Source organism: Pinus tabuliformis, chromosome 2_2 (genome assembly GCF_031772625.1).
Source record: "Pinus tabuliformis cultivar Carrire ecotype Pingquan chromosome 2_2, CPIR1, whole genome shotgun sequence".
In the NCBI taxonomy this organism is placed as follows: domain Eukaryota; kingdom Viridiplantae; phylum Streptophyta; class Pinopsida; order Pinales; family Pinaceae; genus Pinus; species Pinus tabuliformis.
Window position 1 is genome coordinate 791366298 of NC_142300.1, and position 144179 is coordinate 791510476.

A 144179-nucleotide genomic window follows, 5' to 3' on the forward strand; every position below is an offset into this window, starting at 1 on the left:
CTTATCACAACCATAGGCTTGCCTCCTGCAAGTCCTATTATGGACTTCTCCTAAAACTCTTCATTCTTGGGACACCTAGAATCACTAACACTCCTTGGCACACAATCTTATTTGTTCATTTCCAAGCATTTTGACCTAGTTCTCGCTTGTGTTCCCTTGACTCTCCCTAACACTCCTCACCATCCATTGACACTGTCTACCATGTGTTAGCACACCTTTTCATTCCTTGGCATGCCCGCAAATTCCTTAGCTATCATGCCCTCATAACTGCCCTTACTTTTTTTACACTTGGCCAGAACCCAATCAAGTCTTGCCCCAACTACAACAACTTAACCAAGTTATAGTTATTACAACTAGACTATGCCTTGTTCACCTAAGAACTATCTATAACACATCTTAAGCTACTCATGTCCAATCTCAACTTATCCCACTTAACAAGTTACCAATTCAAGGCTCACGTCCAACCATGGCCATAAAACAACTAAGAAACACAATTTATATCTTGACATGCCATAGCACATGGCACGTCTAACAATCCCTTAGCCCTATGTGGTGTGTGTTAGCATCCCCTACATTTCTTGGCATGCTTGGCACTCCCTAGCACACCCTAGCACTATCTGACATGCCTTTGAACTCTAGCATGCCTTGCCACTACCTAGAATATAACCTTGTCACTCCCTCCTTAGAACATTTGGAACTCGTTGATACTCCCTATCACACACTCTTATCTCTTCATTTCCATGGATTTTGAACTAGTTCTCCCTTGTGTTTTTGTGGCACTCCCTAACATTCACTGGCATGCATTGACACACCCTGGCACATGGCACATCTTGATATGTTGCCTTAGCACTCTAGCATTCCTTGGCACTACCTAACATATATTGTCGCTCCCTCCTTACCACACTTATAACTCACTTAAGAGAAATCAGGTAAGAGTCTTCATATGAATCTAGGGAACTTTTAGGCATACAAAAGCATTGTCCTTAACATTGTACTAGAATTTGTCTATTTGTGTAACTATAACATTAGGCTATATCATATTTGTAGTGCATACAAAAACTAGAGCCAATAAGTTTCTCATGATCCATGAAGCTACCAATTATAAGGTCGGAGGCATTAACATTTATTTCATGCTTGTTATGGTGTATAACACACCCCAACATCTTATAGTTGACCCATACACGAAAGTTGTGACAACCTCGAATTGCCATTTTTTTCTTATTGTAAATTAAATAAATTAAATAGGGGTTGATTAAAAGAGACACTAATTCCAAGGTTGAGAAGGAATTTATGCTTAGGATGTACCTTGTTTTTTTTTTACAAATATAAATACTGATAGATGAAAACTAACGGGATAAGTGGTATTGGAGTGATTAGTCTACAACACCAAGTAGGTATACATGAAAAAGAAAAGGCTTGAAAAGCTAACGAACATGAAAGAATGTTTAGAAAAAAATGTCAGTGGGGAAGTGTTGATTGACATACAGGATTTAGGCGAGGATCAGAAATAACAAGGTGGAAGTGGAAATCAAAAAACTGTAAGAACAAGGAGGGGATCTTTAGTTATAACTCTCATCTATGTATAATATACACATAAACCTATCCTATTGGAAATCATCGGGGGGGATACACATTGTTAAAATATTTTCACTACTTGGATGAGGCAAACCATAGTTACAATGGGACTCTGGTGGGAAAATAAGAATGATGTTATCCAATTAGTGAACCTATGCTTTGTTAGAATTGTACATCAAAAGTTTAGTATGACATTGGTTTGGCAATGGTTGTTAAAATGTTATTCCTTTATATGAAAGTGAAATTATTTCGATATAGATCAACCACTTGCATCAAGCTATGCGGAGGAATGGCCTCTTTGTATAACACATTATATACATACTATATGGTCATCCCATTCCATAACAAAAAAATTGGTTTGTATAGTGTATTAAAAACCTAACTTGTGTTCAGTAAGCCACCGCACATAGTATACATGTGAACAAATTTTGGGATTAGAAGCTAATCATAGTTGAGATCATGAATAAGGCCTCAAGAATAGAGTTTCTTGAGGATCGAATGTTGGCACATGCTTGTAAAAGAAAATAATGTATTCGAAGTACAGGGTATATGAAATCCTTCCTGTTTGCATAGAGTGTTGACAAAGTGAGTTGTTGTTTGACTGTGGCCAAGGACATTCTCAATGTATTGTGAAAGCAAATGTGAGTTGGCCATGCATAGGAGAATTGGTAACTACGAGAATACAAAGGCTAGAATGGGATGCAACCATACCTTGTTCCCACTTAAGATGTATTAACTTGCTGCCAAATACTAGAACAATATGGGCATGAGGGTTGTGAAACAAGATACTTGATGTCTTCAAGAAAATTCTACAATAGTGTAGGATATATTAACTAAGTGACTTGCTAAGTGTAGTTGAAATCCTTTGGCACATGTCTATCAATGGAGCCTAAGATTGTTACATAAATTAGTAATTATGTTTCTCACAAGGTTATGGATAAGCACTATGACCAACCTAGTAACCAATGGTGAGTGTGATTCTTATGACAACATTTTCCATCATACGCAATCCTACAGATGGGCTAGATAATTTTGAAAAGAGGTGCAAATATCTCAATGTTTCTCCCAATACCGTCACCTCTTACAAAAGATAGGATGTTTCTTATAATGCTTTGTTTGGTATGGTGGAGGTAATGGAACTTGTGGAATCCCTGGTTCACCTAGTAGATTAGTTTTATCCCATGAGAAACCTTCTCAAGTCTTGGAATTTGGCTCAGGGGTGATGGTTGCAGGAGAGACCTGGTTGCAACTTGTTTATGGTTGGGAGAAGAGTCGTAGTCATAGACTTGGTTGTTCAGTCTATTCCCAAGATAAGTTTCCATTCCATTTAAGGTGTGTCACGAATTTCATGTTATGATTAATAGTTTGGTATTTTGTTCTCTAAACACTTAAGAAAGGTCTTGTTTAAAGGGTTATTAATGTTATCCTACACCTGAAGTAAACTCATGATAATTTAAGAATTTAATGATTCCATCGTTAATCTTGGTTTAACAACATGGTTGATCACTTATTGGTGGCTTGTTTGCAAAACTAGACTCTCACTCCCTCTTTTACTTTAACTCTTCTCCATTTGACTGTATATTTGTAAGCTTCTACCAAATAGCGGATATTCAAAAGCTATATCTCTAACTAGATTGTTGTGGCATTTCAAGTCCAAATTCCTTTCTAAGTCTTAGATGCCAAACTTTGTATATAAGTTATGGAATGCATCCAAATGTCCCACATAGATTGACCTTGACCATGACAGAGTTATGTTCCCCCCTTAGGTAGGGAAGATAGTTTCAAATATGGGACTATTGGGTTGTACTCTACTGTAGCTTGATGAAAACTATTGGTTGTGCTCTACTGTAGCTTGTTAACAATATATGCCTTGACCACCACCTATCATTAATATGGAAAGCCTCTTTCAACATGGAGAAGGTAATCTTCTCTTTATCTGAAAATCTATTAACATGAAGTACCCTTTTCTGCAACCTTTGTATCTATTTAGAGGAAATCTAGTAGATTAATCCAACATTTGATCTTCCTGTCACTTGAGGGCTTCTTGGGAAACCTTTTAATGGAATTCCTTGCTCTTGAGATTTTTGCAATATGAGGTTGTTTGAGTTGGTGTCGAGGAAGGTTCTCCATGGGTCTTATGTCTATGAAAGAGGATATGTCTAGCATGCTCGTGTGCCAACAACCAAAGAACTAAGAAAGCATAAAAGAGGGATACACCCTTATTTGCTCCTAAATTGTAGGAAAATAACCCAAGAAGCAAAGATACCTTCTTGTTACAAAATGATTTTTATACATGATGGATGAGAAACACATGATGATAAAAGAAATGTATCTAATTTTGATGCCGCTAAATCCTTCTTAATGTTATTTTTAAGATAATCCTTAGAGAGATATGACTTGTTGCAAATCAATTAAGAATTTTTGAAGGGCCTATCACGAACTTTGAGTAAGTGCAACTTAGTTTTAATCTCTGATTTGTTTGCTTACGATTTGTTGTCATATCTCTTGCTTTCTTCATGATCAAATGATTGTGCTAGTTTGGATTGGTAACCATTCTAGTTGTCTTCTATGCTCAGAGTGGAATTAGACATTTCAAGCGTGTGTTAAGAAATGGTGTCCTAGAAAATGACTTTTCCATGGAATTTAGGCAACAAAGAAGTGAAATTGAGTTTGAATTTCGAGAGTAATACTCTTGTAACATGACATCTTCAGAAAAAAAATCAACTATTTAATCCTTGCTGCAGAGAGCACACGCACCATCTGTTATCCCTTATTTATAAAGCCTATTCTTAACAACCAATCCTTGTTGTAGCAGAAGCTACCCCCAAATTGTAATTGGAATCAAAGCCTTAACACTAAATTCAATTCAATATTTTTATTTTGATTTAGCTATATCTAAACTAAGAAAAATGTACTAACTACTACGTAACACTTGTTTAATATATTATAATATAGAAAAATAACTTATATCCAAATACTTTATTACACACTATAAAATAATTTATTTTGTATAGGAAAACTTCTCTCTACACAAGTCAAATCTCATCTTAAATTATAAATGTCAATAAGATAAAAATGACTCCCATCTCTTTATAAACATTGACTCTGAACTCAAAATATTAACAAAACCTTTTTTAATAAATATTCACTTCACCTTTTAACAAGCACTTAGTGCCAAATTAGAAAATGAAAACTCTAAGTTGTCACATTTAGATTCATGCTTTAAAAAAACATAAAAAAGCTTCAAAAACTTTTAATAAACATTGACTTCACTTGTTCATAAACACTTACCCTGAAAATCCCAACTTAGACATTTAATTAGGAAAACCCATATTAAAAGTAGAAAATTAGGGGCTATGTGCATGACAACTTGTTTGAAGCTATGAGAAGGGAATCCAAGTTAAAAAAATGGAATGCTATGATGCTATAAGCATCTGGGATGGCATATTTTTTGAAGTAGAGTGAAAGGTCAGATGCATTGAAAAGCGAATTTCTTTAATCGGACTTACGCCCTATGCCCTGTAAAAGTAATATTGTCAAAGACAACAATCACCATTTAATCTCCTGCCTAACTGAGCCATTCAAATTAATCCCACATCCCGTCTTGGTTTCACTGAAAGTTAGTTTGGACTCTATAAGTAGAAGTTGCGGAGCTGTACAACAAGAAATTGATGAAAATGGCCACCAGGTCATTGATGTCTCTTACCATGTGCAAATAAAATTTAAACACCAACTTTACAATATTCAATTCCGATGTTACAGAAATTTGATTCAGGGAGGAGTTTTCCTCATTTGGATAAATCCATTACAATCAATTGTAAACTGATCCATAGACATGAAAGAGGGGTATTAGAATCCAATGATCACAACACACAAAACTACAATGCTCAAGCTTTCAGATTGCAGTGGATTTCTCAAAATGAAAATGGTGTCTTGGAATTCACTATGAGAGATTCCAACACTCTCCCTGGTAAGTCTTTCATGGCCTTAGAATAGGTGCCCATGAATTTGTATTATTTTTTTCAATTCTAAAAACCAATATGATTTATTTTAAATAAAATGTGGAAAGCCCAACACATTTGTTTCAATTAAATTCATGTTGAATTACCAAAGGAGTCTTGGTTTGTTAGAGAAGTTAGGGAGGATTAAGTCGTCCACTAGTGTTCCATTCTGGTATAGTTCCCGCTTCCTTATCTGAATGATAGTGAAAAGATGGGATGACGTGCAAGTCCTAGGTGGATTTGGCAGAATACATAATTTATGCAAATCCATATAAAAAAGGATGATGCCAGGGGCAAGTCCCGGAAGATCTCGGCAAAATAAGTAACTATTGCCTAGGTGACTATGGCAGAACAAGTTACTTTGCCACCTGAGCCTAAAGGAACTCCCTGTTATGGAGTGAGAAATGATAATTTGGAAGCAATGTGGGTCTAATGAGCATAATACACTTGATCCATGAAACCATTTTTAAGCGCCTTTGCTTAGGAAATTAGGCGATTGCAGTTTATTGGTTGAATGCAACTTCTTTTACAGTTTTGTGTCTAAGTTCGACTTGTACTATTTGTGCATGGTTGGATTCCATATATTTCGGTCTTGATAGCTTGATGGCATGCATATGCAATTCATATTTATATTGGTATGCATATTATGGTCTTTTTCTTCTCTAAGAAAAACCTTCTAGGGAAATTCCTTGCACTTCCCCGCATTCTTGAATGGTACTTGGTGCAAACTTGTTCATGGTGATTATGGCACATATACGCATTACCACCTAATGTATTGATGCAGTTTTTGACCTTGTGTCCTTTTTTGATCATCGATATTCCTGTCGCCTTGTGTCCACCCAATAGAGTAGCGACGATCGAAACATGACACAAGATCAAAACCTGCTTAGAAAAATAAAATATTTTATATGATCCATGTGATCCAGGTGGATGTTGGTGGCCACCCACCTATCCCATTTGGACCCCCACAACTGTCTCTTTCAGATTTTTCAGTTTCCTAAATTGTAGCACAGTTTACTATTTTGAGCAGTTTTTTCGGGTCCTGAACTTCCGGAGCCGTTTTGAGGCCCTAAACGACGTTTTTTTGGGAATCTAGGGCAACATGGGTCCATGGACTGATGTTGCCTCCCAAAGTTGTAGTGCTTGGATAGATCTTTCTAACGAGCTATTGTACGCGTCAAACGGAGATCGTATGCCAAAGTTACGACCCCGGGAAATTGATGTACCAATTTACCCAAACGGGGCCCACAATTTCGCGTTTCATCTTCTAGGGTTAGATTTCGGAATGTTAAGGGTTTTCCATTGTTTCTCAAAAATAAATAGGCCTTCGAGCCTCATTGTAACACAGTTTTAGAACAGTTCAGAGGCATGTAGCCGCCACATCTCTTCTTAGAGATAAGCTACCATCGCCCTAGCTGATTTATTTCCATTTCTGTTTGTAAGCACATTTCAGTATTTTACAGTAATGAAATGAAGTATTATTTTCGTTGCATCTCAGTATTTATGGTTATCTCGTCTCTATATTTATGGTTATCTCTGTAATTTGTTGCGTTCCTGTTTAAATCCAAATCAGTGGTATCAGAGCGGTCTGCTTTTTCTCTGATTTTCTTTGCATGTCCCCAACGAGGTCGGGATATAAGGAGTTAGGTCTGGAACTGGTCAAACCTTTGCAAGACCAGCCTCGCAAATCTCGACGGCCTCCCATGGCGGATGAGAAGAAAGACGAGGGGGCAGGAGATCCTATCAAAATATTGCTCGAAGAAGCGCTTGAGCGCCAAAGGAACGCAATGATGGATAGCTTTGCGCAGATCCTTCAGCGACTACCCAGAGGCGACGCATCGGCTTCCAACAGCAACTCTGGAAACGCCACTCCATTTAAGGTACAAGTTAATTTTGAAATCCCCATCTTCGAGGGTCAAATAGATGTAGATGTCGTAGATAAATGGTTAAATCTGCTAGATTGGTATTTTTCTGTTCATGAATTTTCAAGTCGGGAAAAGATCGTTTTTGCTGTTCTCAAAGCAGCCCCCCACGTCAAGAACTGGTGGGAAACCTACTGCGAGCAGAAGGATGAAAGTACAGGTTCACTATTTTCAGCCGCACCCACTTGGAATGACTTCCGGGATGCCATCAAGGAGCAGTACTACCCTATCGGAAGCTATGAGGACAAATACATCAAATGGACCACACTGCGGCAGGGACGAGACCAAGATGTGCCGGAGTTCACAAACATTTATCATACCCTTCACACGCAGTTGGGTATCAAAGATTCTGAGCTGCATCTGGTACTCAAATACCGCGGCGGCCTACACAGATACATCCAGGAAGAGATGGGGTTCTTGAACATCTCCTCACTTGGAACAACATACCGATACGCTGTCAAAATCGAGCAAAAGTTCAAACAGAAGAAGCGAGACTTTGGATCTGCAAATCCAAAGCCCAAAGGACAAAGCCAAGACGGGGTGACCCAAGAAAACCCATCGAAGCCGCAAGAAAAGAACAACACCATGAAGCCGAAGAAGGACACAGGGAAGTGGTGTGACTTCCACAAGAGTCCCACTCATAACACAAGTGAGTGTCGGACCAAGCAATCACTGGTGGTTGAGTTGAAGGCTTCTGAATCAGATGCATGTTCTGACCCTGAGCCAGAACCCGACAAGGGGAATGGCAAAGGGAAGCAAATCATTGATGCGGATCCCAGCGCCACTGTTGCCACCGCCAAGATCCAGAAAGATGAGCCCGAAAATCCAGAGGAAGGGGAGCGTCTTTTCCACTCACAGATGTGGGTGAAGGGTTCGCCGCTACAATTCATTGTCGACAGTGGTAGCCAAAAGAACCTCATTTCAGCAGAGGTCGTGAAGTGGTTGGGCCTACTGACTACACCGCACCTGCAACCATACAGTATCGGGTGGCTTCACGAAGGACGAGATCTAAAAGTTCGCCAATAGTGCCGCCTTCCCTACAGCATCAAACCCTTCACAGACGAGGTATTGTGTGATGTTACACCTCTGGATGTTTGTGATGTATTATTAGGCCAGCCATACTTGTGGAGGCGACATGCTGTGTATGAGTCCAGGCCTCGTGCTGTCATTATTTCTTTGGGTGATTCATTATACAGGATACCGGAGGTAGCCCCACCTACCTCCACATCTTTGATCACTGCTAAGAAAGGCAGCAAGATCATCTCACAAACCAGGAAATTTATCTGTCTGGTTCACTCCCAAAGTAAGGGGAAGATCGTTGCTACCTCCATGACCCCTGAAAAGGGTTCCTCCATGCAGCAGCAGCAGCAAAGGGATACGGTCATGACAGAACACAGGAACAACTTCTCCTCACCCACAGGGGTACCACACAAGTTTCAGGTGGGTGACAAAGTTTGGTTACATTTGCAGAGAGAACGCCTTACCAGAACCCATCAGAAACTCAGGCGACTCGGACATGGTCCTTACACCAGTACCAAGGCTATGGGCAACAATGCTTTGAAGCACAGCATTCCTCCATTCCTTGGCTTGCACCGAGTGTTCAATGTGGACCGTCGTCGACCATGCTTCCCACCATTTCTGGTCACATCAGAGAGTGCAAAACAGCTCACCAGAGACCCAGCTCAGCAGAAGCTTCCTCATCTCAAGGAGGAACTCAACGCAATGGGGACCATTGCTTCCTAAGGGGGGAGGAATGTTCCAGGTGGATGTTGGTGGCCACCCACCTATCCCATTTGGACCCCCACAACTATCTCTTTCAGCATTTTCAGTTTCCTAAATGGTAGCACAGTTTACTATTTTTAGCAGTTTTTTTGGGTCCTGAACTTTCGGAGCTGTTTTGAGGCCCTAAACGACGTTTTTTTGGGAATCTAGGGCAACATGGGTACATGGACCCATGTTGCCTCCCAAAGTTGTAGTGCGCGGATAGATCTTTCTAACGAGCTATTGTACGCGTCAAACGGAGATCGTATGCCAAAGTTACGCCCCCGGGAAATTGATGTACCAATTTACCCAAACGAGGCCCACAATTTGGCGTTTCATCTTCTAGGGTTAGATTTTAGAATGTTAAGGGTTTTCCATTGTTTCTCAACAATAAATAGGCCTTTGAGCCTCATTGTAACACAGTTTTAGAACAGTTCAGAGGCATGTAGCCGCCACATCTCTTCTCAGAGATAAGCTACCATCGCCCTAGCTGATTTATTTCCATTTCTGTTTGTAAGCACATTTCAGTATTTTACAGTAATGAAATGAAGTATTATTTCCACTGCGTCTCAGTATTTATGGTTATCTCTGTAATTTGTTGCGTTCCTGTTTAAATCCGGATCACCATGCCTCAGGTGGGAAGATATATAGATTTACAAAATTTGTTGAAGCCTCTGTATAGTTGGAGTCACGAATTCCCTCTCATTATTAAATAACTTCTTCATGGCTTTCTTCAACAAACATAAACATTCAGAGTCTTTTTAAGTTATTACAAAAACTTTTGACCGTAGAATGCCAAACTCTAATGGACTCCAATTGATAGTTGCTTCAATAAATCCATATTTAAGGAGACCATATAGTAACATACCATAACATAAGATATCTAAAACCATGGAAATGAAATAATGCACCTGATCTAGTCGTTGGTGAAGTGGAATTCTTCTTTTCTTCAATATTGAATGACTTGTACATGATTTCATCAAGCAACATATCCAGTTATCTATCCACTCACCTGTCCACTTCCTCAATCATGTCATACTTGTCCGCTACACCCTTTTAATAGTAACTGACAAATCCTAAACCCTGAGTTTGATGCACACATATTCCTTTTCTTCTGTTAGCTCCTTCTGTTGTCTTCATTCCATTTATCCTTCTCCTCCAAATAAAGTACCAAATTCTAAGCCCTGAGTTTGATGCCCACATATTCATTTTCTTCTGTTAGCATCTCCAGGTTTTCTTCATTTCATTTCTCCTTTTCATCCAAACAAATTTTGTAATCCATAAGATACTGTTAGACCTCTTACTTCATGGCCATGGCTATTGCATAAATACTATGATATGGTTAAGATTGTTTGTGGTCTTCAACACATAAATCCCTTTCCTCTTGAACTAGTTCCTTCAAAGCAGTCTAAATTTGTCACTAGAAAACTTCTCCCTTCATTTTGATCTCACTAGGCTCCCAAATGAAACATTTTTTTTCTGCACTAGAGTCAAGGCAAAGGACCCCCTTTCCACATCCTCACCTCTTTCTGCTCACTCTTCTAGGAATCCCCTGACATTACCACATATTTGAATGAATCACAATCTCAAAAGTTCATATCAAAATAATTTCTTTTTGGGCTGCCACCCCCTTTTTATTGTACTATAAAATTCTTTAAATTGCAACAGTTCTTCATGGCTATATGACTTTTTATTTGTAGATGGAGACAATAAGACCTTTGTAGGTCTGTACTACCAAAGGGATGGGAAATAAATAAATTTGGTATCCTGCAAATCTTTCACTACCCTTTGAATTAATTGTAGAACATTTGGAATTCTGACTTTTAATGCAACTCTGAAATTTTGACTCACATTGGATGTTTCCTAGATCCAATTTCTATCAAAAATTAGTCTTAGGGCTAAGCCGAAGTATAAATTACAGCAGAAAATAGTTGACAATATTTTGATTCACTTCAACTCCAATCCACTGGGAAAATCAAGAGTAAGGATACCAAACATATGCCAACAAATTTCAGCCTTGGGGCACACTTTCTGAGCATAAAATCGGATCTGGAATCATTGCAATCAATGCAGATGTACATCAGTAAATCTACCCTATTACCATTTATATCAATGTGCAATCACTTAACAATTTTAACTTTCACCTATGTAAAATCAGCATGGCAAAGTTGCAAACTAGCACTAGAAATTAACAAACCAAGATGATGAATACTAAAAATCAAATTTTCAATTGAGACAATTTTGGACAGCCGGAAATTTCATATTTATGTATAAAAATGAAGTATATGTACATACCATAGCGTTATCACAATGTTAGTACAATTTTATAGCTCTCCAAAACCATAGCTAGGAAATAATGAAAACCCTAGCTCTACTAGAGGTCATCTGCAAATCAGTATCAAATTATCAAGACTTTTGGCTTCAAGAAATATGTCCTCTTTCCTCTTCAATAGTACCACCTAAGGTTTAATCATAAAACTCTAATCTCCAAGGGATGAACCCTAACCCTAGTATTAAAGATGCTCTAAGTGCTCCAAGAAACCATAGCACCTCCAATACAAGAGGAGAATGTACCAAGAAAAAAACCAGAGAGAGAGAGAGAGAGAGAGAGAGAGATCAAAACAATATTTTCACCATATCCTTCCTAGGGTTATCTCATGAAACCCCAGTGCTCCATCTCTAAATAGAAGTTGAAAAATAATGATTGAGTGAAAGAAAATACTCTCTTCTTCTTTTATATATATGCCAACAAGACACAAGTGGGCCTAAATCATTACAAGCAATCTACTACAAACAAGTAGGTCTGCATGTGTGAAGTGCTACACTCTAAAGGTACACATGTCAATCTCCAAGGATGATGTCCTACAAAATCAAGGTTCTAAGGTGATGTTGCTACACATGGCATGTCCACACTTTTTTGCCATAAGCCCACATAGACTCTATCCCTCTTCCTAATCCATGTGCTCCTTTTCATCCATTCCACTTACTTGATCATTGTTCCAGCCTAGGTGTCCCTAAGTCAACTCCAAGCCTCAATGCAAATATCCAAGCAACCCAATGCCATCTAGGGCTAAATGCATTGCTTTAAAGTGTCCAATAGTCCTCCTCTAGTGTAAGGTGTCCTCCAAGCAAGTAACATGTTTTGACAAGATCTCCAATGCTCTAGAGAAGGAAGCCACATGAGCATTGAGTTGAGGTCTAGAAAATCAAGAGAAAACCACCTCCACATGTGCATGTTCATTACATACCAACCAAGGGGCCATCCATATGTCATATACCTCATATCACATGGTCCAAATTCCAAGGGTTAAGTGCCCAATGCTCCTCTTCTTATGCTAGCACCTCTCCTTGTTGAGTAATCGACTCTCCCAATGTGTGCACCCAGTGGGTTACTTAGCAAGATAATTGGATTGTAAACCTCCTAGGAAAGAGCACCATATTGGTATTTTAACCAAGGTCAAGCATCCACTTGAACTAATCCATTCATGTGCCCATGAAGCATTGCTAAGGGGCTAGGAAACATGACACTTTCCTAGTAAGGTGAAACACTTTTGGAATAATATGAAAAGCTAACACTTCCTTCTCATGAGAAAAGTGTTTTATGAACACCTATCAACTCCCTCTAGAAGTCCACCAAGTCTATTATTTGCAAATATGTAGTTGCTACACTCTCAGAATTAACCCAAACACCTCCATCGAGGTATCACACATCTCCTCCTTAAGATACTTGGAAGACTCAGATGGAAGAAGCCAATGCAACATGGTTAAAATATCTCGTGGGAGGTATACTTGCCCTCATTAAACATTTGGGTGTTCTTACATGCTTTGGAGCCTCCTACAATGTCTAGGAAAGTCGTCTTCATCTTGTACATGCTAGGATAGTGGTTGAGGGCATATTTACTCTCGGCATCATCTATTTCCAAATTTGACTCATCTTGAGTCTTTGAACCTATCTTTGGAACAACAACCTCCTCTTAGTTCTTCTCAATATTTGAAGGAGAATCACGTGAATTAGAAGAACTCACATCCTTATCAAACTTCACATCTCTACTCACCATAGTCTCTCGACGTGTCAAAATATAGATCTTGTATGCTATAGAAGTATCACCATATATTAGATCTTGTATGTTGTATAAGTATCACTATATATGTTAATGCAAGATGTTATCGTAGCATCCCAAACCTCCAAAGAATGTTGACCACCTTTGAATTTGAAGGAAAATAACTTTGGATCATAAGGCACATTCCAACCTCCATCGTCCCTCAAGTCATCATCACAGGGCAAAATCCTATGGAACCACGTCAAGAGCTACTAAAGATATCCTACAAAGATAACCATATCTTCATAGAGGACCAAGACAAGTAGACAAGGTCCATCAAAGCATAAGATGAAATCTGTATACATCTCAACTCTTTGACCCTAAAATATAAAACTCAATGGAAAAGGGAAACAACAACAGAGTCATCATTAAATATGAATATGAGAATCCTCTCTTGTACCTCAAAGATGCTAGCAATTGAAGCAACAACCTCATCACAATCAACTCCCTCAATATTAGGGAATCTCAAAGCAATATTAACATCACGGTCAACTCTGTTTGTCTAAGAGAATCCAACAACCCTATCCCTAGTACTCATCACTACTTCCAACATCTACAAGCTTGGTATTAGTGATTGATTCCACCACCATAGGAGTCGATGCAAAATATCACAAATATCCTAACATCACACTAGCTATATATTGAAAATGTAGCGAGTAAAGGTATTTTGGCTTATGCCTTAGCCAATTAAGACCTCAATTTGTCTTTCTCTGGCATGAGTGTGAGCTCATGTGTTAGACTTGAGTTAGGAAAATTAAGCATAAACCAAAGAGACAAACATGCATATGTATCTTTAATCCCAAACTCAACGGTCAATATCTCTTCTATATTACATAAAAGAAAAGAAAAGGAAGAGCATCCAAAAGCCTTCTTCCTATTGTTGTTTTTGATAGCCCCCCAACAAGAGCAATCTAATGGAAAACAAATAGTCGTTAGATGCTGAGGCTCTCTTTTGAGTTGACTCGTAGGAAAAGGCCACTTATGAGACTATGCTAATGACATTTAGAGGTTCCTTTGAATAATAGTAGAATAAACTGTATTGCATACCATTTGAATAAAATTTCAATTGATCAAATGAAATCTGTTAGTGAGTGTTCTACAAGACAATATACAAACAAAAGAAATATTTACTTGTTGAGAATTCCAAGCTTAATGGTAGTGACCATGGAAAATAATTCTATTTATTTGATTCCTTTAATATTTAAATAAGCAAAATAGGGAATAATAACTATGAAACCAACCAAATGCAGTTCACTATGACCTCACTACATACTTCTAACAATAAAAATGTATGGTGTATTTGTGTACATGCATACAGGATAGAGATAGAGACCAGTCATCTTGGTAATGTGGATATTCATTATCATGATTGTAGAGTATTCCAATTTGATATGAGTCATGTACAAATCTCTTAACTGTAGAACGAATGAAGAAGCCACCACTAGGGGTTGATATTATCAAGTATGAATTTGTTGTGAGATTATTTGATGCTGGATAAAATTCATGAACCTGGCAATCAAACGAATCAAAAGATGGATTCAAGCCACTACTTATGTACCAGTTTCCACTAAAATTTGCTTCCAAAGAGCCATGCTTTAATTTCTAGCAAAAGGATCAACCTTTGAAAGCCTAAGTAGTTATTTTGAGCATCATATCAAACATATCTATGTGGTTAATACCAGACTATTGTCAAGCAATTACCTAATCAATTAGTGTTGTCAGCTCTGTTAATGAAAAAAAATAGTGCACTTATTGTTTGAATGTGCAATAACAACTTCCAAATTGCACATATCAGTTATAACTTATAATACACTATGGATTGAAAGTGCATATGCATCACTCTACTTTTTTGTGGTAGCACAAGGAACCATATGTAATTTTGCCCATCCACACATCTTTTTCACAATCTTAGTGGACAAAATGTATGATGTTTTTTCTATCCTCATTAGTAAAAAAAAATTCCACTTTAGCCTCCAAAAAGTGAACAATGGAATAACTCTAAGGTGGTTCCAAATCCCTGAGAGGGCTGAGAGCACAAGATACTAGTAATTTCCAAAGTTTGCAGTATCCAATGCACTTTTTACTAGAAGAAAATTGATTGTTGATCCTCAATGTCCTGCTAGTAGTCTCTTGTAGATAGGCAGTCCAACAAGATGTGTTTCACTTGTCTCTGGTTTGCCACAAATATACCAAATCCCATATGTTAACATGCTCTTATCTAAATAGGTCTTTGATGGCCTTGGATGGTTGTTGACCAACTATGCAAAGGCCCATAGCCAAACACTATGAATCTTGTGAATCCACTTATCGTCGAGATTGAAGAGTTGAGAGCAATAAGAATTAACTCAAACCCAAAACAACTAACAAAAGCACAACATAAAAGTGAAAAGGACCCCATAAATGATAAGAAATAAGGAACCACTAAATAATCCCCCTAATGGTTGCCACAAATGCCTAGTTATACTATAGAAGTATGGTATAACTGACCAATGAGAAAGATAGGATTCTTATAATAGTACTTTGCAGCACACTGGGTAGTCATTTTTGATGCCTTGTTTGATGTTACTCCAAGGTAAATTGAGGTCTATGAAGTCTTTAAAACACTTGTCGGCATGCTTTCTCATCATCTGAGACTATTAATTTTAGGTATGTTCTATGCTAATAGCAAATTTACTTCAATTTTCCATATTAGCTCAATATCAATTCCAGATTAGCAATCACATTTAGCATGATAGCAAAATGCAAATAGAACATAAACATAATGATAGAAGACAAGCCAAGACAAGAGGACATAAGATGTTGCGCCAGCCAGGGAAAAATCCCAATGTGGGGAAACCCTTGATCAATTCTTCTTATATGTTCTTCAATAGTTCAGCATAGAGAGAGATAGTACATATACATCAGAATTCAACATTTCACTTATCTAAATAAGAGCAGAGATCATCTCTAAGAAGATGAGACATGAGGTAGCTTAACTGAACTCAGTTGAAGGCATGCTGCTTCAACTAATCCTCCAAGATTACTCCATCACCATGCGACACGTATCATTGTGCTGCACCATGTTGCACCATCATACCATGTCCAACATCACTGAGCTACACCATGTTGCACCATCACTATGTCTCACTGTGCTGCATCTTTCATACTGTTGCACTCTCCATCATACCATGTTGTAACCCTTTACATTGTCATGTTGCATACCTTTACATCATGTCTCTCTACGCAGTGTGCTGCACTATGCATACTACTGTCATATACATTGTTGTCTACTTACAACATTCATCATAAGACACAAAGGTCGATAGCTATGGTGCTATGGCCCGTGGCCTAACACATAGCAATGCCAATATCTTCAAACAACTTATTAGATTACAATGATTGATTAGGGTGTTATGTTTGCAGCAACAACCCTAACAGATTCATCAAACAACCCTTATAATCTGTGGGCTAGGCAAGGGAGACTTCTCTTCAACCATGCTACTGTTCTGGGCACAAATCTTCCCCGAACCTATCCACACTACCCTTGTTCTGAAGTGATTAGGCTTGTAGTCTATCATAGTTCAAATGTCGTCTACAACTCACCCCAAAACCAGTTCTCCTTACCTTGATTGTTGTCCAAAGAAACTTGATTAGGATCTTGAAGATACTCCGCCTCCTAGCTGAAGCAACAACGCTACACATAACTCCTAAAAGGCTCCATGCAGCATATTTTACCATGTCATAATAGCCTCTCTTATACAACTCAACATAAGTGCCCTAGATGCCTTTACTCTAGCATCTCAGTGCTCTTGAAATGCCTTCAAGATAGGCTTTTGAGGAGCCTCCTCAACTTGGCCTAACCTCCAGATCTTTGATCGTTGAGACAACCCTGTTCTTGGGCCTGTCTTCACCCTCAAATGGCCCTCAAACTAATAGACACTCCCACAGCAACTCGACCTCTAATCTAGGCTCTCCATGTTGTCCTGAAGTGACCTTACCACGCTATCTTCAATTCCTCTTCCTTCTGTGGCTAGGGCATTCTGCCTTCATTTCCATGACTGTGTTTAGGGCATCATCTCCATGACTGTGTTGACTACATCATCTCCATGAATACATTTAGGGCATCATCTCCATGACTGCGTTTAGGGCATCATAGAGAAGCTAGGGCATCTCTTCATTAGAGCAACATTCTCTTAGGATCTCTCCTCCCAAAAAAGCACAAATACAAGTGGAGAGGAAGAGATCACAAGAAGAGTGTGTTAAAATGACTAGCAAACCACCTATTTTTATACTAAAATGTTGAGCACAAGTGGGGACAATTTGGTTACTGGCCAACCTTGACAAATTGTCCCATAACACAAATACATTCATATCTCCATGAATACTTGTCGAAATCGGATGATCTTTAGATCAATCATACACCTCTCGATGAGAGGAATCCAAGAAAAATATAAGATGCCATAAATAAGATGACCCACAAGGATTTTGGACCTAGTTGCCAATTTTAACCCTCCCTCTCAACTAGGGAGAATTCCATCCGTTGATTGATCTACCAGACTGTACTATGTTTGCCATCAATGCCTTGCACTACTTTTCTCTGTTGAACCATGAAGAAGAAGAATTGATTGAGAATGTATCATACCATTCTCTACTAACTCAAATTCAATTCCATATGAAGAGAGTGTCTCATACCACTCTTATTGATCAGAAATCATTCCCATATGAAGAGAGTGTCTCATACCACTCTTACTGATCCGAAATCAGTTCCGAATAAAGAGAGTGTATCATACCACTCTTACTGATATGAAATCAGTTCCAAAAGAGAGTGTCTCAAACCACTCATACTGACCCGAAGTCAGTTTCATTGATCCTAGATCAATATCATCCTAGAATTGGGAGTATGGTAGTAACACGATGCATCCATTGGTACTACTATGGTCCCTATCCTCTTTTCCATACTCATTGGCCAGATGAGAGGTACTTCCCATGAGTCCCAGACTGCATGGGTAGGATGTCTTAGAACGAGAAGGATGGACCACTCATCCTGCCTACATGTTGCCAGGGGTATCCCAGGGGAAGGTTGGACCACTCACCCTGTAGACAACAAACCACAAGGGGAAGGCTGAACCACTCACCCTATGACTGTGTCTCAGTAGAAGAAGGATGAACCACTCATCCTACCTACATAGCAGAACACTAGGGGAAGGCTGAACCACTCACCCTATGGTTTCTCATCGCTCCATGATGTACCCCCAAGAGCCCTGGAGCTCCCAGAGCTCAATGTCCATATCATACAGGACCCTTAGGAGAGAGTCTCTCTACGACTCTTGGTCATTTTTGGAAAGCCACAAATTTGACCTTTCCTAGGGGCTTCAATAGAATATCGACGACCTACATGTCAGTCCCAATGCGATGGAGCCTTCTTGCTCCTTGATGTACCATATCCTAGATAAAATGGTACCTGATGTTTATATGCTTAGAGTGATCATAGAACACATGATTCCTTAACAATCGAATCTACCTCTGGTTGTCACAGAAGATCACAACATTATCCAACACGTGTCCAAACAGCTTATTGAAGAGCTTCCACAACCGGACAGCTTCACAAGAGGCCATACTCATTGCTATGTGTCCGACCTCATCGGTGCTTAAAGAAATCGACTTCTACTTCCTCCTCATCCAAGATATCAAACCAGAACCCAAAGAAAACTAGCACCTAGAAGTGCTCTTACAATCCTCCACACTACCTGCCCAATTAGCATCACAGAATAATCATGCAGCTTGACATTTCTTGCAGTGTATCTCAATCCATGAGAGATTTTTCCCTAAAGATATCTCAAATGATTCTTGGGACCAATCTAGTGAGGCTCAACCATATATGAGCTCAACATGCTAACTGCAAAAAATATATCCAGATAGGAGTTCACCAAGAACATCAATGTTGTTATGAGTTGACAAAACTCAAAGGCATTTTCCCAAATCAGGTCCGACATCACTATCACATAACTTCTGAAAGTTAAGCTCCATCGAGGTAGTCATGGGTTTGCAGTTTACCATTCCAAATCTGGAATAAAACTCTCACTTACTTTTGCAAATGAGAGGGTCTGCACTTGTTAGAAATAGGTTGTCCTCATAAGGTTCTAGTATGAGAGGTCTATCATCCACCACCTTCAAGCAACAGTTTGGATTGGATTCACTCCTAGTGAATCCCAACTTCATTAGACAGCTATCAATCCTCTCATATCAAGCTAGGGGTGTTTTCTCAAAACATGCAGAGATTTCTTCCACTTGCATACTTGAGATTCCCAATCATGAATCTCAAACCCGTCAGGTTGTTCCACCTCTCAGGTCTTGCTATTACATGATGGGAATGTTCCCCTTGTAATATTTCATTTGGTACATCTCAGACATGTACCTTCATGCACTTCTTGAATTCAGGCATCCCTGGCACCATATGACTCACATCGGTTAGGGCCCCATAATAAGCAGACCTTCTGTTCTATAGAAGAGATGTGTCAACTGATATGGTCCCTAATAGACTTCCGTTTCATGGATGAATGCCACCTTGAAACCTTTGACTTCCATTGCCAGAATTGACACTAGGTTCTTCTTGCAATCAGGTACATAAAGAGATTCTTGTAAATGAATCATGCTACCCTCATTCAATTAAAGGGTAGCATTCCCTACACCCTTTCTGGGATAGGTGGCATTGACTCCAAGTATACTATCCACGATTGTTTCCTTTACCAAATTAGAGTGCTTCCTTCTATTTGATGAAGTGCTTTGAAGCACTACTATCAATAAGCCAGATTCAAAAGAGTTTGGAGGAGAAGTAGTGGAGAGGGCCAATATAAGATAATACTTCTTTAGCTTATCAGAAACAACATTTTATTCTTCATACCTGGAGTTCCTTGCTTTCTTTAAAGAATCAGCCATTTCCTTTATGACCTACATTCCCTTTTCCTTTTTCATGGTACCTGTCATTCCTTCCATCATTGAAGGTGCCCTTGGAATGATTGTTATCATCACCAAGTGATATGTCCCTTCTATTCGGACACCCCTTCGCATAATGGCAAAACTCATTGCAAGCAAGGCATCTGCCTTTCCTTCCCCCCTTAGATTCAGACTTCCCATCGAAGTGATCTTTAGGTAGGCCATCAAATGCTTCCTTTGTGCCACTCAGATAATGTTCTCTACTTTGACTTCACCTTTGGTGAGTTTAAAGTGGGACGAGGAACCTATTGAGCATTTTTTCCTTTCCAACTGTCTTTGGTGATTTCTCTTTCACCCTTGCTTGGGCTTCGTCTTCACATCAACTCTGATACCATGTTAATTTTAGGTATGTACTATGGTGATAGCAAATTTACTTCAATTTTCCATTTTAGCTGAATATCAATTCCAGATTAGCAATCAAATTTACCATGATATTAAAATCCAGATAGAACATAAACATAAATCGCATAAGATAAGCCAAGACGAGAGGACACAAGATGTGGTGCTAGCGAGGGAAAAACCCCAATGTGGGGAAACCCCTAATCAATTCTTCTTATATGTTCTTCAATAGTTCAATAGAGAGAGAGATAGTACATATACATTATAAGTCAACAATTTCTACTTATATAAATAAGAGCAGAGATCATCTCTAAGAAGATGACACATGAGGTATCTTAACTGAACTTAGTTGAAGGCATGCTACTTCAACTGATCCTCCAAGGTGACTCCATCACCATTTGGCACCTATCATTGTGCTGCACCATCATACCATGTCCAACATCACTGAGCTGCACCATGCTGCACCATCACTAAGTCTCACTGTGCTGCATCTTTCATACTGCTGCATTATGAATCCTACCATGCTGCACCCCTTTACATCATCATGTTGCATACCTTTACATCATGCTGCTATATGCAGTGTTTTGCACTATGCATACTGCTATCATATACAATGTTGTCTACCTACAACATTCATCATAAGACACCAAGGTGGCTAGCTATGGTGATATGGCCTGTGGCCTAGCACATAGCAATGCCAATGTCTTTGAACAATGCATTAGATTATAGTGACTGATTAGGGCGTTACATTTACTGCAACAACCCTAACAAATTCATCAAATAACCCTTATAATCTGCGCCCTAGACAAGGGATACTTCTCTTCAACCGGGCTACTATTCTGAGCCCAAATCTACCCCAAACCTATCCACACTGCCCTTATTGTAAGGTGATTAGGACTATGACCTATCACAGTTTAGCTGTCATCTATAGCTCACCCCAAAACTAGTTCTCCTTACCTCGATTTCTGTCCAAACAAACTTGATTAGGCTCATGAAGATACTCGGCCTCCTAGCTAAAGCAACAACCCTACACACAACTCCTAAAAGGCTCCATGTAGCCTCTTTTCCCATGCAGTAGTAGCCTCTCTTCTACAGCTCAATACAAGTGCCCTAGATGCCTTTACTCCATAATCTCAGTGCTCTTGAAATTCCTTCAAGATAGGCCTGCGAGGAGCCTCCACAACACGGCCTAACCTCGATCTCTTTGATCCTTGAGACAACCCTATTCTCGGGCCTATTTGCACCCTCAAAAAGCCCTCAAACTAATCCACACTCCCACAACAACTTGGCCTCTAATCTAGGCTCTCCACACTGTCCTGAAGTGACCTTACCATGCTTTATTCAATTCTTTTTCTTGTTGTGGCTAGGGAATTCTGCTACATTTAAGGAATCATCTCCATGACTGCATTTAGGGCATCATAGAGAAGCTAGGGCATATCTTCATTAGAGCAACATTTTCTCTTAGGATCTCTCATCCCACCAAAACCCAAAGACAAGTGGAGAGGAAGAGATCATAAGAAGAGTGTGTGCAAATGATTAGCAAGCCACCTATTTTTATACTAAAATGTTGAGAACAAATGGGGGCAATTTGGTTGTTGGCTGACCTTCATGAATTGTCCCATAACACAAATAAATTCATATCTCCATGAATACTTATCGGAATTAGATGATATTTCAATCAATCCTACACCTCTCAATGAGAGGAATCCAAGAAAAATATTAGCTACCATAAATAAGATGACATAGATGGAGTTTGGTCCTAGTTTCCAATTTTAACAGAGACCTTGCTACCTAGTGAGAGATTCGTATACCAAGTCGTAAGTTATTACATTACAATATATGTGGCTCTGGAATCAGACAGTTTTAGAATAATTTAATTTCATTAAGACTCTGGCCAAGTCTAATACAAATACATGGAGAAAACCATATGAACGGGGAATCATTAACACGACACTAATCTCCTCGAGATTCGATAAACATGCTCTCCCTTGTAAAATTTTATATACACTACAACCATGATGGTTGTTAAATGTCATAACCACTAACCATCAACAAGATTGGTTCTCAAGTCTTCGTATTTTACTGCATTTCCATTTCTTTGTTTAACTAGTTAGTTTGTTGCCTAAGTCTTGTGATATGAATGGGGAATCATTAACACAACACTAATCTCCTCGAGATTCGAGAAACATGCTCCCCCTTGTAAAACTTTATATACACTACAACCATAACGGTTACTAAATGTCATAACCACTAACCATCAACAAGATTGTTTCTTGAGTCACCGTATGTTACTGCATTTCCATTGCTTTGATTAACTAGTTAGTTTGTTTCCTAAGTCTTGTGATTAATTTTATTCTTTAGAATTGACATAGTATGTAATTTGTAAAACTAACCTCTTACATAAGTGTTTTTTTAAATACTGACGAGTTCTCTAACATACAAGAAACATTTATGTTGACTAATGTCCAGTATTTAATATATTTTACATTTAAAGTTATCCTATAACTAACATAAGATTCTTCTCCATCTAGTATTTGCCTTAATTATGTTTCATCACAATTATGGAAGATCTGTTTAATTGAAGTTAAAATCTTGGATCTCAGCAATTATAATTACCTTCTACAAATTTTGTTATTGTGGATAATTTCAAATGTATTTGTAGTTAATGATCATGCATTTTTGTATAACATTGGAACCAAGCAACAGTTCTTTAGTTAGGGTAATGAAATTGAGGTTTTATTCACATCAAGTTGTTTCATTTCTATTCTCTTCCTAAGTTGGCTAATAATTAAGACATAATTTGATCACATGTACATAAAATTTGAAAGTAATGGAAATTGGTGTGTAGGATTTAAAAGAAATTTATTATATCTCAGACTAAGCATTTACATATATATAATTTTCTTCAAGACTTCTTTTACATTGTGATGTAATGTGTTCGTTGCAATAGTGCTCGAATATCGCCCTTCAAGGAATATGTGTTGGAAATAATACTGAGAGGGGGGGTGAATCAGTATTATTAAGTCAAATATTTTTTTATTTCACACCCAAATCATATACGCTACTTCAGTTAGAGAAAACCGTGTATATATGCAACTTCAGATAAGAAAACCAACGTATACCATGCAAACTTATAATTTAATTTATTCTAGAGATGTTGATCATTAATCTGTGCATCAGAGTCATATAAATAGTAACTAGGAACAGTAAAAACAGAGTAGAAGACAATCACACACAAGAACACAAGATATAAGGTGGAAACCCAATGTGGGTGACAACCACCTGCTGCAATTCATCTCTATCTTCTTTTAATTAGAAACTTATTTTTACAATGATTCTGTACTAGTGCAGACTTATACCAGTACGTAGGCTGCAACCTGCAGAGAGCTACAACCCTCTCTCGTTCTCCAGCTTCTGCTAGAAGGGAGCTACAACCCCCTTAGCTCTTGTACTAGCTAAGATACTAGTACGTAGGTGCTGACCTATAGAAGGCTACAACCTTCTCTTCTCTTTTAGGGACCACATTTCATCAATTTTCAGACTGGATCCATGAATATCAAACAAACATCAAGTATATGTGCATCAACCAATCTCCTTTCCAAAAACAACTACTAAATCAACCAATAACTTCTCAGAATGCTGTAACCAGAAAACAATACTAGTAACTAGACACCGATGTTGAACCCAGAACACTGCAGTAATCCATAGAAGCAGCTAGAACATATTTCAAGAGATGTATGCTACTTCACTATGTATAAACATGCATACATACGTAGCTGAATCAAGGTCAACCAGTGTATACACTTTCTTCTCTTACTGAACCTGCGTGTATATGTGCATTTGCAGAGTCAAACCTGTGTATAGATCTATAAAAGACAATTCACTTTTTACACTTAAACAGACTTCAGTTATACTCAGATTATCAGATTTATAGATCTAATTATGTGCCGATTATAACAGATCAAATCACAAAAAGATATTACTATTCAAGCCTTGAGATCTCGACCCATCAATAGAACTTATCTATCTTGTAATGCTCAGGTTCCTCCTTGTTTCAGATCCAGCCACACACACCAATCACTTGCACATCTTCAGATATTCAATACATCAGATGATCCTTGCCTAATGATCTCCTTCCTCTTTTATATTCTTAGGCCTTTCACAATACCACGGTCCAAAACCATAAAAAGCCAATACCATGGACCAAATACTTGGGATCAACACATCTGACAAGATACTATGGTCCAAAACCATAAGTTCAAATACCAAGGACTAAATACCACGAACCAAACATAAATTCTCCCACATGTACGCGCTTTTCCTTGCGTGAAAGTGCGTGTATATGCATACGTGACTTTGGAACGTCTAACCCACGTGTATACACGACTTTATGATGATGAACCTATGTATAGATATTTTTCCTTCATTCTGAGAGCCTGAACTAAGATCTGTTACCAGAGTGAGTTGCCATCAAGGACAACACCTGTGCCATAGCGCCAAACCTGTGTCATAATTCCAACAATCTCCCCCTTTGGACTTGATGGCAACCTCAAAGTCATCATTCTCCCCCTTTGTCATCAAGGGCAAAGGGTTATGCTCCCCTTGAGTACATGCTGGAATCTCTGCTTTGTTGTGCTGACCATGCTTCACCTGACTATAGGCAAGATCTGCAAAACAATGTTCTTCATGACCATGACTTATACATGATCGAAGACCTTCCTATCACCAAAAGACTCTATACAAACATCCATCACCCAACCAAGTGGGGATCATCCACCCAAACAAGTGGGGATACATCAGAAGCTTACATATGAAAACCAAGTACATTACATCATTCATCCCAGGCATAGTGGGGAAACCAAAATAGGCTGTTACATGACCTTGACAATAAAAGACATACATGACATAGAGACAAAAAATTTAGAGCAAGACTATGAAAGTCGCCAATAACAAATATCAGCAGCATCATTATTCAAATCAGCAACCATGTTCTCCTTCTGCACCCCTTCTGCAGTTGATCCACCTGAACCCAAAACAACTTGTGTACTCGAACCAAGGGCTTCTAATGTAATGCCAACATTATTAGAAGATTATCTACTCCCCTTGAACCTGTGCCAGATGGTCTCTCGTCAGACCCATATCAGACCCTCTTCAACTAGAGTCTTTCCCCCCTAATTTCCTTCAAACCACCATATACGCGACTGTATCTGCATAAATCGGTGTATGTACGCAGATCCTCCTCATGAAACACATGTAAAACCACATTTCTCTGAAACAGACAGGTTTTAGCAGCAAGATGATGCATCAACTATCCCCAGCTTCTGTCTGAGGTATTCAAAAGTCTCCTTGGGCAGTGGTTTGGTGAGAATATCAGCAACTTGTTCCTTAGAGGGAACATACTCCAACTTGACCTTTTGTTCAAGCACTTCTTCCTGAAGAAAATGGTATTTGATAGGTATGTGCTTGGTCTTTGAATGCATGACAGGATTCTTTGAAATGATAATTGCACTTGTATTATCACAAAAAATGGAAATAGGTGGAGTACAAGTGATTTGAAGATATTGCAATGTTTGAATCATCAAAAGGAGTTGTGTGCAGCAAGATGCAACAGCTACATACTCTGCTTCAGCTGTAGATAATGCAATGGAACTTTGTTTCTTGCTGAACCATGATACTAATCTAGGACCCATGAAGAATTCCCCACCAGTAGTGCTTTTCCTATCATCCATGCTACCTGCCCAATCTGCATCTGTATATGCATGAAGTGTGATATTTGTATCTCTAGGGTACCATAAATCATAGTTTTGAGTCCCTTGAAGGTATTTCAAGATTCTCTTGACTGCATTAGGATGAGTTTCCTTTGGATTTTCCTGAAACCTTCCAACTGTCCCTACTGAATGCATAATGTCTGGTCGGGTACCTGTTAGATAGAGTAGACTACCAACCATGGATCTATAGGTAGGTTGATGTACAGCTGCTGATTCATCATTTGTGCTGAGACTGCATCCTGTAACCATAGGAGTACATACTGGTTTAGAATCTTCCATCCCATATTTCTTCAAGATCTGCTTGAGATACTTGGTTTGTGATAGAAAAATGCCATATTTGTTTTGTTGGACTTGTAAACTAAGGAAATATGTGAGCTCCCCAAGCATGGACATTTCAAACTCCTTTTACATTACCAAGGCAAAATTTTGACTCACATCTTCTTCATTGCTGCCAAAGATGATATCATCAACATACACAACAAGTATTAGCAACTTTTCATTGTCAGCCTTTATATATAGGTTGCTGTCAGTTGATCCTTTTGCAAAACCTTGTTGATGAAGGTACTCATCCAACCAAAAATACCAAGCCCTTGGAGCTTGTTTAAGACCATAGAGAGCCTTTTTGAGTCTGCAAACAAGATTTGGATCATTTCCAAGGATGAACCGATCTGGTTGTTCAATGTACACTTCTTCATTCAAGTCTCCATTCAGAAAGGCAGATTTTACGTCCATCTGAAATACTCTGAAATTTTGAAAGCTAGAGAGAGCAAGGAACATTCTTATAGCCTCAAGTCTAGCCACTGGTGCAAAGGATTCTTCAAAGTATATGCCTTCTTGTTGCGTATATCCTTTACAAACAAGTCTTGCCTTGTTTCTAACCACATCTCCATTTTCATTCAGCGTATTTTTGAAAATCCACTTTGTCCCTATGACATTCTTATCTTTTGGTCTAGGAACCAACTCCCAAGTGTTATTCCTTTCAATCTGCTCAAGTTCTTCATTCATTGCCTTGACCCAGCATTCATATTTGCATGCTTCTCTTACATTTTTTGGTTTGGTGGAGGAGAACAATTCTAGATAGCTTGAAGCTTCTGAAATGATTCTCCTTGTTTGTACACCTGCCTCTTTCTGCCCCAAAATTTGAGATTCTGGATGATTCTTCTGAACGTATCTGGATGGAGTCTTTTCTTCTATTCTTATTTGTTCTTCTGGTGCCTCATGAGTTTCTTCATCATGAATCTGATTTGACGTTGAGGGATAGTCCTCATCATCTTCGAAAATTTCAGATCTTTCCTACCTAGAGGTATTTCCTTCTTCATTAATCACTACATCAATACTTTCAACAATTTTTCCAAGTCTTTTATTGTAACACTTATATGCTTTGCTATGGGGAGAGTAACCAAGGAGAATGCCTTCATCTGCTCTAGGTTCAAACTTGCTAAGATTTTCATTAGTCCTTTTAATGTAGCATTTTCTTCCAAAATTTTTGAAGTATTTCACCGTGGGAGTCTTACCATACCAAAGTTCATGAGGAGTCTGAGTGTCGTTTACCCGGACATTTGTCTTGTTAAGAATAGTTACTGCAGCAAATGTGGCTTCACCCCATAAGGTTGCGGGAGTTCCAGATTCATCGAGCATAGCACGAGCCATTTGTTGAACCGTTCTGTTCATCCTTTCCACTACTCCATTTTGTTGATGTGTCCTTGCAGTAGAAAATTCCCTTCTTATGCCATGTTCTTCACAAAAATCGAAAAATTCATCTGAGGTAAATTCCCCTCCTCGATCAGATCTGAGACATTTGATTCGTCGATCTAATTCGTTTTCAACTAAGGCTTTGAATGATTTGAACTTTTCGAAAGATTCATCTTTATACTTCATGAGTCCTAACCAACACATCCTTGAAAAGTCATCAATAAACAATATGAAGTACTCTTCGCCTCAAGGTGACTTCTTCCTAGTTGGACCACATATATCAGTATGGACAAGTTCAAGTGGCCTGCTAGCTGATGCTTCCTTCTCAGGGAAATTAGTTCTAGTTTGCTTACCAAACTGACATGATTTTCATATTATATTGTTTGGAATTCTGATGTCAGGAAGATCACGAACCGCCTGATATTTGCATGATTTCCTTATCTGAGAGAAGCTAAGATGCCCCAATCTTCTGTGCCATAGCCAGTGTTCATGATTCTTGCTTAGATAGCATTGATGTTGTCCTTCTTTGAATATGTATAAATTATTTGGAGTTCTTATGCCTTTGATCACTATTTTTCCTGTATCAAGACCATGAACACTACATCCATTTGATCGAAATATTACCTCAGTTCCTTGATCGCACATCTGACTGACACTCAATAGATTATGATTTAAGCCATCAACATACATAACATTTCCAGCTTTGACCTTTTCTTTCAACTAAACAGAACCTTTACCTTTTATGAACGCAGGGGTGTCATTTCCAAATGAGACCTTCTTTGCCTTTTCTAAGGCACTATATGATTGAAGTTTTTCTTTATCACCTGTCATATGTTTTGAACATCCACTATCGATATACCATTGATTTTCCTGTCCTTCTGCATATAAGGCTATCCCACATCTTTCCAGTTGCGGTTCTTTCATTCTCCATGTTTTGACACTTGAGACCCTTTCCTTCTGAGTTGTCTGCCGAAACCTGCTCCTGCATTCAGAATCTTCATGACCAAAGTTGTTACAAATAGAACATTCTATTTAATTTTCAAGAGCAAAAAAGTTATTGTAGGTCCTTTTTATGATCCCAGTCATACTTCTTTGTTTTTTAGCTTCTCTAGTCATGATTGTCTTATAGGCAACACATTGAACTGCTTTGTGACCAAAGTTATGACAAGAGAAACACTGGCCATTGAAGAAACTCCTGTGATTATCAAATCTACCAACCGAATGATTGTAGTTTCTATTGACATCCATTCTTGAGGCAAATTGATGATGTTTTACCTGTTGTTGGTTGTAGCTTCTGTTCATCCTTAAAGTAGATTGCCCCCAATTTACTTGGTAGTCTCTATTGTGCCTTTGCTGTCGATTGTCAATTTGTTCACTCCTCCTTGCTGCGTCAAGATAGCTTTTGGAGGTGGATGGCTCCTGTGCTTGAGATGCTTCTTCATTATATCCTAGACCTGTCTTGATTAGTGGAGAACGCTGCATTTTGATAATCTCATCTAAGGTTTCAGATCCTTTAGCAAATCTAAGATTAAGGGCTTTTGTTTTCTCAATTTCTTTTCTAAGTCCCACAATTTCACATTCTAACATTTCATTGTATTTATCCTTTTCGGCAAGTTGGATTGTTAGAGTGTCTATAATCATATTATTTTCCTCTAAACAAAGCTTAAGTCTAGAAATTTCTTCATAAAGACCTTCTTCAGTTATAGCATCCAAGAAATCATCATCTTCAAAAGCCATCAAAAGTCTATCATCATTACCTCGTTCATCTTCATCATTATTTGACAATCCATCACTGTCTTCATGCGTGTAATAGCTCTTCTTATTCTGCTTTCTGTTCCATCTGATAGGTTCCTTACTTTTGTCTAGTTTATCTTTATGAGGACATTTTGCAACATAATGACCGACTCTTCCACAAGCAAAGCATTTGAAAGGTAGCTTACCTCTGAATCTTCCAGTTCCCCATTGGAGGTTCTTGACAAAATTTGATTCTTCCTCTTCTTTTGACATGTGTCGTAACTCATAGTAATCTCCTTTGCCTGAAGCCTTTAATGCAACTTCTCTCCTGTCTGATGGTTCTGCTTTTCTCATTTTGTAAGTAGTTAGAATTCCATGCAATTGCGACATGGTAAGGCTCTGTAGATTCTGATTTTCTTCTATGGCAGAAAATTTTGATTCAAACTTAGAAGACAAAGATCTTAGAACTTTTTCAACCAAAAAAACCTCTTTTATTTCTTCACCCAAGTTTTTCATACAATTAACAATCTCATCTATACGAAGGAAATAGTTAGCCACACTTTCATCATTGTGCATTCTGAGATTTTCATACTGAATTCTAAGGGTTTGAAGTTTTTCTCGTTTTACCTGTTCATCTCCTTCATAGCTCAAAACGATCTTGTCCCATATTTCTTTTGTGGTTTTGAGTTGCATAACCTTAATGAATTCTATTTTAGATAGACTCCCTAATAGAGTATTGACAGCCTTTGCATTTGTTTCATTCTGCTTCTTCCCAGCCGGATTTCTAGGATTTGCTGATGGAAATGTGTACCCTGTATCTATGATATCCCAGACTTCTGTACCAAGAGATTGAAGATAGGCTATAATTCTTACCTTCCAATAGACGAAGTTGGTCCCACCAAAAATTGGTGGCCTGATTGAGGCTTCTTTCTCGTAGTTGCTCATGATGATAGATCTTCCTTCAAGCGATCAAGCTTCTTCTGAAGGACCTGCTCTGATACCAATTGTTGGAAATAATACTGAGAGGGGGAGTGAATCAGTATTATTAAGTCAAATATTTTTTTATTTCACACCCAGATCATATACGCTACTTCAGTTAGATAAAACCGCGTATATATGCAATTTCAGATAAGAAAACCAGCATATACCATGCAGACTTATAATTTAATGTATTCTACAGATGTTCATCATTAATCTGTGCATCAGAGTCATATAAACAATAACCAGGAACAGTAAAAATAGAGTAGAAGACAATCACACACAAGAACACAAGATATAAGGTGGAAACCCAATGTGGGTGAAAACCACCTGCTGCAATTCATCTCTATCTTCTTTTAACTAGAAACTTGTTTTTACAATGATTCTGTACTGGTGCAGACTTATACCAGTACGTAGGCTACAACTTGTAGAGAGTTACAACCCTGTCTCATTCTCCAGCTTCTCCTGGAAAGGAGCTACAACCCCCTTAGCTCTTGTACTAGTTGAGATACTAGTACGTAGGTGCTAACCTACAAAAGGCTACAACCTTCTCTTCTCTTTTAGGGACCACGTTTCATCAATTTTCAGACTGGATCCATGAATATCAAACAAACATCAAGTATATGTGCATCAACCAATCTCCTTTCCACAAACAACTACTGAATAAACCAAAAACTTCTCATAATGCTGTAACCAGAAAACAATACTGGTAACCAAACACCAATGCTAAACCCTGAACACTGCAGTAATCCACAGAAGAAGCTAGAAGATATTTCAAGAGACGTACGCTACTTCACTATGTATAAACCTGTGTACATACACAGCTGTATCAAGGTCAACCAGCGTATATGCTTTCTTCTCTTGCTGAACCTACGTGTATACGCGCATTTGCAGAGCCAAACCTGCGTATAGATTTATAAAAGACAATTCACTTTTTACACTTAAACAGACTTCAACTATACTCAGATTATTATATTTATAGATCTAATTATGCACCGATTAAAACATATCAAATCACAATATTACTATTCAAGCCTTGAGATCTCGACCCATCAATAGAACTTATCTATGTTGTAATGCTCAGGTTCCTCATTGATTCAAATCTAGCCACACACACCAATCACTTGCACGTCTTCAGATATTCAATACATTAGATGATCCTTGCCTAATGATCTCCTTCATCTTTTATAGTCTTAGGCCTTTCACAATACCACGGTCCAAAACCATAACAAACCAATAGCATGGACCCAATACTTGGGATCAACACATCTGACGAGATACTATGGTCCAAAACCATAGGTTCAAATACCAAGGACTAAATACCATGGACCAAACATAAGTTCTCCCACATGTACATGCTTTTCCTTGCATGAAAGTGTGTGTATACACATACGTGACTTTGGAACGTCTAACCCGTGTGTATACATGGCTTTATCATGATGAACTTGCGTATATATATTTTTCCTTCATTCTAAGAGCCTAAACTGAGATGTGTTACCAAAGTGAGTTGCCATCAAGGACAACACCTGTGCCACACCTGTGCCATAGCGCCAAACCTGTGTCATAATGCCAACAAAGCATAAAGAGTAATATAGTAGAACCATATGTGATTCTCTTGAATGCTTACTATTGCAAAATTTTCAAATCATTGGTTATAGGCAATTGGAAATTCTTAGCATAGGAAACATCTCTTTCATGTTTGGCATTTTCCAGAATCATATTTGACATTACATGGTTCTCCTGGCACTTTGTCATGATTGAACCAGTGCACAAACTTCATATGACTTAATGAAACACAATGTAATATTAAATGATGTAAGACTTCATATTAGGTTAGAATTTAATGTTAGGAAATCAATATCACAACATAATCAATGCCTCCTTACTTTTGTTCTATACACCATACAGACCAGATTCCTACATACTAAACAAAACAATAAACACACCTCACATACTCTTGTAAATCCATTTAGAGTTTAGATATAACATTCCTTATTATCGGAGTTGATCTATCTCTGTATTCAGAAGTCTTTTGAGGACAACTGATAGCCTCCACCTTGCTCATACGAACTTAGTATTAGAGCTCAGCAAGTACTTTTTAGAAAGCCTAAAACATTTACACCATATATAACTTTTAGGTGGGTTGGAATCTATCTAAAGTTGTTGGATGAGCTACCTTAAAGAATTGTTTGCTATCCATTCCCTAAGATCTTCCTCAATCCATTCTAGACTTGGTCATTATAAGGAAAATATTAACTCATACTCAAATTGTTTGGATAAAGCATTAGCCATACCATTCCTTTTACCTTTCTCATATATGATCTCATAATCATACTCCATCTTGATGACCCATTTATGTTTCTTTGGTGAAGAGAACTATTGTTCAAGAAAGTACTGCAACCTATGATGATCAATTTTGATCTGAAAAGGCCTCTCTATGAGATATGGTCACCAAGTCTCTATTACATGAATAATAGCAATCATTTTCTTCTCATATATGGATTTTCCCAAATTGCAGTCACACATTTGGTTACTCATGAATGCCAAGGGGCATCCTTCTTGTATCAATGTTGCTCTGAGACTTCTTCTTGATGCATCACATTCAAAGACAAAAGACTCATTAAAGTCAATCATGGCTAATATTAGAGTGGTTCACATGGTATCCTTAATAGTAGCAAATGCATGCGCTGCTTCCTCACTCCAAACAAAGGCATTCTTTTTAAGGAAAGTTAAGGGAGCTGCAATTTTGCCATAATTTTCCATGAATTTCCTCTAGCTTCTAAGTCCTAAGATTCCCCTCAAGCTCATCAATGTTTTTAGACAAGGCCATAGCTACCACTTTATTAGGATCAACTCATACTCACTTAATTTAAAATGTTGCCCAAATATTCAACCTCAAGAGCCCCAAAAGCACATTTGAAACATTGCATGAATAATTGGTTGTCTCTCAAGAGTTGCAAGGACTTATCAACATGCTTTATGTGGGATTTCCATGCTTCATTGTAGATCAAGATATCATCAAAGAATACCAACACAAACTTGCATAGGAAGAGTTTGAAAATCTTGTTCATGAGGCTCTAGAAGGTGGATAGAGCATTATAAAGACTGAAAGGCATCGCTAGAAACTCATAATAATATTCATGTGTTCTGAAGGTTCTATTAGGGATGTTTATCTCTTTCATCTTGATCTGTGGTATCATGAACGTAGATCAAGCTTAGTGAAAAAATTTGGTCCATAAGTTCATCTAGGAGATCATCAATAATTGGGATCGGAAGTTTGACCTTGATTGTCAACTTATTGGAGCCCTAAAATCAGGACACATGTGTGAAGTCCCTTACTTCTTTAACTCCATGACTATTGGTGATGAGTAAGTTCTTATACTGACCCCACCTCTAATAGTTTTTGAATGATATTTTTTCTTTCATTCTTTTGTGAAAAAGGGTGTCTATAAGAATTTGGTGGTTCACTTTTAAGAGTCAAGGGAATGTCATGATCATGCTCTCCTCGAGAAGGGGTTGTACCTTTGGTGTCTCAAAGACTTGATGGTGTTTTCTTCAAGGACCAACTACAAATATGTATGGATTTCTTGTGTCAAATTATCCATAACTTGCATGGCATTAAATCGGTAAATAATGAGAAAGTGGCCTTTCTTAATAACTTCTTCATATGATCCTTGATCACCTTGGCTGATCTAAATTCGTAATATCCTCTTCTACACTTCCTCAAAACTGGTACATTAAAGTATCACACTCCTCAGTGAGATTCCTCTCTCAATCTTGTGATGTAGATTGACAAGGGAAAAAAAGGTGAAAGGTGGAAATGTCAAACATGTTTATGAGGGCCAAAGATACATGAGGTGGTCATGCTGAACAGGTGAGGAAAGGAAAAAGAGGTGAGATGTGGCAACACTGAACAAGTTAGTGAAGGAAAAGCAAGAGGAAAGGTGAGAAGAGATGGAAAGGACTTGATGACAGCAAAATTGGGGAAACATTGCATCCGTCACGATTTAATGGATGTGCTGACCAGAATTAGTTACCTCAAGTCAGGGCCTAACTTGAGGGGTGAAACATGTAACGAGGGATTTAAACCTTGGTAAGGTGTATTTAACACACCTGCTTTACTAACCAAGACCCCATTGATAACACAAAAAAAAATAAAAAATATTAAGGTATTTTTGACTCCCCTCCATTCTAGAAAAACCACGTGCTGCTGGCCTTTTCTAGCTGACATTTACTTGTTTTAACATTATCATGGTTTTGGTGCTAATCCCATTGTTTTTGAAGTATAGTTTTAGAATCTTGTTTATTGGGCTAGGGAATCAATGATATTATGTGGAATTGGATGTGGAAAGCAATTATTGACATCACACTGCTCGTCTTCGGTCTCAACATTGCTATCACTAGGCAATGTTGAAAATATTTCTTCTTGCCTTTAACTCTTTGACGCCATTGGTGTCATATGTCACCATACTCTGAGGAACAAAAGCACTTATTTATTTGTTGGGTATTGTTCATGAAAACATTGGACATTCGCTTTGTTGGGCACTAGACTCTGTTGTATGGTGTGCTAAATTTTTTATAAATGCCATTGCAAATAGCACTTTGGCAAGTTTTTAAAAATTTATAAGCTTTGAATAGTATAGAAATTAATTATATCTCTAACATTTGACTTGAGATATCTTGGAACTCTGAACGATTGATTGGATCCTTTACTCTCGATGATTGATTGGACCCTTTACACGGTACCATGCAGCCTTGAAACATGTGAAATATGGGTAATTACTTTCTCCAAAGTCCAAACGAAAAGTTTGACTTGATGAGAAAGCCAACAACCATGGAAAACAGACTGGTAAAGTGCAATGCATAATAAACAGAGACTAGATAGGAGATTTTACAGCCATATAAGTAATTCTAAGATGTCATAAGAGAGCCATATCTAGAACAAGTAATCGTGTACATTGTAGAGCACCACCACTTTCCATTGCTGCTGAAATACAAGCTATGATCGCAAAATACAAATTGTTTTGATTTTGACACACATCACTGATTCTTCAGTTTTTGGCACTTATAGAACTTTGGGTATCTGTTTCCAATGTCTCTGTATGTCACCTAATCAAAGTCTCCTCATTTTCCCTTTCTAAAATTTAAAGTTGACTTGAATTTTTATCTTTTGTTGCCTACTAAAGTCATTTTCCTTTTTCTTAATTTAACCTTCAGCTATTAAAAACACAAAGACACATACCAACTCTTAGCATCAAACTTGGGTTTTCCATTAGTCAGTAACTGCTCCGATACCACTGTTAGTTTTTACAAGTACGCTCACATTTAACATAAGCATGAGAGTGGATAGAATAACAAATGTTTTTGAATGCCAAAAAAAATTTACCTCAGGGGGTTAGCCCAAGGTAGGTTGCTCACAAGCACAAAGACACATACCACTCTCTCACTTTACCATCTCTCATATACATCACTTATAACACAATATAACGTCTATGATTGTTTAACCATCTATCCCTCATATTAGCACTTATTTTTAATAATAATATCACTAATAAGAATGTTAGTGTTCACATTTATTTTGGTCTTGATGCCTCTTCCTGTCCCTTCACCTTGGGAGTCTACCTTCTTGGAATTTATTAGATGTTTTAAAACACCAACCTGATTGCATTTATTTTAGTAGTTTGTAGTTCCTCTAAATTGGCTCTAGAAATTTTGAATAATTTAACACATATTCAACAGAGATTATCCTGATCATGTACTATTGTGTAATACATACACAATACATAAGCTCCTCTATGTTGATCATCAATATGGCAGCATCAATAACAATAAAACATCAAGAGCATTCACACATTAACACAGTATGTAACCCGGGGAAAGCATCTCGCTAAAAACCCCAACTATCTGTATATAAATGATTGAGACCATGTAACATTACAAAGTACAATGCTTATCACAAGCAATCTAGTACCAGATCCACCTGTTACACACAATACAGCTAAGATTTGATCTCCAAATCTATTCCACTGCTTGCCTGCCTCCACTGCTCAAAACCTGCTCAAGAATTTAATGAGAATGGTTTACCAAACTCATATTTCACCTCCAAAGAATCACTCACACTATGTTAGATGTGAGCAGAGGCTATAATACTGGGAAAATACATGAGCAAACTCATTGGCATACTCAATCCCTTGATTGTTCAAGATCTGATGCACAACTATAGTCACAACTGATAGCAATCTAATTCTCTAACACCTGTCCCTGCTGAACTGAACATGCACTGACATGCAACTGAGTTAACTGATGTATTCTATAGTTGTATTATGAGTTAATAATTAGTTTAACAACTCATCATTATTCTATTTGCAGTTAGACTAACTACAACTAGTTTAACCAAGTCAAACTGAACACAACTCCATCAACTCCACAATCAACTCCACCAAACTCAACTGATTAAGTTCTAACTGAAGTCATGCATGCAACAACTCAACTGACTCATAAGAAAAGCATACTTCCTTCTGACAGCTGCATGGGTCACATCTGTAGCTCAAACTGAAGTGCTCCAAGAGAATAAGATCAAGTTTATTGTCCAAATATTATTATGAGACAATAATATTTGACTTTTCTATTTTGGACAGCCAGTCTAAAAATAGACTTTGATCACTCCTGCTGTGATCACTCCTATTGTGGTCACTCCTACTGTGATCATCCCTGCTGTGGTCACTCCTACTGTGATCATCCCTACTGGGATCAAAAAATAGAACTTGCGCCATAATTTTCCTACGGGCCCACTTAGTGAAGGCGACTCTTTTCACTAAGCTCCATCATCTTGTTGCAATCTCAACACTCCCTCTCGACAAGATATGGATTATCAGCAACCCCTATCTTGCCTCGATGGTACTCGAATTTGCTCCTAGTGAGAGCCTTCGTCAGAATATCAGCATCCTGATCCTCCATTGGAATGTATGAAAGCAACATGATCCTCTGCTGCACACAATCTCTGATATGATGGTACCTGATGTCAATATGCTTAGATCTATCATGAAATACATGATTAGCCGAGAGTTTAATGCAACTCTGGTTATCACAGTAAATCATAGTAGGATCCAAATGAGAACTGAACAAACCAACCAGGATCTTCCTCATCCATATAGCCTCGCATGCAGCCAAACTTGCTGCCATATACTCGGCCTCTGCTGAACTGAGTGCCACGGATCTCTGCTTCCTGCTGTACCAAGAAACTGTTGTCGATCCAATACTGAAGACCCCTCCTGATGTGCTCTTTCTGTCCATTGGGCTCCCTGCCCAATCTGCATCTGTGAAGCCACATAGCTTCACCTCATCCTCCTGTCTATACCACAAACCATATCCCAATGTGCCTCTCAAATAACGCAATACATGCTTGCTCGCCCTCCAGAAGAGCTTGGTAGGCTTAACCATAGCTTGTGAAAGCTAGTTAACTGCATAACATATATCAGGTCGTGTATTGACCAAATACATCAGCGACCCCACCAACTGTTGATAAACAGTGGCATCCACTTCTTCTCCCGAAGTGGCATCCTCCTTCCTCCAACCTCCAGGAAGAGGAGTATCAACAGGCTTGCAGCCATGCATGTTGAACTTCTCCAGTATCTCCCAAGCATACTTGCCCTGAGAAACAAACAGTCCACCACTGTGCTGCCATATTTCCAATCCTAGGAAATAGTGAAGGAGGCCCAAATCCTTCATCTCAAATTCTGTAGCAAGATCCTTCTTGCATGACAGTATCAACAGCTCATCACCCGTTAGAACCAAATCATCAACATACAGTACAATGATAAGCAACTTACCCTCCACCACAATCTGGTATAAGTTAGGATCCGCCTCACTCTTGGAGAATCCAAGTCCTGTGAAATAGTTGTCTATCCGTGTGTACCAAGCACGTGGTGCTTGCTTCAACCCATACAGCGCTCTCTTGAGCCTACACACATGCGACTCGCTGCTGAAGACCTCAAGGCCTTCACGTTGCTCAATGTACACCTCCTCCTCAATGACTCTGTTGAGGAATGCAGTATTCACATCCATCTGATGAATGTGCCATCCCATCTGCGCTGAGAGAGCAAGAATCGTCCGTGTGGAAGAATACCTTGTGACAGGTGCAAAGGTCTCCTCATAATCGATCCCCTCTATCTGTGAAAAGCCCCGGGCAACAAATCTTGCCTTGTACTTCTCCACACTCCCGTCAGCTGCCTGCTTAACTTTGTAGATCCATCTCGAACCCACCACTGATTTCCCTTCCGATCTAGGAACAATCTCCCATGCACTGTTTCTGACAATAGAATCATACTCTTCCACAATGGCGTCTACCCATGCGGGATCCTCCACAGCTTCCTCGAAAGAGGATGGCTCAATCACAACACACTTGCTCATAAGAGCCATATATCCAGTGTACCGGTCAGGTGACTGTCTCTACCTGCGTTGGGCTGTAGGTGGTGCTACAACTTTCTCTGCATCTTGAGCCAGTCGCTCAGCTTCTGTCAAGCGCTTTCACCCTATGATGGTTGGCACTGCATGAGTGGTCTCTTCCACTCCATGAACCTCGTCCTGTGGCTGATCCACGTCCTGAAGCTCATCCTTAGGAACTAATAGCTCCTCATCTACATGCAAGTGTAGCTCCCTCTCAAGCGAACACTTCATGGCTTTCTCCTCCTAAAATTTTATATCCCGTCGCACGACAGTTTTACCACTGTCTGGCAAATACACACAATAGTTGTGGGGCGTATCAGTGTACCCCACAAATATCCCAACCTCTACAGTTGGCTCCAACTTCTTCCTGGCATCCTTCGTCACATGCATGTAAACGTTAGCACCAAAAATCCTCAAATGAGAAAGATCAGGCTTCTTACCAGAATAAGCCTCCTCGGGTGTACTCATGCGAAGTATCCTATGTGGACAACCGTTCTGCACATAAATTGTTGTATTGCATGCTTCCGCCCACAAGTGAAGGGGTAGGCCCTGATCATGCAACATTGCCTGTGCAACACCCACAATCATTCTGTTCTTCCGCTTAGCTACCCCGTTCTACTGTGGGTTATGGGGAGCTATGAGCTCTCTACGAATCCCTTCTGCCTTGCAGAAATCCTTGAACTCATCCGAGATGTATTCACCACCATTATCACTCCTAAGAGCCTTCACCTTCTTCCCCAACTCCTTTTCGACCAGTGCTTTGAATTCACAGAACTTTGAATATGTCTTGCTCTTCTTCTGCATGAAGAAGATCCAACACTTACGAGAGAAATCATCAACAAAAATCAAATAATACCTGTGTTTTGCTGTCGAAGCAACTGAGAAAGGTCCACACACATCTGTGTGAATTCTCTCAAGGATCGTCGTGGCGCGACTATCCTTCTCGTGAAAGGTGGCTTTCACAAACTTCCCCAAAGTACACCCCTTGCACTGATCTGACTGTGCAAGTGTGCCTTTAGGAGCCCTGTAGTGATCTGCTGCAGTATCTTCAAGGCTCCATGGTGAAGGTGACCCAATCTCCTGTGCCACAACTCGCCATCATCCCGGCTCACCAATCCTTCTGCCTTACCTGCCATTGCTGCGCATCCATCTACATGCAACTGATAAAGGTTCCTCACTCGAACCCCTATCTTCCAGGTCTCACCAGTTGTCTTGCTGCGCAGGAAAGCCTTTCCTTCGCTGGAAACAACATCATACCCCTTGTCTTCTAACATCGCCACTGAGATGAGATTCTTCTTCAATCCTGGAACATGCATGACTTCCTTCAATACGAAGGGTTTACTAGACTCCCTCTCAAAGGAAATGGTACCGATACCGGTCGCACTGTATCTACCATCATCACCCATCTCGATGTGCACTCCAAAATCTTTGTCCTCCAGACCAGAGAACAAATCTCTATCTCCCGTCATGTGAAAAGACGCACCACAGTCCAAGAACCACACCGATCCCATCACACTTGAAACCAAGCATGCGATCAATGAAAAATCAAGCTCAAACTATGAGGCTAGAGCCTCTCCTACTGAAGATCCAACAGCCTAATTGTTTTTCTTCTTCTGTGGACAATTGGTGGCATAGTGTCAATGCTGGTGACAGTGAAAACACTTCACCTTGGACATATCCTGCTTCTTGCATTTCGCACCAGACTGAGAAGCTTTCTTGTTCTTCCCCTTCTTTGCTTTGGCAACCAAAGCGCAATTCTCTTCATCAGATACCTTTGATGAAGATCCATTCTCACCTTTATTGTTTCTGAGTTTATCCTTGAGCTCTAGGTCGCTCTTTCTTTGGAATAACATTTGCAATCTATTGAAATACATTTCAACAACACTGCTGCAAATTCGAATTCCACCAGCTCTAAACTCAACCGCCTCGGATCTAAGATTCGTGACACCACAATATTTCTCATACAGAGATTGACTGTATGGGAATTCACCGGATATCTCACCTTCCAAAGGAAGGATGAATCCAGAGGCTACCTGGCCCGATTACAGACTCTGCCTGAAGAAATAGAATGTAAACACTTCCTGAATAGTAGATCTGATGATCAACAGCTCTGATACCATGTAGAAATTTTGAATAATTTAACACATATTCAACAGAGATTATCCTGATCATGTACTATTGCGGAATACATACACAATACATAAGCTCCTCTACGTTGATCATCAATATAGCAGCATTAATAACAATAAAACATCAAGAGCATTCACACATTAACACAGTATGTAACCCGGGGAAAGCATCTCGCTAAAACCCCAACTATCTGTATATTTGATCCGAATTTAAGTAGGAATGCAATAGATTACATAGATAACCATAAATACAGAGATGCGATAACCATAGAAACAGAGATGCAGTGGAAATAATACTTCATTTCATTAATGGAGAATACTGAAATATGCTTACAAATAGAAATAACCCAGCTAGGGCAATGGTAGCTTATCTCTAAGAAGAGATGTGTCGGCTACATGCCTCTGAACTATTTCTAACTGTGTTACAATGAGGCTCAAGGGCCTATTTATTGTTGAGAAACAATGGGAAACCCTTCACATTCCAAAACCTAACCCTAGAAGATGAAACGCCAAATTGTGGGCCCCATTTTTTTTGGGTAAGTTGGTACATCAACCTCCCGGGGTCACGAATTGGTCGTACTATCTCCGTTTGATGCACATGATAGCCCGTTGGAAAGATCTCTCCGAGGACTACGACGGGAAAGACGATTTTCAATCAAAAAAATTTCTGGTGGTGGATTTCCCTAAAAATGTCGTTTAGGGCCTCAAAACGGCTCCGAAAGTTTGGGACTCGAAAAACTGCTAAAAATAGTAAACTGTGCTATAATTAAGGAAACAGAAAAACTGAAAGAGACAATTGTGGGGCTCCAAATGGGATAGGTGGGTGGCCACCAACATCCACCTCGATCATTACTCCCCCCTTAGGAAGCAATGGTCCCCATTGTGTTGAGTTCCTCCCTAAGATGAGGAAGCTTCTGCTGAGCTGGGTCTCTGGTGAGCTGTTCTGCAATCTCTGATGTGTCCAGAAATGGTGGGGAGCATGGTCGGTGACGGTCCACATTGAACACTCGGTGCAAGCGAAGGAATGGAGGAATGTTGTGCTTCAAAGCATTGTTTCCTGTAGCCTTGTTACTGGTGTAAGGACCATGTCGAAGTGGTCTAAGTTTCTGATGGGTTCTGGTAGGGTGCTCCCTCTGCAAATGTAACCAAACTTTGTCACCCACCTGAAACTTGTGTGGTACCCCTCCGGGTAAGGAGAAGTTGTTCCTGTGTTCTGTCACGATTGTATCCCTCTGTTGCTATTGCTGTGTGGAGTAACCCTTCGCGGGGGTCATGGATGTAGCAACGATCTTCCCCTTACTTTGGGAGCCAACCAAACAGAAAATAAATTTCCTAGTCTATGAGATGAGCTTGCTGCCTTTCTTAGCAGCGATTAAAGAGGTGGCAGTAGGTGGGGCTACCTCCGGTATCCTGTATAATGAATTATCCAAAGAAATGACGACAGCGCGAGGCCTTGACTCATACACAGCATGTCGCCTCCACAAGTATGGCTGGCCTAATAGTACATCACAAACATCCAGAGGTGTAACATCACACAATACCTCGTCTATGAAGGGCTTGATGCTGTAGGGAAGGCGGCACTGCTGGCGAACTTTGAGATATCGTCCTTCGTGAAGCCAACCGATACTGTACGGCTGTGGGTGTGGTGTAGTTGGTAGGCCCAACCGCTTCACAACCTCTGCTGAAATGAGGTTCTTTTGGCTGCCACTGTCGACAATGAATTGTTGTGGCGAACCCTTCACCCACATCATTGAGTGGAAAAGATGTTCCCCCTCCTCTGGATCTTCGGGCTCATTTTTCTAGATCTTGGCAGTAGCAACAGTGGCGCTAGGATCCACATCAATGATCTGCTTCCCTTTGTCATTCCCCTTGTCGGGTTCTGACTCAGAGTCTGAACATGCATCTGATTCGGAAGCCTTCAACTTGGCCACTAGCGACTGCTTGGTCCGACACTCACTTGTGTTATGAGTGGGACTCTTGTGGAACTCACACCACTTTCCTGTGTCCTTCTTCGGCTTCGTGGTGTTGTTCTTTTCTTGTGGCTTCGACGGGTTGTCTTGGGTCACCCCGCCTTGGCTTTGTCCTTTGGGCTTTGGATTTGTAGATCCAAAGTCTCACTTCTTCTGTTTGAACTTTTGCTCGATTTTGACAGCATATCGGTATGCTGTGCCGAGTGAGGAGATGTTCAAGAACTCCATCTCTTCCTGGATGTATCTGTGTAGGCAGCCGCGGTATTTGAGTACCAAATGCAGCTCAGAATCTTTGATGCCCAATTGTGTGCGAAGGGTATGAAAAATTTTTGTGAACTCCGGCACATCTTGGTCTCGTCCTTGCCGTAGTGTGGTCCATTTGATGTATTTGTCCTCATAGCTTTTGACAGGGTAGTACTGCTCCTTGATGGCATCCTGGAAGTCATTCCAAGTGGGTGCAGCTGAAAACAATGAGCCTGTACTTTCATCCTTCTGTTCGCAGTAGGTTTCCCACCAATCCTTGAAGTGGGGGGCTGCTTTGAGAAGAGTGAAAACAATCTTTTCCCGACTTTAAAATTCATGAACAGAAAAATACCCATCGAGCAGATTTAACCATTTATCTATGGCTTCTGCATCTATTTGACCCTCGAAGATGGGGATTTCAAAATTAACTTGTACCTTAAACAGTGTGGCATTTCCAGAGTAGCTGTTGGAAGCCGATGCGTCACCTCTAGGTAGCCATTGAAGGATTTGGGCAAAGCTGTCCATCATCGCATTCCTTTGCCGCTCGAGGGCTTCTTTGAGCAAGATTCTGATAGGATCTCCTGCCCCCTCATCTTTCTTCTCATTCGCCATGGGGGGTCGTCGAGATTTGCGAGGCTGGTCTTGCAAAGGTTCGACCAATTCCAGACCTAACTCGTTATATCTCGACCTCGTTGGGGACATGCAAAGAAAAAAAGAGAAAAAGCAGACTGCTCTGATACCACTGATCCGGATTTAAGCAGGAACGCAATAGATTACATAGATAACCATAAATACAGAGATGCGATAACCATAAAAAAAGGATGTAGCGGAAATAATACTTCATTTCATTAATGGAGAATACTGAAATATGCTTACAAATAGAAATAACCCAGCTAGGGCGATGGTAGCTTATCTCTGAGAAGAGATGTGTCGGCTACATGCCTCTGAACTGTTTCGAACTGTGTTACAATGAGGCTCGAGGGCCTATTTATTGTTGAGAAACAATTAGAAACCCTTCACATTCCAAAACCTAACCCTAGAAGATGAAACGCCAAATTGTGGGCCCCGTTTTTTTGGGTAAGTTGGTACATCAACTTCCCGGGGTCGCGAATTGGTCGTACTATCTCTGTTTGACGCGCATGAGAGCCCGTTGGAAAGATCTCTCTGAGGACTACGACAGAAAAGACGATTTTTAATCAAAAAAATCGCTGGCGGTGGATTTCCCAAAAAATGTCATTTAGGGCCTCAAAACGGCTCCGGAAGTTTGGGACCTGAAAAACTGCTAAAAATAGTAAACTGTGCTATAATTAAGGAAACAGAAAAACTGAAAGAGACAATTGTGGGGGTCCAAATGGGATAGGTGGGTGGCCACCAACATCCACTTGGATCAATATTAATGATTGAGACCATGTAACATTACAAAGTACAATGCTTATCACAAGCAATCCAGTACTAGCTCCACCTGTTACACACAATACAGCTAAGATCTGATCTCCAAATCTATTCCATTGCTTGCCTACCTCCACTGCTCAATAACTGCTCAAGAATTTAATGAGAATGGTTTACCAAACTCGTATTTCACCTCAAAAGAATCACTCACACTGTGTTAGACATGAGCAGAGGCTATAATACTGGGCAAATACATGAGCAAACTCATTGGCATACTCAATCCCTTGATTGTGCAGGATCTGATGCACAACTATAGTCACAACTGATAGTAATCTGATTCTCTAACACCTGTCCCTACTGAACTGAACATGCAACTGAGTTAACTGATGTATTCTATAGTTGTATTATGAGTTAATAATTAGTTTAACAACTCATCATTAGTCTATTTGTAGTTAGACTAACTACAACTAGTTTAACCAAGTCAAACTGAGCACAACTCCATCAACTCCACAATCAACTCCACCAAACTCAACTGATTGAGTTCTAACTGAAGTCATGCATGCAACAACTCAACTAACTCATAAGAAAAGCGTACTTACTTCTGACAGCTGCATGGGCCACATCTGTAGCTCAAACTGAAGTGCTCCAAGAGAATAAGATCAAGTTTATAGTCCAAATATTATTATGAGACAATAATATTTGACTTTTCTATTTTGGACAGCCAGTCTAAAAATAGACTTTGATCACTCCTGCTGAGATCACTCCTACTGTGGTCACTCCTGCTATGATCATCCCTGCTGTGGTCACTCCTGCTATGATCATCCCTGCTGGGATCCAAAAATAGAACTTGCGCCATAATTTGCCTGCGGGCCCACTTAGTGAAGGCGACTCTTTTCACTAAGCTCCATCATCTTGTTGCAATCTCAACATTGGCAATCCTCTGTTCTTGGAACAAGGCCATTGTAGCACCCAAGGTAATAGAATGATTCTTTTCAACATATCTAGGTACATTTTGGTTTTTCTTATAACAATCATCTCATCACGATTCTAATACGAGATTTCTTATTTTCTGAAGCAATGTCTCTCTCTTGGTGAATCTTCTGAATCTAGCCAATTGCTTCCACCTCATTCATTTGATGAAGGAAACAGAGATGTAAAATTCCTTGAGATCTTGGAATATTGTGTCTAAATAGTCTAATGTATCTGATATTTGAAGTATGGTTTGTATACTAGCATCATAAGTCATATTAGTTTAAAAAATAAGACCAATTGGTTTGACTCATTTCAAATTTTGTTACCCTTTGATGGTTTCTATTGCAAAGTATAAATGTAATGGTTTGGTTGGGTTTAATATTTGATTTGATTCTCTGCGAAAATTTTGACTCAGGACTCATATATTCAGGTTCAAATTATATTATATTGGTAACTTTGAAACTAAGAAATTTTATGTTTAAAGCTATTTTGCTCTTTTTTCAGGAGGAGATGTTGATACCCCATGGATTTTCAATCAAATTTTTTCTTATCTCATGGAAGTTTACATGAAGTATGCACTAGTATCCATGTTCATTAATATTTTTGTATCCTTTCAAAGCTACAGACATTCATGAGAAAGTATTCTTGCTTGTTGGTTCATCTCTCTCTCATTTATTAAATAACCAAGAATGCAATGTAAATGTATCCAAATGTTGTTGTATATGCTATGACTCACTCCTTACCTTGATGAATGGTAGAGACAAGTGGGCTTGATTCCTCACATTAGGTTTGGTTCCTCACATTGGGCTTGGTTCCTCACAGTGATTGAAGGAAGAGGATCATTCCCATAAGATTATGGTTAACAAAAATGAAAAAATAATAACACCGCAAGTTGTTAAGACCTTGTTGTGTTTTCTCCCATAATGTTCAACCATTTTCAAAATATTGTCAATAATCTGAACTTGGAAATTAGCATAAATTCCTTGACAGGAAGTGTAAACTTTTCCTAATACGGCTTTCTTTGAAGCATATGAATTCTAGTCAAATTGATCAATCATTATATAGGTGAATCCATGTTACTTGGTATGAAGATATCAGTAAATTATGATGAGTTATCTCAAAGAAGCCTGATCACATCCAAATAGGGCATAGCTGGCCTAACCTATCCTTCAAAACATTAAAGCCATTTGAATCTCACAATAGAGAGCTTGAAAGTGAAAAAGAGTAACAAGATCATGTTTGTTAAGCAAAAACACACAATAGAAAGCATGCATACTATTAGAATATCAACTCCCTTGTCTTCATTAGTACCAGATTCAATAAGAGATTCTTAGTGGTTTCTAGGATTCATATGATAACTACTTATTGAAGTTGAATTAAATGGAAGTATTCATTCAAAAGTAATCCTGAATTCTTACAGCATACCAAATAAAACTTAGAAAATGGTAAGACATCATATGTTTTCTTGTCTCCAAATCGTGGGTTAGAATGAAGAGCTTTTTTGAAAGGTCCATAATGCACTTGCATATCTATTTAAAGACACAAGTTCATAACATTCATGGAACTGTGATCTCCATAAGTCTTTATTGAAACATCACATTCTACAATTAAGAGTAGGAAGTAAGTGTAAGAACAATAATGAGATGGTTTAATGAAAGGTCAAGAAGGTACTTTGTTGTATATGACATAATAGACACATCTTGAAAACCTTCTCTATCTAATGCAACTCGAATGGCTTCAACACGCCCATCCATCATATCACTTGGACTTACAACATCAACTCCTACCTGAGCCTGTCTCAACATACCATTTGCAAATCACTAGTGCTATGCAATCAAGGAATAAGAGTAAGTAAAATAAAAGTCAACAAGAAGATTTGAACACAATGCACATTAAATGAAGTGAAAGAACATGAGGGAAGAAGATTTACCTGGGCAACGACCTACTTACATAGCTGATGGACTGTTTCATCATTCATTATCACCCCTAAACAAAACACGCATATGTAGAAACACTGAAAGTTACATCCCAAGGAAAAAGTAATAAACATAGAAATGGCAAAAGAATAAATTAAGAAATTATAAGGCTTACCATCTTCTCTAAAAATTCCATTGTGTCGATAAGACAACTATGGGTCCAAAGCAACATTAGTGTAAATCACCTAGAAACAAAGAAGCATCAATTCTTTGTGCCCTACATATTATACACCATGTCAAGTTTTGAAGAAGAATTAAAGTGTGATGGTAAACACATTAAGATCCAAATCTTACCAGATCTGGATACATGTCCATGAGAAGTCTTATGGCTCTAGGTACAAGACCATTTTCATTTTCATTGTAGGCTTCATCCCCAGTGGATGACTGATTAAATAGCGTTCTAGTTCAGTAATTGCTAACTAGAAAAAAGAAAAGAAAATACCATGCACAACAAAATACTGGACATTCAAACCTTCAGTGCATTAGAAATTTTAGGGAAAAGAACCACATTGTTAACACCAACATTGCGAGCCTTATATACCTGCATAATACCAACAAATTTGACCTTAGATTCAATAGTGTCAAGATGGTGAAACTGAATTGGAAAAAATGTTGTGAACAAAATAAGTTGAATATTCTAACTAAGTGACTAGCTCATCATGCATGAATATGAAAGCATGATCATTTAATAGAAAATATCCATCAGAAATTAATATTCTTATAATGTAGTCTTTCAAAATCTCTTCAATCAACCCATTCCACCAATCGAGCCTGAAACAACTTCGCATTACTCCTATTGGGCTATCCTCTTCCCCTGTTAATTAAAAAAGAATAGCAACTCTGATTTAGAAAAAGCTTGTTTTGTGTTCTTGTTAGAGAAATAAGAAACAAATTAAAAAATCTACATGGGGATTACCTCAAATATTTATTATATCAAAGATACCATAGAAACAAATTGTTTTATATCAAAAATACAAAAGCAACAAATTGTTCACTAACCTTCATGAATGAAAAGGGGAAGGATAAAATTTGCAAGAGATATAGTTGTTTCCTAGAAGGAATCTCTCGGAGTAGTTCATTTGTGGTTGCGACAAGGATGTTTCAACATTGGCTACCAAGAAAATCAAAACATATATATGTTACTTTAACTTGACACTCCATTCTTGGTGTTTACTGGAGCTCTAAAATATTACATTGTCATTTTGATATACTGGGGATTTACATTTGCAATTCCGATCTTCTTGTGCTTGTTTATGTATTGTCCATCCACGCAGTGACTATTTTGCTCCAACTGATAAATTGCTTCTTCCAACAGCTAAAAAAGGAAAAATATCACTGTAAACTTTCCAGTCAAGTGTAATTGTTTACTACCTTGGAAACTACGTAGGTGCTTGATAAGGATGGTTGATTTATTTCAAAAGGTAACCTGGAAAGTGGTGCAAGATGGGTAGTGGAATTGGGTCTTCAAACTATGCAGTGCCCTATCATAGTGGAAAATATGAGTTAGCCCCGAGAATTGCTTATAGAGGTCAGTTAATTTCTTAGATTAACAAGGTTTTTATATTGCATTCAATAACTCATTTTTGTTATTTTGAGACATGGTTTAAAAATGTCATGTTATCTTGTGTTGGTTTTCACCAATATTGTAGATTCTTTGTGAAGAGCAGGGGCTCTTCCTTGAAATAGCTGATATCATTTGAGGCTTGGGGCTTATGATTTTAAAGGGAGTCATGGAAGCTTACAGTGACAAGATCTAGGCTCGCTTTGTTGTTGAGGTAATGCCATGATTGCAAAAAAGATAATTAACTCTCAGACCTCTGATTCCATGTAAAGCTTCCTCTTTTATTTGTGTTTGGTTTCTTGAGCAGACCATAGAATTCAAGGATTGGCATTTGGATTTATAATGAGAACATTGTATGCAATTTATTTTAAGCCTGTGTGTGTTTCTGGAGTTGGGGAAAGTGTCAAACCAAATAAATTGCTATGGTTGATTCTTAATAACTAACACTTAGAGATTGTTCTTGGGAATTTGATTGTGTAGGGTTGTAGACCATAAGATACTCTAGCTATCAACCTTTATATTTCACCTTATGTTCTCTATGTTCTGGCATATAAAATTTTGAAGTTACCCTAGCCTGATTTGTCATGTTGTGGAATTTGGTAGTTTCACAATATTTTTGCACAGTAATGGCTTCTGGGATTGGAAGTGAAACTATAACATTGTAAAAATATTAATAATGTTCTAAGAACCACACATAAATTTAAAGATCACAATTTTAGCCCTGGACATGCGTGTTACTAAATACTAGCACTTAGCAAGAGATGAAGTAAATTAGTGAAATTGTTTTGGTAGACTTAGTACTCTCACTTGAACATGTACATTAGAATTATGGAAGTGTAGGAAGATGCATAAGGAGAAATAATGTAGCACTATATTTTATGACTTGTCCATAGGTACATTTGCATGAGGTTGTGTGCAATCAGGTATGGCTGTAATGCAGATTTTAACCTGAGAAATGCAATTTTTCCACTTGGAATGCAATCTTGACACCTTAGGGTGCATTCTAAGTATGTAATATCATGTTTCATGGCATATAGGATAGTTCCTTTTCCTTATCATCCATCAAGTTTGCAATTTATGTACATGGCATGTAGTTTTTATGCAAGTGGACATTTTGGTACTATGAAAATAATAGGTAGAAAGCAAAGTTGGTCTTACAAAAGGCATATTTTGGCCCATGGGAGTATAAATCAGGGTAGGAGATGGTGTTGGTGAACAATATGAGTAGGTGCCCCCTTAGACATGGCAAGACAAAAAATCATCATAGAGGCTAACTTGGAAAATTCCCCATTCCAAAGACCTCCAAGCATGGAATTGGTGATCAACTTTGACTTTGCCAAACTCAAAGTTGACGTATTACATGGTAGGATAGTTAACAGTTTGGGAACTTTTCTTTTAATGATTAAGGCCTAGGAGGAGGATTGTCATCTTTGAAACTATAAAAAAGATTAATGTTGAGGGCTGCAAATTACTTCCTTGATTACCAATGGATGAGAGGAATGATGATCATCTTTGATTTGATCAAAGTGATAATATATATTTATTGGAAAATAAACTTTGACTTTGCCAAATGGTAAAGATTAGAAATTAGATAATCATTTAATACTTTTTAAAAACAATCTACGTTGAGGATATTGTAAATAAGGGGAGGAAATGACTGCATGAAATAGATCTTAAGTTGCAAGAATGATCACACTTTGATGACACTTAGATTGCTGATAAAACTATATATGAATGTATGATATAGCATTTATGAATGCATCTATGAGTGTCGGTGTGTTAATGTGTATGTTGGTGACAATATATCTCTGAGTTGTGCTTTGCTCTGTCTTGCTTACAGGGATCCCTTGAAAGATAAATAGACTGGTGAACGTAAGTAAATAATCTGAACTATAATGAAAAATATGATATGAATCTACTATTAGTTGGGGTTATAATACTAATGATTTGAGCCAACCTAGAATTCTACTATTATAACTGAAATTTGAAATCCAAAAATTCCATAACTAGATTTGAAATCTGACAAATAAAACAGACCAAAAATCATAAATTAAGAAGACACTAACTATAGCAAAAACTTGAATAATTACAAAATAATAGCAAAGATATGAAGACAAGAAACCAAAAAAATACTAGTGATTTCAACTAGTACTCGATACTGACTTTGAAGAACAATTGTAAATGATAGTAGGAAGTAGTTTGTAGCTGAGTAACCCAAAAAATAAATATGATACAAATGAATTCTTCTGAGAAGGTATGGATGCAAAATCAGGTCAAATCAACAAAAGTATGGATGTTTCCTACCCCAATTAGTCTCTTTCAAAATCCATGCAATAGCACACTTCACAAACAGCTTCGTCAAGGTATGGATGCCAATTGAGGACCAAGGCAGTATGGATATTGCCCTTGCCCTAAATGGTCTCTTTCTAACCACCTTCATAAAAAGCCTCTACTCCAATGTCTAATGGTAATTTTGTACTTAGACTTCCCACTTTTTGTAGAAAAGAGGAGCTGCAAACATTGATTAGTGACACTTATGAGTGAAAGTTGTAACCGAATATGCATGAAGTTACAAAGGATTTTATAATGAGAGGGACATAATTTTTAGTTTTTTGGGTTACTTTGAAAATGGTTACAACATGTTTGGGCCTTAGGGGTTCTTTGTGAGATGTGGGGTGCATGGTGTATGGTTGGACCATGATCTTCCATGATGGAATTGGACATTGGAGGTGGTTTACTATTTGTTGCTAGACCTTGTTTGGGTGTTTGAAAGACATTCTTCCTCAAAGTGTTGGATAAGTATGGAGCTTGATGACTTGATGTTGTTGATGCATGAAGGCAGTTTATGTGCTTGGAGTAGAGTTGGGTATTTTAGAAGAGGTTATTGAGCCCTAGATAGCATGGGGTTTCTTGGTTGCTTGCATGGAGGTTTACACTTGACATGTGGATTCATGGGTTGAGGGAGTGATATGTAGGTGTGGGAGTCCTTATGGTGACACATGATCTTAGATATGCATTGTCCTTAAGGAGACACATTACCATGGATATGCATTGGAGCTTTAGACCTTTGGAAGATTGTTGGACCTTGGGGAGTAGTGCTCATGCCATGGAGGCCTTGCTTGTTAATCATTGTCACCTTTGAGCCTCACACATGTCACTTCGGGTAGAGTGATTCACATGGGTGAACCTACTTGTGTCTTGCAAGTTTTCTTGTAGTGGACTAGGTCCACTTGTTATTGTAAAGCCCCTTTACCTCTCATATAAATAGAGGAAGTAGTGAGTTGTTATTATAATCGATCATGCACTTGTGCATATTCCTTTTCATACTTGGGTTAGAGATTTGAGAGTAGTGCTAATTTCTCTCTCTCTCTCTCTCTTGTTCAATATTCTTTGTTCTTTATGTGTTTTCGTATTAAGGTGCTAGTGTTTCATGGATAATTCACCCGAAAGCTTCATACATATAAAGAATAAATTAAATATGTGGGGTGCATGGTGTATGGTTGGCCCATGCTCTTCCATGATGGACTTGGACATTGGAGGTGGTTTACTATTTTCTGTTAGACCTTGTTTGGATGTTTGAAACACATTCTTCCTCAAAGTGTTGGATAAGTATTGAGATTGGTGACTTTATGTTGTTGATGCATGAAGGGAGTTTGTGTGGTTGGAGTAGAGTTGGGTATTTCAGAGGAGGTTACTGAGCCCTAGATAACACGGGGTTTCTTGGTTGCTTGCATGGACGTTTACACTTGACGCATAGACTCTTGGGTTGAGGGAGTGGATATGTAGGTGTGGGAGTCCTTAAGGTGACACATAACCCTAGATATGCATTGTCCTTAAGGAGACACACGCCATGGAGATGAATTAGAGCTTTGGACCTTTGGAGGACTGTTGGACCTTGGGGAGTAGTGCTCATGCCATGAAGGCCTTGCTCGCTAATCGTTGTCACCTTTGAGCCTCACACATGTCACTTAGAGTACAGTTCTTCACATGGGTGGACCTACTTGTGTCTTGCAAGTTTGCTTGTAGTGGTCTAGTTCAACTTGTTATTGTAAAGCCCCTTTACCTCTCATATAATTAGAGGAAGGAGTGAGTTGCTATTATAGTCAATAATGAACTTGTGCATATTCCTTATCATACTTGGCTTAGAGATGTAAGAGTAGTGCTACTTTATCTCTCTCTCTCTCTCTCTCTCGTTCAATCTTCTTTGTACTTTATGTGTTTTTGTCTTAAGGTGCTAGTGTTTCTTGGAGCATTCACCCGAAAACTTCATATATATAAAGAAGAAATGAAACCCATGAACACAATCAAAACCTATCATATAATTCTTCATGCTTTCAAAAATCCTAGATAGGGAAAACCATAAGAAACCCTAGCTCCACCAAAGATACTCCAGCAATCAATCTTTTTGAATATCTTTTTGAAATATCTTTGGTGGAGCTAAGGTTTCTATTGGTTTTCTCTATCTAGGGTTTTGGAGAACTTAGAGCATTATATGATGAGTTGTGACTGTGTTCATGGATTTCAATTCTTACACACACATATGAAGTTCTCAACTGTCCAAAATTATGTTATTTTAGATTTGACTTCTAGCTTACCACTGCCATAAATTGTGTTATTTCAAATATTTGACTTTTAGAATTTCATAAATACAATGTCCTTAAAAACATAGCTGAACACTTCCATATTCATAGTTAGATCATATTCCAAGAATATATACATTTGTTGTATGGATCAACAATTGTCTCATGAAAAACAATCACATCACAACCGACAATCGAACTTGGTTTGGGAGGATATTAATTTATCCTCTCAAGTTCCTGAGTTATTTCTACTATCAAATCGAATCAGAGCTAGATAAAAACTGGATAAAAAAATTGGTTGACCAAAAAATACATAAATTATTCAAATTTAGGAAAAAAACATATATATTAATGTGCATCCATATGAATCACAACCATTATACAAAAATTTTTCCATTTAGCTTGAGTTTTCCTGGAAACAGATTTGGAGGTTTCCCAACATGAAATTCCTAAAGAATATGTTGTCTTGAAGCCAAGCGTGCATAATATCATAGTTAAAATCTAAATTCTTTAGCACCCTTAAACCTAGCACTAGTTTGAGAATCCTATACCATACTAAGATCATATTTGTGCTAAGAGTGTTCAGCATGCATTTACAACCACATTTTTTCTTAAGGGTGAAAGTGGTTCTGTGCCACAAAACTTGGTTTGAAGGACAAATATCCATATCATAAAATAGAGGCAAGCTTGAAATGCTTGTTCTATAGCTAGAGGCATTGTTATGACATTGTTCACGACATTTAAGTACTCTGTTGAAGGACTTCAAAAGGATGTAAAAGTGTTTAGTGGTTCAGAATGTTCAATGATGCCCAACATGCTCCTACTAAATTGAAAATGGGTTTTTTCTGTTTATTGTTTGGGCCAGATATTGTAGCAGCAGCACTAGTGTAGTAACTATTCTAAAAGGTCACCAAAAAATACATAATTGATTCAAATTTAGGAAAAAAACATATATATTAATATGCATCCATATGAATCACATCTATTATACAAAATAATTTCCATTTAACTTGAGTTTTCTTGGAAACAGATTTGGAGGTTTCCCAACATGAAATTCCTAAAGTATATGTTGTCTTGAAGCCAAGCATGCACCATATCATAGTGAAAATCTAAAGTCTTTGGCACCCTTAAACCTGGCACTAGTCTGAGAATCATATACCATACTAAGAGCATATTTGCGCTATGAGAGTTCATCATGCATTTACAAACACATTTTTTTCTTAAGGAGTGGTTTTGTGCCACATAACTCTGTTGGAAGGTGTTGTGGTAAAACACAACCCCCCATTTTTTATTTCTTCACTTCAAATAATGGGGATCCTTTCTATAAAATTTTTGGCTAAATGCCTTTTAGGATTTTTATTAAGTTAATTACGCCATGATTTTCTTAATTTTTCATCTTCTTTAGATTCTTGTTTTGATTGCTCGGTTGAAATCGATTTTTTATAAGCTTCCCCTTGATACTTGTTTTGCCTCATTTGGTCAACTGGTTTATAAATGACACTCCTTTGAAGTCTAATCAATTATGTCACCTCGGTTAAAAAATGTGTAAAATGTACAAGATTCTATTTTTATAATTAAATTAGTTCAATAATTCATTTATTTTAAAAATTAACCCCTAGTTAGTTATTACTAACATTTTTCATTTTTTTTACTTATACAGCGAAATCATGAAGCATCGGGATTTCAGTAGTTTACTACAATTTTCAAATAAATTACTAATCTCGAAAACCCAAAGTGTCGAAGTGACCATAGTTTATTTTTTCTCATTTTGTCAAAGTAAGTGGTTGTAGTTTAGATAGGAAAATTAGACTTTAGATTAATTCATAACTTAACTAGACGTCATTATTTTAAAACCATATATATATATATATATATATATATATATATATATATATATATATATAGATAGATAGATAGATAGATAGATAGATAGATAGATAGATATAAAACAAAAAACATATATAATAAATTTTTTTTTTGATCGGCAGATTGCATTGAGAAATCTCAAATGAAATATTTTAAAAGAACCCCGATATACACCATCCTCCTAATTTTCCGATTGCAGAAAAAATCAAATTGGCATAAGTATCATTGCGAAACTTCATAATTCATTTGTTTGAGTTTCAAACTCATTCATACGAATGAGTGAAATGGGAATGAATATGGTATGTTGTATTAAGTTTAATATTAAAAAATGAATAAAAAATAATAATGCGATCACTCCATCGCATCAGGAATCCTCAATTGATACAACCTCAACTCAAGGTTTCATGCGATGCGATATGGAGTCAAACCATTCGTGCGATGCAATATGGAGTCAAACCACGAATTTTAATTTAAACTCATTCTCACGTTGGTTATTTTGAATTGATTTGAATTCATGGTTAAGTACATTAATGTATGAGTAAAGAGGTAGGATAGTTTTAGTTTAATATTAAAATAGATATTTAATATTTAATATTAAATTTTAAATTAATTAATATATAAAATATAATTAATTAAATTAAATTAAAATTAGATTAATATTAATTAATAAGTAGTTTATTAAATAATCAGTTTAGTTTATAATTAACAATGAAATTAGAATTAAATATTAGATAATTAATTTATGATTAGATTTTTAATTAAAATTTTGATTTTTAGCCCAGCGAAAGAATTTCTAGATTTATGCCATATTTGACCCATCAACCTTAGAAGCTCATAGATTGAGTTATACTTGGCCAAATGAGACCTAGGATAGCTCATTCGAAAGATAAAATCAATGAGAACATTTCTGAGGAGGTTTCACTAATATATTTGGTCATTTATTGGGTCTAAAAATAGGCAGAAGATCAAGCTCTGAATTTTTAAAACAAAATCAAATTTCTGAGTTTTATTTTCTTCATTTTTATTTGCCCAAGCCTCTTCTAAATGCAGATTCATTCGTCAATAATAGCCTTGGCCAATTAAAATCATCCCAGGCATCAATAGAAAGCTTATATTTTATTTTCAATTATTTAATTAATTACATTTGATTGGATTTGTTTTAATGCCAAAAATGGCATTTTGATTTTATTGTTGCATCTTAATTTATTTTGATTTCTTTTTGCAGGAAAACAATAGAAGAGATATGGAGAAAAAATATCTTAATCAATTAGAATGCTCCAACAATTAAAAGATTGGAAAGGAAAACAATAGAAGAGATATGGAGAAAAAAAATCTCAATCAATGAGAATGCTCCAGCAATTAAAAGATTGGAATTTTGAGAAAATAAAATTGGATTGGGCAGATTTACCTTCAACAAACTTTCCTCTCAAAAATGCCTTTGGAAACATTATAAATGACAGATTGAAGAATGTAAAAAGGGCTCCTCTCCTCTACAATTCTAGAATTCTAAAAGCACTTTTGTAATAAGGATTGAGAGTTGTAGGTGGGAGGAGTGGAATCTCAGATCTGGAGATTATTGAGGTTTTTCTTTTACATTCTGAATTATGTATAATGAACAGAGTTTGCACTATTGTAGCTCTGCTTTTGAAAGTTGAAGCTCAGGCATTGTAAAGGACTATTAGAGATTGGAGCTAGAGAAATGGATTCAATAAATTGGTATTTCAAATACTATTGTTTTAAATGTTGGTTTCATTTTATGATGACAGAATTGTGTCAATTTACTTACATATTTGTCTACTTTTGTCGATATGGGTAATTTGTCTCTATTTTTTGTTATTATTTATCTCTGCTCTCACGGGCTAAATTCTGATTTCTGAGTAACTATTTACTTAGAAATTTGTCTTTTGAAACTAATTTATTAAGTAGTGATATGTTTCGAACTTCTTCCGCATATTATTATTTAATTATTCATGTTACTAATTAAATGATCAATATCATTTTGTGAACTTCTTTTTGAGTGTTGTTGATTGATTATTTCAGTTAAGAGGTCTCAATAGGATGTTTGCGGTATTCATAATGTCAGTTAATTAAACTACTTCATTATCTTGATATTCATTATAAGCCAAACATATTTAAATCCCAATACTTTAAATATCTTGCTCTTGGTTGGGTTAGATCTATATCTGCCTAATTTAGATAATATTAAGATAGTTTCTTTTGCTTTCATCCTAGAATAAGTTTGCATTCAGATTAATTTCTACATTCTTTTAAGTCCTCTTCCCAAAGAGGCAAACTTTAGTAATGGATTGGCTGAGCCCCAAATCAACTTAAGGATCACTTTCTTCCCTAATCAGCAAGAGGGTTGATCTGATGTCTCTTCTCCATTGGTGAATGAAAGTCATATTTTAAAGCCAGTTGGAGATTGAGAGAAGGTAGCTAGACCTAGTTGAACCAGTCAGAACCACCGTTCCAAATGGAAAAGGAGTTGTTTTAAGGTCCGGACCGGGTGGTCACCCCCCATGTTGTTGCATTGATTTTCGAGGCTTCAACGGAAGAACAAATATCCATATCATAAAACATAGGCAAGCTTGAAATTCTTGCTCTATAGCTAGAAGTATTGTTATGACATTGTTCACAACTTTTAAGTACTTTGTTGAAGGACTTCAAAAGGATTTAAAAGTGATTTAGTGGGTCAGAATGTTCAATGATGGGTATTACTGTGAGATTATTTTCCCAGCATGCTCCTACTAAATTGAAAATGGGTTTTTTCTATGTTTATTGTTTGGGCCAAATATTGTAACAACAACACTAGTGCATTAACTATGCTAAAAGGTCAATTTCTTGTTAATTTTACCATGAATATCTCTTTTACAAAGCAATATTTCTTAGCTCTATGTACGTTAATGGTTTGATAAGAAAATTTCTACAATATCTTCACTAAATTTCTTAAAGTTCTTACATTTATGCTTTTTGACAAAAAAGGGCTAACATTTTACCCTAGCTAAGTAAGGATTCTTTAAATAACCTTCTAGCTTAGTTCCTTTTTGTTCCATCTAAGCTTGGCAAAGTGTCATGAATTTACATTGAACAATGTAACGATCTAGTCTTCTCCAGAAACAATCAAGCCAACTCTTTCATTTTGCAAACTACCTACCAGTTTTAGACATATTCTTTGAAATTTCTATGTTGAAGGTGTTGGATTTAGGTAAGTGATGCAAAACTAACACCTACAGTTCTATTGTTCACCTATTAGACCAGTGCAAATTATAGGAAAACTTGGAAGGTTTGGACACGACTGTTCCAACCATACCCTTGTTGGCCTGCAATACATATATTCATAACACATACCTACAATAGTATTGTTCACTTATTCAGCTAGTGCATATTGTAGGAAAATTGTTAAATTTTGGACTTCGTTGTCTCAAGTTCACACACCAGCACTAAAGATGCAACGTATTGTGTGCATCCTTAGATATGTTTGAGATTGCAAGCTATTTGTTTAAATAAATGTGTGTATAAAACATCTATATTAGTGAAATAACCATCAATATTTTTTTCTAGCATTTTGGGCTGAATTCACAATAGTATGCTAAAACGTGTCATTTCAATGTTTGGAAGTTAAGATATATAAATGTGAGATATATACTCTACATCTTTAGGTTATCTCCTTTTTGAATTTGAGCTTTTTAGGCTACACATTAATTGTTTGAACTTTGAACTTTGAACAAAATCCTAAATGGACTTTGTAAATACTCGAATGAATGGACTTCGTAAGGCAGTTGTACCATAAATTGTGTTATTTCAAAGATTTTACTTCCATATTTTCACAAAATACAATGTCCTTAATAAACACTTATATGTATAGATACTTATGTTTAGGATTATATATGTGTTGGAGCAGTTCCTTTATGTTTTACTATAATCCTGATGTTGACAAGCTTTAGCTGACTTTTTTCATCAATTGCTCATAGAATATGTAGAAGATTTCATTGTCAAAATGTGGCAAAAATTACATTTCTCCTGATTTATTTTTTTATTGTTCATGACAAGATAATCATGTTATAGGAATGAGGTATCCTACAGTCTGTTTCAATTTGTGGATATTTGTTTTCCTCCCATTTTTTCACAAGGATGTAGATTTCATTTTTATGTTGATGGCTTTTGCATGTATCTTATCTACCACCAAATGAAGGTAATGGAGTGAATCTTGAGAATAGTTGTGGACACAAACTATCAGAGGTTAATGTTACAATACCACTTCCACCTGGTATTAGAAAAATTTTAATGGTAAGTGACATAAAGAAGCATTGTTTAATGGTAGGGTTGAAAGGGAAACCTCATGCCTTAGTTTTAAGTCATTTATTTGCGTTTCTTAGTTGTAAATCATCTGTTTTTAAGCTTTACTAGAACCATTATTTCACTAATCCAATATGCATGGCTTGTATTTCTCACCCGATGTTAGTTACTTGACATGGTTGATATAAAATTCAATTCTAGGCCACTTTTATTTTAAGTCAGAGATTTTATTGATTAAAAGGATGTTCATATTTTAATTGGTTTAGTTGGAGCTTGATTTAAAAAAGTTTTGTAAATTCCAAATGGATGTTATTTTTTCAGGGTGAGCTCTTTGCACCAGTAAGGTCAGATGAGTCCTAGAACATAGGTATACAACAAGCACATCTTTGGCCTTTGTTGTGTATCTATTATTCTTTATATCATTAATGGATGGTTATTGATGATTTAAAACAAAGGATGGGAAGGTCCTGCCAATTCTCTTGACAAAACAAAATAAAATGGAGAGGTAGAATTGTGTTTTAAAGTGTGAGCCAGAAATCAGTACTTGAAAGGTAGAACTTGAGAATGGCAATCTATCTGATTTGGATATAGAGACACAACAAACCGTGGAAGAAAAATGATGGTATTGATGAGTCTTCCCAGCAAATAAGCTCTAACTATTAGATCACTGCCAAAATTTCAGTTGTTTACAATGGAAAACTCTAGCTTTATTTGTATTAATAAGAACTTTGGCCATTTTCATATTCATTTCGTATGAATGACTTTGATTTTCAAATTCCAAATAGTTTGTTGTTAAATTAATTAAAATTTTGATGACAAACTTATAGTTTTCAAAGCTCTTTTCTGAATCTATTTTCTTGAGAAAATTTTTCTTTTTTCTTTAAGTACTATAGATTGATACTATGTGACATATGCTATGATATAATTGCCTGGATAAATAGACAAAAGTGTTGTATGACATAGTCTTTTTTAAATCTAAAGAAACAATATTTCCAAATACAAACTTTATTAATTAAGAACATCTTTTAGACTTCTTTTGTAAGATATGATTATATTTCGGCAGGGGATTTTGTGTACGTTGATATTGTGTTGTCTCTTTCTTTTCTGTCAGGTAAGAATGGTTAATAAGGAATGTTTTCTTGAGTAGCAGACACACATCTTATTCTACTATCGACAAGAAACTCCATGGTTTTCAAGCATGGCAAGAAAAACGCAAATGTTAGTGGGATATCCAAAGTCTGTGTTGGATGATTTTAATACTAGTAATGATTTTGATTCCTTGCCAAATAAAGAATATCACGAGTCGAATGCAAATATACAGAAGTAGCTCAAGAATTAAGGTGAAGCTATTGCTTTCTGCCCAAGTCAGTTTCTTTTATTTGTTGGTCGTTGTCATGTTTTGAGTGCGGACATGTGAAATTCCAAATTGCATGTTGGTTTATCTAAAGAGGATATATATCTATATCTATATCTATATATATATATATATATATATATATATATATATATATATATATATATATATATATATATCGTTCATGGTTTCCGGAGATCCATGTTACATTTTCATAGACGTTTAGATATCGTTCAGATATCCAAACACCAACAACAACATTGAGATTTTTCTTTCACTCAACCTATAACATATCTCATCCATCTTAATCAATGTTCTTCTTCCATATGCTATCCACTTATGACATTTCCTTGGCAATATTTGGTGCATTTGCTCATTATAGGTCATTTATAAATTAGAAATGTCTTCAGAGTTTCACTTCTAATTGAGTGTTCAACTGAACATATTGATTCTCTTATACATGATTATTTTTCCCTCCACCCACTTTTCATAAATTCCATAACCATTAGGTAGGGACCTGCAGCTTCGATGTTACTTTGCTTTTTTAGTAAAATATTGTCGAGACTTTTAATTTATTGAAAGTTGTAGAATTTACAATTTATGAAGTTTCAAGGTCTAATTTTTAAAAGTCTAATTATTTGAAGGGTGTTAGCTCAATGGAAGAGCACCTTCTTTACAAGCAGGAGGTTGGTGGTTCGATTCCATCGTGCCCTGAGACCCATATGGAATGGTGATAATCAATTTTTGGTGATAGTGACTCTTTTGACCATCACCAATGAGCTTTGGTGACATTTTTCAACCCTCACCAAAATATGAAATGGTGACAGTCAATGAATGCCACCATATATATGAATCAACAGTGACGACCCTCAAAGGTCCATAACCATAAATCGTTGTTGTTGATATGAAATGGTGACAGTCATTGTCCGTCATTATAGTCATTATTCGTGATGGACCTTGAATGTCACCACAACACCTATAATATTGGCAATGCCACTTTTGGTGACAGTCAACGAACGTCACCATATATATATATGCACCAACAGTGACAGCAATGAAATATCAATCACAATAAATTATTGTTGTTCACATGAAATGGTGATGGTCACTATCCATCATTATAATCAATATTCATGACGGACCTTGAATGTCACCATAACACTTATACTTTTGGCTACACCACTTTTGGTGACGTTTAATTTTTGGTGACGGAGGCTATGGTCTATTACCATTACTCATATGAAATTGTGACGATCGATATCCGTTATTATAAATCATTATTGGTGATGGACTTTGAATGTCACTAAAACACCTATACTTGTGGCAACGCCACGTTTGGTGACGTTCAATTTTTGGTGACAGAGGCTATGGTCCATCACCATTGCTCATATGAAATGGTGACAGTCGCTATCCGGCATTATAAATCATTATTGGTGACAGACTTTGAATGTCACTACAACACCTATACTTTTGGCGACGCCACCTTTGGTAACATTCAGTTTTTGGTGACGAAGGCTCTTTTGACCATCACCAATGAGCTTATGGTGACATTTTTCGCCGTCACCAATGTCCTTTTTTCTTGTAGTGTTTTCTTTTTCAATGAGTTGATGTGTCAAAGTGTTTATGACCATATTCTTTTCTTCCAAATAGATTTTAAATTTAGTGATTTATTCAAGAAAATATTCCTCTTCTAAGGCATCCATAAAATTATCATTGTCATAAGCCATGAGTAGTTTAAATTCTTGTTTAGATTAATATTTTTCACTCTTAGACAAGCCAACACTATCTTCATGAGTATAATAAATTCTTCTATTGAAAAATATTTTCTATTACCCTTTGTAGACTGCTTTCCCTTTTCATGATTATCTTTACGAGGACATTTAGCAACATAATGGCCAACTCTACCACAAGAAAAACATTTGAATGGAAACTTACCTCTAAATCTTCCAGAACCCTATTGAAGCTTCTTTGAAAATTTTACCTCATATTCTTCTGAAATATATCCTGATTCCTTGAGACATTCCTTTTCTTTTCCCTTTACTGAAGCTTTGAAAGTGGCTTCTTTAATATCTGATGGACCTCCTTTCCTCATTTCAAAGGCAGTTAAAATTCCATGAAGTTGAACAACAGTAATAGATTGAAGATCTTGCTATTCTTCTATGGAAGATAATTTTTACTCAAATTTAGAAGACAAAGATCTCAAAATTTTCTCTACTAAAGTAGCCTCTTTATTTCTTCACCCAGATTCTTCATACAATTTACAATCTCATCTACTCATAAAAAGTAACTAGTAATACTTTCATCACTATGCATCTTCAGAATTTCATATTGAATTTTGAGAGTTTGGAGCTTAGCACGTTTTACCTGGGAGTCTCGTTCACATCTTTGAATGATTTTGTCCAATATTTCTTTGGTTGTCCTGAGCTGCATGACTTTGACGAATTCTGATTCTGACAGACTTCCCAATAAGGTATTGACTTCTTTGGCATTGGTTTCATATAACTTCTTTCCTATTGTATGTATGGGTATTGCTGCTAGAAATTCATATCCTCCAATAATTTCCTAAACATCAGCTCTAAGCGACTAAAGATAGGCTCTAGTTCTTATCTTCCAATATACTAAGCTGTTTCTGTTGAAGATTGGTGGTCTGATAGATGCCATGCCTTTGTGATTATTTATCTTGAGAGAACTCCCTTCAAGCGATCAAGCTTTTTCTGAAGGAACTGATACCAATTTTAGGGAATAGTACTTAGAGGGTGGGGTGTGAATCAATATTTACAATTCAATAACTTTTCATTTCATAACCAAATTTATATACGCTACTTCAGCGAAGTGAACTCATGCGTGCACACAACTATTATTAAGGAAATCAATGTATATCCAGTGAAATTATGATTTAGTTAATTCATCATGTGTTGATCTTCAATCAATGCAGTAATACTTTATTAAATAGTAACTATGTGTAGTAACAACAGAATAAAACATCACACATAAGCAACACACATGAACACCAAGATTTAAGGTGGAAAACCCAATGCGAGAGAAAAACCACCCACTGTTGTCATCTCTATCTTCTTTTAATATAAATAAAATCTGCTTACAATTTAGTACTGGTACAGACTCATACCAGTATGCAGGCGCCCACCTGTAGAAGGCTACAACCCTCTCACATTCTCCAACTTCTATTGGAAGGGAGCTACAATCCCCTAGCTATTGTACTAGCCGATATGTTTACTAGTACATAGGCGTCAGCCTACAGAGGGCTATGACCTTCCCTCTTCCTCGAGGGACCAAGTTTTGTAAATTTTTAGACTAGATACTTCTCATACACAACAACACAATATGAAGGCCATGTTTCATCCAATTTCATAATGGACCCATCATAATGTTGAAGTTCAAACTCAATAACAATTGTATCAACCAACAATCAGTCAATCTGAATAGTTAGATCACTGTCACTAGAACATGTTGAAACCAAAAACCTGCATCATCATCCAGAACCAACTGCAACCTCAAAATTCATATGTACAATGTATATGGTACTTCAATGAAGCCAACCTACATGTATACACTACATCCTTTAACCAAACCTCTGTATACCTCCAAAATTATTGAATCATAAAAACCTCTGAATCAAAATTGTACCAACCAGTAATATTCTAAAGATCTACTGTCAAATTACAGAGATATAAATAGACAACAAAAAAGTTCACCCTTCTCACTTAATCAATCAATCAATCAGACTCAATCTCCTTATGCATTCAGTTCTACTTTCAGATCTAAGAAGACATCATTGACAGACAGTAGTAAAACAACAACATTATTAAGATAGATCAGTAATTTCTGAACAACAGGCTTTTCTTTTGCATACGCTACTTGGTAGTGCTGAAAAAGTGTGTATACACACCTTCACCAAGGCAAACCAGTGTATAGATATGAAAATAATAACTTAAAACTCCACAGCTATTGCAGACTTCAGTCATACCCAGATAATAACATTTTCAGAATAAAACATGCATTAGCATTCAGATCTAGCCCATCCATTATCAAATCATACAATGATAAGTCATTTCAGGTCTCATGATCTTGATCCAACATTGTATCCAAAGGTGCACGTGATACTTTTGATGATATCATTACCATAGCCCTTACAACATAAAATATACTTTAGATGAATGTATTCATGAAAAACCCTTTCACTTGCACACATAGCCCTTTGATCTTCTCCTCCTTATATAGTTTCAGTCTTTCTTAATACCTCAGACCAAAACAACACTTAGAACCTGTGGTATTCTTGGACGAGATCAAATATCCATTAGTCCTCTCAATATTGTGGGCTAATACCATGGTATTGACCCTTTGTATTCTTTTAGCCTTAATTTTCCATCCCATACGAGCTTTTCCTTTTGTGAAAGTACGTGCATATGTATACACTTTTTTTATTGTGTGAACCCACGTGTATATGCTACTTTGACAAGGTGAACCTATGCATACATCTTAATCTGACTTAAAACATCATTTTTCTTCAACTTCTTGATTCTGATATGTAGCCCTTTGTTCCAACTTCCCGATCTTCTATACCATTTCCACGTTAACTCTGAATTGACCTATTACAATGTGAGTTTCCCTTTATCAAATCTGAACTGACCTATGACTAATTTTCGATCAAGGAAAACACTTGTATCATAATGCCAATGCCAAGGGATTATGATTTTTTTGTTCCTATTCTTATATCCTATAATTTTTTGTAAGGAGGGTTTTAATTTAACATTTCCAATCCCTCAAATAATATTCTGGATTAGGAACTTCTACAAATCAACCTCATAAAGTTAAATGACAATTTATTTAAAACAAACAACAACAGATTCTTCAGCCAACAAAACCGCAGTATTTCAAGAAAAAGGGGAATCCTAAGGTAAAATAGAAAGCCATATGAAATAATGTCAGAGAATATTTTTGAAGTTTAAAATTACTAAACAAAAAAAAAAGAAGGTTAAGCAATCATACTTTGAGGAAGGGTCATAAATGCATGAGACCAAGAAGGAGAGAAAAATACCAAAATATGATAATAACTTACATAATAATTTTTTAAATTATGAGACTACTAATAGGAATTTATGAAGGAATTAAATGAAATATAGATATAAACAGAAACACAGATCTACAATGAAAACATAACTTCAATTTATTAATAACAAAGCAATGAAAACTATTTACATGCAGAATGGAAATATATTGGCTAAGGCGATGGTAGGTTATCTCTGAGAAGAGATGTGGTGGCTACATGCCTTATGAACTATGTTACAATGAGGCTCAAAGGCCTATTTATTATTGACAAATAATGGAAAACCCTAAAAATCCAAAAACCTAACCTTAGGAGATGATGCGCCAAAAGTTTGTGGGCCCCATTTGGGTAGATTCGTACATCAACTTTTTGGGGTCATAAATTTGGCATATGATATATGTTTGACATGTATGATACCTCATTAGAAATATTTGTCTCATGAATACAAATTTCCACTACAAACTCTTAGCATGGGTGATAACTTTTTCCTTTTTTCCAAAAAAATGTCGTTTAGGGCCTCAAGATAGCTCCAGAAGTTCAGGAGCCAAAAAATTGCTAAAAATAGTAAACTATGCTACAATTAACAAAATTGAAAGAATTAATGTTGGGGGACCAAGTGGAATAGGTGGTTGGCCACTATTATCCACCTAGATCAATCCTCCCCCCTTATTAAGCAATGGACCCCATTGTGTTGAGTGCCTCCATGAGATGGGGAAACTTTTACTGAACTTGGTCCCTATTGCATGAGCTAGCCAACTTTGACGACTCGATACAGTGGGAACTTCTATTGGAGAGTGTTCTTGATTTGTGTTTTCATGACCCAATCATTTGTCGCATGTTCTATTTAGTCTGGGTTGGGCTATGTTGGTGTTAGTTGTTCTACAATGTCTCATGCATCCAACACTGGTGGAACGTATGGCCGAAGGTTGTCCACATTGAACATTAGGTGCAAGTCGAGGAATGGGGGAATGTTGAGCTCGAAATCATTGCCTACCATAGCCTTGGTGCTGCTGTAAGGCCTATACCAAAGTGTTAATATTTTTTTATGAACTCGAACAAAGCATTCTTTATGCAAATGCAACCAAATTTTGTTGCCAACCTAAAACTTATGTGCCACCCGATGTTGATCATGCCATTACTTGTAGTTGGAATTGGACTTATCCAAGATGGCATGGACCTATTGGAGGACGTGTTGGATTAAATCAATAAACATGGTCTCTTGAGCAACATCGGACTGTACATGTGTGGATTCTATCTGTGTAGTCAGATGAAGCATGGAAACATCAATCAAACATAATGGTTGAAAGCCCAAACCCACTTGAAAGGGTCTATGGCTAGTCAAGCTATGGAGATATTTTTTATAATTATGTTGAACATATGGAAGGATCTCATCCCATGTTTGTGGATGCTTGGAGTTGTACATGCATAGAATGTGCATTATCATCCTGTTCACGATCTCTCTCTAGCCGTCAGTTTAGGGATGGAATGCAATGAACTTGTGAGCTTCTTATCCAATAATATCCAGAGGCTCAACCAAAATGTGCTCAGGAACCTGCTATACCAATATGATATAATGGTTTGTGGGATCCAAAAGTGTGCCCACACTTATTCAAAGAAGAGTTTGGTAGTGTCCTCTACTGTCATACTCTTTTTGCAAGCGACCAATATAGCCATCTTTGAAGTTTATCAACAACCACAAATGCACAGTCATTCCCATGCATGGTATAAGGGAGGTAGACAATCAATGGAGATGGATTCCCAGGGATGGATGGGAGAAGGAAAAGGACTATATAGGCCTTGCTTCTTGATCGTTGAACTACCAATGACATAGATAGTGCATGATCTGATATATTTTCCAGCATCTTATTGAAGCCTTGGCCAATAAAAGTAATTATGTAGTATAGCCACAATTCTCTCCACACCAAGGTCTCCTACGACCCGATTGTAGTGCACCTCCCAAATCAGTTTGGAATGCTTGCTTGAAGGAACACAAAGGTGGCCCTAGTAGCATAATAATGCATCATGAAGGTGGAAATTTGGAGCTTTCTTTCCATCCACTGGCATCTAGTATGTGGTGGTGAACTTTGGATCATTCCTATACAATTGTAGCCATCCATAGGTCTCATGGCCATAAGAGTTGAGAACAATAATTAGTGCTACAACTAGGGTCCAACTTAGGAAATCTACAAAATGATCAATTCTACTCTTCTTACATTTAATGTTCACGTGGAATTGTTGTATATATGTAGACCACTTATGATGGTGATTGTTTCACAAATCCCCTTGTGTTTGTAGAAACTGAAGAGGTCGATGATGTGTGTGGATGACCGTCTCCTTCCCCAAAATGTAATGTCTCCATTTCCAGTAAGCCTGCATGATAGAATACATATCTTTATCATAGGAAAGGTATTTTTGAATTGTATTGAAAAGTTTCTCACTTTGATAGGACATTCGATGCCCTTGTTGGCTGAGGACTATGTCAATAGTATATTTAGAGGTGTTTGTCTCAATTTCAAATGCTTGTTGTTGGCCTGGAAATGTTAGCATAGGTTTAGATTATAGGCGGTGTGTCATCTCAACAAATAAATTCTATTGGGACTTAGACCAAGATAACTTTTCTTTGAATTCACCCTTGGTAACCTTAATCAAAGGTCAAGTGATATGGGAGAATCCCAACATGAATTTCTGATAAAAATTGACAAGGCCCAAAAAGTTGTGAAACTTTATTAGACTGGTCATGGTTGGCCAATCCTGAATGACTTGGATCTTAGCCAGATCCACATGCACTCCTTTTTCATATATGGTATAACCAAGATATTGGACCTGTCTTATGCCAAAGGTGTATTCCTCCAAGTTGGCACATATTTTTTTCTTCCATAGGATTTGAAGGGCTTATCAAATGTGTTTCAAGTGCTCTTCCCATCCCTTATTGAAGATGAGGATGTCGTCGAGATATACAACCATGAATGATTTGGTTAAGGGACACAAGATGTTATCCATCAGCCTCATAAAAGTTACAGGGGAATTTGTTAACTTGAAAGGCATGACCAACCATTCAAAAAGGCCCTCCTTGGATTTGAAGGCAGTCTTCCATACACTTGTGGGCTCTATTGGGACCTAGCGATAACCACACTTCACATTCATCTTGTTAAAATAATTGGACCCCCTTAACTAGTTAGGAAGGCCATCAATCTATGGGATTTGATAGTTGTTCCTGATAGTTATTTTGCTCAGTTCCTGATCATCAATACAGAGTCACTATGTCCCATCCTTCTTCTATACAAGTAAAATTGGCCCCCAAAAAGGTCAGGAACTTGATCGGATGTGCCCTTTTTATAAAACTCCTGGATATGTTGCTTGATCTCTTAATTTTCTAGAAGGGATTAGTGGTATATTGACCCATTGGGTAGAGGTGCTTTGGGAGTTAGATCAATCAAATGCTTGACTTGACAGTGCAATCATACCCATGTGGATGAGGAGAAGATGTCTATGTATGATTCAATGACCTTATCCACCTACTTCTGTTGGTGGAGGAACCCTTCTTGGGGACCATGGATGTGGCCACAATCTTCCCCTTACTTTGATATTGAATAAAAAATAAAATCAATTTACTGGTCTCGGAGATGATCTTACTGCATTTCTTAGCAGAGATCAAAGAGATGGTGGTAGGTGGGGCTACCTCTAGTATCCCGTATAAAGTATGGCCCAATGTAATAATAACAATATGAGACCTATACTCATTCACAACATGACACTTCCACAAATATGGTTGGCCTAATAATACATCACCAACTTCAAGAGGGGAAATTCCACACAGTACCTCATCAATGAAGGGTTTGATCTTGTAGGGAAGTTGGCACTACTGGCTGACACAGAGATATCATCTTTGGTGGAGCCACCTGATGGTGTATTGATGTGGGTGTGGGGTGGTCGATAGGCCCGACCACATAATGACATCTCCTGGGATGAGTTTATTTTGGATCCTAATGTCAATAATGAATTGTAGCAGAGACCCCTTCACCCACATATGTTAGTGGAAGAGATGCTCCACTTCTTCTAGATCTTCATGCTCAAGATTCTGGACCTTGGTAGTAGCAACAATGGCATTGGGACCTGCATCAATAATCTACTTCCCTTTGTCATTCCCCTTGTTAGGGTCTAACTCAAAGTTGAAACATGCATGTGACTTCAAATCCGTCAGCTTGGCCATCAGTGGCTACTTGGCGTGACACTCACTTGTGTTCTGAGTGGGGCTCTTGTGGAAGTCACACCACTTCCTTTTGTCCTTCTTCATCTTCGTGGTGTTATTCTTTATTGGTGACTTCAATGTATTATCCTGGGTCACCCTGCCTTAGCTTTCTCCTTTTTCTATGGTTTGGGGGCACCTTTTCCTTGCTTCGAATTCACAGATCCAAAGTCTCACTTCTTCTGCTCCAAGAACTCCATCTCATCCTAGATGTATTTTCATAGACAATCAATGTAATTTAGTACCATATGCCACTCAGAATCCTTTATACCCAACTTCATGTGAAGGGTGTGAAAAATATTTGTGAAATCTGGCACATCTTGGTCACTTCCCTATCACAGTATGGTACATTTTATGTAATTCTATTCATAGCTTCCTACATGGTAATATTGTTTCTTTATGGCATCTAAAAAGGAATCCCAAGTGGGTGCAACTGAAAAAAAATGAGTTCCCCCCCTCTCTTCATTCACAGTAGGTTTCCCACTAGTCCTTGACATGGAGGGTGGCTTTGAGGAGTGCAAAAGTAATATTTTCCCTATTGCAAAAATCATGAACTAGAAAAGATCCTTCAAAAAAATTTAACAATTTATCTATGGCATCTACATTTATCTAGCCTTCAAATATGGGAATGTCACAGTTGAATTGTGCCTTAAAGGCAATGGCCCTCTAAGGTGGCTACTAGATGGATATGTGTCGCCTGTGGGCATTCGCTGAAGGATCTATGAAAAGTTGTCCGTCATCTCGTTCCTTTTTCACTTGAGGGATTCTTTGATCAATATTCTAAAAGGATATCCTAGTTCCTCATCTTTCTTTTCTTTCACCATAGGAGGTCGTTAGGGTTGGCGAGGTTGTTCTTACAAAGGTTCAACTGGTTCAAGCCCTAACTTCTTATACCCAGGCCTCATTGGGGACATGCATATAAAAACATAGAAAGAGAAAACTGCTCTGATACCACTAATTCGAATTTATGAAGGAATGAAATGAAATACATATATAAATATAAACACAAAACTATAGTGCTAAAAAAAAAATCAATTCATTAGTAACAAAGTACTGAAAATTGTTTACATGTAGAATGGAAATAGACTAGCTCAAGCAATGGTAGCGTATCTTTGAGAAGAGATGTGGTGGCTACATTCTTTCTGAATTGTGTTTTAATGAGGTCTAGATCCCTTTTTATTATTGAGAAACAATGGAAAACCTAAACATATAAAAACCTAAACCTAGGAGATAAAGTGCCAAACATTTGTGGGCCTGATTGGGGTAAATTGGTACATCAACTTCTCAGGGTTGTAACTTTGGCATACGATCTATGTTTGACTGATATGATACCTCATTAGAAATATCTATGCGAGGAGTATGAATTTCAATTACAAAACCTTTTTGCAATCGCAACATTTGACTGTTTAAAAAAAAATCGCCATTTAGAGCCTCAAAATAGCTATAAATGTTTAGGACCTGGAAAATTGTCAAAAATAATAAAGTATGCTACAATTAAGGAAAGTAAAACAAATAATGTGGAGGGTCCAAGTGGAATAAGCATGAGGCCACCAATATCCTCCTTGATCACTTACATTAACCAATCGTAGGTACCACAACCACCTTAATAGATGAAAAATTAGCTTCGTTATTATCATATTCTAAAATTCACCAAGCTGGAATTTTTCCATGAACCATGAATACAAAAATGTGTGATAAATTAGTTCCAATGAACTATATACAACATAACCTACAACATTTTTCATATCCATGCATAGTGCGAAATTCCATAAGATTAAAGTGCTTTATCAAAATTAATAATTCCTGGACATGAATAGCAATGACATAACCTCAAAATTCAAGATAGAATCACAACCTTATTTTTTGAAATCTAAGTTGGGAACCATAAAGAATCCCTAAAAAAAGGGCTAAAACAATCAAAGAGAAATTCACAAACATGTTGATGATTTGATGCACGCCCATAAGCAACCACAACCTTAACACTAAGTTGATAATAAAAGTTTTTAGTTTCTTTGTGTATCTATAATGAAAATTACATCTCGATAGTAGCATTCAAGAATGAAAACTTTCGAACTCATATGCGAATCATGTCTTCTAGAACAAGCCACAAAATCCACATACATGATGAATGACTTACCATTGTCTATGTCATTCCTATTGTCTATACTCAAAGAAGCATAAAGGCCCTCACTACCCCCATATAAAGAGAATACATTCCCTTGTAACAAGTATGCACCATGATGTAAAACACAGGGAAGTAATATCATAACACATCGATCGGGCTCTGAAGCAAAGATGGCTAGGGTTTACGGTGCCGCCGTCACGCTAACCTGCGAAGAGGCAGGGTCGACAAGGATCACATGGAGATCGGACGCCGAATCAACCCATCTAAATGCGCCGCTACAGATCTGGCAATACAGTGGCCGAGATCACAGTCCCTCAGCAACGAATCGAGCCACGGACGATGAAAGGCCTGCTCTCAGGTCATGGTCGGTCTCCCATTATCTGATTAAAGATTTTCTTCATAATAAACCATTTTCCCTCACTACAACAGGTTACGGCCAGGCAGATCTACGCCGTAAATGCTCAGATCTGCAATCGATAATGCCCTACATCGATCTGCAGCATCAAATCGCGATAAAGGATAAGAAGGGAGTGGTTTGGCCGGAGACGGTTACGCAAGCAGGAACCACAAAGAACACTGGCTCATTTCCAGTTGGGAGAAATAGAAGTGACCCAGATCCGATATCAGAGAGCCCTGGGGAAGTGGCCCACGGCGACCAACTTACAGCGGCAGATAGGAAATGTTTAGAGAATTTTGGGGCAGAGTTTAGGACTTTCTTGAGAACGATGGCGAGGGTTTCCCAGGGGTCGCCAGAAACCAACAAACTTCGATATGGCGCAGGGGTTTCAACTTGCCTCCGATCAGATCGGCAAACCCATCTTGTTTCGGTCATGCTTCAAGATCAAGACCACAGGAGCGATCCACTGCGTAGGGGTACAAATCTGGCACAACAAAGGCTCCACAACACCGATCTAACCCATACAGATGCAGATCTGACTCAGATCTTCATCAAACTGCTTGAGGGAAAACATTACTGCATGCGGCTCAGGAAGGCAACAAGCATCCAGGAGTTAAAAAAGGAAATACAGGGCCACCATGGAATCCCAGAACGATTACAAAACCTCATTTATTCAGGGTACAATCTGCAAGACAACAAAACCCTGCAGCATTATGGCATAGCTAATGATTCGACCATTAATCTAACCCTCCGACTGCGTGGCGGAAGCTCTGGAACCAGCTCTAAAAATACAGGTTCCTTTCGGGATGCAGTAAAAGGAAAGGAAGAAAAAAGGGGAAGTAAAGCAGCACCAACAATAGAATTGCCAGGACCCTACATCGTCGAGCAAAAGCCAGAAACACCAACTCTTCAGGTATCTATACCAGAGGTAATCAACCTATATACTGATTTATCAAATACTGCGGTCATATGTAGATTCAATGGATTCTGGCCAAAATCAGATGCCCTGCATCAATGGATCTACACAACATGGACATCTAACTGCGAAATTTACCTCTGCCCTAAAGGGTTTTTCATAGTTAGTTTTGATACAGAACAGGAAAGAGACAGTATTATTACACAGGGGCCATGGTTCTGGGGCAGTGCTGGCCTCTACACAACCCCCTGGTTCCCGGGATTTGGTGCTAATACAATGAAAGTCTCAACCATGCATGTATGGGTGAGGCTTCACAGGCTCCCCCTGCATTTCTGGCATCATAAAGTGCTAACCGCCATTGGGAATTCTCTAGGGAAATTCCTAAAAATGGATGAAGAAAGAGCAGTCAGGGGTATCTTTACATTCGCCAGAATATGCGTAGAAGTGGATCTGAGTCAGGGGCTACCAGACCACATCACGCTAAATTTCAACAATACCCAATGGAATCAACAGCTCGACTACGAAAACACAGCATTCCGGTGCAGGAACTGTTTGCAGATAGGGCATCTCCAAAATGAATGTCCATCAGCCCGAAAGGACTCTAGGAAAGCTAAGAAACAGCAAAAAAAACCCAAAGGCTGGCAACACACAGAGCCATTGGAAGAAGAGGACATCAAGGAGGACCCTCCAGAGAACCACAAGGAACCAGAACCTCAAATGGGACAGAAACAAACTCAGGAAGCAAAAAACCTTTCTACTCATACGGGGCTGATCATTACAGATCTACATCAAGAGCTGCAAATGGAAGTTAGTGGCATAAAGAAAACCCATAGCTCGAAGGGCTCAGAATCAGACAAAGAACAACAAATGATCACCATGGGAAACCAGCTAGCTACAACTACACCCACAGCTGATTCGGGAGGATGGCGTCAGGTAGAGAAGAAGAAGGGAAGAAAAGAATAGGCTTGCTGGAACATTTTTTATTTTACTTTTTCTGTTATTCTGTTGGATCCTGTCCTTACAGGATTATTCATCTACAATTCAGTGTTATTTTCTTTGTTATGTTGCCTATTATTACAGGTTCAGCCATCTGCATATGCCTATGGCATCTACAAAATGTAATTTTATCATTTTATGAATAAAATTACGATTTTTTCCTAGGGGAAAAAAACAAGTATGCACCATTGGTGTACTCATGAATCGACCCACCAACTATCTTAGAACAAATAACCAACAACAACCCTGGTAATGCTAAACCCACCACTTGTATGTACATTTTTAGCTCATATTGGATATTACTTTTCTCCCTCAATTAAAACATTTATTTAGGCACCTTTTTGTCTACCTAACTTAGGTTTATCTACACATAATTAGCAAGATGGTGAGAGCCAGAAATAATAAATAGTGCTTTTTTACGAAGAGGAATCTTTCTACAGTAGAAAAACTAGTACAAAATTATGAAATTAGTGACTAGGTGGCTAAAAAAGTTAGTCGCCACAATTTCCCAGTGAAATACTACCAAAAATGAGCAATCTTAAATGAATGAACTAAAAATGACTAATATAAACGACTAATTTAGTCTCGGGTTAAATTATAGGACTAGCATATAAGTAATACAATTAAAAATGGCTAACATAAATGACTAATTTAGTCTAGGAAAAAAAAAAAAACTACCTAACAAGTACTCCAATAATACAAATCAGTTGATTATGCTAGTCATTTTAATTGTGTCACTTCAACAATCTAATCTTACAAGCGATAGGGGATTCAAAGGTTGTTGTAGATTGGTTGAATGGTTATACTTAAACACTTATTTATTGGATTAGTGAGTGATTAGAGTTATGGAGTTAATTTGAATCTTCAGTATTATATCCTTTCATCACATCCATAGGTAATTCAATTCAAATGCTAACAAATTATCCAAAATTGGGGTGGGCTTACAGTTGCGTCAAATACATTATCAAGAATTTCTATAGAGAGAAGTGTTTGTTAATTAGTAGAGGACACATTTCCTTTAGTTAAAAGCTTCACTTTTCATGTGTATCTATATTTTTTATTATTAGGGTCATATCCATTGAACTTAGGATACTAGTTTGTAACTTGGATATCAATTTGTTTATCTATAATGAATGTATATTAGGAACATAGTAGTAATAGACTCTTATAAAATTGTTTTGAATCCTATGGGAATTTCATTATTGCTCAAACATTAGATGTTGCACATATTAGAATATCATTTCATAGATATCAAACAAGTTTAGTATATGTTAGATGACATCAATTACAACTTTTCATTGATATCAATTAAAAAAAAATTCTTTTTTTCTTATTAGAAAAAAATTATGGCATTTTCTTATTAATATCATTACTAAAAAAATTATGCATAAACTAATAACTACTAAGAGAAACATTTTCCAAATTCTTCAACCTAATTGTTGAGGGTTCATTTTAGTGATTAGCTCCTTATGATTGAAAAATCAAAGTTTCGTTATACTAAGTCAGGATTAGCCATTATGTTAGTATCTTTGGTTTACTACCACTATAGCTCCAGTGAAAATTGGTGGCCAATTTTTATATTTCTAGGGGAGGGGGGGACGTTATTTTGGTTTTGATAGGGTTATTTGGAGGCCTCTTCCATGGAAAAAAGAGATTATGATGGATCATTTCTTCGACAGACACTTGAAGGATTTGCAAGTTCAAGCCCCCCTAAAATATATTTAATTTATTCCCCAACATCAACATTGGTGGGGGCATTCTCAGTCACCTCCACCTTCATTTCCATTGTTATCACTATCTACGTCTCTATGTCTATTGCTTAAGCTTGGTTGGTCTAATACTTACAGAGTTTGTATTCAGAAGGATTTTTTTAACAGAAACATATTTGGATGTCATCTTCATGTAGAGAGAATTGCCTTAATGACTTTTAAAGCCTTAAGATGGTTGGCAAGCCCAAGGCTTATGATCTTATCTAATACAAGTTCCTAGTAGCAACCAATAGTGGATCTTATGAATTCGCTGCAAAGATAAAAGTTGAAAGAATACTTAGTACCTTCATGGTTACAATTTCAACCCCAAATGCTGATTTGTGGTGGTGGGAATGGATCTCTAAGTATTTTGAAACTACAACATTTTGTTGTTGAAAGCCTCCCTTGCACACCAACTCACTTAGAAAATGTTGATGACGTGGGTCATTGGTTTGAAGAGCTTGTTTAGAGGGTCAAATTTGGTAAAAATCTTCATTGAAAAGATATTTTCAATGCATAACAGAGAAAATTTCAATCAAGACTCTTCTTCATCAACACAGTCGCTAGAGTTTGGTTGGGTGAACAAGTTTATCAAGTGATGGATTTAGGGTTTTAGTTTTTTCTTCATTTGCAAGCATTGATCATTTGATAGATTTGTAATTTTATTTTAATAATTTTTCATATCTGTATAATTTTAGAATTTAAGTGGATTTTAATCAGAGGCATGAGAATAGTGTTGCATGACCGAGTTTTCCATGGGGAGAGGAATTACTAAACCTAGGAAATGTACAAATGAAGATGTACAGACCTATTACAAATTTACAAGTTTCTGTCTATTGAATTGCAGCAGAAAGTGACATTGCATTTTTGTGAGGGAAATGATGTCAACCCTATTTATTTTTCCTTAGACAACAAGTTGTACACATATTTTGACATATGATGGGTCATTGGCTAGGCAGAGCCTATCTTCTGTGAATATTTTGGGGATGTCATAGATCCATTTTGTAATCCACTAATCTAGCTATATCCAAGGATTCTAAGAATCTTCCTTCAAGGTGTAGAAATGATATTGATAGCCGGTGAGATTGAAAGAAATGTAGGGCATATATGTTAATGTATATGTGCACCTAATTGAGGTTGATAATGGATTCGATAAGAATGGATAAGGTTGAGGATATTTAGTCTCATGAAAAGAACAAGTGTATAAAAAAACAATTAAAATCCTTTGAGAATTTAGCTGAGCAAAACTCGTTTAAGTTTTCTTAAAAGAATCCTTCAAATGACTAGAAGATTCCCTAAGATTACATAATTTTGGTCTTCGAACTCATTAAACATTTTCTCATTGAGATTCCATGTAAAAATATTGGTCCAATAGAAATAAATTGACAAAATGTATTAGGGAAGACTTAATAATAGTTGCAAAAGGAGGCACTACAGTAGTAAAAATTGTTGTTGGTAAAAATCTCTCAATACAACTCACTGGAAATAATGAAACTTCCCCCACTTTGCTATTCTACAATCACATGTTTTGTTTCACTGAAACATAGTGATCGATATTATCTCTATCATCCATCACTCTACCATCACACTATCAAAGTGTAACTCTACATGGCTTCTCCATCCTACTATTGCATCTGAATTCTTTCTACTACGGTCATATTCAACATGGAGCATGGGATTCTGAGCATTTTTTTTCCTTCTCAACTACTCAACAACTTTAGTTTTACCATAATCAATTTGGAGAATGGGTCACTAAGTGATTCTCTATGCGAAGAATTAAATCTCATTCAGTGCGTGCTCCCAAGAAGTTCTTCCATGCTTACTAATTGTTCATAGTGCTTGAAATGTACTTTAACATGGCTTCTCTAAACATTGATTAGAGCTCTAATACCTGAGGCTATGTTCTTTATTTAATTCAATGAATCATGCATAGGAGATTAGAGGTAGCTTAATTCAACTCAAGAGAGGCCCATCACTCTTCTATGAAATCATGGTCCTCATCGCCCTTGACTAAACAATCTTGATAGTTGCTATTTATTCTAGTGACCAACTCTTCTGCACGCATTTAATATTATTTTTTGACTCACTCATTCTTCATACACCTTTGTGCTGCAATATCGGAGCACCACATATCATAACTTTATTAAGGTAGGATATTACAAAATCGCGAGATCCTAATATTGGCCTTTGGCCCTTTCTTCTTTGCCTCTTATTGTTTTTCCACCATAGGAATGGTTGCTGTGACCGGTGGCATAAAAAATAGGTCTTAAGCCCTTCAAGATCCTTTTGTGGGCCTATCTCCTTGTGTTCTTGCTCCACACCCTTGGTTCTTTGGGATCCACAACCAGACCCCGACAATCATCAATACCTCATTGTATCAAAACTTTTTTCAAATTTCAATTATGTAGGAGTTACCAAAACTTTGTCTTATGAAATATAATTCCCATGTGGAATCTCCATAGCGCTTAGGTTCTAAGCCTTTCTCTACACCCTTTCTTCTTTTGGCTCCATGACCAAACGCCAATTAACATCGGAGCTCCCTAGTATCAGAAACTTCTCAAAATGTAATTATGGAGGAGTTACAAAACCTCCAACCTCCATTATACTTCTAGGGTGACATCATGCTCATGTCATCAACCCCATATGGCATCACCTAAGTGGTGACATGTGTCACCTGGATTTTCCCCATTAGGCCACTCAATAATGCTAAAAGTAATTGCGACATGCTCGATGTATAGCCATGGCATGTTGATGGCATCTGCCACTGTTAGCTCCTAAGGGCCAATTAATTGATGCCATTTGTCCCGTTCGAGGAGAGAGAAAGGGTGCTTGGTTGTTTGGTTTTGCAAATGAATTCCTTTGTAAATCCCTGCTCTCCATAGCCCTCGATGCTTTTCCAAAAAGGATTCATTAAGAAGAAGTTATGAAATTCTAATGTTCGGGGATCTGATACTTAACTTGCTTCTAATTGGCAGAGACTATAACCCTGTAACACTTCGAACCTCTGAAGTTCCAAGGTTCCAAAATTCGGGGATCAAATATTCAACCTGCTTCCGCTTCACTGAGTCTCCGACCCTCCCAAGTTTCGAGGTTATGAAATTTGGGGATCTAATATTCATCCTGCTTGTGATTAATTGAGACTCCCATCCTCTGAGACTCCGACCCTCCGAAGTTCTAAGGTATCGAAATTTGGCCTACTCCCCGGGTTTGAAATTTGTCCTACTTCACTTGTTCTAAAATTCGACCTGCTCTTAAGGACTTCAAGATCTTTACTTCAACTATGAATAAATTTTGATCCCAAGATCCATTTATGGACATCCATACCCTTGGAAATATGTTTCCCAACACTAACCAATTGTGCTAACTCCAAGAGTATTTGAGCTGATATCTTCAAGGAGAATCTCCTCCAAAATTTGGGACTCCCAACCATCATAACCATCATTTTATGGCTTCTCCAATAAGAATGCTACCATGATGATTATCTACGAGAGACTGCAGCCACCATAAGACTTCTCCTAATATTGACACATCAAGCACATCAATGCTAGCATATGCTACCATACTAGCTTAGTGGACATCAATGTTGTATTGTCTAACACCATGCAATCCTGGTTGTCATCAATGCCAACTTGCTTGCTAACTATCAGGAAATGGCAACTTACCAACTTGATCTCCCAGCATGACTGTTGAAATCAATGCCAACACACTTATTTCCACTAGACAAACAAACAATATCAACTGTCCAACAAGGGGGTTGTAGGATTTGCTTAAAAAAAATACTTCAAGAAGTTTGGTCCAGAGGGAGAAAAAGAAAATACTAGGAGGATCCATTTCCATGAACTTACTAATTCTTTTCTAAATGCTTATTTTGATGGGGATCTAGAATTTATCACATGGTGGGAGTGAAGGAATTATATTTTTATTAGAGAATCATAGTTATAATTGTTTTGGGAAAGTGGATAGGGTACAAATACCCACCCAAAATTAATTTCTCTATGTGTAATAATAATCTTTGTGAAGAGGGAGAAGATTGTCTCTTTAACAATGTTTGGATATTCCAAAATTTGCATTCATCATGTATCCACAATTGCAAGCAGATGACCAAGACATCAACATTGTCTTTTACCAATATCACCTTCCACCATGTATATTAGGAATTAAACAAGGAAGTTGCTCTCTTACAAAAGAGGAGTGTAGGTGAACAAAAAGGATTTAATTTTTTTCTAGGAAAACAAGGAACAAATGTCAATGGAGAGAGGGTAGGTGTCATTAACAAGCAACTAGCAATATGAGCTTTTATAGATAAATTTATGTGACTTGTACTCATTAGTTTTTTGAACTATTAAAGGAACAATCTCTATATGTATTGTGTAAATACATGTCAAAATTGACACCCATTGTGTTGATGTAATCATTGCATATAGCTATTTGTATATAAACATATATAAACAATTTTCATTTTTAACGAAAAATGTTAGTCTTTTCTTCCTAAAAAAAGAGCCAAAAATCTTGAATCAAACCATTCATACACAACCTTTCAAATCTATATGAATAGTTAATAATTTTATTTTCAATGTATTAGGAGGTATTATAGAGTATAATATAAGAAAATATATATATATAATTTTAACATCTCCCTCATGTTAAACTATAATATCTTTCAACACAAACATAATGTGTATTAATAAATTGTTTATTTTGATATTATAGTTTTTTAATTAAAAAATTTAGTAGAAATGGTTATTTTTAATACACTTTTAATAAATTAAATACAATATATTTTTTTAACTTTTATAGATTATTTAAACTTTAGGGGAGACCGGTCAATTTTTTCAAAATGAAAACTTTTTTTTGCCTCCACAATTTGAGCAAAAGTTTCCATCTTGTAAATCTAAAATGCTTTAGTTATAAGAAACTTTAAATTTTCACTTATTTTGTGTAATCTAGATATTTGATCTTTCTCGGTAGATAATTATTTTTATTACTAGTAATTTTTAAAATGTTACAAGTCAATTCCTTAATAAGCATCAAAAGTATTACAAATTCCTATCGAACCTTGAATTAAAAAAACCTTATTAATGGAATAAGAAAAGTCTTGATATATATATATAATATTAAAATAATTTACTTAACATGTTTATTGAAATATTTCATTCATAATCTACTTTAAACATTTTTTTTATTATTAATATTTTTAAAATAATATATATGAACTTTATATGAAAAATAGAATAAATTACCTATCTTGACAAATTTTTTAATTCAAATTATCTGATTTTTCTTTATATAGGTTATATTATTTATAATTCACAACAAAACAATTTTTTTTATTATTAATATATTTTTGTTTTAAATTTTACATCTCAAATAAATTTAGAATAAACTACACCTAATTTAAGTAATCAATGACATATCTGTCATATAAATTATTTTTTTCTACTTTCAATTACTTTATTACTCTATATAAACTTTCATATAAATTCATATAAAATTAAGGTAAAAATTAAAATATTTTATTTATAGAAATTATTTTTTTATTATTAATAGTTTTTCTTTATTAATATAAATATTATTTTACTATTTAATCTAACTACAAAACATAATTAAAATAATACAAATACCCAACATTTTTAAAAATTCAATATTCAAAATAAACTAACAAAATATATGACCATAATCATGGTACATGTATAATCATAATGCATACGCTAAAAACTCCATAAAAATTATAAAAAAACTAATCAGACATTACTGATTATACATGTTAATTAATACTTCAAGGAAACATCCATATAATATAATATAATATAATATATATATATATATATATACTGTTAGCAGATAGGGATGTTACAATGATCCATTCAAATACAGTAAAGAAATTTTGATGACTCCTACCTAACCTAACAAAATCCATTCCGCAGTCCCCGGGATATACGTCATCTAGAATCACATCACCGACGGAATGTTGCAGTCGACGGGATGTTTTGCTGCTACAGGCGCAGCTATGAAGAAAATGCATACACCACAGATTGCACGTACTACTGAAGTTGACGGTGGTCCCACTGACGATGAAGTTTCGTCGACGAGGTGAAGTTGCATTCGCGGTCGCCCCGCCGACGAGGAAGGAAAGGTCGCCATTCACCAACAACAGAATGATTTACAGTTGTGTGATCGTTTCAAATAGTTGATCGCATTGCCAAGCATTAAAATATACAAGTACCCAGGCTGAGTGTATCACAAATACTGTAACAATAATTTCAAAAATTATTTTTAGGCTACACTCAATTTAATCACAGAATAATGACCATGTACTTGTTACATAACAATTTAATCCTGCCCTAAATTATAAAATGTTAATAAGGTGTTTGTTTAATTATTTTGGTTTTTGCTTTGTATGTTTTTTTTAAATCATTTTTAATAAAATTGTAATTTTCATTAATTTAAAATAAACACATTTATTCACATAATTAATTATAATTATATAATTAATTGACAAAATTAAATATTAAATATTAGCATATTTAGATAGCATACCCTTCTGCATCGATAAATGAAAATATCGAAATAATTTATAATACAGGGAAAAAGAACTATTTGTTGTGAATGTTAAAATGTGTACCATACGATTTTCTCATTGTTTCTTCTCCACAAAATGTTTATAATACTAGTACTTAGTTCACTATTGTCTCCACCACTCTCTAGAATGTTTATAATAGGAATACTTGTTTACCCTGGTGTATACCACATTAATATTCACTTATTATTTGTGGTCTATTTTTAGTATAACATTTTTTTTAATTAAAATTTATATTTTGGAATATAGTTTAGGAATTATGTATAACATTTTTTTTAATTAAAATTTATATTTTGGAATATAGTTTAGGAATTATGTCGAAAATAGTTATGTTAATTTAGAATGTTTGAAACTCAATCACATAAACTAAACTCAATTCACTATTTTAAATCTATATATGTTTAAGTTATATATTAATTTATTTTATAATTAATTAATAATAATTTAATATAAACTTGTAATTTACTTAATTTTTATGATTTTTGAATTTAATTTAATTATCAATAATTATTATAGATTATTTTTAATAGTATACACAAATCGAAGGTTCATATTCATCTACAAAGCAGTTATTCCCTTTATTTTTTTAATTAAATTGATAAATTAAAAAAACATTATATGAACGAACGTTATAAGAAATGAGTTATAAGTCTTTGGGTATGTAGTATTGATAAGCCATGGTATTGGCCCATACTATTATAACAAAGTCTATTTATAAATAAAAAACTCTATAGTAAAGTGTGGATAAATAAATCTCCAAATTTTGTTTCACATTTTCTATAAATATATGTTTTTAACTTATATTTTTTTTTAAGAATGATAATAATAAGACTATAATTTATTTAGTTTTATGATAAGATGAAAAATAAAATAATGATATTTATCATAATATCAACATTTACTAGCCATTTAATTTATATGGCTACTCTAAACTCATAACAATTAGATTATTGTTATTTTCATTTAAAAAAATTAATCAGCTAACTCTGGTTTTAGGGGTTAACAAGCTTATGTATCTTCCAGCTTAAAAGGAAAAAGTCACATCACAATCTGCACATTGATAAGCAGCGCATTTGGTGGAAGACTAATTTTTTTCAACCCTGACTTGTTTTTACTCCATTTACCAATTTTCTTTAAAGAAAAGATGGGAAAGACATAGCGAAGAGCCCATTACAAAAATAGCACGGACAACGACCCCTACTATTAGATGAATTGACCCGTCGCAAATTGAACAACGCGGTTTCTTTATTGGCCCCATACAAGGAGCAGAAAGAGCAGATTTATAAAGAGTGGCAGCAGCGAAGAAATGTTGCAGTGGAGGGAGGGGATGCTTGTGTGGTAAAAGCGCAGCTACGAAGAAAATGCATACACCACAGATTGCACCGACCACTGAAGTTCACTGCCGTCCCACTGACAACGACGTTTCGCCAATGAGGTGAAGATGCATCAGCCCTGCCGTCATGGAAGGAAGGTCGGTCACCAATAGCAAAAATTAAGACCAATAACTAAACACCATACTGTGTAAATGGGCGGTTATGATATTTTTCTTTTATCGACATAAAGAATTAAGTTTGGTGGTCTCATTAATATATGAAATCATTTTATTTGAAATATATATTTTTTCAATTTTATTCGATTCTAATAAAAAAAATTATATTTTTAAGTTATTTAATTTGTAAAGATAAAATGTATCACTTGTTTTTTAAGTGAGGAATATATTTATGCATTTAAAAGTTGTTTTTTAAGTGAGGAATACATTTATGTATTTAAAAGTGTATTTTAAATTACAAGAAAACACAATTTTGTTAGAAATTTTATTGTTAGACTCCAGTGAAAATGTCATATTTATTAGAGAAACTACCCTAAATTAAGTCTAAGATAATAATTAATTTTTATCACTTTACAAATTTAAATTCCAACAATTAATAATTTAAAAATAATAATAATAATAAATAAATATTTATTATATTTATTTCCAACTTTTCAACATCAATTATTATTAATATATTATAATATATATTTATTTATCAAAATAATATTTGACAAACAAAATATATTTCAGACATGAAATAAAATTATAAATTATATTATTTATAAAACTTCTTTTAAAATGAAAAAAAAATTGTTGCTAGCTTCATAAATCTAGAGTTACAAACAATTTAAAATTCATTTGTTTTAGTGACATATATGAGTACCAGAAAGGATAACAACTTCACAAATTATGAATGAAACAAAAGTACGCTTTAACAAATGAATATAGAGATAGCAATAGTTTGAATCTTACCTTTATATTTATTTTTAATCTAATTAATGAAAAGAAATATATTTGATTATTGATTAAATTAAATTAATTGTTATTCCAATCCAACCATCATATTAAAAAACTTTTTAATATTTATATAAAATAAATTGTGTTTAATATTAAAATAAAAATAAGTTTTATATGATTATTGTATTAAGAAGTTTCCCAATTTAGTATGGAAGAGTTGTCGTAATGTCATGTTAGGTTATTTAAACATTTTGATTCAATGAAATTACATAAAAATAAAGTGAAATTAAAAAAAATACTATTTATATATATGGGGCCTAGAGTATGCCTAGAATTTCTTCTACTTGGCTAAAAAAAACTACTTAGAGGTAAGGAAGCGGGTTAACAACCCAACGCCCAGAGGCATCTAGCAAGAGTGAAGGTCTATCCCTTTAATGACCACCAAGTCTTAATTTCAGGTGGAGTGGTTTTTGTTGAATAACAATGATGATTCAACCTGCATTTGAAAATAACATGTAGTTATAGTTATCTGCTATTAGTAGTTTGACTAGTGAGTTAACATCGAGTGATGGCTACTACAGAGTTATGATAGGATTTCTCACTATATATAAAAAAAAAAAATTACTGCCGAGACAACCAATTTCAAGTAGAATATTTTTTTTAATAACAATGATGAGTCAACCTGCATTTGCAAATATTAGCAAGAGATGGTTATCCACTATTAGTTTGACTACTAAATTATGATAAGCATTCTCATTGCATAAAAAAATATTTATTTGTTTGACTCAGTATAATTAGAGTAAAAGAATTAAAAAATCATATATATACATATATATATATATATATATATATATATATACCAAGTTTAGAGTCATCTTAACTTGGATCTATCAAGAACCAAGAGGAAAAATATATATAGAGGTGCAAACATTTCCATATATATATATATATATATATATCAACTTAGATTCATTTTAGCTTTGAATCTATCATTAAGGGAGTTTTGAGGTCTAAAATGGGGCTCCTAAGGAAATTATAAAATAACAGTGGAAATAATAAAATAATATTAGATTACATCATCAAATTTTAGAGGGAAAGAAGAAAAAAAATCAACTCATATTTTCAACTTAGCTCCCTATGGGTTTACCCAAATTTTGAGCGGAAACACTCATTGGATGCAGAATTTGATTCCTCATCCAAGGAGTACCCATATTTCATACTTTGATGGACCTGCTATACAAAAATGAGAAATACATAAAAAAACGTGATTACAATCACGTTTTGTCATGTATTTCTCATTTTTCGTGTGGTAGGGTCCATCAAAAGTATGCAAGATAGGTACTCTTTCGATGAGGAATTAAAATTTTCATCCAACAAGTACTTCTGCTCGAAATTTGAGTAAAACCTTAGGGAGATAATTTGAAAATACGAGTTGAAAATGTATTTTTATTATTTTTTATTTTTTATTTTTTTTAATTTCTTTACTCCAAAAATGGTGAATTATCCCCCATGGTTGACATCATCATCTTGAATTCTATAGGTTCTTATAAAATTTATTTTGGTTGTACATTTTTCTGAGGCCCTTTTTAGACCTCAAAATTCCCCTAATGCAAGCATTGAGAGGGATAAAATATGTAGAGTTGAAAATATTTCCATAAGTTTTAGACTCAAAAAAGAGGTGTGGACTTTCGGGAATTTGATCCCTCTCAAAGCTTGATACATATGGAGTTAAGATGAATCTACTCTAGTTAATATGACTATCAAATCTAATTATTTATATTTCAATTTTAAATTCATTTAAGGTGTAAAAACCATTTCCATGTTATGAAGAAAGCATCCATTGGTAGGGACAAAAGTCAATATCACCATTATTATCCACCCTATGGGTTGTAGGATTGGTTAAAAAAAATTAAAAAAAATTACTTTACTGACTTTGGTTTAGAGGAGAGAGACACAAAATTACTAGGAGATCCATTCCCATAAACTTGTTAATTCTTTTCCAACTGCTTAGTTTTATGGGGCTTCAGAATTGTTACATTGTGGGGGTGGAGGAATTAAATTTTTATTATAGAATCATGATTACAATCTTTTTTTCGCAAGTGGAGAGGGTACAAATACAAATACCCACGTATAATTAATTTCTCTATGGGTCATATTATTCTTTGTGAATAGGCGAAAGATTGTCTCTTTAATAATGTTTGGTGATTCCAAAATATGCATTAACCATTTGTCCAAAATTGGAAGCATATGATCAAGATATTAGGAATATCAACTTCCACCATGTATACAGGGAATTAAACAATGAAACAGATCTCTTATCAAAGAGGAGAGTAGGTCAACAAATGGTTTTATGTTTTTTGAGTAACACAAGGAACAAATGTCGATGGAGAGAGGGAAGGTGTCATCAACAAGAAACTAGAAATATGAGCTTTTATAGATAAATTTATGTGTGTTGTGATCATTAGTTTTTTTAACTATTACAAGAACAAGCTTATATGTATTGTGTAAATATAAGTTACACTAATTTTTATTGATGTAGTCATTGCACATGGCTATTTGTATGTAGAAATATTTAAACAATATTCATTTTTTACAACAAGAAATTCCTAAATTAATTTCATCCTTAATTAAATTAGGAGAAAATCGAAATTCCACATCATCAAACAACTTGAATTAGTTAAGTGATTTATTATCACTTAGTTAGCTTAGTTAATTCGAGTTGGAGGGAGAACTTGAGTTGTGTATAGTGATTCCTAAATTTTGGGAGCCTAGGCTGAGTTTATTTTGAGTTGTAATAATTTAATTTAGTTAAACTGAGTTAATGTCACTTAAACTAGTTCTAACCGTTGGAGGAACTAGTAGGAGGTCTAGTAGTGGGGTGAAGCTTTAATGTACAACTAGTTAGCTGATAAATCAACCATAATTAACTCATGGATGCATGAAATTTGAGTCACCTAGTTGAGATTGGAGTTCAAGGGAAATGTACTATTAATTGTATAATTTTCTGATTTGTACAAGTGGTGCATGCAGTCACAGAAAGGCCTATAGGGATTACACAATTCAGGATAGGTATTTCCCTAATTAATAGGCGGTTAGTTACCAAGGAGACAACGCAAGGAAATAGGGGCTTTGCAGACAATAGAATTAATTAAGTATTGACCATAGGTAGATTGTGATGTAGTGAGATAGATTATACTTGTGCAGAGATTGTTTAGGTTTGAACAAGAATTGTATTTCTTCTCTATTTTATGACAAATGCAATACAGATAGAAAGGGGTTTTAAGCACCAATATTTCCCCTTAGATAAATCTCTGAGCATATGTGATTGAATCTTTTCTCATGTTTATGTTGTGATTTATCGATCGATTAATTTCTTTTGTTGATGAGTAGAGTAGATTCAAGTCTTTTGTTTTAGCATATTACATAAGAAATTTGAATCTGTAAGGAATTCCTACATGGTATCAGAGCTAGAATCACAGTAGACAAGATAATTCAAAGTTTGTGTAGGAAGTTTGAATTAGAAGATCAATGTTGCAAGTTTTCTCCAGGATTGGCAATATGACTTCCATTGAACTTAGGCTCTAGTATGCTCTGGAAGGAATCACAATTTTTTTTGGCATGGAAGATTTGTATGGAGGTGTATTAGATGATAACAGGATACTACATTACATCAAGAAAGATTCAGTTAAACCCCTAGCATCTAATGCCCAAAATCTCTCTCAGTGGAAGAAGGATGTAGATAAAGCGAGGAGGACCATATTAGAGGGAGTTTGAGATCATATTGTCTCGAATCTCCAAATGAAACAAACTCCATTAGTTATGCAGAAAACACTGACTGACTTGTCTGAGAACAATAGTGACCACAGGAAGTTGGCACTCAAGGAAAATTTCCATAGCATCAAGATGCAAAAGAATGATACAATTCAGCAGTACCTAAGCAAGTTTACACAATGTGGTGTTGAACTTGGTGGGGTCGGTGTGATTGTCCCTAAAGAATATTTGGTAGCTCTATCTTTGTTGGGTCTTCCCAAGAGGTGGCATAATTCTCGGGATTCTATGAATGGTAGAGAAAAACTACCAAGATGGGAGTGGTTATGATCAGATCTAGTGCAGGAAGAAATAGGGAGAGACAACCAAGATGGGACATCATCCAAAGAAGAGGAAGACGACCTTGTGTTAATCATCAAAGGAAAGAAAGCCAAGGGAAAGAAGTCCCAAAGCAAGGAGGGAAACAAGAAAGATTTGTCAAACATCAAGTTCTTTCACTGTCATGAATTCAGGCACTATGCCAGGAAATGTCCACAAAAGAAGGCAAGCAAGAAGGAGCATGCACTAGAAATAGTAGGTGAAGCTCTAGCTTCACAGTTCAAGCTTGATTTTACTCTCATTACATGTATGGAAAGAACAGTAATGGGAAACATGTTGTTTATCGACAACAATTCCTTATTCCATATGATGTGAAATAAAGATCTCTCCAATGACTTGGAGGAGAAAGACCTCAAGCAAAAGATCGATTTTGGAGACGACAAAAGGTATAGCGCAACTGACATTGGTACCCTTAATTTTTAGAGCGAGTGTGGACCCTCTCAAAATCAAGGATGTGATGTTTGTTCCAGGTCTAAAGAAGAATTTTGTTTCCATCACAGTGTTGGAATATCTTGGCTACACTATGATATTTATCAAAGGAGAAGTTTTCCTTAGACACATTGCCACGCGACAGGTGAGGCAGATCGGTGTGCGATTCAAGAACTTGTATGCAATTGAGTTCGAAGTGCATGAAAATCCTTGAGGAGCAAGGGAAAGGTTAGAGACTTGGTGGTTAAGAAGGAGCATGATTTACACCTCAAAATGGAGCCTCAGAAGTAGCCTCAGCAAGTTGTGGAGAAACCACAAATGGAGGAGCAAAAAGGAGACAAAGTGGAAACATCCACTAAAGAAGAGACCTCTAGTAGCAGGAGATTTCAAACCAAGTGGGAAGAGGGAGCACATGCAACTATACCTCTAGGAGTGAGGTCAAGCGGTGCAAATCCTTAGTCCAAGAGTTATAGAAATTTGGCCAGGGTTCATTAAGGTGTGTTTGTCTCATGGATCATTACCTTGCTAAGAGGGCCCATATTATTCAGTAACAGGAGGATCAGTGTTAGTTAGATGCTAAGGAGTGCAAAGCAATGTTGATAACAAAGAAGGAGGCTCAGTAGCAGATTCAGTAGAAACATAGTTTTCCTAGTAGACAGTTGTAGATACAGTTGATTCAATTTGTTCTTTTTATTCTTTTTAGTTATAGATGTTGTAGTAGCAACAACAACAGTGACAAGTGTTGCTTGAAGTACATTCCAAATATGCTAGATCAAGTTAGATGTGAATCATTTTCTTGTTGAGAGGGAGTATTGAAAATGAAGTAATAAATCCATAAATTAATTTTGTCCTTAATTAAATTAGGAGAAAATCGAAATTCCACATCAGAAAATAACTTGAATGAGTTAACTGAGTTATTATCACTCAGTTATCTTAGTTAATACGAGTTGGAGGGAGAACTGGAGTTGTGCACAATGATTCCTAAATTTTAGGAGCCTATCTTGAGTTTAATTTGAGTCATAATAATTTAATTTAGTTAAATTGAGTTAATGTCAGTTATACTAGTTGCAACTATTGGAGGAAATAGTAAGAGGTCTAGTAGTGGGGTGAAGCTTCAGTGTTCAACCATTTAACTGATAAATCAACTATAATTAACTCATGCACGCATAAAATTCGAGTTGCCTAGTTGAAATTGGATTTCAAGGGTAATGTACTATCAGTTGTAGAATTTTCTGAGTTATACAAGTGGTGCATGCAGTGAGAGAAGGGCCTATAGGGCTTGCACAATTCAGGATGGGGATTTCCCTGATTAATAGGGTGCTAATTCCAAAGGAAACCGCGCAAGGAAATAGGATCTTGGTAGACAACAAAATTGGTTAAGTATTAACCAGAGGTAGCTTGTGAAGTAGTGAGATAGATAATACTTGTGCAGAGATTGTTCAGGTTTGAACAAACATTGTATTTCTTCTCTATTTTCTGATTAATGCAATACAGATAGGAAGGGGTTTTGAGTATCAAGCTTTCCCCTTAGATAAATCTTTGAGCATATGTGATTAAATGTTGTCTCATATTTATGTTGTGATTTCTAGATCGATTATTTGTTTCCATTGATGAGTATAGTAGATTCAAGTCTTTTTTTTTAGCCTATTACATAAGCAGTTTGAATCTATAAGGAATTTCTATAATTTTATTGTCAATATATTGACATGCATTATATAGTCTAGTATAAGAAATGATTACATTATTAAATTTATATATATATATATATATATATATATATATATATATATATATATATATTAAAATTAATTGAAATTACATATATGTATATGGCAAGTGATGTTTCTTTTTATAAAAAAATAAATATTATGTATATTTTTTAATGATTTAAGTTGACATCTCCCTCATGTTAAACTATAAAATATCTTTTAACATAAACATTTTTATATTATAAATTTTAATTAAAAAATTTAATAGAAATAATTTTTTTTAATATTATTTCCAATAAATTAACTACAATACATTTTTTGAATTTTTATCACTACATTAGCGTAAATATTTATCTAAAACTATTTAATAGTGTATATTTATCTTAACTTTGGATTTATCAAGCGTGGAAAATATCAAAATTTTGAAAATGCAATTTTTTTTTTTTTGTGTAAAATTTGAGCAAAGGTTTCTATCTTGTAGATTTAAAATGTTTTAACTATAAGAGATTTTTAATTTTCATTTATTTTGTGTAATCTATATATTTTCTTCTTCTCCATATCTAATTATTTTTGTTATCAATAATTTTTAAAATGTTACAAGTCAATTCCACAATAAACATTGAGGGATTACAAATTCATAGCATACCTTGAATTAAAAAGAACTTAGTATGGGGGATTACGCAGTGCATTATATTAGATATCATTTTTTGGGATTCAACTGCGTTAAGTAAGTCATTCAAACGTATGACCATTTCCATGAGAGGTAGTCGTAACTGACTAATTTCTCATGATTTTTTGAATAGTTCACTTAGCACTCATTGCATCGGGTGATCCTCACAGGGGTGAAGAAGTGGGATTGAAACTAGTGAAATGTGGAGAACGAATCACATAGCATCAATCATCACTTCCGGGGCTTGCACCCGGTAATCAGGACTTCCCAGGAGGTCACCCATCCCAGAACTCCTCTGGCTCAAGCGCGCTTAACTGTGGAGTTTTTCCCCACAATCAAGCCCACTTAGCTTGCTACCCCATTTGCAAAACCTTAGCAAGTATTGTGCCTCATGAACCATTCAAGTAGAGATCCCTTGACTCTTTTTGAATAGTATGGGGGATTACGCAGTGCATTATATTAGATCATTTTTTGGGATTCAACTGCGTTAAGTAAGTCATTCAAACATATGACCATTTCCATGAGAGGTAGTCGTAACTGACTAATTTCTCATGATTTTTTGAATAGTTCACTTAGCACTCATTGCATCAGGTGATGCTCACAAGGGTGAAGAAGTGGGATTGAAACTAGTGAAATGTGGAGAACGAATCACATAGCATCAATCATCACTTCCGGGGCTTGCACCCGGTAACCAGGACTTCCCAGGAGGTCACCCATCCCAGAACTCCTCTGGCTCAAGCGCGCTTAACTGTGGAGTTTTTCCCCACAATCAAGCCCACTTAGCTTGCTACCCCATTTGCAAAACCTTATTAATGGAATAAGTAATATATATATATATATATATATATATATATATATATATATATATATATATATATATATATATATATATATATATATATATATATATATATATATATATATATATATATATATATATATATATATATATATATATATATATATATATATATATATATATATATATGATTTCTATTATGATTAGAAGTATGCCATTTTACAAAATTTGTATTTACATATCTCACTCCTTAGGAGTCATGTGAAAATTGTGGATTTGACCTATCCTAAAATACTAGTACATTCACAAGTTATAAGGCACACAACGCTCACTTTTACATTTAACCAGTATAAGGACAATAACTTCAAAACAAATATTACAAAATCGTAGATAAAAATTGTAGGCTAGAAGCCTTCTGGCTAGTAAACATGAGAGAGATATACAAAATAACAAAAACCAAAACCAGGAAATCGAAACCAAGTGTTTCTTCCACTAGTCCAGATGAGCAAAACAAGCAGTTGGATTCTTCAATCAAAAATGATAGTCGGAGAAGAAGCAGTTGAATTAGCTTACAAGGAGGCTTGAAATGGTGCATTGTTGACTCCTGGTCCTTCCTAGTGCTCATTTGATTTGGTATCTCAATTGGAAACTATATAACACTCATTGTTAGATATGCAAGAAATGATTCCATCTAGGTTATATATGATGTCTCTAGGAATTCAGGTGATGTCTTCCCGGCCTATGAAAAGCTTGTAATTGTTGACTTTATTATCTCTTATGACCATACGAAGTAAGGTCTCTCACATGGGTAGAAATCACCATCTACACCAAAATAAGTGCATCTAGTGCAAGAAATATTCTTCCCTCTCTCCCCCCTCCATCTAATCTTGAAAAATATTTTTAATAATTTACAGCCTCAAGATTAACAACATCTAATCAATCTAATTCAAGCATTCAAATAGGATTAAAACAACATCCACATTGAAATTAGTGCATCTAATGAAAGCTATCAAATAAGCCTAAAAATTAACATCTACAATGAAATCCATGCATCTAGTTAAACAAATCAAATATAATTAGAAATCAACATCTATGATGAAATCAATGCATCTAGGGCAACCAATCAAATAGGATTAGAAAACACCATATACTATGAAATCAATGCATCTAAAGTAGCCACTAAAATAGGATTAGAAATCAACATCTACATTGAAAATCAACACATCTAGTGCAATCAATCAAATAGGATTAGAAATCATCATCTACACTGAAATAATGCATCTAGTTCAAGCAATCAAATAGGATTAGAAATCATCATCTATATTGAAATTAGTGCATCTATCACAAAAAATATTTTTCACTCTCTCCCCCCTCCATATATATCTATATCTCCCTCCATCTCCCCTTCTTTGTTTCTCTATATCACACCCCCCAAACACACACACTCTATCTCTTCATATCTATCTATCTCTCCTCATCTCTATCTCTCTCTTCTTCCCTCTCTTCGCCTCCCATCTATATCTATCTCTCTCTGTCTCTCCTTTGTCTCTCTATATCACCCCCAAAATATACACACTCTTTCTCCATATCTATCTATCTCTCTCTCCCTCTCTCTTCCCCTTCTTTCCCTCTCTCCCCCTTCTATACCTCTTTCCTCCTGCTCTCCTCTCTCCCTCTCTCTATATCTCCCTTATCACTCCCTCTTTCTCTCTCCACCTTTACCTCTTTATGTATTTCTTCTTACCTCCCTCTCCCCCCCTCCCTCTCTCCTTCTCTCTCTCACATCCTCTCTCTCTATCCAAATCAATCACTATCTCCATACCTTTCTCCTAATCCCCCCTTCCTTCCATCTCTCCTTCTTTGTCTTTCTATCTCACCCCAAAACATACACAATTTCTCTCCATCTCTCCCTTTTCACTCCCTCTTTCTCTCCACTTTTCTCCCTCTATGTATTTCTTTTTCACCCCCTCTCTCCTACTCCAACTCCATCTCTCTGTCACTCCCTCTCAAGTCCTCTCTGCTCCTTCCCCTCACTCCCTTTCTCTCCTACCTCTGTCTTTCTCCCCCCATCTATATCTCTCTCTCTCTGCCCTCCAACCTTGTCACCATCTCCCTCCCTCTCTCCTCCTCTAGCCCCCCTCCATATTTGTGACTCCATCTCTCTCTCTTACCCTTCTATCCCTCTCTCACTCGTCTCTTTCTCTCTCTTTTCATTATTTTTCTCACCTCTCCTTCATTCTATCTTTGTGTCTCCCTTGTCACTCTCTCTATCTCTCCACCTATATCACTCTATGTATTTGTTCTGCCCTCCATGTATATCTAGAGTTAATTATATAACATGATATATTAATATATACTATAATATAACAAAATGAATATTATATTAAATTTAATATTGTAATAATCCAAAGTTTTTAAATTTAATAATATTAATATTATAATATATTAATATTAATGTAATATTAATACTAATATTTTAATATCAATATTGCATTTAATGATTTTTTTTTCAGAGCATGATAACACAAGTTATAATAAAACTACATCAAACTAATATATATGGTTTTTCCTTTTAAATATTCATTTTACAAATATTTAATTAAAATAAGTATTAAAAGATTTTGGAGTGGGATTTTCGATTCTTTTTGTTGAATTAACCTTTTCCCTTTTGATGTAAGAAATGGTATTGGCTTGAGTAAAGAGAAAATATGTTTAAAATTTTACCTAATTTGGAACTTTAATGTGGTAAAAAAATTTCTTAAAGGTAAATTTATGATCCATTCAAATTCACATATATGGTAAAAGAGCTATTAAACACATTAGTGATTTAAGATTCGAGTGAATGTTTTGGCTGACATTAACAAAAATTATTTTCATTATTTTTTGAGGACATGACATACTTACACAGTAGGATCATACTGGGTTGTAGAATGCACCTCTCGGTACAATGAGAGAACCTACTCTATTAAATCAATCTTTTTGTGAGCCACCGCTCACAGGAAGCACCAACTCCCTTCGATTGTTTACTAGCTCTCACTAGAAGGAAGCACCAACTCCCTCGTTTTGCATACACCTAATCATCTTACTAGAAGCACCATGTGAAGCACCAACTTCACGAATTTGTTGCAACCAACAACTTACAAATCCTTGGATTTATGCAAGCACAACCTTTTAGAAGGCACCAACTCCCAAACTTTCTTCAGACACCCACTAGATGTGGAAGCACCAACTTCCTATATGTAGCCTCCAACTCACACACAATAAGGAACTAATGATCTCTGTAGATGGCGGTTACTATGCCTGATATCATCTTTGTTCTCCTCAGTACCCTTTCCTCTGCTCATCCCATGCTCTAGTTTGTCCTCTGCTCTCTTTGTAGCAACAAACTATACTCATTCCTCTTCTCTCAACAATATACAATCAACTCTCGAACTTCTTCTTCTCCTCTAACACTTTCAGCCTCTTTCCTCTACATAGGCACTTTGAACCTTTTGTTTGCACCAGAGGCTCACTTGGCCTCACACATCAATGTCATCCCACTCAGTCTCTTTTCCCTAAAACATAGGCACACACAACCTCTTTCTATAGCCTAGTCACACTCGGCTTCTCCTCAGTAGTGCACTCACACCCATAGCTCTCCACACACCTCACTCAACAATATTGCATCCCCCCACATTTCTCTTCTATAATCACAAGTTTTGTTTCACTAAAATAGAATGATTGATGTTTTCTATGTTAGTCATCACTCTGCCATTCAAACTATCAGAGTGTACCTCTGCATGACTTCTCCATCCTACTATTGCGTTTGAATTCTTGCTGCTGCGATCATATTAAACATGGAGCATGGGCTTATGAGCATTTCTCTAATGCTTAGCTACTCAAAAACTACAGTTGCAACATAATCAATTCATAGAATGGGTCGCTGTGTGATTCTCCATGCTCAAAATTATATCTCATGCAATCTGTACTCTCGAGAGGCTTTTCCATGCTTATTAATTTCTCATGGAGCTTGAATTGTACTTTAGCATGGCTTCTCTAAAATTTGATAAGACCTCCAGTCCCTGAGGCTATTTTTTTATTTAAATCAATGAAGCATGCATGGGAGATCAGAGGTAGCTTATTTCAACTCAAGACGAGCCCAACACTACCCTCTGAAAATCATGGTCCTCGTCGCCCTTGTCTCAGGGATCTTGAAAAGCATTATTCATTCTAGCAGCTAACTCTTCTATGTGGATTTAATATTATTTTCTGACTCATGCATCCTTATTAGATGTCAGTTCTACAATCTTAGAGCCCCACATATCGTAACTTTATTAAGGTAGGATATTACGAAATCATGAGATTGTGGTATTGGCCTTTAGCCCCTTTTGCTTCACCTAGTATTTTTTTCCATGATAGGATCGGGTGCCATGAACGGTGGCATAACACTTAGGTGCTAAGTCCTTCAAGATTCTTCTGAGGGCCTATTGACTTGTGTTCTTCCTCTATGCCCTTGCTTCTTTGGGCTCCATGACCAAACCCCAACAATAATCATAATATTCATTTATCAGAACTTTCTTCAAATTGAAATTATTGAGATATGAAAACTCTATCCTCTGAAATATAATTCCCACGTGGCATCTCCATAACACTTAGGTTCTAAGCCTTGATATATTCCCTTGTCTCTTTGGGCTACACGACCAAACACCAATCAACATTAAAGCTCTTTGTTATCAAAGCTTTCTCAAAGTGAAATTATGGAAAAGTTACAAAATATCTATCCTTCAATATACTTCCAGGGTGACATCATATTCATGTCATCAACCCCACATGGCATCTTCTTAGTGGTGACACGTTTCACCAGGAATTTCCCCATTAGGCCACTGAGTAATGCTGAAAATCACTACCATACGTCCTCCGTACAACCATGTTATACTGATGTCATATTCCACCATCAACTCTTGCAGTCTAATCAACTGTTGAAATGTGTCCTCACTAAGGGGAGAGAAAGGGTCACTGGTTCTTTGGTTTTGCAAATTGATTCCTTTGTAGATCCTTGCTCCCTGCAACCCTTGATGCTTTTTTAAAAAGAATTCATTAATAAGAGGTTATGAAATTATGAAATTTTGAAGTTTGGGGATCTGATATTCTTCCTGTTTCTGATTGAATGAGACTCTAGCCCTCTGAGACTCTGAGACTCAGACCTTTTGAAGTTCCGATGTTTCGAAATTTGAGGATCCGATATTCGGCCTCCTTCCGATTGACTGAGATTCTGACCCTACAACACTTTGACCCTTAGAAGTTTTGAGGTCCCTAAATTTAGGGATATGATATTTAGCCTAATTTTAATTGATTAAGACTCTGACCCTGTGAAGTTCCAAGGTTCTAAAATTCAACCTACTCCCTATTTCTGAAATTCAACCTGCTTCCCTGGTTTCAAAATTCAACCTACTCCTAAGGACTCCAAGATATTTAGCTCAGATATCAATAACTTTTTATATCAAGATCCATTTATGGACTTCCACATACCATTGGAAATCTCTTTTCAAGAACTAAACAATTATTCTAACGCCAAGAGTATATCAGTTGAGATCTTGAGGAGGAATCACCTGCAAAGCCTCGGAATCCCAACCATCATAGCCATCCTTTATGGATTCTCCAATAAGTTTGCTACTATGATGATTCTCTACAAGAGACTGCAACAACCATAGGACTCCCCCTTAGCTTCACACATTAATAACATCAATGGCAACATTTTTTGCCATCATAACTATCCTAGTTTTCATAAATGCCAATACACTATCCTAGTTTTAATAAATGCCAACACACTTACTTCCACTAGCCAAATAGGCAATGCCAACTATCCAATAATCTCCCCCTTTGGCATTGATGACAACACCTCTTCACTTCTCAACATTAATGGCCAATCCACATGCTTCTTCACATCTCCTTTCATGAGCCACCAATGGCCTTATTTTCTCTACTTGGGCCATAAGTAATTTCTCTCTAATAAGCTTCTCTCCCCATTTGAAATCAATGGAAAAGGGCTAAAAGTTGCTTCTTCTTCCCCATGCAATCACCGAATGTAAATGATTGACGGTCTAGCTGGTGTTGTGTACTCTGATCTATAGACTTCTCCTTAAGGACTGATAGTTGCTATTGTTCTATAAACTGGACATATGTGATATGCTCCTCCTGAAAATATACTTTCACCATGCCAATAAACCTCCATTTTTGGACACCTTATGGATATCAACCGAATACTAGTCTCTCTACCAATGCATATTATGTACCAATTAAAAAGAAATTGATACCAATCAAAATTTCTCAGTATATTGTTGTTGTTACAATTACCACCCATTATTGATGCATTGATATTTCTCTTAACTGCTACTGTTGTTGTCGAGACTAAGCTTACTTCTCTTGAGAATCTTAAACACTTATCCCCTTAAGATCATACTTCTACAATATGACAATTACTTAAATAATACCAATTGCACCAAGAAATTGATACAAATTGGATGTTGTACCAAGTAACCTCTTATATATTTTTCTCAAAATAAATGTCCACTTACACAAAAATGCTACTCCTTATGAACCTAGACAATCAATTGACATAGTGATACCCAGTAAAGACTAGGGACATTTAAATATTATACCCATTGTGCTTTATGAACACAAGAATACTAGGAAAAATCAAATTCATGATCTTGAATTAAGGGTATTTAACCCAAGATGCAAACCTGTCATTCCCTGTACAATATTTCTTCCTCAGGCTGATAATTGGATCTTGCTACTACTATCAAAGTAGCTCCCCATGAACCAATTCTCTCTAATCACTTGCATCTACTTCCTTACATCTATATGGGGACTAATCTTGTGGACCTAACTTCTCTCAGAGATTTTTGTTATTCCACACTTTTGTTGCAGCTCATCTTCTTTTCACAACATAAAATAATGTTGTGTACTCCCCCCTAAAACTTGGTTGGTTGCACTCCTCCTCTCTCTTTCAATGTTGATACATTTGAAATAAACAAATACATTATTGTAATCAACATTGTGCTTGGTCATACCTTCATTCTTCAGATGCATCTCATTTGTATGAGATTTTATGCTCACATCTGACTTATTTCCACTCCCTTGAGGCCATCCTTTCCTCTTAATGGACAAAAACAAAGTTTCTACTCCCACTGAGAAAATCCTCCTCCTCCTTTATCCAAACCTTCTTTGGTTGAGCCCTGATATAGGCATTACCATCTAACTTATTCTTTGCTCATGTTTGGGCTTTCTCTTGGCTACACATGGCTAGAGGAAACTTCTCCTTCAAATCGTTTTTCTTAACCCAAGTCTTCTTGCTACCCTTTTGCCTTACAAAGGGGTCTACTAAAAGAGTAAGAGGATCATTCTTCTTTCTTTTCTTCCAATTTCTTCCTCGTATTTTCATCTTTCTCTTTTGACACGGAGCATTGAAGACAAACTTGTATTCCTTTGCTCCACTATTTCTTCTCAACCTCAATGGACAACTTGCTTCATTTTGTTGTGTCATATGAGAAGCAAGGTTTATTCTATTATATATGCAGTGTGCTACATCATGACAAAATTTCCCACAGTTGTAGCATTCTATATGGCTTAAAAATGGTGCAGAGAAATCACCATATCTTCTAGCATTCTTGGCATGACCTCTACTCCTCAAATAACTCCTCCTGGTTACTTTATGCATTCTTGGGTTGTTTCTACCCAACATGTCTTGTTTTCTTGCATGTCATCTATATTCTATGGATTTATGTCAAAAATTATTGCAAGAAAAACAATACCCATAAAAGGGATTTTGAGCACTGAAGAAACCTTTTCTTTGAGAGCTTTGTCCTTGAATGGGAAAGGACCTCTGTTGGTTTTTCACGTGCCTTCCATGGCAGTTTGCATTACTTCCTTTCATTATTCATTGTTTTTGCTTGGTTCTCTTCTGATGCTCTACTTGTTGATGCTTCTTACCATTCTACTGTTTCCTTATCTTCCCTTGTTGTCGATGCCCAACAACATCTTTCCCTTTGTTGTTATTGGAACCTTGAAATGACTTTACTTGGTAAGTTGACCCTTTAGCCTTCGCAATCTTGGAGCTCAGTTTTTATTTTAAACCCAAACGAGATTTGTTTACAAGGGATCTTTGCTTAACAAGCATCACATTCAAAGCCTTTGTTCTCTCCTTAAGTTTCTGGTATTGAGACAACTCTTTATTTTAATTTTCTAAGTTATGTCTCAATGAGACTACTTCAACTTGTAGTCTCTCATAGTGAGATTCTCTTTCATCTAGCTGAATGGTTAGTCTTCCATTGAATATGTTGGCCTCTTCTTTTTGAGCATTTATATCAACTATTGTTTTGATCAACTTCTCATTCTCAAGCTCATACTCATGAAATTGCTTCTTTTTCTTGAAAGTTGCTTCTGATAGCTCATTGATCTCTTCTAGAGAAGAGATAAACTTCTTCCTCAAATAGATCCTTTCATATAGACCTTTTTATTCACTAGTAGAGGTGTTGGATGAGCCACCACAGAGATCTACCTATGGAATCTTCCATAGGCCTGAGGACTATTCCATCTTCATCACATCTAGTGATACCCCTATTCTCTTAACAGGATATACTATCTTCCCCTTCAGAAGATCCGTCATTTTATATTTCTACTAAAGTGGGTCTGTATTCATTAATATTACTAGATGCATGGCTATCTCTCTCCTTAATTGATTCACATAAACATCTAGATAATGAATGACATATTTCTTTACATTTACTAGAAAGCAATAACTTACCTTCTGAGTAGCATGGCCTCTCATCCAGATCTTCTTCTTCACCATCCTTGGAGTGAAGATCAACAATTTTCTCACAGGAAGAAATATCTTCAAAAATTTTAGAATCTTCCCTTCTAGATTCCTTCTCCTCTTTCTTCCTTTTCTTCTTATCTCCAACAACTACATTTTCTGGTTCACTAGTTGAGAAGCAACGTTCTTCGGCCTTCTCTTGAGCCACATTGCGATCTTCTTCATATAGAAACTACAATCTATCTAACATTTCCTTTGATGACTTATAATACCTCACTTTATCAAATATAACTTAGAACCCTTTCATGATGATTTCCTTGGCTTATGTATTGAACTCATTCCTCTCTCCATATATCATAGACAACCAAATGTCTTCATTGACTACCATCAAGTAGGCTTCCATTCTAATCTTCCAGAGCTCATAGTTTGATCCATGGAACTCCTTCTGTTGTTCTCCAAACTTGACTAGAAACTATTTTCCTTTGATTTACCTTCATACAATTAAGTTATTCCTGAAGAAACCAATGCTATGATACCAATTTTTGGAAACAATGTTAATACTGAGAGGCAGGGTGAATCCATATTAAGGCGAATTTTAACTTTTATGCCAATTCATCTTTACTCATTGAAATTTGGCATCCATTATATGAGATCAACCATCAAAAAACCATAACAACAACCATATCAATCGATGCAAGCATACACATCATGAGAAACAAACACATGAGGCACTAAGGTTTAATGTTGGAACCCTTCCGGGGAAAAACCACCAATATTGTTTTTGGCATTGATGTAAAAATAAGAGAACCTAATATATTACATCAATCTATTTGTGAGACACCACTCATAGGAAGCATTAATGCCCTTTAATTATTTTCTAGCACCCACTAGAAGGAAGCACAAACTCCCTCCTTTTGCAAGCACCAACTTGTAGGAGGCACCAACCCCCAAGATTTCTTCAGACACCCACTAGATATGGAAGCACCACCTTCCTATATGCAGGCTCCAACCCACACTCAATAAGGAACTAATGTTCTTTGTAGATGGCAGATACTCTACTTGATATCAGCTTTGTTCTCCTCAACAACCTTTCCTCTACTCATCCCACAATGCACTCTTCCCTTTGATCACTATGTAGCAACATACTATACTCATTCCTCTACTCTCAATCGCATACACTCAGCTCTTGGCCTTCTTCTTCTCCTTTGGAACTTTCAGCATCTTTCCTCTACATAGGCACCCTTAGCCTCTTCTTTGTAGCATATGATCACTCAACCTCACATAGAAACATTGACTCACTCAACTTATTTTCTCTGTGAAATAAGCACACACAACCTCTTCTTTGCAGCACTGGTGGACTTGGCCTCTCCTCAGTAGTGCACACACACACAAAACTCTCCGCATAGCTCACTGGAAACAATGCAACTTTTTCCACTTTTCTCTTCTACAATCACGGGTTTTTTTTCAATGAAAGATAATGATCGATGTTGTCTCTATCACCATCACTTTTTCATTCACGCTATCAGATTATACCTCTACATGGCTTCTCCATCCTGTTGTTGCATCTAACTTCTTGCTTCTGCAATCATATTAAACATGGCGAATGGGCTTCTGAGTATTTTTCTCCTACTCAACTACTCAAAAACTATAGTTGTAGCATAATTAATTCAAAGAATGGGTCATTGTGTGATTATTTATATTGAGAATTAAATCTTAGTCAGTCTATACTCCCAGGAGGTCCTTCTGTGTTTATTAATTTCTCACAGTGCTTGAAATGTACTTTAGCATGGCTTCTCTAAAATGTGATGATACCTCCACTCCCTGAGGATATGTTCTTTATTTAATTCAATGAAGCATGCATGGGAGATTAGAGGTATCTTATTTCAACTCAAGGTAGGCCCATCACTCTTCTCTGAAAATCGTGATCCTCGTCACCCTTGAATCAACGATCTTGACAGTGGTTATTTATTCTAGCAACCAAATCTTATGCAGACATTTAATCTTAGCTACCAACTCATTCGTCCTTCATACACCTTTGTGTTGCAATCTTGGAGCCCCACGTATAGTAACTTCATTAAGGTACGATATTATGAAATCGCGAGATTATAATATTGTCATTTAGCCCCTTTTGCTTCTCCTCTTATTGTTTTTCCACCATAAGATGGGGTGTTGTGACTGGCGGCATAACACTTAGGTGTTAATCCCTTCAAGATCCTGTTGGGGCCCTAATTCCTTATGTTCTTCCTCTACGCCCTTGGTTTCTTGGGCTTCATGACCAAACGCCAACATTCATCGAAAGCTCCCTCTATCAGAACTTTCTTCAAATTGCAATTATGGAGGATTTACGGAAACTCCATCCTTTGAAAGATACTTCCCACCTAGCATCTCCACAACACTTAGGTGCTAATCCTTGTTCTACGCCCTTGGTTCTTTGGGCTGCTTGACCAAACACCAATCAATATCATAGGTCCCTAGTATCATAACTTTCTCAAAGTACAATTATGGAGGAGTTATGAAATATTTGACCTTTGATATACTTCTAGGGTGGGATCATGCTTTTGTCATCAACTCCAGGTGACGTCTCCTTAGTGGTGACATGTGTCACCAGGATTTTCCCCATTAGGCCACTCAATAATGTTGAAATTAACTACCACATTTCCTTAGTACAGCCATGTCATGTTGATGTTATCGGCCACCGTCATCTCCTAAGGGACAATCAACTACTGCCATGTGTCCGATTCATAGGGAGAGAAAGCATCATTGGTTCTTTGGTTTTGCAAACGAATTCCTTTGTAAATCTCAGCTCTCCACAACGCTCGATGCTTTTTTAAGAAAGATTCATTAACAAGAAGTTACAAAATTATGAAATTCTGAAGTTCATGGATCCAATATTTGACCTGCTTCCGATTGACCGAGACTCTGACCTTTCAAGACTCTAACCCTTCGAAGTTCCTAGGTTCAAAAATTTGGGGATCCAATATTCGACCTCCTTACAATTGGCTGAGATTTTGACCCTCTGAAGTTCCGAGGTTCCAAAATTTTGGGATCCGATATTCAAACTGCTTCTAATTGACTGAGACTCTGGCCCTCTAATGTTTTGAGTTTCTGAAATTCGACCTACTCCCTAGTTCCAAAATTTGGCATGTTTCCCTAGTTCCAAAATTCAGCCTACTCCAATGGACTTTAAGATCCTTACTTCAAATATCAATAACTTTGCATCCCAAGATCAATTTATAGACTTCCACATACCGTTGGAAATATCTTTCCGAGCACTGACAAATTGTGATAACTCTAAGAGTATCTTATATGATCTCTTGAGGCATAATCTCTTCCAAAGTATTAGACTCCCAACCATCATAGCCATCATTTTATGGTTTCTCAAATAATTATGCGATTATGATGATTATCTACAAGAGATTGCAGCAACCATAACACTCCACTTGAGCTTGACATATCAAACACATCGACACTAACATGTGTCACCATAACAACTAGCCTAGTGGAAATCAATGTTGTTTGGCCTAACATCATTCTAGCCTAGTTGTCATTAATGACAACACACTTGCTAACTATTAAGCAATGCCAACTTCCCAACTTTTTATCCCATCGTGAGTGCTCACATGAATGCCAACACACTTACTACCACTAACCAAACAAACAATGTCGGTTGTCCAAGAAGGGGCTTGTAGGATTCATTTAAAAAACAAATTACTTCAAGGGGTTTGGTCTACATGGGAGACAAAAAAATATGAGGATCCATTTCCATGAACTTACTAATTATTTTCTAAATTCTTATTTTGATGGGGCTTTATAATTTTCACATATTGGGAGTGGAGGAATTATATTTTTATTAAAGAATCATAGTTATAATTTTTTTGGGAGAGTGGAGAGGGTACAAATACCGACAAAATTAATTTCTCTATGGGTCATATTATTCTTGTGAATAGCAAAAATATTATCTCTTTAACAATGTTTGGATATTACAAAATTTGCATTGATCATCTATCCACAATTGCAAGTAGATGATCAAGACATCAACATTGTCTTTTATGAATATCACCTTCCACCAAATATACAAGGAATTAAACAAGGAAGCCAATCTCTTACCAAGGAGGTGTGCATGTCAACAAAAAGGATTTATGTTTTTTGAGGAACACAAGGAACAAATGTCGGTGGAGAGAGGGCACGTGCCATGAACAAGCATCTAGCAATATGAGCTTTTATAGATTAATTTATGTGATTTGTAGTCATTGGTTTTTTGAAATGTTAAAGGAACAATCTCTATATGTATTGAGTAAATACATGTTTCAGGTGTCACTAATAAGCACCTAGCAATATGAGCTTTTATAGATAAATTTATGTGACTTGTAATCATTAGTTTTTTGAACTATTCAAGAAACAATCTCTATATGTATTGAGTAAATACATGTCAAAATTGATACCCATCTTTGTTGATGTAATCATTATATGTGGCTATTTGTATACAGACATATATAAACAATTTTCATTTTTAATGAAAAATATTAGTCTTTTCTTCTTTTGATTTTTTTTTGGTAAAAAATCTTGAATCAAGCAATTCATATAAATCATTTCAAATTTATATAAATTGTTAATAATTGTATTTTCAATGTATTAAGAGGAATTATAGAGCCTAGTATGAGAAATAATTACATTGTTAAATTTAATATTATATTAAAAATATTTGCTAAATTTATATATATACGTGTGGTTCAGGGACACTCGCGGTCACTGGGTGGCCACTACGTCCACGGAAATATCTGAGCTTGACCATAAGGGCTTCAGGGAGAATTGACCCTGTGACCTCCCAAACAGTGAAGCACTTATTTGACCAATTGAACTAACCCTTGGGGATATATCTATATATCTATATATATATATATATATATATATATATATATATATATATATATATATTACGTATAGGTTTCTTAATGATTTAACTTTAACATCCCCATCATCTTAAACTATAAAATATCTTTCAACACAAACATAATGTGTATTAATAAATTGTTCATTTTTATATTACAAAATGTTAATTAAAATATTTAATAGAAATGGTTATTTTTAATATTCTTTTTAGTAAATTAAATACAATACATTTTTTTAACTTTTATCTCTGCATTCGCACTAATATTTATGTAAAACTATCTACTAGCATAGATCAATTTAACTTTAGGGGATAATGATTAAATCTTTGAAAATGTAAACTTTTTTTTGCATGTAAAATTTGAGCAAAAGTTTCCATCTTATAAATCTAAAATAAGAAATTTTTAATTTTCACTTATTTTGTGTAATCTAGATATTTTCTTCTCTATAGATTATTATTTTTATTACTAATAACTTTTAAAATGTTACAACTCAACTCCATAATAAACATTGAAAGCATTACAAATTTCTATCATACCTTAAATTAAAAAAAACTTATTAATGGAATAAGAATATATATATATATATATATATATATATATATACTTAACATGTTTATTGAAACATTTGATTCATAATCTACATTAAACAAAAATTATTATTAATATTTTTTTTAATAAAAGTATTATTTTACTATTATAATCTAATTACCTAATATAATTAAAATAAAACAAATACCCAACATTTTTGGGAATTCAATATTTTCAATATTTAAAATAGACTAGCAACCTATATAACCATAATAGATGTATAATCATAATTCATACACTAAAAACTCCATAAAAATTATAACTAAACTAATCATACATTAAAAAATATACCTGTTAATTATTACTTTGAGGAAACATTCATAAAAGATTACACATCCAAAGATTATTGGCATGAAATATTTGTATTCTTGGTCACTTATAGAGAATAAGCCATCTCGAATATTTTTTAAGTCTATTTCATTGCATTACATGATTGTAATACTTCTTTAATACTTTTTTTAGTGAAGTGTAAATATTTTAATTTACTTTTAATGAAACGATGTGGCAGACTTTTAGGCTATATAGAAAGCTGGTATGAATAGGTAATAAACATAAATGAGGTCCAAGATAGGATTTAGAAAATTTGATACCCCATACATGATGTTGTTGAGGGAATACATGATGTTGCCATTAAAAAAAATTGAATTGGTTGGCCAGTGGAATTCAAAATTAGAGTTGTGAAGTCTATGAAACCCCAGGAAAGATAGGGTGTGGTAAGACGAACCCTAGGTTGACCTCGTGTGGTCCCTGTCAATAAGGCTATTCTGGAAGTGAAACTACATTTGGGGAAGTTCTGGTAAATACTACTTGCACTCATTAGTTGGGTAAAACAATGTTTTTTCTTTTGTGGTTTCTTTGACAGCCTAGCTGATGTAAAATAAATGTTGTGTTATGATTTTGTTAAGTGGTAAAGTCTAATGATAATTTGGCATAGAACAAAATTGATAAAATCTTTAATTTTTATAAGGAGCTAAATAAATCTCTAGGCCCAGTAAATAAATACGAATAGGCAGAGACAATTCTGAGCTCTAGATAATAAGATTGAAGAATCAATGCAAGACTTGGAGTACGCCCACCCTGATCTTTCAGATTAACTAAACACGTAAATAAATATGAAAGCAGTAGATAACAAAAACGAAATACCAATGAAATACCAAACATGGAACTGGGTCACTATTATACTGTACATATTTCCAAGAGTCAAAATATAATTACATATACAGTTGTTGTAACCCAGTCAGGGAGAGAAGAAAACATTAAAGACCGTGTGAATATTAAGAACCCATTAGAGTTTGGAGAAAATACGACGAAACTAGTTATAACTGGTTTGCAGTTAAGATGTTCAGGGAAAGAGTTTTAATACTAAAACAATAATAGTTGAGAGAAATTTGGAGATAATCGCAAAGAAAATGAACATATTTATACTACTAAAACCACATGACACCATTATGTTTATATATTATAAATATAATACAATTTAATTTATAATCAGAAACAAATTTGTGTACGGAAAATTTACATAAAAAAACTATTCCAATTTATGTACAGGGAAAATACATAAAAAGAACTATTCCAGTTTAGTCCAACTCGTTAATAATCTATTAATAAAAGCAAAGAAAGAAGTAAGTCCTCCGTCATGAAACCCTCCCTAAGGGACTCTTATTAGAAAGAGTTGGTACATTATCAAATGGTATCCACGAGCATATTGTATTGGTAATGACTATGAAAATAAAAATAAAAATAAAAAATTAAGTATTATTTACAAAACGAATAGTTTAAGTCAAATAAGGATCACAATTGGCTAATGGTAGAAAAACATACATTTCCATAAATATCAACGGATCTAACAGTATTAAGGTTTCTATCTACAGATACCCCTGGTATTGTTTCCAGGTCTAAGTCAAATAATTAATAATCAAGATTCTCAAGCCAACTATGCGAACACACAACTATTTAGATATAAGTCCCGAAGGATCCTGTTCAGGGAAGCCATTAACCAGGTGAAGTCTCTAACAATGGAACTGGAAGACAGAAGGGAGGGAATTGATGTAGAGAAACTTGGTAACGTGTTATTAAGGTCAAAATTTTAAACCAAATAAAAAGTTGTATTTTTATTCACGATGGGGCAAAGAGTTTACCTATTCCACGCCTAAGAATGCCAGAGCGCTGTTGAAAATGGCATCTAGCAAACCCTAGCCCAAAATCAGAGGTCCACTCGTCGAAGAAATAAAATGAGAAGTCACCATTCACCAACGAGGAAGGAAGGTCACTATTCACCAACAACATAATGATTTACCGCTGTGTGATCGTTTAAAATAATTGATTGCATTGCCAAGCATTAAAATATACAAGTGCCGAGTCTGACTGTAAAACAAATACTGTAACAATAATTTTAAAATTTAGTTTAGCTTAGACTCAAACTAATCACAGAATAATGCCCGTGTGCTCGTTACATAACAATTTAATCCTAGCGTAAATTATAAAATGTTACACAGAATAATGCCCGTGTGCTTGTTACATAACAATTTAATCCTAGGGTAAATTATAAAATGTTATCTTTTAAGTAGTCAAAGAATAAATTACACATCATTTAAGTAGTCAAAGAATTATGTAATTGTTTTTTTTCTATTTTTAATTATTTTATTACTCTATATAAATTTTGATATAAAATTAAGGTGGAAATTAAAATATTTTATTTATCGAAATTGATTTTTTTATTATTAATATTTTTTCTTTATTAATTTAAGTATTATTTTACTATTAGTAACATCGAGCTAGGGCTTCCCGCACAACTCTCTGATCCTGACTGAACCATCCTCCTCAACATGCCTTTGTCGCAGGTGTGGTCACAACCAGCGTGTGCCAAGCTGAGTGCTCCACAAATGGGGCCACCATGGGGAGGGGGATTCGCCCCCTCCTTCAAGTTGATTCTTACTGGATCTGCTAGGCCACCACCGACTCCTATGCCTTCCTCTGGATCGAGCAAAGGTACTCACACAGAGACGTCAGCACTAGGGGCGCAATGGCACATGCAAATGAAGGGTCATTGCTTGCCAAAAGCAAATAAGAATCCCAAGGTGGTCATTCCCAATAATCATCTGGAACAGTCCCGCCAGTTCATGCAGGACCATGCAATCATATGCAAGTTTATGGGTATTTGGCCGCGGGAAGCTGACATCCTTTGTTGGATCCAGTTAAAATGGCAACCCAAAGCTCCCTTCGACCTTCGCCTAAGGGATAAGGGATTCTTCACCATAATATTTGAAGATCTAGAAGAAAATAAAAGAATCCTCGATAATGGCCCTTATTTCATGAACAACGCAGACATATTTGTGGGACATTGGGAACCCTGCTATAACCCAGACAAGGAACAATTCCTCGCCGCCCTAATCTGGATCCCCCTATAATCTCTCCCAGAGGACTTCTTGGAGCTGAACATTTTGGAACTCATAGGAAATGCTATAGGGAACTTTGTGCAGGTCTCTGAGATCACGTGCCACAAACGATTCTCTTCATACGCTCACATCTATCTATACATGAACATCTCTCAACCTTTCACGAAATATATACAAATTGAATATCAGGATGAGACCTCGTCCCAACCGTTGGACTACGAACATGTGTCATTCAAATGTTGATTATGTCATGAATATGGTCATATGTTTCGTGACTTCCAACAACAAGCCCGAGCCACTGCCTCAACCCCTACCCTAGATGGCGTCGAAGAGTTCCAGTTGTTGGAAATTTCTCGTAATTTCAAACACGAATTAACTGAATACAGAGCAATACTCTGTTTTTCTCCTTAGGATCTTTTGCACAGGGAAGCTTAAAAAATTTCTGAAAACAGAGATTTTTCACACCCATAAAACCTTTATATTCATTAATAAAAACCCTTATACATATTTCTTCCTTTTTCCCATAGGGATTCACCAAAACTTTTACCAAAAACTAAATACTCTGCCTCTTTTACAAATGATTTTTACACTGCTATGTAAAATCTTCATTCACTGCTATGTAAAAGGTTTTTACATTTACTAATGTAAAATAAGATTTTCTTACATGGGTTTGCTGCTGTAAAATAAAAAAAAATCTTTCACATTCACCCAAGAAGAATTTCATTATGCGTTCCCTGTATATTTCAAAATCTCCAACACACAAGCCATTACAAAATTAATCACACTGCTGCGTATTTCAAAATGTCTTCATTTGAAAATTAATCCTCACTTTGGTTTCGCAACCCTGCTCTGGTTCCGCACTGCTGTGCTCTCCTAGGTTTTCATTTGCTGCTGCAAAAACATCTCTTCAACCCGCGCATGCTTCAATACAAAGAAGTCAACACACAATCTATACACTGCTGTGCATTCGCCCCTGGTTTTTTTTTACCGCTCCGAACCCTTTTCCCCCTTATCTCCGTGTGCAATGCTCAATTCATATACAAAAAAAATGAGCGCACTCGCACAAAAAAAACATATATCAAAAGCATTAAAACTAGGGCGTTGACTTGCCCATACCATTCTTTAATTCGTTGTACATCCGTGCAAACAAAAATTAAAACACTTACCAACTTTTCTTACAATTTATGAAACACCATTAATTTCATTAATTCCTTCATGTGTGCGGTCAGGCAATAAGGTTCAGGCAGGTTGACAAACATCCATGTCTGTTGACTTGATCGAACGCATTTCGCAAACTTCAGCCACACAAACAAAACAAATTTTAACGTCCGGGAGATGGGCAGTTTTGTGTTCGTACAGTGGACGCATGGCTGGAGCGGATTGTGTCGAAGGCCCTCTGACAGAAACCACATTGCGCGAAAGGTGGTGCGATAAAGATCAGCGGTTTTCTGAAGTGGTTTTGCTGGAGTTAATGACCGCAGGTGAAATTTATGTTTCAACACTCCCCTTTAATTTCAACTGCTAGGCATTCAGTCATACTCAAACATTTCCTCAAAAATTCGAAGCTTTTCTGATCCAATGGCTTGGTCAAAATGTCTGCGACCTGTTCCTGAGTCCTACCAAGATTGTCCTTGCTACTTGTGCATTGTACTCCTTGGATTCTCTATCCATCTTGCTATCATCAATCACTGATTCCCAAATTTCAATCCCTTCAGACTTTAAGAAAGTCCTCATTTTTATTTCCCATATATCAAAGTTCCCATTGAACCTTGGAGCCTCAAATAGAATGCTTTCAAACAGATTGTATTCTATTTTAGTAGTAGAGGGAGACACATCCTTAGGAGGATTCGAGACTTTCTTCTTTGACCTTGCCATTCTTAACTATGCTTCAAATACTTGACTGTGTTTTAAAACAACTGAATGTCTTCAGCAGTAACACAAAAAACTGATCTGAGAAATACCTGGATCCTTTTGCCTGAGACTTCACTCTGCTGGAGAAGTTGATGCAGCAAAAAAAAACTCCTTCCTTCAGCTTCTTTGTCCCCTTCAAAGAGCCTGGATCTGCTCTCATACCATGTTGGAAATTTCTGGTAATTTCAAACACAAATTAACTGAATACAGAGCAATACTCTGTTTTTCTCCTTAGGATCTTTTGCACAGGGAAGCTTAAAAAGTTTCTGAAAATAGAGATTTTTCACACCCATAAAACCTTTATATTCATTAATAAAAACCCTGATACATATTTCTTCCTCTTTCCCAGAGGGATTCACCAAAACTTTTACCAAAAACTAAATACTCTGCCTCTTTTACAAATTATTTTTACACTGCTGTGTAAAATCTTCATTCACTGCTATGTAAAAGGTTTTTACATTTACTGCTGTAAAATAAGATTTTCTTACATGGGTTTACTACTGTAAAATAAAAAAAAATCTCACATTCACCCAAGAAGAATTTCATTATGCGTTCCCTGTATATTTCAAAATCTCCAGCACACAAACCATTACAAAATTAATCACACTGCTGCATATTTCAAAAGGTCTTCATTTGAAAATTAATCCTCACTCTGGTTTCGCAACCCTGCTCTGGTTCCGCACTGCTGTGCTCTCCTAGGTTTTCATTTGCTACTACAAAAACATCTCTTCAACCCACGCATGCTTCAATACAAAGAAGTCAACAAACAATCTATACACTGCTATGCATTCGCCCCTGGTTTTTTTTTACCGCTCCGAACCCTTTTCCCCCTTATCTCCGTGTGCAATGCTCAATTCAAATACAAAAAGAATGAGCGCACTCGCACAAAAAAAACATATATCAAAAGCATTAAAACTAGGGCGTTGACTTGCCCATACCATTCTTTAATTCGTTGTACATCCGTGCAAACAAAAATTAAAACACTTACCAACTTTTCTTACAATTTATGAAACACCATTAATTTCATTAATTCCTTCATGTGTGCGGTCAGGCAATAAGGTTCAGGCAGGTTGACAAACATCCATGTCTGTTGACTTGATCGGACGCATTTCACAAACTTCAGCCACACAAACAAAACAAATTTTAACGTCCGGGAGATGGGCAGTTTTGTGTTCGTACAGTGGACGCATGGCTGGAGCGGATTGTGTCGAAGGCCCTCTGACAGAAACCACATTGCGCGAAAGGTGGTGTGATAAAGATCAGCGGTTTTCTGAAGTGGTTTTGCTGGAGTTAATGACCGCAGGTGAAATTTATGTTTCAACACTCCCCTTTAATTTCAACTGCTAGGCATTCAGTCATACTCAAACATTTCCTCAAAAATTCGAAGCTTTTCTGATCCAATGGCTTGGTCAAAATGTCTGTGACCTGTTCCTGAGTCCTACCAAGATTGTCCTTGCTACTTGTGCATTGTACTCCTTGGATTCTCTATCCATCTTGCTATCATCAATCACTGATTCCCAAATTTCAATCCCTTCAGACTTTAAGAAAGTCCTCATTTTTATTTCCCATATATCAAAGTTCCCATTGAACCTTGGAGCCTCAAATAGAATGCTTTCAAACAGATTGTATTCTATTTTAGTAGTAGAGGGAGACACATCCTTAGGAGGATTGGAGACTTTCTTCTTTGACCTTGCCATTCTTAACTATGCTTCAAATACTTGACTGTGTTTTAAAACAACTGACTGTCTTCAGCAGTAACACAAAAAACTGATCTGAGAAATACCTGGATCCTTTTGCCTGAGACTTCACTCTACTGGAGAAGTTGTTGCAGCAAAAAAAAACTCCTTCCTTCATCTTCTTTGTCCCCTTCAAAGAGCCTGGATCTGCTCTGATACCATGTTGGAAATTTCTGGTAATTTCAAACACAAATTAACTGAATCCAGAGCAATACTCTGTTTTTCTCCTTAGGATCTTTTGCACAGGAAAGCTTTAAAAGTTTCTGAAAATAGAGATTTTTCACACCCATAAAACCTTTATATTCATTAATAAAAACCCTGATACATATTTCTTCCTCTTTCCCAGAGGGATTCACCAAAACTTTTACCAAAAACTAAATACTCTACCTCTTTTACAAATTATTTTTACACTGTTGTGTAAAATCTTCATTCACTGCTATGTAAAAGGTTTTTACATTTACTGCTGTAAAATAAGATTTTCTTACATGGGTTTACTGCTGTAAAATAAAAAAAATCTCACATTCACCCAAGAAGAATTTCATTATGCGTTCCCTGTATATTTCAAAATCTCCAGCACACAAGCCATTACAAAATTAATCACACTGCTGCGTATTTCAAAAGGTCTTCATTTGAAAATTAATCCTCACTCTGGTTTCGCAACCCTGCTCTGGTTCCACACTACTGTGCTCTCCTAGGTTTTCATTTGCTACTACAAAAACATCTCTTCAACCCATGCATGCTTCAATACAAAGAAGTCAACACACAATCTATACACAGCTGTGCATTCACCCCTGGTTTTTTTTTTACTACTCCGAACCCTTTTCCCCCTTATCTCCGTGTGCAATGCTCAATTCATATACAAAAAAAATGAGCGCACTCGCACAAAAAAAACATATATCAAAAGCATTAAAACTAGGGCGTTGACTTGCCCATACCATTCTTTAATTCGTTGTACATCCGTGCAAACAAAAATTAAAACACTTACCAACTTTTCTTACAATTTACTAAACACCATTAATTTCATTACTTCCTTCATGTGCGCGGTCAGGCAATAAGGTTTAGGCAGGTTGACAAAGATCCATATCCGTTGACTTGATCGGACGCATTTCGCAAACTTCAACCACACAAACCAAACGAATTTTAACGTTTGGGAGATGGGCGGTTTTGTGTTAGTACAGTGGACGCGTGCTTGGAGCGGATTATGTCGGAGGCCCTCTGACAGAAACCACATTGCGCGAAAGGTGGTGCGATAAAGATCAGCGGTTTTCTGAAGTGGTTTTGCTGGAGTTAATGACCGCAGGTGAAATTAATGTTTCAACACCAGTGTTGACACCCCCTCCGAATGAAGCTCCTCCTCAGTTAGGGTCTGTGAAGCACATGCATGCATTTATCAGTCGCTCAACTGAACCCCTAATCATGGCCATGGGCCACGCAGCTTCGAGCTTATAATCTCGACCTCAAAACCCTCAAAGTAATCGCTTTGCCATCCTTGCAGAGCCGACCGTGTTGTAAGAGCTGGAACAGCCAGAGACTCCAGGGACAATCCCCCAATCCTGAGCAACAATGGAAGCGGAACAAGGCCTAGAATTTGCGAAGGGTAAGCAACCAAGAAAATGAAAGTCCCCAGAAACCCAATCAAATAGCAAGGAAATCCTCGAAGTCCTTTCCCAGGTTCATCAAGTGATGGAGCAGTATGTGAAGTTGGAACAACTAAATTCAAATGAAAGAGTCATGGTAGCCTACATCCATAGTTGGGTGAAGGATGTTACGATGATAATCCTGCAAGATAAGCTAGATCAGATCCATCAAATTTTCAAAGACTCAGAGAAACGTCAAGCTGTGGCGGAACCTCACAACCAACTAGCATTACTACAGCGGGATGAAGATCACCCCTCACAATGTTCTGATCTCAAGTTAGGGTCTAGGAAGCAGTGAAGAAGACCAACAGAGGAGGTGATTCGAGAAATAGGGGAAATCTTGGTAAATTGAGGGCAAGCAAACGTCTCGATAGAGTACTACCAAAGATATCTCCCCCCCCCCGGCCCTTATCAATGAATTTGATCTAATGGAACATTTAGGGCCTCAATTCGAAAGGGAAATTGAGGTACCTTGAGGACAAAATTCAGAAAGAGAAGCTTGATATAATTGTTCTGCGGGAAACAAAAGTGACTAAGGAAAGACTACAAGATATTCATAACAAGAGTTTTCTTCTGACAGAGAGCATGTCTTTAGACGCAAGAGGCAGTGCAGTGGGTTTCAGCATCCTCTTAGACCCCATATCTATTTCATTCAAAAATTGGTTGGCCAACCCTCACTCTCTCTTAGGCTAATTTGAATATCTTGGATCAACAGAGAAGATCTGGTTAACAGGGGTCTATGGACCCATTGTGCCCAAAAAAAAAGCCAACTTCCTTCAGGGCTTAAGGAACCTCAAGGAGCTAGTGAGGGAAGCGAACTGGATTTTGGTTGGGGACTTTAATATCATAATGAAGCTCAGTGAGAAAAAGGGAGGCGTTAGAAGATTGGATCAGATGTTTGTGCCCTTCCAAGAAAGCATCCAAGAGTTGGGGTTGGAAGACCTGGAGTTCAAAAACGAAATATTTAGTTAGAACAATTGGCGAGGTGGTACATTCCAAATAGCCTCAAAGGTGGATCGATTTCTTCTCTCTGCTACAAGATCTGCTTTTCTAGGTGGAGATTCTCCCGTGCATGGGATCGGGCCATTGGTTGATCTTTCTAGAGATAAATATGCGCATGGCCCCTCAAAAAGTTCATTCCTCTTTGAATCCTTTTGGCTAGAGAACTCGGATCTATTGCCCAAAATGGAAGAATGGAGACAAAATTCCAGAGTCAAAGCAGGAAACATGATGGAAACCTTCCAATTCACGCTTAAATAACTTAAGGGAAGACTCAAATAATGGAACAAATCTGAGTTTGGAAACATTCATCACGAGAAGCATCGCCTTGAGGAAGAAATGAGACCTCTTCAACAACAAATTATTTTAGAGGGACACACTGAGGCTCATATAGCCTAGTAGGGGCACCTCTTAACAGAGTTAGGGTAGAGGAGGAAGCAGGGGGAAATTTTGTGGAAACAGAAATCTAGAGTTCTATGACTCAAGGAGGGGGAGTGAAATACGAAAATCTTCCACCAGACTATGTTGCAACACCTCCACCACAACCTCATATTCTCTCTAATCAACCCTCATGGTCGGTGGCTAGTGCATCATGATGAAATCTCTGAAGCCCTGATCAACCACTTTCAATCATTATTCTCTGAATCGGAAGTGGAAATGAGGGAGGCTACCTCAAAAATACAATAGCATATCCCGCGCCTAATCACCGAAGATCAAAATGAGGCTCTCATAAGAGAATTCTCTCTTACTAAAGTAGACGATGTGGTCTAGGTTATCCCATCCATCAAAGCCCCTATGCCCAGGCTTTACCTCTGAGTTCCTTAAGGTGGGATGGAAATTTTTTATGGAGGAGATCTTGGAGCTCATTGAATACTCTCGTTGGTTCCAATGGCTATGGTTAGGAGTGAATGTAACTTTCCTCATGCTCATCCTAAAAAAGGGGGTTTCTCTGGAACCCAACGGGCTTAGGTCAATATCTCTATGCAATGTAATTTACAAGATACTCTCTAGAATCGTGGTGCGAAGGCTTAAACCCTTAGTCTAGGTTATCATTGGCTTGGAATAAACTGGTTTTGTGGAAGGTCGACAGATCATGGATGGAATTTTTGCTGCGCATGAGATGATGCACACCTTAGCTTCTTCCCAAATGCAAAGTATGATTATCAAACTAGATCTCACTAAAGCCTAAGATTTTTTGAATTGGGATTTTTTATTGCCAATTCTGGCTACATTTGGTTTCTCCCCATCATGGATTGGGTGGGTCAAATCCCTGATATCAACTCTATTCTACTCCATCCTTGTGAATGGATCCTGGTCCCGCCCCTTTCAAGGATCAAGCGGTCTCAAATAGGGCGACCATATCACCCCTTTCTTATTCATTATTGTGGTGGGAGGGTTGGATCGTCTCATTAAGGTAGTGACGGATTCTTGAGGCCTCTTGTGCATCCGCATCTCTCAAACAATAACTCCAGTAACCCACCAACAGTTTGTTAATGACAAGATGCTATTTCGGAAGCCAACATTGAAAGAGGCTAAGAATCTGGGGAAAACTCTGGACACCTTCCAAATGGCCTCAGGCACTTTGATAAATGGTTAGAAATGAGACATCTTCTTCTTCAACGCTTACCCCAGAATGAAAACTCACCTTGCCAGAATTCTAGGCTTTAGAATCGGGAAACTTCCCATCACCTATCTTGGAGTCCCCTAGTGCCTAACTCTCTCAAGACCTCCATCGAGAAGGAAGTTCTCTCCTGTGTAGACAAGAAACTTTCGAGTTGTACCTTCTCAGCTCTGAACTCTGATGGAAGATTGGTGTTGTTAAAGGTAGTCCTTCAGGTGATCCCCCTATGCCAACTGTCGGCACTCGCGACCCCTAGTAGCATATATAAAGAAATGAGAGCAAGGTTCCACTAATTTCTATGGTCATGGGTCTAGATTGGCAGCAAATGGGCCCTAATGGCCTAGGAGAAGCTATGTAAACCAAAGATCCATGCTGGCCTTGTGCTAAAATATCCTAAACTATTATATATGGCCCTCAGCGTGAAGGTGTGGTGGTGTTGGATCCAAGGCAGGAAGGAGCTATGGAAGAACATTTGGGTAGCCAAATATGGGGTTCAGGGTTGGTAAAATCCCCTTCACAATTATGACCTCCCATCAGGTTCGTCAATTTGGACCATAGCCAAGGAAAAGCAAGACTTCATTCAAATACATGGTTTCTGGGAAGTCTACAGTGGAAGAAAAGCTAAATTCTGGACTGACCGATGGATGCAATATCCCAGATTAGATCAAGATCCAAAGTTTTCAAGTCTCCAGACATTAACCTCCTAGACTGGTGTGAATTATGTCCAATACTTCTGGAGTGACTGTCTATCGGGCTCAAAGTGGAGAAAGTGGAAATCCCCCAAAAATTGACCTCCTCGTGACCCCCCTCTAAACTGGGTGGCCCTCCTTATGATTCTGATGCAGGAGCATTCAGCCCAAAGGGAAATTATTGTAAATAATAGACATAGGGGTCATGCAATTGTGGAATTAGTTTCCTAAATTCCAAGTCACTTTAATATTTAGGCTTTTTATTAGATATTTTCAAAATAAATAAATGAGGAAATAGGAATTAAGGAGAGCTTTTAGGCATAAAGGAATGGATGTGGATCATAAGGAATCTTTTCTATTTTAGAACAGGGAAAAAGACGGAATAAAGCTGAAAAGATGCTTTTTCCATATGTATGCATTGCATGTAGAGTCTTAGAGCTTTAGTTGAGTGATTTTAGGATTTTTAGATCATGCTAAGTTTAATAAATTATGGAGCTCAAAGGCATTGAGAAAGGAGGGAGTGTAAGGAGTGAGTGTGAGGAGTGAGCAAGGGTTCTCCTTGGGAGCCTTCAGGCAGTTTGTAAAAGGGCCATAGATTTGCATATCTGGCCATGAATAGAACTGTTGTGAATGCTTGTTTTATGTAAATATGAGTATGTTGAATTCAGTTCTGGATGACCATGGTTGCGTTTAATGAATTCTGAGATATGATACTGTGCATGTATCCAATAGTTGATTTTAACTGTGGATTGGAAGGCGTGAATGGCCTTTTTATTTCTCCGCTTACTATTTGACTGTGCGTATTAAACCGGCATTCAAATTTGATTTCATTACAATCAGATGAAAATCCTCTGTTTTGCGCATAATAATGGCAATGTTAATTATGGGAAAGCTTATGTAATGGCTTTAGAACTTCCGCAGCCTCCCCATGGCACCATTGAATTTCCTTTGATATATATTTAACTCTATATTGACTTAGTGGGCGGACAGCGAATTCTAAACGCTGTATATGCATGTTTAATTCTTTGACTGAATGGTGGATATCATTTTTTTCAACGCGCAATTACTGTTAACTGTTGATCCTCTTGGCTTTCATGTGATGATAGCATCGCCTTGGACATTACAGTTACGTAGGTTATCATTCCTGTTCGAGACTATCCGGCACCAGAGACTTTGGAACTGGTTGTAAGAGATTTTACATCATGATATTACTATGAGGGCGAGGCAAAAGGACCACAGTTTTGCATCCATGTGGATCTGGAGGTTACAATGGTTAGCTTCCGCGTTAAAATCGAAGTTCGAAGCCCATGCAAAGCTGAACTGAATTCACAGTGTAATAAGGAGAGTTCTGGCTGTAGGAGGCGGAAAGAGATAATTTGCTGTGTATATATACATCGCCGAGTCCGAGGTTCCGTGAATTCGGAATACAGCAAGTCCTTGTTGGGCGATTGCAACTTATGTTTATGAGGACCGAACAGTATAGGGAACGGAGAGATATAGCTACCTATCTGTGCACTCGAGTCTTTGTCATGATAAGGCTCCGCCTGTAATCATAGTCGGCGATTGATACATATATACGAGCCTGTGGTAAATCGGTGCCATATATTTACATACGAGCCTTTGTTTAGAACGAGGCCAGACTGTAACCAGTGGCAGCATCAAGGAAAGGGAAGGTATATATATATACGGTATGCGCATGGTCATTCTCAATATGTTTCTTTTGAGAATTTCTTGAAGAGCATTGTGTGTAAACGAGTATGGTTATCATAGCACCGTATGTTTAATTCCAACCATGGTCATGAGATTACAACGATTTGAAGTAAGCTTCCGAAAATTCAAGTGTACACTTTGGCGTGTGTTGAAGTGCATGTTTTGTGTGCATGGTTGTCGGAGGATCCTGGTATTTGCGGCCTGGGCTGCATCAGGTGGTATCAGAGCTAGAATGCTCAACTGAAGATGTTTGTTTTTTTTTAGAACTGAAGTGTTGTTGGGAAAAGTATCCAATACGGAATGCCCCTATCCCACTCTAAGAGGTGATAGTGCCTTAGCAACAAACAAGGAAAGCTATCTGAGTATTCTTCTTTATGAGATGCAAATAGAGAAAGAAGGATGTAACCAACCGGTGTCTTCCGCTAGTTTGTCGATCCAATCTCTCTCTCTTTCATTCGCTTCCCGCTGCCTGCTCTTTCACTGGTCCAACTTCACACGGTTCCTGCAAGATCACAAGAGCAGAAGACTACACGAAAGATATAGATTCACATTCATAACTAGTTTAGGATCAGATATAAACTAAATATGCAAATACAACAACACATCATTGAAATACAAGCATATAGGAGAAACTCAAGTAGCTTTATTGATATGATAAACAAGGTTCAAGAGGAGATACAACCAAATGAGTCCTGATCCAGCATCTACCTCCCAGCAAAAGAATCCCTTCCTCTCCTCCAACAAAGCATAAATCACCCAATGTACTAATCTCAATCTCAAACCAACAGCAATTCTCTGCAAATACAAAATTCCAGCCTCCTGAACCTCTGGGTGAGAGATCCATATATAGATGTGAGCAGAGAGGATGAGTCAGCTCATGTTTTGACTTGTGGCTTCTCACTGTCAGTTCTTGCTTCCACTTGGAGGTTGAGAACCTCTTACTCATCACTAGTCGAATTCACTGAGGCAAGTGTCATTGAGGAAGATTCTGGAAGCTTCCAGGGTCTTTACACCTCGTTGAATGAACTTGCCACTTGTCAATTCCTGCTCAGCGCACCCTGGTAGTGCTTCTACCTGCGTTGCAGTGCAGGTAGCCAGTGCAGACTTTGCATTTCAACGCAGACAGCTAGTGGAGCTCTTGAATTGATTCTGATTTGACCATTTTTGAGTGGTTTTTTGTGGATAACTTCTGGGAGAAGCTGTCATTGGTTGACCTTGTTCCTTTAGGGGTAGGAACAACTTATTTAGGGACTTTGGATCCCTTGGACTATTGACATTTCATGCTCAATGCTGTAAGGCACAAAAATGTCTATAACATGAAGTGGGATGAATGATTTTTAATCTGATATGCAAACTACACAAGTGAACAGGATTGCGGAAGAGGAAAGAAGACAAGATCATGCAAGATCTTAAGAGGTGAGATTATTTTTCTGATTTGAAATTTATAAATGAAGTTTATGGTTGCAGAGACGGTGGCAGTGAACCTGGCATTCAGCTGAAGGCTGGATAGGGAGGACAATTGCAGTGAAGAAGAAGAAGAAGGTGAGTTGAAGAGATAGCCTAGAGAGAGCAGAGGAGTGCTCAAGAGGTTCCAGAGGCAGTGAACCAGTACTTACCAAAAGACTGAGTGAGGAGAGCTCGGTGAGGTAAGTTGCAGCAAGAGAGGTTGCTGTTGCAGAGGCTAGTACAACTCATGGTGAATAGAAAACTTATGAGGAAGCAGTCTGCCAGAGGCAGAGAGAATTTTTCTAGAGGAAGAAGAGGTTTAGAGAAATGCCACAGAGATGAAATGAATGCAGAGGTTCGAAAAAGAGAGATTGCAGAGATAAAGGTACAATTGCAGGTACTAGAAAAATGGCTACAAGAGCGGGGAAATCGGAAAGGAAAATGGATCTTTCCACTGAAGGGAAAGATAGTGATTTGGCGACAGTTGCAGAGGAGGTTGAGGCAAATTGTGATTGCCTTGTTGAAAAAGGGACTTAGAGTTCTTGCGCCAGAGTTGGAGTTTGAAATTCCCACATGCAGATATATTAAAAGAAAAATGTTGAAGGAAGTAGTCAAGACCGAAAAGTCTTGTGGTTTTAAAACTAATGAATTGTGTATGTTTGCAGGTACAATACAGGAAGATGAGCAAATTTTGAGGTTTGTTCAAGAAGAGTTGAATCTGAAGACTGTTCAAATCGATGCTGAGATAACAAGATCACAGGAGGAAATGAAGACAGAGGAGAAGATCATTGATGATTTCTTGAGTTATTGGGCAAATCCAGATCAGATGGATAATGTAAAACCATGTATTTTTGTAGCTGACAATTGTGATGTGATTACAGTTTTTACTGAGGAGGATGTGCAACCTTATGCGACTGTTACAGTACAAGAGGAAGCTCGTATGGATGCAGAAGAAGTGGATCAGTCTGTAGCACGGATAAGTGAAGCAACAGTTGAGTCTGTTAAAACTGGAAGTTTATGTATGAATGCAGGTGATGATGATATGTTTTAGCAATGCTACAGAGAAATTGCATTATTAGAATATTTGTTGGAGAATCCAGAGTATGACAGGGAGATTGCAGCAGATGAAAGAGTTCAGTATAGTGAACGAGAGGAGAAATACATCATGGAAACAGATGGTATGAGAGAAAGACTGGTTGATAGTCTTGAGAGTTCTTTAGAGAATTCTTTGGGCAGAGAGAATCAGCATACTGATGTGCTGATTGGGATGGAATAGCATACTCAGATGCTGGCAGAGGGAAGTAAGGCACTGATGCCTTGTGATTTTAATTTTAACATGTGTTTTGTGAATGCAGGCATGGTCGCCGGTGCTGAGAAACATTTGACTCAGCTCAACAATCAATTGAAGGGAAAAGAAGTTCTCTGTTCCAGAAGGCAAGAGGGGGTGGATGATCGGGTGGCAGTCAGAATAGAGACCAGCATAGAAGCAAGAAATCAGCAGCTCGAAGATTTATTGGACAAGGAAATTGAATTAATCAGAAGAATCATGCTGAAAGTGTCTTAGAAAAAGACATCATCAAAGAAGAGAAGTAGCAGAAGAAGCAAGAGGAAGACAGCAGAAGATTGCAAGAGTACAGCTAGTGGAGCAAAGCAGCATAAAGTGTGGAGACCTGGAGAAGAACAACAGACAAAAGCAGCGGCAAATGCAAAGTTACAGTACAAGATATGGGATCCAGGCAAACATAGATCTGAACACATGATCAGGAGATCATGAAATTTTTCTACCTTGGGAGTATGATGCGGGAGCATTCAGCCCAAAGGGAAATTATTGTAAATAATAGACATAGGGGTCATGCAATTGTGGAATTAGTTTCCTAAATTCCAAGTCACTTTAATATTTAGGATTTTTATTAGATATTTTCAAAATAAATAAATGAGGAAATAGGAATTAAGGAGAGCTTTTAGGCATAAAGGAATGGATGTGGATCATAAGGAAGCTTTTCTATTTTAGAACAGGGAAAAAGATGGAATAAAGCTGAAAAGATGCTTTTGCCATATGTATGCATTGCATGTAGAGTCTTAGAGCTTTAGTTGAGTGATTTTAGGATTTTTAGATCATGCTAAGTTTAATAAATTATGGAGCTCAAAGGCATTGAGAAAGGAGGGAGTGTAAGGAGTGAGTGTGAGGAGTGAGCAAGGGTTCTCCTTGGGAGCCTTCGGGCAGTTTGTAAAAGGGCCATAGATTTGCATATCTGGCCATGAATAGAACTGTTGTGAATGCTTGTTTTATGTAAATATGAGTATGTTGAATTCAGTTCTAGATGACCATGGTTGCGTTTAATGAATTCTGAAATATGATTTTGTGCATGTATCCAATAGTTGATTTTAACTGTGGATTGGAAGGCGTGAATGGCCTTTTTATTTCTCCGCTTACTATTTGACTGTGCGTATTAAACCGGCATTCAAATTTGATTTCATTACAATCAGATGAAAATCCTCTGTTTTGCGCATAATAATGGCAATGTTAATTATGGGAAAGCTTATGTAATGGCTTTAGAACTTCCGCAGCCTCCCCATGGCACCATTGAATTTCCTTTGATATATATTTAACTCTATATTGACTTAGTGGGCGGACAGCGAATTCTAAACGCTGTATATGCATGTTTAATTCTTTGACTGAATGGTGGATATCGTTTTTTTCAACGCGCAATTACTGTTAACTGTTGATCCGCTTGGCTTTCATGTGATGATAGCATCGCCTTGGACATTACAGTTACGTAGGTTATCATTCCTGTTCGAGACTATCCGGCGCCAGAGACTTTGGAACTGGTTGTAAGAGATTTTACATCATGATATTACTATGAGGGCGAGGCGAAAGGACCACAGTTTTGCATTCATGCGGATCTGGAGGTTACAATGGTTAGCTTCCGCGTTAAAATCGAAGTTCGAAGCCCATGCAAAGCTGAACTGAATCCACAGCGTAATAAGGAGAGTTCTGGATGTAGGAGGCGGAAAGAGATAATTTGCTGTGTATATATACATCGCCGAGTCCGAGGTTCCGTGAATTCGGAATACAGCAAGTCCTTGTTGGGCGATTGCAACTTATGTTTATGAGGACCGAACAGTATAGGGAACGGAGAGATATAGCTGCCTATCCGTGCACTCGAGTCTTTGTCATGATAAGGCTCCGCCTGTAATCATAGCCGGCGATTGATACATATATACGAGCCTGTGGTAAATCGGTGCCATATATTTACATACGAGCCTTTGTTTAGAACGAGGCCAGACTATAACCAGCGGCGGCATCAAGGAAAGGGAAGGTATATATATATACGGTATGCGCATGGTCATTCTCAATATGTTTCTTTTGAGAATTTCTTGAAGAGCATTGTGTGTAAACGAGTATGGTTATCATAGCACCGTGTGTTTAATTCCAAGCATGGTTTTTATAAGTCATGAGATTACAACGATTTGAAGTAAGCTTCCGAAAATTCAAGTGTACACTCTGGCGTGTGTTGAAGTGCATGTTTTGTGTGCATGGTTGTCGGAGGATCCTAGTATTTGTGGCCTAGGCTGCATTAGATTCTCTACCAGTGACCAATTCTAAATAATGGAGAAACTGATAGATTATTTTGGGGATATCGACAATAAGGCATGTTCACCCTTAAATAGGTGTACTTAATGAAATCTTGTACAGGAGACCTAGAGTGATACCCTTTATGGAAAAGGATTTGGTACTCTCACCTTTGGCCGAAATTCTCCTTCTTCTTATGGTTGATCAGACAAGGTAAGCTTCTTATGTGGGATAAAATACAAAAGAAGGGATTTCATTGTCCATCATGTTGTCCTTTATGTCGCAAGGAGGAGGAAATAAATGACCACCTTCTAAATTTCTGCCCAAAGACACTGGAAGTCTGGAGATGTCACTCAAAGGTCTTTGGAGTAACTAATAGGTCTGTTAATAGTCTTTGGGAGTCTCTATACATATGGAGATGGACCCTATTCAAGAATCCAATTGTCATTTGAGCATGGTGCCTATCACAAGGAATCGTCCTATGGAACATCTGTAAGGCAGAAACAGGGCATTCTTCCACTTAGAAGAGTTCCAGCCCATCAACGCCTGACAGACTGTTCTTCCCAATATTAAGGAAGTTGTATTGATTTTGCCATGGTTGGAGGAGGATTGGAAGGTAGATGGGTGGGAACGTGTTCTTGAGGGAGCCCCCTTCTTCAGGCCCCACCCGTTGACCTACGCCTCAATGTGTCTCTTCATATGCATTCACTTGTCCACTGTAGGGTTTTGTTAAACTCAGTTTTGATGGGGCCTCAAAGGGGAATCTTGGTCCAGAAAGTCTCGGGGGAATCCTTCGGAATGAAAAATGGCAGGTCGTCAAATTCTATGCTACATTTTATGGCCACACCACCCAAAACGGGGTTGAATACCTAGCTTTGGAGAGAGGTTTGCAGGCAGCAACGGATATGGGTATCATGAAGTTGCAAGTAACTGGAGACTCTCAGATTGTTATATCTATGCTACAATGTCTTATTAATGGTTCTCCTCTCTCAAAGGTCATAAAGAACTGGCATTTGGAGATGATAGGGGAACACACACTTTCTAGGCTGTCCTCCTTTGATTACGTGATAAATGAACACATCGATCGTGAAGGAAATATAGAAGAAGACAAAATAGAGAATTTGGGTAGTGAGATTCAAGGCCAGGCAATTGCCCAAGACTGACCCCCCTCCTCCCAAAATAATTTCCTAGTTGACTTGCGAAGAAGTGTGGAGGAGGTCGACTCTTCCCCGATGGGGGTGAGGCCCTTGCAACACATGGAGGAGGAGCCTCGTGTGTGAATACAGCTGGAGTGGGGGTGAGGGATGGTCCTTTCAGTCCCTATGCCAAAGTGCATGTAATGGGAAGAGCAATATCAGCAAGTTAGAAACTCGTGTGAGTATTAACATTGCATTGGACTTTGGCGGTGGTGAATGGTTATGGCGTTGGAAGATGAGGGAACTCAACAATCGTATTTGTGCTCTTTTTTGGCACTAGACCTTGAGTTGGCCTCTGGGGAGAAAACAAAAGCATTGTAGGACGTTATTTGGTAGGAGTGGTCTCTGTTTACTCGTCCTCGGCATTTGCTGGAGCAGTGTGTCAAGTTGGACCCTGGTACAAAGCCTCTTTGTTATTGTCTACGTGCCTAGCGGTGGGAAGTCGGCGAGACAAGACCTCTTCCATTCAATTTCCTCTTGGCTTATGGTAAGCGTGTTTACTCGAGCTAGAAGTGGAAGTTAAAACCAACAGTATAGGAAACTCCATGGGTGGTGGCAGAAAACTAGTTTCAATTTCCAATTTTGTCACCTCCGGCATGAGCGCAACAATGTTTGGAAGATTGGTGGTTGGTCTCTACAAGGCGAATTCAGACTTTGGTCACTGCCCTGTAGGAAGCTGTTAGGCGCCAGATACCTTGTCTTTGCCTTTCTTTTAATTGTTTGTCTCTGGTGGTGGTGGTCATTTTCAGGTAGTGGGTGGTGGTATTGTGTTTCTCTCGTATGGTGGGTCGTGTCATTTTGTTCCTCTGACGGTGATGTTTAGTTTCTTTGGTGGGGGGTCTAGCCTATGGATTTTGAACATGGCAGTTCACCATCTCTGCAAATTATGAAACCCCCTGCACATCATGGGAATTCCCCCTCCCCAACAAACCTTGGCCCTACGGGTGTGGCAGACTCAGCAATTGCCCATTGGGGTGGCAAGACCACTGGACACGCTCAGTGGCTAGTGTGGGAGCACATGGACATTGTGGAGGAGGTAAAAAAGGTGTCAATAGGGGTGGTGGTATGCGGGTTCAGAAGCCGAGTTGTCGGGATAGAGGAACCCAGGGTGGAAAGCGGAATCGTGGGTTTGGTCGAGCTGAAGCGAATGAAGGGCAAGGTATCTAGTATTTTTTCTTGGAGAACTGTCAAGCACCTATCAATAGTCTGATAGAAATAGTAAACATAACTTAGAGAGTCCATCTCTAGGAGCATGCAGAGCAGATGGTAACATTGGACCAAATGCGCTATTTTCAGTGTCGAGTTCGGGAGAGACTGGTGGTGGTTTGTTGAGGCAAAAATCAACTAACTGAGAAAGCAGAAAATATAGAGACTTGGCTAACGGACTTTGAAGGGCATGTTCAATGTGACTTCTATTATCTATGACAACCGCTTTTCTTCCCTTTGTTTTTTGAAAACTCTAGCCATAGTGATCCATTTTTTCACTCTAGTCATAAACCCTTTGTTTTTCCAAATCCTACCATCATTTCCCCCCATTACCACCCATCCCTCTGCCAATTGCAAGTTGGCATTGAAAAGTGCACATTTCCCACTCTCGGTCGCAATCCCATTTTAATTTGATGGCTCTAAGGCATTTTCGCCCGTCACTATGTTTCACTTTATTAGTTGGGGGGGTCCGAAAAGTGGTTTTTCCCAGCGAGGCCCACTTCCACATGTCCCTCGTACATGATTTCACACCCCCCCTCTCAATAACTCTTACCATTTGCACCCTCTTCGAAAAAAAAATTCCCCGCTCCCACCATAACCCACAATCCTTGTTACATCACCCTCCACTCCTACTTCACCGCCACTCTCCTACTGCCACGTAGCTCCTTATGCCTATCACTTCCTAGAAATGATCCCGACCCCACCTTCACGTCAGCCCCCAACCTCCATCTGCATGTGCCAACCCAACCATGGATGTCCACTCTTGTCCCCATAGTATGTTCATTCCCTCCAATCCCTAGTTGCCATGTTGCCTATCCCATAGTTATCAAGTTCGAATGCGAACTTGGATTCGGATTAGATATGATACGATAAAAATTCGGATGGAAAATTTTCAATTTGAAAAAAAGATCGGGAGTGTATATATTAAACTTTTAAATATATACATACTCTTTTTCTTATAACAATAATGTCTTGTCATTTTCTTCCCATTCATTTTGAAATTTAAATAATTTTTAATAATTTTAATCAATATAAGAAATTTAGAAATTACCCTTTACCTACCAAAACGACAACCACACTTGTCTTATCTCCAAAATCTATCTTCTTTTCAAAATTCAAAATTCCCTCCTACTTTCAAATCCGATCTAAAATCTTTTTATAATTAATATTTATTTAAAAATTTAATATTCAAAACTCAAAACTACCCTTCTTTAATTTCAAATTTCATCTAAAATATTTTATAATTAATACATATTTAAAAATGAAATATTCAAAACTTATTTTTATAATATTAAAAAAACAATTAATTATTATAAAATTTACTCTTCACTTACTCTTGAAGATTTTCTCAAATTATTTCTTTTTCTATTATCTCACTTTTTTAAACTCTTTAAGATAACACTGAAATTTAAAATTTCCATTTCCTACCTACAATCTCGCAGCTGTCTCTTCAAGATTTTGCTCAAATTATTTCTTTCCTTGTTTTGTTTTCTCAATTTTTTAAACTCTTTGAAATAACACTCAAATTTTTTCATAATATTTAAAAAATCAATTAATTATTATAAAAATTACTCTTCAAAATTTTCTCATTTTTTTTTTTTTTTTATGATCTTAGCTTTTTAATATCTTTAACACAACATTGAAATTTAAAACTAGAAATTTTCTCAATCCAGCAACCCTTCCATTTCCTACCTGCTCGCAGCTATCTCTTCAAGATTTTGCTCAAATTATTTCTTTCCTTGTTTTGTTTTCTCAGCTTTTTAAACTCTTTGAAACCACACTAAAATTTACAACTTGGAAATTTTTTCAATCGGAATTTTTCTCAATCCTGCAATCTTTCCATTTCGTGCCTTCAATCCTGCAACTATCTATTTTGTATAACACTTACTATTCTTAGACACACAAATTAATAAATGCTTGAGATAAAATAAAAACAATAAAGCTAACTGAACCAAATCTAAATGAAGCTACATGAACCAAATCAAATTTTCATCGAGTTATTCGATGTACAAATCGAATTCCTGAATTTTCATATTTTTTTCTCCGATACGAATGAATTTGGTAGCTATGGCCCATCCTACATGAATAGTTTTTAGAGAAGTGGCCCTCCTTCTTTCCTTCGTAAACGCATACCACAATGGGATTTCCATATAGATCAACGACCCAGGTCAACGAATGCTTCAGCTTCGTGAGGTAGCAAGAGTGTTTTTCGATGTTTCTTTAGTAGCATGGTCATTAAAGAGACACAATAATGGAACTTTCAAAGACATTTCAAATAGCAAACAACATGCCTATCATCGTGATAAACAATATTGATCATTGGATTTAAGACCTCTGTGGTTTATTATTTTCGACTTAGTCACCGGAGAATCCACAGTAAGAACCATTTTATGCCAACGTTTCAAATCCCAACCGGGATCCATCATCAGGACAACTTGAATGCTTGATAGAAGAAGAGCTTATTTGAGGGTTTAAATAGTAATGAGGAGAGAGAAAAAAAAGATGAATGTCGGCTCTCAATTTTTGAAAAATAATTTTTGATGAGAAGTCAGCTGTCTCAGATTAATTTAATTAATTTTTTTTTTTTAATATTAATATTAATTAGTTACTTTTAATATGATAGTTATTATTAATATTAATTCTATTAATAATAATTATTATTAACATACTAAATAATAATAATAATAATTTGTATTATAATAATTAATGATAATTAGAATTAATGATATTAAATTGATCAAAGTTAATGTTAAAAAGAATTAATTCTATTGAATTAATATTTAATATTTATAAATGATTGATCAATAATATTTATTAATATTGATATTAATTGAAATAATTATTATTATTATCATTAATTATTATTATTAATATAATAATTAGTAGTAATAATTATAATCATCATAATTAATGTTAAAAAATTATTAATCTAGGTATATTGTATTAATTTTTAATATTTATTATAATATATGTTGGTACAATTTTTATTTATTTATTTATTTATTTTTTAGAATAGGTTTTAGCTTAGTAAGGAAATTAATAAAGAAATAATTGCTAATTGAAAATATTATTGTTATTAATAATTATTATTTATTAATCTAATAGTTAATAATAATAATTAGAATTAATAATATTAATAATGAACATAATTAGAATTGATTAAATTAATCCTAGAATATTGTTAGCTTTGACGTAGTGTCCTTATTCACCAAGATTCCTCTTGAAGAAGCCATTCAGGTTATAAAAGAGGTTACTGGTCCAGGGACTGCAAGGTTGGCCGAAATCTACTTGCGATCAACAGTTTTCACCTTCCAGGGAACATATTATGAGCAGACATCTGGAGTGGCAATGGGATCCCCCCTTTCACCAATCATGGCCAACTTATACATGGAATATTTTGAAAAGAAGGCCCTGGAATCTTACCCTTTGAAACCAGCATGGTGGAAGCGATTCGTCGATGATACTAATATAAAATGGACACATGGTAAAGCAGAGCTTGACAAGTTTTTTATTCACCTAAATTCCATCTCCTCAGAAATAAAATTCACTATGGAGCTTGAAGAAAACATGAGCATCCCTTTTTTAGACATCCTCATCATGAGAAAAGAGGATGGCTCCATAGGGCACAAAGTCTTCAGGAAGTCAACCCATACAGAAAACTACCTCCACGCTGATTCCCACCATCATCCAGCCCAGAAACTTGGTGTTCTAAACACTCTTGCTATCAGGGCCCTTCGAATTTCTGACGTTGATCATCTGGATGAAGAAAAGAAGCATTTAGTCTCAACCTTTAAAGGCATAGGCTACAAAGAAAATGGGATTAAAAGAGCAATTCAGAAAGCCGAGAAAACGATTTTATCTCATGAACCTAAGGCCCGAGATCAACCTGAGGGTGGTAGGGTTTTTCTACCTTTCATTCATGGAGTTACAGATAAGATTGCGAAAATCCTAAGAAGGAAAAACATAAGCACGCAATTCTCAACCCCTAGAACGATTAGGCAAGGTATGAGATTTGTCAAGGATAATATTGATAGACATCAACTTAAAGGGGTCTATAAAATAGATTGCTCATGTGGGAAAAGCTACATTGGTGAAACAGGTCGCTTCATGCAGACCAGACTCAAGGAACATGGAGCTAATATTAAGAATGAAAGGTCTCGTACTTCCGCCCTGGCAGAACACTCGTCAAAAACTAAGCACCATGTCTGCTTGGAAAGCGCCTCTATTATCGCTAAGGAAGAGAAACACCATAAGCGAAAGATCAGAGAAGCTCTTGAAATTATCAAACACCCACATAATCTCAATAGAGACAATGGTATGGAGAGTAGTGGAAGCTCGCTTCCCCTAATCAGGAAAAATTAACCCGCTATCGGTATAATAATAATAATAATAATAATAATTAATTCACTATTAAGCATTTACAATATTAATTATCATTAATTAATTAATCTATTTATTAATTACCCATATTAATTTCTTCGTTTCTTAATATTAAAATATCTATTTTAATATAATAATAATTATTATTAATATTTATACTTTTAAATAATAATTTTAACCAATTTTAATATGATCCCATTTCTCTTATAATTCTCTCCCCAAATTATCAAAATTATTTTGATAATTATTCCAATTAAAAATATAAACAACATTGTACTAACATATTTATTATATATTATTAAATAAATAATAAATATTAAATACTGAATACAATTTGCTAGGATTAATATTTTCAATATTATTCTTAATACAATATTCTAGGATTAATTTAATCAATTCTAATTATGTTCATTATTGATATTATTAATTCTAATTATTATTATTAACTATTAGATTAATAAATAATAATTATTAATAACAATAATATTTTCAATTAGCAATTATTTCTTTAATAATTTCCTTACTAAGCTAAAACCTATTCTAAAAAATTAATAAATAAATAAATAAAAATTGTACCAACATATATTATAATAAATATTAAAAATTAATACAATATACCTAGATTAATAATTTTTTAACATTAATTATGATGATTATAATTATTACTACTAATTATTATATTAATAATAATAATTAATGATAATAATAATAATTATTTCAATTAATATCAATATTAATAAATATTATTGATCAATAATTTATAAATATTAAATATTAATTCAATCTTCTAGAATTAATTCTTTTTAACATTAACTTTGATCAATTTAATATCATTAATTCTAATTATCATTAATTATTATAATACCAATTATTATTATTATTAATTAGTATATTAATAGTAATAATTATTAATAGAATTAATATTAATAATAACTATCATATTAAAAGTAACTAATTAATATTAATATTAAAATAATAATAATAATAATAATTAATTAAATTAATTCGAGACAACCGACTTCTCATCAAAAATTATTTTTCAAAAATTGAGAGCCGACATTCATATTTTTTTTTCTCTCCTCATTACTATTTAAACCCTCAAATAAGCTCTTCTTCTATCAAGCATTCAAGTTGTCCTGATGATGGATCCCGGTTGGGATTTGAAACATTGGCAGAAAATGGTTCTTACTGTGGATTCTCCGGTGACTAAGTCGAAAATATTGATCATTTAAAAGCCCAGAAATAGCACAATGGAATTCAAAAGGATGGATTCTCTGAATTTCCACAAATACAGTGCCAGTGCTACATCAGTTTTATTTCCCTGAAAAATTGTAACTGTCAGATAGGCTCTGTTCATACGAATTCCATTTGTATTCGAATTTTGTTGTAACAGAAATCCCAATGAAGTCTCAAATTTTTATTAATCAGATAGGAACAGGTCTCTAGAACAATGGATTGAATCAAGCTCAGGTGGTAAGATATGTAAAGAGATGTTTCTCTATAAATAAGTAAATTTCTAACTCTGAGAAGGGTTGATTTCGAATGAGAGAAACTGGCCTTTTGTAATGTTTTGTTCTTGTAATAGAAAATCTACGGCACTTTGTTTTTGTACCTAAGATTTTTTTTGTGGCTTTTATGAGTTTTTATTCTCTTGTTATTAGTTTTACATAGTATCTTGATTACTTGGAAATCTGTCATACAACTCCAGTTTCCTTCATTTACTATGTATCATTGTTGGTGTTAATTTGTATCAGTTTTAAGTTCATAGATGCCTTAGCTTCCATTAAACACTGTTGTTGATCATTTTTTGTTTTAATTTGACTCCATGCCCAATGGTGGCAGTTAATCACATTTTTCTTTACCTATGAAAATTACAAAAACAGATCAGAGTAATCATCTGAATTTTGAGTTTATCACAAGCCATTTTACAAATATTTTGAGAGAGCCCTCTCAGATTGGAAGGACTAACTTCTAGTCCAAAGTTGGTTTGAAATAGTTACACTTGGTTGAAGGTTGATGTAGCCCAACTTGTCACAGCCGAGTGATAACATTTTGGTGCGTCTGCCGGGAGTACGAAATTTATAACATCCTGGATGTTTCATTTCAGAAGATGAACTCTTGAAGGTAGCAAGAGATCAGAGTGTCCAAGGCCGCATTTCTACCTTGGTGAATCCTATGGTACTTTCAACTTAAAGGTGGCTTCTAAGAAGACTCATACGAGGAGAAATCCAGACCCTAATCCACTAGAAATAGTTGATGATCCAAAAAAAATTCTTAGAAAAGATGCTAGCTCATCAAAATCAGGCACTTCATTTCTCTTAAGATCTACCTCATTACCCTCTAGAGATATTCAAGATATTTAAGGTATTAGAATTGATGAATAGTATAAGACTATATTGTTCAAATCTAAATCAGAGAATGATTTACCAAAACTAGAGTTAGATTCTATTTTTGAGATTCCTAAAGAAGTTAAAGATAGGTTTTGGGAAATTACTGCATCAAAATTACCACTTGAGCAAGAGTCTTTAGAAAAACTAAAAAAACTTGATCCTTTTGAGCTTTTGTCAAGAAAAGAAATTGGTTTCCCTTTACCTAAAGAAGTACCTTTACCTTACAGACAAAACTCTCTATCACTCAAGCCCCTTCGAGTACATCTGATTTCATCACTACCCCTACTAGTTTCATTTTTACCCCTCCTATTGGAATTTCTACTAGTATTTCTGCGATGGTAGCCCCTGCTAGATATGTTCTTATTGTTTTACCAACCGTACTTCATGACTTACCTCAAGGGTACTCCTCTACAATAAAATCTTTTGGAAGGGAAGAGGGGATAACTGTAGAACAACATGTTGACCAGTTCAATGACTTTATAGACCTGGAAGGGGTAGATTATGAAGATGTTAAAATAAGATTGTTTGTATAGAGTTTCATTGGTGAGGTGAAAAAATGGTTCAAAGTTTTAACTTGTGGGAGTTTACATGATTGGAATGAATTAGAAGATACCTTCTTAAGGAAATGGAGAAGTAAAGTTAATCTTGTACAAGCCTTGATTGAATATAATGATTTTAAGAAGGCCAGCCATGAATCAGTGCAAGATTTTTCAAAATGATTCAATAAAGTCTACAATTCCATTCCTACTCACATTAAGACTCCCCAGGAGCTACTCAGTTACACTATGTTGAAGCCTTTGATTATGCTTTTTCCATCCTACTAAAACAGAGAGAATTAGTTACCTTAGCTGACATGCAGAATGATGTTGTGAAAGTGGAAGTTAATATGGCTGCAACAAAAATATATAAAGTGGCTAAAGGAAAGTTAAAGGAGGAAGAACAACCTTCCACCTCTTCTGATGTTAAATTTGATACCATGATGAGAACAATGGAAAGACTCATGGATAGATTAGCCCTTGGAAATAATCCTCCTGCTGCACAACCTGAAACACAAGTTAGAAATCCAAACTTTAGAAGGGTTCAAATCCAACAGAGGCAAAGAGAACAGAGAAATCAACCTGGCCAACAAGTTAGGCCTCCTTTCCATCAAAACCTAGTAGATGATGAGGAAATGCCACCAAAAATCTGAGAAGATACCATTCATTATCTGGATGAAGATGAGAAAGGAATGATTTTAACAAAAGAAAAACATGATGAGTCTTATAATGACTTGCATGGTGATGAAAATGAGCCACAATCAAAATACTTAGAAGGCTATCAGCATGCTATTCTAGAGATTCAAAATCAGTATAATTTGAGAAACATAAATGTTCTTGTAGTTGCAAATAAAAATTGGGCTAGGAAAGATGCTTCAATGGTTACAAAACAAAAGAAAGAAACCCCTGCAAAAGAAGTTGAGAACACACAACCAATTTTCAACTTGGAGAATGAAATCTCAAAGATAAAAATTTGTGTTCCCTTTGGATAAATAATAAGGGTTACATAATATAGAAATAAAATTGTAATAATTATTAATGTTGAAGCTGGATCATCTGATATTTTTAGTTTGCATAAAGATCATCCTACTGTGTTCCTAGGGCCTAGAGCAGAATATGAACATAATGAAGAGGTACCAACTTTCTATGTGAGTTTAAACATCCATGACATGATAGTACATAATGGTATGTTAGATTTAGGGACATCACACAATTTAATGCCTAAGGTCATCATGGAGATATTGGGTTTAGACATAACCAGGATATACAAAGATTTGTTTTCATTTGATTCAAAAAGAGTGAAATGTATAGGTCTAATCAAATATGTGGTTGAGTCAAATTCTTGCTAACGCTATATTGATGGATATAATTGTGGCTGATATTCCACCAAATTTTGGCATGTTGCTATCAAAATCATAGGCTGCCAAAGTCAGAGGAACTATTCAGATGGATATGTCCTATGCTACTATCTCGTTTTTGGTGAAGAAAGGAAATTATATAGAGATTCTAGGATGGCATACATGGTTAGAAGCAAAGACAAACCTAAAAGAATTATGTATATGCAATGGGGACTGAATTTGGCTCATCTTTACTCTTCAATCAAATCACCAACAACATAGAAAATCAGCATGCAGAAAAGGAGCATAAAGTTGAAGAAATTGATAGTAAGGGGTGGTGGCACATGAGCTTTGATGGTGTTGCAGGAAGAGATGGATATGGTGTAGGCATATGGATAATCAGATCGGCAGATGAAAGTAAGCTTTGATCTTATAAACTCAATTTCAATTACACAAATAATATGGCAGAATATGAAGCATTGGTTTTGGGTTTATAAGTCTTGAATAATTTAGGTGCTGAGAAAATCTTTGATTTTGGTGATTCTGAGTTGATCATCAAACAAGTTAACAACACCTATCAAACCGAGGATGTTAGAATGAGAGCATACAAAAGTCCAATTCTTTAATTACTGGAAAATTTTGAAGAATATATTTTCACCATAAAGCCTAGAGAACAAAACAGTGTTGCAGATTCTTTGGTTGTTTCAACAAGTTTATTTACAATTCCAATTCATTCAAGCAAAAAAATGAACTTTAAATTAGGCATAGACCTGTTATACCTGATAACATAATAAACTAGCAAGTGTTTGATAATGATCAGCAAGTCAAAAATTTCTTGGAACTGAAAGAAAAATTTGAATCTATTCAAGTTGACCAGCAAAACATATTTTCTGAAACAAAAGCCAATACCAAAGTTTTTCAGCTCAAAAACAATTGCATTTCAAAGGGACTGATTCCTCTTGAGAAGTTATTTGACCAGAATGATGTGGCCCAAAATCCAAATATGAAATCTGATAATGAGGAGGTTAAGACTTATAATCTTGTTACTGCAGAAAATCCAAAGAATGTCAAGTTTTCTGAAATTCTTTATCTTAAGGAAAAACAAAACTATCTAGTTTTGATGAAGAAATATGTAGATATTTTTGCATGGAGTTATGCTTATTTGAAAAGCTACTATACAAATGTTATTCAACATACCATACCAATAAAAGACAATGAAAAAACTTTCAAGCAAAAATTGAGAAGGATAAATCCATTGCTCTTTCCATTGATTGAAAAGGAGATTAAAAATTTGTTTGAAGAAAATATCATAGTACCATTAAGGTTTTCCAAGTGGCTAGCTAATTTGGTGCCCGTGAGAAAGAAGAATGGGAAATTAGGATATGCATTGATTTCAGGAACTTGAATAAAGCTTCATTAAAAGATAATTATCCACTTCCCAAAATGGATCATATTTTTCAAAACATTGTAGGATCACAAAGGATGTCAATGCTAGATGGATTCTCATGCTATAATCAGATATTGGTATATGATGATGATCAAGAGAAAACAACCTCTACCACACCTAGGGGAACATTTATGTATGCAAAGATGCCTTTTGGACTTATGAATGCATGAGAAACCTTTGAGAGAGTTGTGGATATTGCATTTGTAGATGAGACAAACAGGTCTATAGTAGTATATTTGGATGATATTAATATGTTTTCTAAAAAAGAAGAAGAACATCTCAAACACTTGGAGAGAGTCTTTCAAAAATGTAGAAAATTTGGTATTTCTTTAAATCCTACGAAGAGTATTTTTTCTTTGACAAAGGGAAAGTTGTTGGGTCATATTATATCAAATGAAGGAATTAATATTGATCCAAGTAGGGCTTCTGCTATATAGAAAATTGGTCTGCCTAGAAATAGAAAAGAAATTCAATCTTTTTTAGGCAAAGTGAATTTTGTGAGAATATTTGTTCCTAATTTTGCAGAAATTGTGAAACACATCACAAAGATGCTTAGGAAATATTGTGATATTAAATGGACAGGAGAGGCTAAAAATTCATTTGAAGGAATAAAAAAGGCTCTTACTAAGGCTCCGGTCCTTATAAATCATGATTTTTCAAAGCAATTTATGGTTTTTACTTTTGCTTCAGAACACAATTGCTGGAGTATTGTTGCAGAAAGGACAACAAGGTTATGAAAAACCTATTTCATTTTTCAGTAGAGCACTTGGAAATTCCAAATTGAAATATAACATCATGGAGAAGCAAGCTTATTCTTTAGTGAAAGCTCTTAAGTATTTCAAAGTGTATGTCATTCATTCACACATTACTGCCTATGTACCTAATGCTGTAATAAATGACATATTAACTCAAGCTGATCCAAACGGTAAAAGGAGTAAATGGATTGCTACTCTACTTGAGTATGATAAGGAAACTAGGCCTACAACATTGGTAAAAGGACAAGGGTTGGCAAAGTTAATGACTCAATCAAATTTTGACTATCTAGATATTAATTTTGTAGCAGAAAATTCAGATACAATTGAAGATGAAGAGTTGATCCCTGTTGAAGAAAATTTTACAATGTAAAATTGGTATAAAGATGTTATCATTGTACTAGAAAATCATAGATCTCCTCCTGAACTAACAAAGTCAAAATCCATCTTTGTTAAGTTGAAATCAGTTAGATATTGTATTTTGAATAAATGTTTGTATTGGAAAGATTCAGTTGGAATACTTCTTAATTGCCTACTGGAAGATGAAGCTGAAAAGATGATCGAAGAGTTTCAAAAAGGTGATTTTGGATGATATCATTACTAGAGAGCAACAATGAATAAGATACTCAGAGTAGAATTTTATTGGCCGTCAATGTTCAGAGATGTATACAAAAAGGTTACTACTTTTAATGAATGTCAAATATTTGAAGGAAAAAATAAGTTACTCTCATTGACTTTGAAGCCCATTTTTATTGAAGCCCCTTCCCAGCAATGGGGGCTAGATTTTATTGACAAAATACATCCTACATCTTCATGCCAACATCAGTGGATCTTAACTACCATTGATTACTTCACAAAGTGGATTGAAGCTATTCCCAAAATCCAAGCTATAGATGTAGTCATTAATCAATTTCTAGAAAATAACATCATATCAAGATTTGGTTTCCCAATGAAAATCATCAATAATAATGCCCAAGATTTCAAATCAAAGAGTTTGGCAAGCTTTTGTAACCAGTATAATATCACTCTTGGTCATTCTACAATGTATTACCCCTAAGGTAATGGCTTAGCTAAATCATCAAACAAAATTCTTGTATGAATCATTAAGAAGATTTTGCAGGAAAATAAAAATTCATGGCATTTAAAGCTCAAATTTTCTCTATCGGATAACAGAATTTGTACTAAAAGATCTATAGGAGTTTCTCCTTATGAGTTAGTTTATGGAGCTGAAGTTGTTTTTCCTATATATCTTGGAGTTCCAGTCATGAAACTCTTGCAGGTCTCTCAAACACTATATCTCTTAATCCAGTTGAAACAAATACCATTTGTATATATTCCATTTGGTTTCTCTGCTTTTTGCATTTGCAGGTGTGGATGATATATTTAACAAGTTTGAGCCCGAAGTGAAGCCCATAAAAACTTGGAGATTATGTCGTCATTTTCATTTTTCAATAAGGAAATTTATCTACTAGTTCTTTGCTACACCACAGGGGCGCAACATCCCCATTGGAGCCATTGTTATCTATGATAACCCATTTTTTCACTTTGTTTTCTGAAAACTCTAGCTGTAGTGATATATTTTTTAACTCTAGCCACAAACCCTTTGTTTTTCCAACTCCTATCATCATTGCCCCCCATTACCACTGGCCCCTTTGGTGATTGTGATATGACATGCCATATCATCAACGTTAAAAATCACACATTTCCCACTCTCAATCGCAATCTGATTTTAATCCGATGGCTCTAACGCCTTTTTAGCCCCCATGCTATGTTTCTCTTTATCAGCCAGGGGGTCCGAAAAGTGATTTTTCCCACCGAGACCCACTGTTGTGTGTCCCTCCTACATGATTTTACATGCCACTATAAAAATATTTTTCCCTGCTCCCACCATAACCCAAAATCCCGGTTGCTTCACCCTCCACTTCTTCTTCATGGCCACTCCCCTACTGCCACATAGCTCCTTATGCCTATCACTTCCCACCAATGATCCTGACCCCACCTTCACATCAGCTTCCGACCTCCATCCACATGCGCCAACCCAGCCATGGACGTCCAGTCCCGTCTCGATAGTATGTTCATTCCTTCCAATACACAACAGCCATGTGGCCTATCCTACATGAACAATTATGAGAGAAGTGGTCCTACTTCCTTCCTTCATAAATTCAGACCATAATGGTATTTCTAGATTCATCAACGACCCAGATCAACAAACACTTCCACTCTGTGAGACAACAAGAGTGTTTTTCGGCGTTTCTTCAGCAACATGGTCACTAAAGAGACACAATGGAATAGTAATGGCACTTTCAAACACGTCTCAAATAGCAAACAACATGCCTATCAACAGGATAAACAATATTGCTCATTTAAAAGCCCAGAAATAACACAGCAGAATTCGAAAGGCCGGATGCTCTGAATTTCCACAAATGCAACACCAACGCTACAACAGATTTATTTCCATCAAAAATTGCAACTATTAGATAGGCTCTATTCATACGACTTCCATTGTATTTGAATTCTGATGTAACATAAATCTCGATGAAGTCTCAAAGTTTTATTAATCAAATAGGAACAAGTCTCTAGAAAAATGGATTGAATCATGCTCAAGTGCCAAGATATGTAGAGATATTTGTCTATAAATAAGTAGATTTCTGACATTGAGAAGGATTGATTTGGAATGTGAGAAACTGGCCTTCTGTAATATTTTGTTCTTGTAATAGAAAATCTGTAGCACTTTGTTTTTGTACCTGAGATTCTTATTATGGATTTTATGAGTTTTTGTTTTGTTGTTATTAGTTCTACATAGTATCTTTATTACTTTGAAATTTGTCATCCAGCTCCAATGTCCTTCATTTATTGTGTACCATTTTGGGTGTTCATTTGTATCTGTTTTAAAGCCATAGATGCCTCAGCTTCCATTAAACATTGTTGTTGATCATTTTTTGTTTTAATTTGATTCCATGCCCAATGGTGGAAATTAATCACATTTTTCTTCATCTACAAAAATCACAAAAAGAGATCAGAGTTAGTCATCTGAATTTTGAGTTTATCACAAGTCATTTTGTAAATATTTTGAGAGAGCCCTCTCAGATTGGAAGGACTAACTTCCAGTCTAAAATTGTTTTGAAATAGTTACATTTGATTGAAGGTTAATACAACCCAACCTGTCATAGTCGAGTGATAACAACTTCCATCCTCCAACTCCTACAGGAACAATGTCAGACAACCCTACCTCCATCACGTCGGACAACTAGTATGCTCTTTGGTGTTTTTTATGTTTTATTTGTATTTGGGTGCCTCTGGCCCTAATGTTTATGGAAAATGTCGGTAGTTTTCCTTCTGTAATTTTTGTATCTGGTGCAAATTTTAGTCAACAAACCCGATCGGCATGAGATCACCTATTTTTTGAACCACTGAATGTACTCCTTTTTTCCTATATGAATAACATTTACTTGCAATATATATATATATATATATATATATATATATATATATATATATATATATATATCTTACTTTACTATTGTAGTCTAACTACCCCACATAATTAAAATAAAACAAATACCCAACATTTTCTGCAAACTCAATATTTTCAATATTTAAAATAGACTAGCAACATATCTAGTCATAATACATGTATACTCATAATACATACACTAAAACTCCATCAAAATCATAACAAAGATAATCATGCATTACTAAATATAAATGTTAATTAATACTTCAAAGAAACATTCATATAATATTTAAGACAGACTAGCAACATATCTAACCATAATCATAATATTTATACATATATAATCATAATGCATACACTAAAAACTCCATAAAAATTATAACAAAACTAATTATAAAAATTATAACAAAACTAATCATACATTACTGAATGCACATGTTAATTAATACTTCAAGGAAACATTCATATAAGATTACACATCCAAGGATTATCTCTCATGAAGTATTTCTATTTATGGTAACTTATAAAGAATAGGCAATCTGAATCTTTTGTTTTTAGAGCCTATTCTATTGTACTACATGATTTTAATATCTTTTAGTGAAGTGTAAACATTTTACTTTACTTCTACTAAAATAGGCTTGGTATGAATAGGTAATAAACATAAATGTTTATTTTTATTCTAAATTTTATTAATAAAATTTGGTTATGGTTAGCCATGGAAATTACTCAAGGAAAAAGATGCTATATGAGAGTTCACTTACCAGACAATTAGAAGAC

At 36.4% G+C, this 144179-nt stretch overlaps 1 pseudogene; it reads right to left on the reverse strand.

The window, feature by feature from the left end:
- Positions 1 to 47107: 47107 nt before the first annotated feature.
- Positions 47108 to 49167, reverse strand: LOC149195067 (delta-aminolevulinic acid dehydratase, chloroplastic-like; annotated as a pseudogene).
- Positions 49168 to 144179: the final 95012 nt, after the last annotated feature.